Source organism: Cottoperca gobio, chromosome 13, assembly GCF_900634415.1.
Source record: "Cottoperca gobio chromosome 13, fCotGob3.1, whole genome shotgun sequence".
Classification (NCBI taxonomy): Eukaryota; Metazoa; Chordata; class Actinopteri; order Perciformes; family Bovichtidae; genus Cottoperca; species Cottoperca gobio.
This window is the reverse complement of record NC_041367.1, coordinates 12,395,446-12,537,910: the sequence shown is the minus strand read 5'-3', so window position 1 is coordinate 12,537,910 and position 142,465 is coordinate 12,395,446. Positions and strand designations below refer to the sequence as shown.

Genomic DNA, 142,465 nt, shown 5'->3' with positions numbered 1-142,465 from the left:
GTGCTCTTGTGAGTATTAAAGCAGCAGAACTGTCTGTTAGATCGACTCGAGTCAATTTACATATAATACCCTTACAGAAAATGACTAGCATACATTAAGAGTCCTGAGAGAATACCTACACAAATAAACAAATGTTTTATCCTCTAGTGTATTTTGAGGCTATGAGAAAATGCTTAAAGTTTTGACACAAACGTCCCACACACAGAAAATAAGGGGTAAGGACTAAAGACATTGTTTTGGTTAGTCTGTGAATAGATTGAACATGTGCCAAGAATTCCAAGTAGCCTGTAAATATTTTTTTCTCTGTAATGTCGTACCACAGGGATTTTCCTTTTTAACTTGCTTTTTCTGTCTTCAGACAATACCAGGACTTCCTGGAGGACCTGGAGGAGGACGAGGCTCTGAGGAAGAACGTTAACATCTACAGAGGTGAGCAGCTGGTCGCTACAGACCGCACTAATATGTCGAGACACTTCAGACCTCCTGTTGTTTCCATTGTTGCAGCTTCAAAAGTTAAGATGCGGCTCATTTGCTGTCAACGCTGCCAATAGATCTAATGTCACACAAGCCTATTCTATATGATGTATTGGATAGTTAATGAATAGATGTTGATTTTTTGAATGTGCAGATGCATCAAAGAACCCAGTGGAGAGCGACACTGATGATGAAGGAGCACCACGTGTCTCCCTGGCGGAAATGCTGGAGGAGCTCACCCTGACGGATGCAACAGGAGAAGAGGGTGCCGAGATGATGACGGAGTAGCCAGTCGCCATCTTTCCTGTGCGACACTGACAGCTGCTCTGTCAAATACAGGTCCGCTGATGATGCAGTGATATAATTACACACAGCTGAAATGACAGCAAAATTGAGGACTGATTGAACCATTCACAAAAAATGTATCGTGAAAAATAATCCACAGTTAAAACCCATAAACGGTGGGTTATAAAGGTGCCACCTAGTAACAAATATGTTTCTACAGTACTCTTTTCTCCCTTTTGTCATGTAATATTTTGAAGTGATATGGGAGTGCTTCTAGTAAACTATATCTAAATAAATATTTGTCCTAATGCTCAGTTTTCATAGCTATTTTCTGCTTGGGGATTTAATGGACATGGTTCCCGTGTCATGTCAGATGGCAATAAACCTGCAACTTTGGAAAGCCAAGTAAAAACATTGTTTCTACGATTTATTCCTTATATTTGGTTTACCACCATCCACAATTGTATGTTAATGTCAAAGCTGTGAGCAGCAGCTTCTGAGGGAGAATAGTGTGCATCAGCAGTACAATCAATGCATACTCTATTTTCTCACCTACACACTACATTCTCAACACCTGCACATAATCAGTATGGATCAAGTTCTCTGCTGTACATATCCACCAGAGGGAGCTTTTTGGACACTAACAAAAGAGAAGTAATGCATTCAAATAGCCACTTAAGCCAGGACGAGCCTGTTAATAGGTGTCATTTGGCTACCATGGGCATTATTCAAACATTCACCCAGCTGCACTACCTTTTCAGCCAGAGAGAGTGCTGTCTGTCTTTGCTCTGATATTGGCTGACGCTAGAGAATATAAATTGGAATCAAAGCTGCTTTGAGTAACAATGATGTTCTCAAATTATCTGGAGAGATGTGCAACTGATTGAAGCCATAGAGCTCAAGTGAAACCGGATCCCTACTCCAAAATGTCACTATTCATACATCATAGGTACACACAGACGCACATCCAAACTTCAACAGAAGAGTACACTGTACATTTGCAAAATGACACATTTGCATTTGGACTTTAAGCAGCCCTACATTTCCTTCAAAAGACAAATGACTTCACAATAAAGCTGCCAAATGACGCTTTTTAAACGAGTAAGTTGGTTCATGATAGTTTAAATGGCTAAAAACTTTTGATTGGCGGGCAGATCGGTATGTAATCGTAGCCTTTGATATTTCATGCTCATGAAAATATTAAAACAAACAATGGAAAGCACAATATAAGGGTTAGAAATGGGAAAAATTTAAAATATTTTATAAACAAAATGTCTTAAAGTTATGAAAAGTAAGTGAAAACATTAACTATTTATTTTCTGTATATCTTGACTATAACAAGGTATTTGTATATAGCTGCTTATAATAGATCAAAATCTCAGACTACATGTACATTGTCAAAGACATTTGTGAGCAACTCTGGGAACAAAAGGTGCAGGGGCTACCGCGTGTGAGACCCGTAGACTTAATATACATTTTATAGCAAACCTTTTGGATGATCCCTGATGGTTTTGGTAATGCAAAAACATGAAAGTTGCACACATAGCCTTCTCTTCAGCATAAAATCCAAGCCATAATTTAATTTAAGAGGTGTTTTTGACACCAGGTGTGTTGCATGGCTGTGCAGGCCTATTGATACGAGGCTGTATGTAATCAAAGACACTAAAGGAACGTATGAATCAGAGTTCTGGCTACTGGTCTGTGTGACATGTCTCACATTCTGAACTGAAGAGGGAGAAGGCAGCCCGGTCTTGATTTCACAAACCTGAGCTGGTTGTTAATGGTAATCAGATCTACTTGGGAAAATGAAGTGTGTGTGTGTGTGTGTGGACCTTATTTTCTCACCATATTGCATGTGCACAAAATGAACCCAAATGCTTTGCCTCTAATCCACTATTTTCTACTATTACAGACCCACTCTGTCTGTCGCAGGAAAAGAAAACCAGTGGCTTGTTATTGGAGCTTTGATTCCCAACAACACCTGATTAAACACCTATTAACGTCCGAGGATGCTGATTGTCTGATTTGAATAATCATTTCCAAAGTACATGTAGCGGAGTAGCTCAGGATAGTTTATGTAAAGACATTCGATAATTATACTACAAAGAGTTGTTAAATGCTTGCGAGTCGAATTTTTAATTCATGCAATGTGTCTGGCATTTTAAACCAGTCTTCTTCATTGCGACGCTGACAGCATCCGTGCGTTAACCGCAGCAGCACTGCCTGTGTTTACACATCAATCATGCATAGTGTCAAGTGCAAGAATTGTTTAGGTCAGCAAACCTTTAGCAGATAGGAGATAAGATTTCCTAACTGTATGTCTGATTGACGCCAAACAAAAGGGACAACTTCTCCGCTTACTCTTACTCTTGGTTGTCCTTGTTGACGGTTCAGGTTATTCACATTTAATCTAGAAACGTTTTTCTCAAACCTTGTTTATGCAGGGACTTTGAAGAGAATAGAGGAAAAGTTCATACTTTTCTGAACATATATATATATTTTTTTTTGTATCCAAGTGTGCATAGTAGACTTTTGGTGGTTTCAAGCCACAGCTGCTGTGAGTCTACTCTGTGGTTAGTGCATAGCCTAATAAGTTTAGCAACTGACCAGTTACACACCTCAGTCAGTTCTCTGTCCCTGAGTTCAACATAGCATTATCATTCATCACTGTCACACATAATCATATATCTGCCCCCAAAATGCTGAGGGCTAATTGTATGAAGACAAAAGAGCAGAGATGTCACATCCCTACTCTGCAGTATGAGTGCATACCAGTGTGAGGTCTGTCCATCCTGCTGCAGCTGTCTACGTCAGAGCTGGTACTGCGGCGCAGTGTCGGGCTGCAGGCAGCAGCATGGTGGGACAGAAGCATGCGACACGGACAGAAGAAAGTTTAAAGATGCTGCACAAAGCAGCCGAGTTTACATGGCTGAAATAGCGCTGCAACCAAGAATCCTCCTGTGGCTCAGATGCGGAGTACTGATTTATTTTGGCTGCGTTTACGCAGGTCTATGCGCTATAGTCCCCGGTCACTCCACCTGCATGATCTGTGGGCCAGGTGAGTCGTGAGTGTTAGCACGAGGAGTGGGTGTGGTGTCAATATCACAGTCTGTGTGACCTACTACATATAGGCTAGAGGCAAACTGGTGAGGCAGCTTTTGGTTTACAGAAAGCAGCAGCAGCGGGACGCGGGCTGTAGCTCAGTAGCCCAGATTTCCAGGGAATCTCACGTCAGCTGCTAAGGTGAGTCAATAAATGGTTTCAGTTATACACAATACAGGCTGCAGTGAGCACTCAAAAGCTGATATAGCCTCTCTAATATTCTGTCTAAAGAAATATCAATGAACTGAGAAATAAGGATTACATGTGTTATTGCTAGGTGCAGAATCAGATAATGTTTCATTATACATTTCTATCATTTTGGCAGGGAGTTTAACTTTTTCTTAAGTTATTTTGCAGTTTTGTGGGTCAAACTTGTTAAAAATGATGATGAAGTGATCATCATCACATGCGTTTGGCTTCAATCGTCAACTTCAGTGCAACAACAGTACTACCGTAGTATTTATGCTCAGTAAGTTGATTTGGTTGCATCCTGTGGAGTAGACTGGAGCTGTTGAAAAAGGACATGTGTGTTTCTAGGTGAATACACCTGCACTTATAGCGCACCTGTTGATCCCGCCCCCTACCAGCAGGGATTCAGATTTGGAAAACGGTACATTTATACTGTAACCCTAAACACTAATTAAAATGTAAAAACACCTTTAATACAAGTGAGTGTTATTTCGCAGGGTGTTTCCTCATTATAATGTCCAACTAATGATGCAGGTTGTATTTAGGAAGTAAATCGGGACAGAAAGTAAGATTGTCTCACCTACAGAAGTTAAGTTTAATACTTCTTAAAACTTTAGCTCCACAACTTTTCAGAGGAAAGGAGTGCACTTTTTACTTCACTACATTTGATTAACAATTCATTTGAGGGACAAGGATTTGCATATAAAATGTATAATCAGCTCATAAAATATGATGTATTGTTACAGATTGAACTCCCCAACAGTATATAAAGTAGCTTTACTTCGATCAACATACAATGCTGCTTACACAGTAACATCATGATAATCCAATAATATAACAGGAGCCATTATTCTGCTTTATGTGTACTTATACTTGTAATACTTCTCTACAGTAACAGTAACATTTTGAATGCAGGACTTGTAGTTGAGTATTTTTACTGCTTCTGTGTGTTCATAAGTGTGCACTTATTATATTTTCAACCCATTTCAATTCTTATAACCATTTCCAAATCTTCTGTCTTCCTCCCTCACCTTCACCACTGTGTATTTATCCTCCTAACATCCTCCCTTCACACCATCTCTTTCTTACGGCCTCCATTTCCCTTCTGTCCAGCTTGCAAGATGAACTTCAAGAACTTTAGGGAGTACCTGGCCTGGCTGTACTACCAGTACCTGCTCATCACCGGCATCTATGTCCTGGAGCCCTGGGAAAAGTCCATCTTTAACTCCATCCTCTTCTCCGTCATCGCCATGGTGATCTACACCTCGTATGTATTTGTGCCCATCCACGTGCGCCTTGCACTGGAGTTTTTCTCTGGGATCTTTAGCAGCCAACCTGAGAGCACCATGGCACTCATGAACTAAAAGATGGAGGGAATACGGAGAAAAAAGAGGCGACGAATGGGTGGATTAGCACAAGTCCCCAAATAATTCCTTATAACTCAACTCCTCATCTCCCAGAGCACTTTGAGCCCCTTTTTACACCACATTCATCCTTAACCTCAGCTAGACTGAAAACATGAAGACAATCTGGAAATCAGAGCCTTATTGCCTTCTTTACATCCCAAACCCTCTGGCCTTACCTCATGGTATTAGACACACAATGCTACATTACTTTCACACCTCGCTGTGTAGTTGGTCCTGTTTGTTTGTGTCTTTCTCACCATAATGTCCTGTATGAATGCATACCACATCTGGGTTTTGCATGATAAGGTCATACATTGGTAGTATATTCCGGCAATGTAGATTAAAAAGAGGGAGCGTGTAATTGAAGCATCAGAGGCCGAGATATTCTGTCTTTCGAGTCTAAACCCTAAATCACTGGATCCTACATCAGCCATAAAGCAACTCGATAAGGTCTTTTGGCAGACCATCCCTCCATCACTCCACTATTTACTATACAGTGCACTAAATGAACTCTGCCGTTTTATAGTAACTGAATTTGAAGTGTGAATTGTATGCACTACTTAGAACGTTGGACAATGGAGCCAACAAGTAAACGTTTTGCTACCAATCCCATAATGTAACTGCATTTTATAGATGTGAAAATTACCATTGTGTGATTTTACAGCTGTCAATGATGACGCAAAATGACAATGATTCATAAGTGTCTGAATTCCTAATTTACTGCTCAATACAGAGTTAACTATTTAGTGTTTATTACATAAGGAGTAGTGAACAAGTGAACGAGGGAGTAATTTCAGACACAGCCTTGAGCCTCAGAGCCACAGAAGACGTTCTGTTTTTACAGGCTGAGTAGGACTCGCTGTGACGGGTAAACTGAACTTGATGTGTACAATTGGTTGCGTGCCCCTTTAAGTATCTGTGTGTCTGTGTTTATCTGCTGCATCTGGGATGCCATGTTATCTCTGATTGTGAATCGCTCTCTGATAAAAGTTAGAGTTAGAACTCATCCCAACATTTTTGCACTTAATGTCACTAGTTGATCTATGGTTTTGTATCAGAACCACTATCACCTTCTTTTTTTAGTGGCCTTTATGCACTATAATGCTAACTAGTAGTGTACATTGCACAAGTCATTGAGTAGCTGATATTTAAAGAGAAAGTTGATAGAAACGCCCAAGCTAGGCAATAAATCTAAAAGTGTGAATTTACAGATTTACTGGTCAAAGACAGTAATAAAACTGAATAACAGCCTAGATGTGTGCCGAGCCCTCTCTTTATCTCCTGTCTTCTTTAACTGTTGGTAGGTCAGACAGGTGTGCTCTGCACTCAGCAAATATTGATACAACACAGCCTTGGCTTTGTTAATGACGTAGCTTTACTTAATCAACAGCCTCTGAACTCAAAGCATAACTGTCTGATGTCACACGCAAAATGACCTGAGTGAAAGCCAAAAACTAAAAACTGTCTTCCTCATCTATAGTTGATCTATAGAGAATGAACCACAGAGAGAACGAGTCGTAGTGTGTCTGGTAGTTGTGATTGCATTTATTTGTGTGCTTAAGATAATCTTTGATTATTTGTGCTTTGGGTCAAGGGCTCACTGATTACAGTCTAAGCATGATCTCTAAGTTAATTCTATTTATATGCCGTTATATATTTATATACACTGGTAAATGCTTGGCTGGTTACAATGTAAATTACCAAACCTTTTTTTGATTAATTTATATCTGTGTTCCCAGTTTGTGTCCTTTCATTTCGGTTTTGTTAAACACTTGTAGTCCCAGACATTTCCTGTACCAAGACTGAAGAGCTCGTTTATACATGATAGCAACATATCACTGCAATATTCAGAAAATAAAGACATCTGAAGATATTTGAACAACTGTTGTCTTTCTCATCCTAGTTTGGTTCTTGATATGAATGTCTGTGCATATTGATGGTTTGAAACATGCATTCATGCAGCATATTAAGTCTGATATGCCTTCAGTCAAGCAAAGCAGTTCCTTTGAAATACAAGAAAAAGCTAAACAAAGCCTTATGGCTCGCACATTCCTGACACAATTGACTGTGCCACATAAAGTGATTTCATACAATAAGAGGCAGAGCCACCAAACCAGTTATACCTCGACAGTGCAGGAATGAATACCCAGAGGCTTTGCTTTCCCCACTGCAGACACTCGGCAACCTGCCTATGCCCACAAAGCTCTGTTTACCTGAAGCCTACTATGTTCACACACTCAAATAAATCAATGGGATGATAAGAAAAACCTGTTTTTAAGAACTTGCTGGTATATTAGTGTGAAACAAATGGCGCTGAAATTAAATTTCCTGGAATATCATCAACATGGATGGTGGATGACAGAACATTAGTATCACTTTATGGACTTGCCAGATTACTATGTTTATGCATTATAACTTGATACCTTTATCTTTTTTTTCCCCCAGTAGCTGCAACCCCCTCTGAACCTGCACACTAAACTAATCCCAAAATCCCACCGAAGCCCTCCCCACTCTGTTTCTCTCCTTTCCCTTTCCATTTCTTTCTTCTCTTATGCTTTACCTTCCTTTCCTTTCCTTTCCTTTCCTTTCATTTCCTTTCCTTTCCTTTCCTTTCCTTTCCTTTCCTTAACCCTCCTCTCTGTTCCTTTCCTTTCCTTTCCTTTCCTTTCCTTTCCTTTCCTTTCCTTTCCTTTCCTTAACCCTCCTCTGTTCCTTTCCTTTCCTTTCCTTTCCTTAACCCTCATCTCTGTTCCATTCCTTTCTTTTCCAGTCTTCTTGTTTCCTCTGCTCTCCTCTAATTTCATGTCCTTTGCTTTCTTACCTTTCTATTTCTTTCTTCTCTCCTCCCTTCATTTCCTCTCCTTTGCCATTTCCTTTCGTTAACTCTCTGTTCCACTCCTTTCCTTCCTTCTTGTTTTCTTCTCCTCCTTTCATTTCCTTTCCCTTCTCTTCTTCCGTCCTTCCTTCCATTTCTTTCTTCTTTCCCCCCCTCACTTCCTCTCCCCTTACCAATAAATAAATCTAGGTCCTGTGTTTTCTCATGACATCCTATGTAGTGCAACTCTGCCTCAGGGTTTTGGAAGAACAGTTTTCTGTTTACTCTCTACATGTTAATTTGTATCCCATGAAGCTTATCTCCATAATGACAAGGTGTAAACAAAGCTATATGCGGACACGCAGCGGGTTGGTATAATGTTTCTGTTGTGTTTACATGTGGCCCGTCACCGTTTCTCCTAAATAAAACTGTAACGGACTCCTAGCAACTGACAGAGGTGCTCACACACACAAAACCAAATCTGCTTTTATAACTTAAAGTGCTTTTATATCTCATGTGTGTCATTACATTTCAGACCTTTCCTTTACCAAGAATAAAGACTTCTCTTGAGAAGCTTTAAGGAAGTCACCAAACATACATAAAAAGTAAATTGAAAAAGTACATTTAAAAAGTACATTTAAAAAGTACATTTTAAATGTATTTAGAATTGTTTCCTGTTTGGTAGAAGTGTGTGCACATCAAGTACGGAAAACATGTTTTAAGGTTTTAAGTCTGATTTTCAGAGATGCATTAAACATGTGTATTGAGTATATAACAGTAATGCACATCGTGTTGATACCTACGCACACTGTTTTCGTTACCTAAAATAAGCACCTTGCAAGATTTTGTTTTTTTACAGCAAGAAATTCAATTCATTTGATCCGTGTGACTCAGTGTTGTAATTCATTGTGAAAACAAGTGTTCCAACAATTTAAAAAATCTTGTGTAAAAATCTGTAACATAAAAAAAGCTAAATAAATAGAAAAAAACCGGACCAGAAAATATAATTTATAAGGCTTTGTTATGAGAGCGCATTGTGTGTGTGTGTGTGTGTGTGTGTGTGTGTGTGTGTGTGTGTGTGTGTGTGTGTGTGTGTGTCTGTTGTTAACCTGTTTTAACTGTATTTTCTTTTTAATGAAAAGGCAACTTCTATCTTCATAGTAAGTAGATGTTTTTATGGATATATAAAGTATCCAGGAATACACTTCTGTACTTCTACATGTTTCTTCTTTAATTGTGGGATTTCTCGTTTTGAATAGAAACTCTTTTTATTCAGAGAGAGGCTCTAAACACATTGTTAGCAAATCACTGAGGAAATAACAAGCACAGATTAAATTAGACACAATGGCCCAAGTATTACATCATTTGTAAATGTAATCACATCCACAAACAGAGATCAGGGATCACATTACCATTATTATATGATTTGATGATAAATTAGTATGTTGATTAATTGTTCTACTGCATCAGATAATTTCTCTGGTTTGTGCCGTGGCCTTTAAAGTGATTGTGCCATTCTTTGTTGATCAAAGATGGAGGAGGAATTCACCCCATGACACAGTCCCAGCGCCACAGTATATCTGAATTATGAATCAGTCAATATGAGTCTAGGAGTGGTTGGCCTGATAAAACGCCGTAAACCACAGCTGGAGCCAAACCCTGACATGGTCAATCGACTTTCACTTGAAATGAAAACATGTTGTGCTCCATTTGGCACATAGTAAACTTAATAAAGAACTGCTCCTAATATACTTGTGAGAGAAACACCTTCACCATCTGGATATTGTGAACTGTAAAGGTTTGAGCTGATATTTATCTTTGGACATCCTTGTGGTTCAATCTAAAACACAAGTCTGCCACCAAGTGGTCAAGTGGAGAAATACTCTTTTGCTCAAAGTAGTACATATGTGATAACAAGGATCTCATCACAAGCCTCTGAATCTAGTTAAGAAAGCATTCTACTAATAAAAAGGATCTTTTAGTTAGTAGATATATTTACATCGGGGTATATTATGATAGCAACATTTTCATCAATGTGTGCAAGCTGCTGTGAAGGAATGTTTGACAGGATACCAAGAATCTTAGTGTGAAACACACGAGGGAGGGAGTAAGACAGGGTTTTCTCATTTATTTTTCACTTGATATCCAGACAGGTTGTCTGATCGTCACAGGAGCATGAAGCTGCACCTGATCGCTGGGGAGAGAATTGTGCAAAAAAGTGTAGTTGAGTGGTGAAGGAGGAAATATTGCTGATTTATGGGTGTTCATTGATTGAGGTGCATATTGGTGTACTAGGCATGGGAGCATTGTTAGGTTTGAGGTAGGAAAGATACAAAGAGGCTGCAGCAGAACGGTACATTATAGTAGGTTCTGTGGACGGGAAGGATGGGGTAGCAGCTCTGGGTAGGAGTAAGTAAAGAAGCATTCTCCTGTTTGTTTTCTAAATTTCCACAGATTCTAGCATCCCAAAACTATACTATCACTCCTTTTTTTATCCTGTCTTCTTCCCAACGACCACATTCAACAGACAGGCCAGCAGTCAGTCGGTTTAGCATTATGTTTAGTGACTGAAGGAACATAGTGCTTTCTGTTTGTGTTAACTTCAGACTGCATTTAAATAGTAATGAAACCTAAGGCTTTAAAATAGGTGTTTTACAGACCTTCCTAGTGGAAATTTAAAATGTGTTGCACCTCTGTTGGGTCTGGTCAGAAGTTAAAACAGAATCATCAAAGTCAACAGTACATCACTGCAGCAAGATGAGAAGTTAAAATATTGCAGGTAAGTAAAAACAGCCAGTTAAGCATTTAGCATTAGCACTTAAGCATTAGCATTAAGACGGGAGACTATGAAACAACCTGCCTGGCTTTGTCCAAAGGTAACACAATCTGCCTACTAGCACCTATAAAGCTCACTAATTACACATTTTGTATCTTGTTTGTTCAAACAGGTTTTAAAACGGGGTAATGTGCCAGACTATTTTTGGCCAGGAGCAGTCACTTCCTCAAGTCTTGTAAAAATCATTGTGAGACTGCCAGGCAACATGCGGAGATATCATTTGTTAGTTAGTAAGCTTTAGAGGTGATTATTACGGATTTTGCTACCTTTGCACAGAGCCAGGCTAGTTGTTTCCCCCTGTTTCCAGTCTTTGTGCTAAGACAAGCTAACGGGCTGCTGGCTGCAGCTTGACATTTAACAGACAAACATGAGTAACCTAGCAATCTTTCAGAAAGTAGAAAAAATGTCAACCTACTGCTTTGAAGCTACGAGGCTTTCATCAGTATAATAACATTAATCCTACAAGAAAGCTAAGATAGAACTCGATCAATAATGAATTACAAACAAAAAACACAATGTGCTGCCAACCCAAACATTCATTCAAAATCAACATCAAATGATACAATCACAGATCTATTTTTCATTTTTAATATCCAACATTGATCTGTGTTTGTTGGACTTCCTTAAAACGGCTTTCATTTTTACACAACCAACCTCGAGCGCATTAGAAACCAGTCCCTATAGCATCGGAGAGGCTTGCCAGGGAAAGTGTGGCAGGAGAAAGTGTTTTTGTACTCTGTCTGACTACATGAGATGTGTCTTCACTGCCAGCAAATCTCTTGCCAAAGTCATTAGCCGCTAATTCTGCAGGATCTAGATTTTCTTTGATAAGATCTCAGAGTAAAGAACAAAAACCTGTCTACGGCCCACTGGAATAATTATACAGAGAGTGACTGGTTGCTGTGTTGGTTACTAAACAAGTCTATCTTATTGTCTCACTCTCACCCTCTCTATACACATTCACTGCAGCTTCAAGATCTATTTTACATGAATAGGGTTAATGTAAGGCAATACACCTCCATCCATCCAAGTCATCTTAGGTCCTCTCTCTGCTCGACTGCACCCGTTGAGTAAGTTAACTCTTTCTTATCCCCCGCTCTATAGTGTGTGTGTGGATGGAGGCTGGGGGCAGGGCCGGTGCCATTGTTAACTGAACGGACAGGTGAGCGGCGCCTGGGTCCTCTGTGACCAGCTGGGCACTGTAAGCTGACCGCTGCTGTTGTGTGTGGTCTGAATGGAGCTGAGAGACGATGGGGTCGAGGTCGGGCATGGAGAACCCCAGAGGAACCCCTCTCTCAGGACTCAGCTGCATATCCTACACTCCATCTGTTTGTCTTTCGTGGAGGGGTAAGTCAGGGACACTTCACCTGAGCTGCTGGGAAGGAGGGAGAAGAAGAGCATGTGAATGGAGGTGAGCAGGTAAAGGGGTAAAAGTATAGGCGAGAAGATAAAAAATGGTTTAAATAAACACAATCTTCTCCTATTCAGTAGCCTCATCCCCCCCATCACCCCTCTCTGTTTCCCAAATTTAATTTCCCTTCTTCCTGCTCACTCATAGCTGGACATAGATCCCTCTGAGGACGTGAGGTCTTTGACAACTGAGGCATGTCCACTGCTCAAACATTCATTCACTGAACGGTCGAGAGTTTCGTTTAGAAAGCTACCGGAAAATCACTTTTCAACAAAAATCCGATGCTATCTTGTTACACCGTAAGAATGAATCATTGTCCAGCAACACAGCATGAATCATAGTAAGCAAATGTAGCTGCCAACCGTCTTGGGGGCTCATTTGCAGAAAGTCAGTCACAGTGATCAGGCAAGCATTGCAACTGCACTGATTTGAAGGAGATAAGCGGGTTCCTTTGACAAACAGCTCAGATTTAGTAACTGTTGAGTGAGGAGATTATCAGTGCTCTTTAGGCTAAAGCTTTCTTCTGGATGTTTACCAAGTACCAGTAGATTGTAAATACTGAGCTCCTTCTACTGCGTGCCAGTTTGCAGATCTAATAGTAAGTCATTTTAAATTAATTGCTGCAGATATCATCATCTAGGTATACTCTAAAATGTCAGCTTGCACTTGCACTAGCCACGTAAAAGACCTTGGTTTGCATCTTCCTGAATGCAGCTTCATGCAGAATACTGAATCTACGTCTGAAAAAGGTCTGCTGTAGTGCCCTGGCCTCTGTCACAGAACCCTCTTTGCTTGGCTTTGTCCCACCGTAAGAGCCTTGGTAGTAGGTTGGATGCTGGAGGAATGCCTCCCATATCGGGTGACCCATTGCCCCACGGCCTTTGCTCCTCGCCTTGCTCGCAGCGAGGGAGTGCTCCTGGCGGGCGCTGTATCCCGTGTCACAAAAGCACCTTTCTACACAACAGGGGTACAGAGAATGGGCCACAGCACAGTGGTTCTCCTTGGGTCAGCTCCAGCCTGCTGTAGTTGGATTTCAGACCTCCCCCTGTGCTTCCAGCAAACACCCTCATTGGTGTGGATGTTCTTTCGCCCAAGCCTGGCAGAGATATCAGAGAGACCTGGAGCTTCTGGTGCTGCCTCCAAGCCACTGCTATAAAGGATAAATGACCATACCACTTATGCATAACTGGGTGAGTCTTATCAATTTTGCTAAATTATACATTTAGCACAGAAAGTTGAATGTCAGCATGATGGGTTACTTATTAAAATGATTGATTTGGCATATGTTAGAGAAGGAGCATATTGAACTTGTTGAAGATGATGAAGATTCAAGTTTCCATTGCAGTTAAACATTGTAGGGCTAGCTGAATTTTCTGATAAACAGCCATACAATCTGTAAACTTATCGAGTCACAATTGCAAGTCACTATGAAACAACCTGAAATTGGCATAGAGAAACAGAGAAAAGAATCAGAATTGTATAAACACTATTGTGAATGATAGATGAGTGTTTTGCAGCAGAGAACTGTTAATCAGCATGTGCTATTTTGTAACATCTTGTCTTTAAAATGGATCGGAAATTAAATGAGTGCAGACGAACAGAAGAAAAAAGTCAGGTAGCCTATAAACTCATCTGTTCTTAGATCCCAGTCAACCATGAGGATTATCTCCTGTCAATCGACCCTTGTGGCTGTAGTTGTGGTTACACTCACTGTGGTGTTGTGCACTGAAGCTAAGACTACACAGAAGCCAAAGTACCAGTACACCAAGAAGCCTGTCCCTCAGATCACCGTGCACAGCCCTGTGACTACCAGCGTACCCAAGACTGTCAAGATAGTGCCCAGCGCAAATCCTGTGGAGCCCCATCCTCTGCCCACCACAGGGAGGGCCACCTATCAAAATCACGTCTACTCACAGTACCTCACCGAGAGCACCGAGCCCCCTGGTGCTGGCTCTGAGAATTACACTCTAGATTACAACGAGTGCTACTTCAACTTCTGTGACTGCTGTCCGCCTGAGAGAGGCCCCAGAGGGCCAAAGGGAAACATAGGCCAGGCAGGTATGAGACTCAATGATAAAGTGCATTAAAGAAACAAATCTGTTTGTATGTTTTACTTTCAGCATTTTGGACTTTGACTATGTTTGCTTATCTAGGGCCACCGGGTGAAAGAGGCTTTACAGGAGCAGCTGGTTTACCTGGACCACCAGGACTGAGTGGTCCTATGGGGTTAAGAGGAGAAAGAGGTGAGTATTAAATTAACATTTGTTAACGCTTAGGGTTTTTAAAATCTGACACCGTGGGCCTCCCCTCAGACAAAGCTTGGAAAATGACGCCCCCCCCCCCCTTATTTCACTTTCTTAATTTAGTTTTATACCTATAAGGTCATGATAATGTTATTATGATTCCATAGACACTTAACAACAGATCCAATATAGCCATTTGACATAACTTAAGTCTACACCAAATGCATAAGAAAATAAGAAAATAAGGCATTAGGCATTTATAAGTTTTTGACTTAAATTCCACAAAACTGCTGTATCTCTGAATTTTCTCTTTAACCAAATCACAAACATTTAGACTAACTAATGTAATACTTTTTCACTTTGATTCACTGAGCCTCCCACTTTAAAAACCTTCGGCTTATTACATAAACATTGTAAAAATGTTATCATATATTGAAAGAATGCAGAATCCAGCCATGACATAATCATATATAACAAGGACATATTATGAAACAATGGGCCCATGGGGTTAATGTGTTGTGACCAGGGGCCCATTACATTATGGTGATTCAGTACAGGCAGTCCCGTAATTATATTGTTCTTCTTCCCCTGGCAGTGTTAAAAAAATAATTATTCATATTGCTTTTGTTGGACATTGTTTATTGAATATTAACTTTATTATGTCAATTTCTTAGGGGATAAAGGTGACCGAGGAAACAGTGGGACAGGCGGGCCATCAGGAATCCCAGGGAAACCAGGACAAAAAGGTGCAAACTTGTTCAGGTAATTGTTGAATTATTTTAAATAGTCTCCAGACTTCAACAGCTCTGACACAGTTTCCCTTATGTTGCAGGTGATGTTGGCTCAAAAGGCGAGAAAGGTGAAATAGGATTGCAAGGTGTCAACGGTGGCAGAGGGGTGAAAGGGGAAACTGGACAGAATGGGACCGCTGGTGAGAAAGGAGAACTGGGAAAAGAGGGTCCAGCTGGACCTCCAGGACTGACTGTTGAGAATGGTCCTAAAGGAGAAAAGGGGGATAGAGGCGAGTGTGGCACATTCGGAGAGAGAGGACAGAAAGGTGATCGAGGGGATACCGGCTCTCCTGGCATCCCAGGAGGGATGGGCATTCCAGGAATGAACGGCAAGCATGGTTCCCCAGGTCCTGAAGGCATCCGAGGAGATCAGGGACCCCTTGGACCGCAAGGAGAACCGGGGTTTAGAGGACTTCAGGGACCACAAGGCATAAGAGGGCCGCTTGGGCCAAAAGGGGACAGAGGTTACCATGGAATGAGAGGTGATCGGGGCTTTCGAGGAATGAAAGGAACTAAGGGATCAGGGGTTCAGAAACGCTCAGCCTTCAGTGTGGGTATCTCTCCAAGAAAGTCCTTCCCTCCCTCTGGCTTCCCCATCCGCTTCGACAAAGTCTTCTACAACGAAGAGAGCCACTTCAATGTCACTTCCAACAGCTTCACATGTGTCTACGCCGGGGTTTACGTCTTCTCCTTCCACATCACCGTACGCAATCAGCCACTGAGAGCCACACTGGTAGTGAATGGGTCACGGCGTGTAAGGACGCGGGACTCTCTGTATGGTCAAGACATCGACCAGGCGTCCACTCTGGTGGTGCTGCGGCTGGCGGTGGGTGATCAGGTGTGGATGGAGACGTTCAGAGACTGGAATGGGGCGTATGCCAGCAGTGAGGATGACAGCATCTTCTCTGGATTCCTGCTTTACTCAGATTTGGTCTGATCCTCTACTGAAAATATCTTATTCTACAGGACCAACTTGATCCCTGAAAAAGGACTACTGGTGGTGCTAAACTATACTCATTACTCATGAACTGCTGGAAAGCTGTACTGCACACTAGTATGAAAATGTAAGGACCAGCAATATCAATATCATGTTTATTGTACTGTCACCTCACTATTATTTTCCTATTTTAACCTGTTATGTTGTGAATAAAAACAAAAATGTGTTTATTGCTGGTATATTTATTTCCAATATTTTGATCCCAACAACCTTCATCAGGTGATATGAACATGAATCACCACAGTTCTTTACATAAAAATACATGCAAGGTAAATGATCCAATCCACAATAAGGAAGTCAATTGGTTGCTACCCAGGTGATTTGAGGAAAAAGGCATTAAAAAAACACACACAATGAAAAGCTCAGCCAATGACAAAGCTAAATAAGGGCAAAATATTAGTTATCAAACATAAAGCACTATAACAGCATCCATATAACCAGACTATCTGATGGTCAAAGAATAAAAAAGGAATCGAAAAAACAACAGTGCTCGGTGAATTAAAAACAATATGATTTAAATATATCAATGCGCACATATTCTAAATGTCCCTCGGGATGAATAAAGTATCTATCTATCTATCTATCTATCTATCTATCTATATGAAACTTGTAATGCTTGTCCATATACTCAAACACCAAAATGTTGTTAGTAAACCAGCAGTACAATGTGCAGGATTCAGATTGTGTTTCCTACCAATGTATCTATTAGACATTCAGGTGTGATTATGTTTTTTAAAGACACCTGTCACCTTCTCCATGCACAGTGCTTCTGAAAAATATACTTTGCCTGAAGTCTTTATTGATGGTCTATCTGTAGTTTTGCCCTCAATTAAACTATACAACCCCACAAAAAAGTTCCTTCACCACCTCCTTCTTTGTTCTTCCTGTCCTTTTTGTACATTGCAGTCTTTGTCGCACTCTGACCTCTGCTTCCTGTCCATCTACACTCTCACTGGTGAACTAAGCTATCTATATCAAACTGCAAAAATACATACAAATATATGATGTGTGTGCTAAATATACGGAGAATATCACTGTGACCTGTAACTGTGTTATTATAGCTACTGTAAATCACTATCTATGTTATTATATCAATATTTCTAATATGTAAGCAGTATTGTTGTACCATAGGGTTGCAAAAAGAGTTTATTGACAATAAAAACCAGTACTACATACTGTATGATTTATGGAATGCTTTATTTGATTTAACCAATATGGCATTAGTTATTATTCCCAACACTACTGATCCAGTTTGTTTTGTACAGATGAGACTTGGTAATATGTCAAATCAATATTACACAATTACATAAAAAGTTTGCACTGGCAACACAATGTATCATATAGCTAAAGATGTGGCAGTCTTATTAGATGATCTGGTATAAATCAGTATTATTATGATTTAGGTAATTCATTTCTGCAATAGTCTGTAATGTATGACAACTTGTCGTCATAGGACAGTGTCTGGAGAGTCCTAAGACATGTCGCCAGATTCTCCAGACATATCACCAGATTCCTCGGACATGTCACCAGATTCTCCAGACATATCACCAGATTCCTCAAATATATTGAAATCAGTAGCAGTTTGGTTGACGGACTGGACTGTAGATAGCAGAGTGCTTGTTGCTGGCAGTGAAGGCTTCAGCAGAGGATTTGAGGATTGGATGCTCACTTCAGTGGGCTGAATAAAAGCAGGAGTTGCAGTGGATCGGTGAGGGGAGGGCCGGGCTGCTGTTGGCTCCGCTGCTGGAGGCAGGGAGAGGTCTGGGGAGGAGATTGAGGGAGGAGCAAGGGGCCGTGGGTCTCTGGGATGAAGAACTGGAGGCGTCATCGTCTCTGGTCCTATTGGATCAGAGACAAGTTGACCTCAGAAGTTGCGCAACGATTCACAGTTTTGACAATTCAGGAATAGGATTAGGTTTTAAACTTTTAGTCGAGGAAACACAGCAGGTTACATCTACGTCTATGTACCTGTCGCTTGTCCAAAGTTTTCAGGTTCACTGTATCTGGAGATGCCCAACTCGGGCACCCTGGCCTTGCAGCTGTACTGGCCTGGAGTCCGTTTGACCAGGTCATGGTTCTCAGAGGTTGCTTGTCCCAGTCGGTTGTTATTCATGTAGAAATAGTAGTGTATTGGCGGGATAGGAGCATGAGCGTTGTATTGGAGGTGGCAAATGAGCTTCATCCTATTGAATGGAATCAAGTTGTCGTCAACAATCTCCAAAACTGGCTGCGACAGAACTTCTGCAATAGAGTCAGAGAAGAAAAAACATTAATGACACTGTAGGATGGCAATTCATTAGGTTGAGAACAACTGTGCTAAATCCTACTTATAGGAATGGTTGGATATTTTGGGAAGCACTTATTCACTTTCTTGACCAGAGTGCGATGAGAAGTTACCACTCCACTTGAGAGTAGCATCAATCTTCTCATTTAACTCTTGGCAAGAAAGCCAATAAGTGCATTTCCCAAAAAGTCAAACTATGCTTTTAACGTTTACAACCACAACCAAATTTAAAGCATTAAAGTAATATGCAACTCAGTATCTATAGAAACTCACCTAAGACATGCACTGGAGCGTCAGCTGAAATTACAGAGTGCGTACGTCTGTGTGCGTGCCAGGAAGCCCTACAAGAATACGTTCCTTGGTCGTCAAGGGTCAAATTGGTCAGATAGAAATGTGGGTTGAGGCCATTTTGCTTCATAACTTCAACGCCATCTTTGTACAGAATCATCTCATGAAGTTCCGGTGGGCCTCGGACGCGACACGTGACATTTAAGGTGTCTCCAACGAGGGCGGGATGAGGTGAGACATGCAGGATAGCATACCCGCCTGAGAGAAAAGATTATAGAGAAGAAAGTTAAACCCAAATATCATCTGGTGTTTTGATGTTGATATTCACAGTAATAAAACGGCTCCGGGCAGCAAGAATTCAGTGGTTCCCGATTTTCAAAGTTAACAAGAGTGGCAGAAGTAGCACAGAAAAGAGGAAGAAATGGGGATGATGTGTGAATTAAGGAGATTTCTAATGAAATGATACTGATACACAAGATCTTACCATCCACATTGATCTCCAAAGGCAGACTTTGGCGGGTGTGTATGTTTCCCACAAGTGTGTCCCTCACTCCCTGGCAGTAAAATGTCCCACTCTCTTGAACCTTGGCTTTCCACAGAATGAGGTGATCCCCAATCTGCAGGAGCTGCTCAGATCCTCTGAACCACAGGTAATTCCAGGAGGATCTGTGGACATCAGGAATGCTGCATTTCAGCCGGACACTCTCTCCAGAGAAGATCCTTGAATCCCCCGACACCATCTCCATTACAGCTCTGAATGAGGTCACATGGGTAGCTATGGAGACCAATACATATGAGTTAGGGAGGAATATCACACAAAGTAATTAATTATTCACCATTAAAAGGCTAAGATAAAAAGATATAAAATATAATGTTAATGTTCAATTCATCTACTTAGAATCACGTCATCTGTTCAGTGGAACTATATTGGTTGTATAGATACAGTATGCTTACAAACACTTTGTTATGTGAAGTTGTTCCATATCTAAAATGTAATAATAGGAATATGTGGTACATACCCTGAGGTACTACAAGTTGTGGTAGCGTTGAAAGAACTGAAAAAGAAAACAAGAATCCAGCATAAGACAAATGAGAGTAGATAAAAAACAGTTTTAAGTCTTTGATTCATTTGTGAGATATTGCAAATGAAGTGCAGAAAACTCACCAAAGAGGGAAATGATCTTGTCCATTTTGATTTCTTGTGAGAAACAGAGACTGAGGGAGATTGTTTTATTTCTAACGAGGAGGGAAGTGAGTTTAAATACGTCACAAAGGATATCCCCTTTTCAAAAAGAACGCTTTCATTTCATAGAAGTTTATTTTTCACTTTGAACTGCGAGAATACATTTATGGAAACAACAAAGTTAACACGAATAGAGGGGCATTACTACACACGGGACAATCTTTTGTTATGAATTATGTGATACGTTTGAAAAGTTTTACAATTACATCATTTTCTTAAATTAACGGAAAAACAAAGGGAAGTGAAAGTAACACACCCTGTTGTTTTCTGATTTTGAAAACCTACGCCTAGTGAGAAAGAAAAATGGGAAGAATAATAAAACACAGAATATGTGTGTTGAAAAAGGAGTAAATAAATGCTTATTTTAAATTTCTCCAACGAAATGGGGACATTTTTTAGCATTTAATAAATACACTTTATTAAATAAATCATCTATGGAAATGATAGTAGTTTGGTCTTTTTTTGATGTATCTGTTTGTTACAATACCTGGAGGCGTGATTGTGAGGAACGGCCTCCCTGACCTAAACCTGAACGGTCGTTTGTTGTTGGACTTCCGTGCTGGCCACAAACACCATGTTCGAACATAAGGATGCTCATAAGTGCACGTGGTACCAGAGCACCCTAGGCTAAAGGTCAATGAACGATTTTGTGATCGTATCATCTGATCTGAGGCCGCATGTTTTGGACTCTCGGGTGAAGAGAGGGGCGGAGCTGTCAACTGATCACCATCGGGTGGTGAGTTGGATCAAGGGGTGGGGGAAGCCGTCCGACTGAAGGAGTCCTTCGGGTGTGGGAGAAGTTCGGAGAAACTATGGAGAAGGACTTTCGGTCGGCACCAAGGTGCTTCTGGAAAACCATCCGGCACCTCAGGAAGGGGAAGCGGGGAACCATCCAAGCTGTGTACAGCAAGGGTGGGACCCTGCTGACTTTGACTGAGAAGGTTATCGGCCGGTGGAAGGAGCACTTTGAGGAACTCCTGAGTCCGACTGGCACGCCCTCTATGGTAGAGGCAGAGCTGGAAGCTGATGGGGGATCATCGTCAATTTCCCTGATGGAAGTCACTGAGGTAGTCAAACATGAGATCTGCCCAGAAATGCTGAAGGCTTTGGGTGTTGAGGGGCTGTCTTGATTGAGCCGCTGCTCCTTTGCGTTGAAAGGAGCCAGTTGAGGTGGTTCGAGCATCTAGTAAGGATGCCACCTGGCCGCCTCCCTAGGGAGGTGTTCCAGGCACGTCCAGCTGGGAGGAGACCCCGGGGAAGACCCAGGACTCGGTGGAGAGATTATATCTCCTCACTGGGAACGCCTCGAATCCCCCAGTCGGAGCTGGAAGATGTGGCCCGGAGAAGGGAAGATTGGGGTTCCTTACTGGAGCTGCTGCTCCCGCGACCTGACCCCGGATAAGTGGTAGACGATGGATGGATGTTTGCTACAATAATACTTAAAGGGAGAAGTTCAAACTTAGTCTTTTTAGTAAGAATTTCTTTCTTTATACTTCAACAAACAGCTTGGGGAACAGTAACACAGAGACATTCATACTACAGTCATTTAGGAAGATACACAAAATACTCAGACTAACGCTAAGGTACTGTAATGAATTTGTATATAACCTTTAAAAAAACTTTATTCATTTTAAATTCCTCATTCATTTCCTACATCTTTTATAGTGTTTGTGCCACTGTGTCATTCAAAGCTTTCATTATTTTTAGGGTTTTATTCTTGACTATACAGTAGTCAATACAGCTGACTATGGACTGTTATATCATGTACAATATAACATAATATATAATGTTATATTTGTTAACTTTTACAACTAAAATCCTTTTCATTTATCCACCATAATGTGCCAACTCTTTTATTTTATTCAACCCTAGCGTGCAAAATCGTGAGTCATGTGAAACTACATGACAAACAGGAACTACGCAAAGGCACGTGCAGTTTCAATTTTTATTCATCATCATCATCATCATCGCACACCCACAGACGCAAATAAACCAATACTGCCCCAATAAGTTACATTTAAATAAAAGACAGTATTGAGTTACTTTCTCCCATATGATACAATAACAAACCTATAAGGTTACAAAGATGATGTTTTAAACTTCCTTAAAATACCTGATAAATGGCTTCTGCATACAGTGCAATATGAAGTTATTTAAGCTATTGTTTAAGTTTGCGTTAAAAGCCTTTTCTCAAACTAAAATTGGACAGCAACTGCAAACGGACTATACGTGCTGTGTAAAACAAAAAAAAGATTAAAATCTAGCAACATAAGGAAATCTTAGCTCATGAGCAAAAGGGAAAAGAAAATGTGCCTTTCAGATTACAACTATCCCAAACATCTCTTCCGCTACATGACTGCCAAATACTAAGACACAGTTGAACAACACTGTTTTCACCAACCATCCTTCATTCTTTCAAACAAATAAAGCCACTACTTCCTTCATTAAATGTACTTCTGAAATAAGAGCTTTAAAAAATCATAGAGAAGAAAAGTGCTTCAAAATATATTCGATTGGTTATGTTGATTCTTCTGCACTCGTAAAGCAAAAGGGCCTTATGACATGCGATTCTGGGAAATAGCAAGATCTTTGACTTCTTACCTACTTAATCCAACGGAGCAACCCAAAACAAATCACCTAAAGACGGATTTCTTCTTTTTTTAATGATGAGACATGTTTATGACACCCTCTTGAGAATATAAATGAACAGATCTTCAAGCAATGTTCTCTAACAAGAGTACTACTGTAAATATTACAGGATTAATGTCTCCTATTGCATCCAAAATAATTGATACCTGCCACTCTATAGAAAAATAAAATCACTTCTGTACATCCAGCTTATGACTGGAGTGAGAGGTCTGCCATGAAAACAAGACCACAATATCCATAAACACACACACACACACACACACACACACACTGGGAGGACTTAATGATTTACAGACATTTACGGAACATGTCCATGCAACACGCTCGCATTCACAACCGGCCACACACGCACACTCATCTCCTTCTCTGCAGATATTTCTCTGAAAGACAGGGAAATACACAGAAAGTACAGCACAGATCACAAGCATGAGCTGGAGGGTTATTTTAGTGAGGGGAAGTTAAGTTTCGCATTATTCAGATTTCTCCGTTTCCTTTGCCAAAAAGATATTTGACTGACCTGTTAAGTTTATTAGAGGTTAGGCTCTGCATGTCCATCTGAGCCTCTAATTGTCCATTTACATCCACTGACGTCACAACATAATAAACAAAAACCTGCTCTGAAAGGTTATGAATAAAGACAGAAAATATGTCTCAAAATGACATCCAACCATTTATCCCATCTGCACAAATGTAACTACAATAATAAAGGATGAAGAAGAACTGAGGTACTGAAGACGCCTTGTGGGTGACCAACAGATGTGTTCGGGAAGAGCTTGGAGTGGAGTCAGTCTGCTCTTTGCATTACAAGCAGCCTTATCAGGATGTCTCCTGGACGCCAGTCTGTGGAAGGTTTCCCTGCACATCTCACTTGGAGGAAGCAACAGTCAGTTATATTTCCCAAATAGCCTGGGAACACCATAGGACATGGCTGTGTCAAGGATGCCAGTACAAATCTGCTTATCCTGAAACTGTAAGAGTAAGTGAGTGCTTCACCGCAGGTGCTGCACCGGATCCATTGCAACCAGGACACAATGCTTGGAGTGTACTGGGCCAAATCTTTGTTAGTTAGCTCAAAAGTGAGGCTGAAGCTGAGAGACTTTAGCTTAGCTCTGCAAGTGGAAACAGCTAGCCTGGCTCTGTCCAAAGGCTACAAAATACTTGTTGTTTTTACACTTCCGTTTTATATATATATATATATATATATATATATATATAGATATAACGTGTTAATTAGCGACCTTTGGATGGCGCCATGCTGCCGTTCTCCCTTCACTCTAAGCTTTATATTGACCTTACAGACATGAGAGCGGTTAATGATCTTCTCATTTAACTCTCTGCGTGAAAAGGAACTGGTGTGCTTCTTTAAATGCTAAACTATTTATTTAATTCAATAGTTGTGTGACTGCAGGGCCTCTTGGACTATGAATGGATGGAATAGAGATGGCCGGAGTGGAAATGGGATCCATATCAGATGGCTGCTGTATGTGCACACGGACAGCAACATTTAACAGCGGGGAGAAGGGGGAAGGTGGAGTAAAGCCTCTAGAGGATTTATATTTTATTTAGCAGAGCTCTGCACATCAACCAGCAAACACTTGCGGTTGCAGTGGCGGGGGCAGGTGCTCATTCTCAACGTTATCAGAGTCGATTGCCGATGATGCTGCAGAAGTTGTCCCACTCGCAGTGGTTGCAGCAGGATTTTGTGTCTCTGGTGGAAAGCTCTCCAGAACGCTCTGCACCTTCTGCTCCACTTCGTCCGTCCAGTCGATGAGGTCGCTCTCCAGCTGGCGAGCCTTCTCCATGACCCTCTCCTGCCTTTCCCCGAGCCCTGTTAACAGGTCCAGCCCTTTGTGGACTTGACTGAGAGTCGCGCTGCCTGTGGAGCTGGAAGAAGCTTCGCTGGACTGTGGCCAGTTTGGGGATGCCTGGCCCGACATGTAGAGCTCAAACTCCTCAGAGCTTAAGTTCAGAGACTGGCCGTCCAGCTTCTCAATGAAGGCCACTGCACAGCACTGGGGAGAGGGGATGTGGAGGGTCATTAAAAGAAAATCTCATTTATGGATGTCATCCGTCTGGGGAATCAGATTCACAAATATAAAAAAAATACATTTTTTCTTTGCTGGACAGTTGACATGTCTCAACCACTCAGATTTAAAACGTTTTAATATGAATTGGATTGGTGAACATAACCACAATATACTTGCAAAACTAGGAAATTAAAAGCAGTTTTTGACCTCTTTCCCTTCATTTCCTGTCATCCCTCTATTGTGTCTCTCGTATCATTAGGCATAAATCGCCAATGGGTTAGAGTAATGACGTTATTTTTTAACAATAGTATATTTAATTGTTTTTAAGACCACTTAAATCAGGGGTGGGGAACCTTTTTCCTATCAAGGGCCATTTTTTATTTACAAGCATCCTTCGAGGGCCGTACTAATTATTGAACTCATAACCTCTGCAAAAAGGTTTAAGACGCAGCTCATTCATTTCACCTTTCTTTTATGCAAAAAAGCAACTTTTTTATCCATGTATCTTTCTGTTTTATCAGAAAACAATCCTTTATTAGTCCCACAACGGGGAAATGTATCTTGTCACAGCTAAAGAACATATGAAGTAAAAAGGCAGTACACAATAATTAAATAGAGTACAAAATAATATAATAAAAAGTGGTTGATAGAAAATAAAGTGATAACTGCACAGCAGTGGTGGAACAGTCTGTTCTTGGTGTGGTGGTCTACCTCTCTATCTGTCCATGTTTGTATGTTACGCTCTGCAGAGAGCTGTTCGTTGGGCCAAACTCCGCCGAAGAGCGTTAACTTTATCCAAACGCACTCGTCCTCTCAGCTCGTGCAGTTCGACATGTTTCGTGCTGTAATGACGCTCGAGATTATTTTTCATCACCGTAAGTACGTCGGCACAAACGAGACACACTGACCTTTTACTTCCACAAAGAAATAATCGTTCGTCCATTTCTCCTGGGAAGTGCGACATTCTGCATCCACCTTTCTGTTTTACACTCGCCACGCTGCGTTCACTGATGTCAACGACCGTCTTGTTTATTATTGAAGTTTTTTGACATGACGTGACCACGTGATGGCACGTTCCGCTCGTGTTGTGTTCAAGGACCCTGACCGTGGCCAGGAAAAACAGTCAATCGCCCGATTAAAATATTGCCGTCTAGTTACTTTTGCGTGCGTGTTCATGAATGACCTCGAGGACCAGATCAAATGGTCTCGCGGGCCGTATACGGCCCAGCGGCCAGAGGTTCTCCACCCCTGACTTAAAGCCTTAAAAGACTTTCCCATCAACTTTGACATTCAGTAATTCCATTAAGTAATTTGTGACAAAGGTTTTTAGTAGACTTTTATTTAATCTGTCATTTCTTTTTTCACAATCTGCCTTTTCCAACTTTGCTACCAGAGTGAAGCACAGGTTTTCAAAATAAAGCCACAAGCCATGTGCCACAGTTCCACAATAAACTCTACCGTCATGGAGGTTATAATTGTTTTTTTGAGGAGGTGTTGATTCATATTCATGATCATTTTGGAGGATGTAATTAGTGGTACTGTTGAACTGTATTAAATTATACAGAGAAGTGTTTCTGTTATTTAGTCAACTCGTCAAATGGAATGGAAATGAATCATAAAAACACCTGTCAGTACAATACCACCACTATTTGGAAACATGGAGACTTACACACACACACACACACACACACACACACACACACACACACACACACACACACACACACACACACACACACACACACACACACACACACACACACACACACACACACACACACACACACACACACACATTTCCTCACCAGATTAGTGAAGTAGTAACCATCCTCTCCCGTCATGAGTCTGCTGGGGTTGCTGAAGCGGGTGATGTACTGGATGTTGGACTGCAGTCTCGGGGGGTTTGCTTTCAGCACAATGTAGATCAGCGTGGGAAGGAAGTCATCCGCAGACGCAGCCTCTTTCTTGCTGATTTTGATGGCGTTGAAGATGTGCTTGCTGCAGCGAGTGATGCACGCCAGCTTCTCCTTGGGAACGCACTTTGAATCCATTTCAATCACATCTGAAAGGATGCAAAGTTTTGAGAAGATTAGAAATGGTTTAATCTGATTTTACTGGATCTCCACTGCCAAGATGAAGAGGCGAGGTCCTTCTGTATAAATATTAAGACTCACCTGTGATGGCTTTGACCACACTGTCCGACGCCTCAGCGATGTCCTCATCTACAGGAACACACAGCATCTCAATGGTGACCCAATGCAACGCCCTGTAACAGAACACAACAGCGATTTCACTCTAGGTAAGATGTAGCCATTTCAGAATGCAGAGAACGTATATTTGAGTAGCGAATTTAAGCATTACCTGATTCTCTTCTGAATGGCCAAGTCTTTCTTCTCATCGTCTGTAGTCTCAGGACAGAAGACTTCTTTGTAAAGACGTGTCATCATGTACTTCTCCACTTCATCCATTACGCTCTCTACATGATCCGATGAACCTGGGAACGGAAGCACAGAGATCAAAGATATACAGAGCGTTGTACACTGCATAATGTTGGTGATAAGCACTGATTATATTCTTCTAAAGTGTAAGAGTTAAGCAGTACCTTTGAACTGGGTGTGGAGGCGGTCTGAGAGATTCTGGTAGAAGTCCTGCACACACTCCGACAGCTCATCAGCACCCATGTCCTGAGCAAGGAATGGAAATGAACAATTCCAGATTTAATTTCACCTTAAAAATACACTAATTGTATCGGGACAGATGTCGAAATCAAGCGCAGAACGTTATGTCATCATCACTCATGTTGTCTGTTTAAATGCGTCAATTATCAGACAATTTTAAATGTCTAACAACGTGAATTTCTAAAAACTTCTGCAATGACTGAAGGTGCATATTTCCCCACTATATATATATTAAGAAAAACCTGTTTTCACTTGAGGCAACAGTGTGTGACAGTTAGCATCTCACAGGGAACAGCATCACTGATAAAACACTGGTGGAAAGTAGACACGCGGTGCAATCGCAATGACTTGACAATCGGTATCGCTAACAGTGCTGTCTGACTTTAAGTAAAAACACATTCTTAAACTAAAATTTTATTTAAGCAAAAGTATTTTGTCCACAGGTTGTCCAGACCATTCATAAAAATGAAATGGTTCACAAAAGCTTATTTCACCCACACACAAAAACATAATGAGTAATCCACTTTAGCTCACCCGCTTATAGACCATGCTCTCAGTGAAGGCCCTGCACTGCTTGAAGATCTCCCTGCCAGACTTCAGGGGCTTAAGAAAATCAATGAGCTCTCGTGTTGCACGGTCACTGTCCACAGAGGAATGCCGGCTTGTAGAGGAGCTTGGGCCGGAGTGACTGTCAAAAGGAACATCTGGGGGAAGACATTTAATGTTACTTTAATCAAAACTATAAACATTATTTTCTGTTAATATCCTTTGCACCACACGCTGATAGCTTATTTTAACCAGACTCTGTGTAAGGTATCGAGATACAAATCTAGGGTAGTGGTTGAACTGAAAACACAAACAACAAAAATATCCAGTAGGTGACCTCAGTCGGGTTTTGGGTTAATGGCTTAATGTTTTCCAGTTGAACAGGTCAGGTTAAGCAAAATGAAAATTGAATATAAATATTACTGCCATTTGATAAAGACACAGTTATCGGTCAAGTCAAGAACAGCAATGAAAACTTTAGAAATAAAATGTGATAAATGACTAGCGTCTCTTGCAGTTGAGCATGTATATAGTAGTATGTACCTTTTTTTGGTGGTGTTTTTGTGGAAGGAGTAAAAAACTTGGTGACTGTGTTGACTTTGCTGGACTTCTCCTTAGTTTTTCTTTCCTCAAACTTGCCGAAGGGTGTGATGGTAGGCTGTGATTGGGCCTTCTGATTTCTGCTTGCATATGCTTCCTCTTCCTCTCTTTGCAGCCTGGGGGGGGGAAGACGACAGTATAACTGAAGTAGTTGCCAGATGGACAGACAAATCAAGCGGTAAAGGAACGAAAGACACGGTATTTTGTCTGTTAGGAATAATCGTACATAGGACGCAGAGAGACAGACAAACCTCTCAGCAAGTGCCCAGTCTTCTTGAATCTGTGTTTGCTTTTCTCGATGATTCTCCTCTCGCCAGCACTTTGAGCACAGGCCCTGCCAGCCAGTGTTGCCATAAAAACCACATCCTTTTTTGCAAAGCAGCTCTGATTGGTCCAGATGGATCCCACGTCGCTGGCTCATCATTCTTCTCCAAAGTCAGAAACACTGCTGGAGGCACCAGAAGACACAACACTTTAACAACCAAAACAGTAAGTACGAACAGCAATGCAATGGAAAAAAAAGGGTCCATTGTCGTGTGTATAAGAGACACGTCCCGCTGCTCATTAATCCATTAAATGTGCCATTCAAGACTGCAACTTTCTTCAGCATTAACTCGTAACTAAAGTCAAGTCCAAGCCCCACGTCGTTAATCAGACCCAGCTAATTTAGGATAAAGCTACAGTAGTTTATTGTAGCATGGTCCAAAAGAAATTAAGTTAATTAAGGCCCTTACGGCTCTAACTGCATTTATTTTTTAGAGGCAATACATCTGGTGAAACGGAATGTCTCCAGCTTTGACCTATCTATTTGTTAGCATTAGCTAAGAGCTGACAGCTTTTTCTCACAATACTGACAGAGCAGTAAACCTAAAACTGAATATCCTCCCAAAACAGCTTTATCTCTTATTCACATATCATTCTGAAATACGGTTATATTGTTGTAACCTTAGATAAGTATGTCCGCACGGCAAAGTGTACTCAAAAAACGCGATCTACAAGCTAATCTACAGCTAGCTACCAGTGTTTACCTAAGCTAATTACAGAGCTAACCTATGTAGCTAAGCGAACTAGCTGAATTACCGTTATGTTAATAAAGATGCAAAATTGGCTACGTGAATTGTGTGTCAACATACACTCTCATTCGCAGTGTCAAGAAGCTATCGCGTAACGATATCGTCGCTCCAGCTCCAGTCTACTCTTGGTGGATGTTTACATTAGCCAAGCCGCTAGCTTCGTCCCTCGGCCATTTTGTCTGTCAGTTGTTTCTCCTTCTCGATGTTTCTTTTTGGTACGTTCCAAATCAGGTCACATGTAGTGTCGCCCTCTAGCGTTACCACATAGCAATAGACAACGTTATTACCCAGATTGTCAATACAATGGCATTATTTTGCTACAAATAATGACATGCACCTTTCAAAACAAATGTATATGCATTAAAAAAAACATCATCAAAAAAACAACCCTTTTCAAAAGCACCGTTTTAGATCCCAATTTCATTAAACTGACTCCCTAAATGTGTTGCAAGGCTCGTCTACAGGGTGAAGTAACCAAACTGTAAATTATAAGAGCTGAAGTTTGTCATGGTGAAGTGTGCTACTGTAAAACTTGGCCAGAGGGTGGTGTCCAAGTCTCCTGTTCTATGTCCTACATGCAAAGGTTTTATTTAATACAAATCATTTTTTTAGCACAGGGATTATATAGGATAATGAAGAATCACAACAAATTAAGCTATAACACAAGTGAAAACAAGCTATACTACAAAAGCTATAACGCTATAATATAACATCATCTACTGAAAATCAGGAGACAAAAGATAAATAAATAAATAAAATAAAAACAAGCCACAAAAAAAGATAACCAATCGGGTAAACAAAATATATGAAAAAGGTTTGATCATCAAACGTGTTAAGCTGTGTGTCTGGCAAATTTACTTTTTCACGTGAAAACGAGGCCAACGTGAGCAATGCAACGTCAGCGTCTGGATCATCATCGTGGCTGCGCCTGACTCCTGGTCCTGACGCACAGGCAACGGGAAGATGCTTACATCATCCTGGATTCTATTTTTAAATACGATTACGTCATCATTTCTGTCACATAGATGATGCATTTTTACTTTGTTGTTTATTCTGTACACACGACCTCTATCGCACGTCTGTCCGTCCTGGGAGAGGGATCCCCTCCTCAGCTGTTCTCCCTCAGGTTTCTTTCACCTTAGTAATTGTGGAGTTTCTTTTAGGGAGCTTTTCCTTGTGCGAGGGTCTAAGGACAGAGGGTGTCGTATTCTGTACTGTCTGTAAAGCCCACTGATATTGGGCTGTATAAATAGATTAGATTTGAATGCAAAAAGTGACAAATCCGCTGGAGAGATGGAGATAAATGGAAGACGAGGCCACTACTTGAGTCATGTAATAGACCTTTTTCTTCAGCAGGCACTGGTCATACAAGAAAATTACAGTTACTCATAAAATGTTGTGTTCAAGTGTCCTTGTAGGTCGTGACAGTGAACCATCTAAGCTATAAAACCACACCCCTGAAACGGCTAAATGGAATTCAACCAGCTGTGCTTTTCCTAAGGTCTATTCTAAGCAGAGTGTGAGCCTCGTGTGAAAAGAGGCTCCTGGATAATCTTCTTGATGGGGAGAAATACTCAGCAGCAGCGGAAGAATGACACAAGTATTAGCTTAAAATAGCCCCTTTCATATGGTTATATTATCAAGCATACTGCTTCATTAACTTGTAAAGATTCATTTAATGTTGTAGCTGGTCGAGGTGGAAGTATTTCTAAATAGACTTACTTAATGTACTAATTGCATAGTTTAATCTGTCTTTTTTGCACCCCCTCCTCACCCTGTTTCACATGTGAACACACAAGCCAGATGTTTCCTTTTGTTACAGTGTAACTAACCATTACTTTCATGGCATTTTATACGATTCTACTTTAGACCTTCAGAAACCTTTCGATTCATTGGTCTTTTCACAGGATTTGTTGACAATAAAAAGAAATACTGCTCAGCGAGGAGCAGAACTGATCATCCACATACTGCTGATGCATTGTGGACCGAGAAAAAGAAGAATGAAGATGCTCATTATTCCATATCATGCAAGGTTAGAAGCATGTCTGCAGCCAAATGTAAAAAATAGGTATAGTTTATTGCAGAAAAATTCAAGTAAGCTGGCTCTTGTCCCTACACAAGGTTCATTCATAAATGCCTTGATGCCTTGACTTTGCCCCATTCAGGCTAATCTTTAGCTAAATGATTCACGTGGTTTTATATGTTGGCACATCACCAACATGTTTAATACACATTTTTAGATCTGGATACATTTCCTTTGACATAACAGGCATTATACATGTTTAAAATTTACTTTGACAAGAATTTTATTTTTGTGTGTGTAAATAAACACTTAAAGGTGCAATTGATAACATTGTTACCACACTCTCTCCTACTTGTGATTTTAGTAAATGTGATATTTTTAAACCTTTTTAGCTTCAGAGTGGGGAGAGTAGAGCGATGTTTGATCAGTTAAATCCACTTACACTGTGCACTGGGAATGATGCAATACACAATTATATTTTTAACTGTTGTTTTAATTGATCTAACTGCCATGTGACATCTCGCATATTTGATCATGATTGTGCCACAAATAAAACTTTCTGGCTGTATAGCCAATACATATATCCTGTTCTATGACACATTGTATCTGTTTGATATTGACAGGAACATTTAACCCATCTTTAAATTATATGTTTTTAAATGCTGGTAAATACTCACACCCTATAAAAAAACTTCATAAACTGCAGCTGCATACATGCTGAACTATCCTGTGGTCTGGTTTATGTTGGGCAAATTAAAAAAGCAAAAACTCTAACACCTCTTCAATTATCTAGGTTGCTCAGCGTAAAGCCGGAAACGTCGTAAATGTACTGAACCAGTTTTACCCGCGCGCACCTCCCTGCACACAGGCTGTTGGATACTGGGGATCTTTCACGTTTAACTTGCACATTTCAGTTTATTCAATTGTGTGATACGAAATTTGAGGAATGGCAGGTAAGAGTTCACCATCGAGATGCACTTTACAAGTAACCATTGCGTTGGTGCGATCAGACAGAAAGCGTAATTATACTCGAACTGTATTTACTGTAAGTGATATGTGCTATTAGGGCCGTTAGGAAGATGGGGGTTAGAAATATGGTTTCTTAAACTTTTTTTGTTTAAAATAAAGAAAAAGTCTGTCAAAGAAAAGTGTTGATTTAGTTTTGTGTGCCACCACGTATTAGTTTCACTTTGCTGGCGCTCACATCCTGTTCAGTCCTGTTGTTTATGCCATTTGTGAAACAAAGAAAGATAAAACAATATAATGCAGCCTCATCAAAAATATTTAAGTATCCATTATTTCGATCTATTTGGATGAGGCTACGACTGGGATGTGTTTTACATTACAGCCGGCTCTATGTCATTTCAAGGGTTTGTACTTAGAATAAGTTGTCAAACTATAAACGCGACTTTATGGAGCTGAAAGTCCAAAATACGTTGGCGAGCCCATAACTGTCCTCTGATTGTAAACTTATACAAACGTCACTTATGGTTTAATACGTTTTACTATAATGTGAAATTGTCACAAAAGCATATTTAAGTTTTTGTCTGATAAAGTGAATTAAGGAAACCATGGGCGTGGTGTATGCTTTTTACATTGCGAGGAGGTCGGGCACAAACCAGTCAGCCCGTCATGTAGACTTTAAAACAAGGCTTTACTCACAGTTCACTATCTTCTAGAGTGCTTTAATTATTATAAAATATATAGATTTATGGTACTTCTTTACAACAAGGGTACAGACACATGCTTACTTTGGCACAATGATGATTTAATGCATGATGGATCATTTATTCCTGTTGCTCACAAAAAGGTCCAAGTCAGTTTATTTGATTAGTTAATGCTTAATGGATAATCAATTAATTATTTATAACACACACTTACTTAACTCACATTATTTCACACTTATAGATACACTTAATGTATTTTAATAATTTATATTATATAATAAATTAATTGTATGCATTCACATTGAGTTAAAAACAGCTTTTGATCCGACTTTATGATACTTTTGGAGGATGTAGTTTATGTCTCTATTAGTCTGTCCACCCCATGTATATCAATAAATGTATGCTAGTATGCTAAATAACATATTCCTAATGTCGTATTCAATGTCGGTACCCCTGTTGAAATGAAACTTTTAAAGTTGTATGATGTTCTTTTGCCTCTTTTAGATAAGGAGCTTGCCAGGGTGAGAAGTAAGTTTGTCGAAAAGGTGTCCAATGAACTGATTAAGCAGCTCCTGGACGACCTTCTTGAAGATCGTGTCCTGAACGATGGCCAGAAAGACTCAGTACTTGAGGAGAACAATAGCAGAGCAAACAAAGCACGCGCGCTCATTGACACGGTGAAGATGAAGGGAGACTTAGCCAGCAGGAAAATGATCGATCACCTTCAAGACCGAGATGCTGAACTTCACTTTGAACTGGGACTGTCCTCTGGTCAACCTGCTCAGCCGGGTGAGCTGACATATTTCAGCTATAGAGAGACCGCCATCCTACTTTGCTTCAAACCAATATTACACTTTGACATGCTCATGAATACAGGTGTACAGTATACACAAAATGAAGTACGTTGTTTTGAGCAGGATTATTTTGCCGTTCCCAGCTGCCGATCCACAGATGAAGAAGGAAGGAGCAACCAGCGAGGCCTCCTGGGAGGAGAAAATGAAGGCTGGAGATGTAAGTCAATCATAAAATCCATACCGAGAGAATAAAGTTGGTTCCTGTACGTCTCAGTTTACCTCTCCTTGATTGAAAGGTGTTGTTTCAAATCAAATCAAAATCAAATTTATTTGTATAGCCCAATATCACAAATTATACATTTGTCTCAGTGTGCTTTACAGACTGTACAGGTTACGACACCCTCTGTCCTTAGACCCTCACATCGCACAAGGAAAAACTTCCTAAAAGAAACCCCATAATTAAGGGGAAAAATGGAAGAAACCTCAGGGAGAGCAACTGAGGAGGGATCCCTCTCCCAGGACGCACAGACGTGCAATAGATGTCGTGTGTACAGGATAAACAACATAGTACAAATACAACATTTGACAGAAAATTATGTAGTGTTGGAAAAAAAAGAAATAGAAAGTTTGGATGAATCCAGGAAAATGTCAAAAAGGCTTCCCGGTGTCCAGCAGGACCAGGTCAGCAGGCGCTGTCACGATTCATGATCCTGACGTAAACTTTATCAGATGGCAACCTGCCACATGAGAGACAGACACTCCGGGGATGATACCCCGGATGATGAGTTAGTAACATACATTTACATAAATGCATACAGATAGAGAGGGAGAAGAAGAGAGAGGGAGAGAAGGAAGAGAGCAGGGAGGTGTCCCCCGGCAAGTAGGAAATAATAGTTTTCTTATTATCCAGCTGTATGGTACATTTTTGTCTCATGTTATTCCTTTTAAATTTGTTTTTCAGGTTTACCCTGTGTCCCAAAAGTCCATTAGGTATCGTGTGGCCCTGCTAATCACTAATATTAAGTTTACTAATGAGAACATGAACAGAGATGGAGCTGAGAAGGACGAGGAGAACATGGACAAACTGCTCAACGATCTGGGATACGAGGTGGTGAAACACCGAAACCTCACAGGGCAGGTACTTATATAAAATAAATACGTCTTTGCCTGGTGGATTTAGTGATAGAGTAACTGATGTCTGACTTTTTGTGCTTCCCAGGCAATTAATGATGCTGTAATTGAGTTCTCAAAACATAGGAAACTCAAAGAGACGGACAGTGTGATGGTGGTCATCATGTCTCACGGGAAACTGGGAGCTGTCCTCGGTGTCGACTGGAAAAACAATATATCTGGTGATGAGAAACCAGATGAGTTCCTCATTGACAACATTTACATGCACTTGAACCCAGAGAAATGTCCCGCGCTGCAGAACAAACCCAAGATCATCATCATCCAGGGCTGCAGAGGAGGTGATTCTCATCTATTCCCACAGATACTATAAATATAAATTAATTTAACAGTCAGCTAATGTCGTGATTGTTGTCTTTAAGTAAGCCCGGCTCTCATGCGCTGTATTAAAGACATGCCGCGTGTGTTTCAGAGAAGGGAGGATCAGTGTTCGTTAGAGATGCTTTGTTCTGTGATGATGCGTCTGCTGCTGAAGAAAACTTCGAGGAGGATACTATGCGAGCTGTAAACAAAGAAAAAGACTTCATTTCTCTTCTTTCCTGCACCCCTGGTCAGTTACCTTAAATGTTAGGAAATCGTATTCTAAAGTGATTGATACTTACTTTATATAATACAAACAAAATATGTGTTTCTCCTCCAGATACTGTCTCATACAGACAAAGAGATCTTGGGTCTTTACTCATCCAGTATTTAGTTGAGGTATTGAAGATCGACGCTCAAAAGGATGACATTGAAGAACTTTTCAGAAAAGTAAGTGGAAAGAAATGTCAGTTTGTGAGGCAACACCACATAGTGAGCAGTAATGATGATGCTCTCGCTGTATTAGTCTTGCTTAATTTCATACACTGTTTGTTTGAACCACACAGGTCATGAAGCGCTTTGAAGATTTTGCCATGAACACCAGAAGACAGATGGCGACCAAAGACAGAGTCACTCTGACAAAGCGCTTCTACTTCTTTCCAGGACTCTGAGGCAGGATCCATTGCTGATTCACGGCTGTGCCTTGTAGCCACATTATATTCTTGTAATGTCTTTGATGTGCTACTTGGTGAATAGATCAATTGTTATGGATGAATTACTATAATATGGATTTAGTGAATAATTAATCTCACTAGAAGCTTATGTTGATCCTTAAAGTGCTATATTGACATTGTAATAACTTTTGTTCTGCTTTGTATTAATCTTAAGTTTAAAATCAGAAATTAAAATCATGTATGACACTTCCATTTAGCACTCCATGTATTTTGAAATGTTTTATTTATTTATTTTTGCCAACAGCTGGGCCTGGTTGGGAATGACTGCTGTTGTGGGCCTGTTATGCTCTTTTAGGCAATTTGTTACCAAATAAACTTCCTTGGCTTGTAGCTACATGCACATATAGCATGCACAAAAGCATTTATCTAGGTCAATTAACACAAAGTTCAGACTTTGAAACATGAACTTAGCAGTTGGCATGTCAGCCTTTTACCATCCAATGAACTTCTTTTCAAAATAAAACACTTGTTGTTACTTACTCAAACCAGATGGTTGTGAGTTTAATACCAGGGCTGCCACCATTGTGTCCCCTGAGCAAGGTACTTAACCCCGAGTTGCTCCAGGGGGACTGTCCTTGTAGTTAGTTCTATAAGTCTCTCTGGATAAGAGCGTCTGCTAAATTACCTGTAATGTAATGTAATGATAAGAACCAGGTTATAAAATACAAGAATGTCCCTTTAACGGACTCACAGAAACATCCCGTTTCTGTGAAAGCAACACACAAACTCTGAATGTGATTTTTCAGACAAACTTTACTTGAAAAACAAAACAAACTCAAATCAAACAAACAAAAGCATGTCATCACATTACAACACAAAGGCAACACGTTGAGTAGGCAACATGGTAACATGGTTGCAGTCTGTGCATGTCTGATATGAGAGTCTTTTACAGGGCTACTTTGAGTTCATGCTTTCACTGGCTCATCATGTTCACTCATAAAAATAAACAGTGAAGTAGCTTGACAGAAGGATATGCTCTGTTTAAAGCTTGGGGTTTATAAAAATACATAAAACAAGGGGTTCACTTAAAGACCATAATTACCAATCCAAACCAGACTAGACTCCATTTTAACAGCTTATTTGGACATACTGGCAGTGTTACAGTGTCTGTTCACACTTTATACAAAACAAAGACACAGGTGGCTAATATCAAGCACTCATGTTCTCATCTCACAACTCGCACTCAGCAAGTTCAAGCATGAAGCTACAAATGAAAACACCCACATATTCAAATCACACTCAACAATGGAGCAACTGTCAGAAATGCTGCACAACTGGTTAAGGCCAGATGAAGTTTAGTAACATTGCTTCCATGAACTATGAGAAATAACATTAGAAAAGTTTGGCAGTGTGATGATTCTACAAGCAAAATATCCAACGGGTCTTCTTTCACCTTTGCAATAGAAAACAAAACACCACTTCACGGTGAACTAAACCATGCAGAGCTTTTGAAGGGAGGTAGAGCACATTGGAGAGAGAACATGAAAAGATAAAGATGTAAATAAACAGTGGTGTATAGATAACGTGGCTTTGAAAACACTGCAGATTAGTGTCCTGGCACTTTGCCTGTACAACACAAAATAGACATTACAACTGAATAAGTGTCATATTTGGAAGTTGGAATGTATTAGTATTGTGTTACACATCGTTTAGTAACTTTTTTTCATTCAAGAATTCACTTTTGGAAACATCATTATATCGTTGACAACACTCAACACTCAGATAAACAGTTTGCAGCACCACACATTTACCAAATAGCAACTCATGCGAAAACACCTCTGGCCCTGTACGGCGTGCCTAGAATCGCTCGTACAGTATGTAACGCACCTTGTGCTAAACATGTAATAGATTGCATTCATGAAAACAGGAAACTCAAAATGTGACTGTCGTGTTTTTGCTCTATTGTGTGTGCGGCTGTGTGTCTTGTAGCGTGACTGTGGTTGATGTTTAGGCCAGAGTTCCCCCAACAATGGAGGCAATGACAATTCCCAGAATCACACAGCATATAATAATCATAATTTTCTTCTGTAAAATGTTAACAAGAACATATAAACAGTCATCCGTGGCAGCAAATGGGGAGCAGAGGAAAACATGTTAGATATATGACTTGAGTTTTACACGTTACAATATGTATAACAATCAGATCAAAATGCAGTTTAGAAGAAAAGCAGATTTGCAGAAATCTGAAAAAAGACTATTTGATTGAAATGTATCTGATGATGTTGTTGGAGTGTGACTGTGGTTAAGAAGCATTTCCACATCCTCTGCTTTTAAAACTATAACTCTTTGGTTCCTGCATTTTGTTCATACCACATTAAACAACATACAGTATATTTACACATGCCACAAACATGAAGCATTCTCATATTTAAAGCCACTACATGTAGAATATGGGAATCCTCAACCTTGGCACCATCTGGTGGCAGTAAAGAGGGAAACGTGGCAGACAGCAACGCATTGAGCAACCTCAAGAAATAAGATCAAAGCCGTATGAATTATATACTGAGTCGATGTTCACCAGGATTGTTTCATTTTTCTGTAAAAATCCACAAAGGGAATTTAAAGCAAAGATACATCGTAAAACATGTCTATTGAGCATGTATTCATAAACAGCCAATGTCCAACGTGTATTTCCCACATTGTCAAAGTATTCCTTTAATGCTTCTCACAAGAAAAAGTTCATAATTTTAAAGAAATAGTGATCATGACTCATGAAACATTATCAGGCTTCATCTGTAAGTATGTGCGAGGCTGGCTGTTCATGAACTGTGCTGAGGTAAATGCGCTTTGAAAATGATTTCGCTCTTTGATTCAAGACACGTTTATTTTTATTATCAATTAACACAATCACATATCTGCATTGTGTTTGTAGAAAAAACATGCAAAGAGCTTCAACACGCTGCAGAACATGCGCACGACAAAGGTACAGCATGTGAATCATGACACAAACAGCACAAGTTAGAGCCTCAAGGTTTTTGACAGTGTATGTAAAATGTATGTAAAAGTTCATGTAAAATATTTGAGTGCTCAGAGACACATTGGACTGCCCTGAGAGCAGTAATGTAAGCCTTCTGCCTACTTCACGAGCAATTAGTGACTGCACAATACAGAGCCCACTATGAACATAGGCCCCTGAGAGGGAGGCATCACCTCCTGCCCTGTCTGCTCTGTAGGGATTTCTTAGGTTCCTAACTGAGTCCAACTGCGAGGGAAATAATGAGGACGGTCAGACATGCTGCAATACAACCTCCTATCAGCATCACCTTCTGGATGGGTGGACAAACAAGGAAGGCATAGGGTCAGATAATGAATCTTTGGATGAAGAGAGAGAACGAATGAGAAACAGAGAGGGAAAGATAGGAAAAGAAAGAAAGAAAGAGAAACGTTCTGGTGCACAGTCTTGACTATAAGTGGGGAAATAATTGTAGATGATGCTTGTAGTAGATTGGGGTCATGTGATGTATGAAATTCCCCTACTCTTCAGTGCTATTATATATAGTAACCAAGAGGTGGCAGAGTTGTTCCACGGTGGTGGAGGTTGTTAAATGAAGGTAACCCAGTGAAGAACCCTCTTTATGAGTTGTTGACCATTTGTTTTCAGTCATTTCTTGTCTGCTGTAACCCCACAGCCCAGTCAGACGAGCTCAAGTACCCCTTCATCGACGGCCCTTAAGATGTTCCAAATGTGTGAATTCTTAAATGAATAGTTCGACATTTTGGAAGATAAATGTATTCGCTTTTAGCCGAGAGTAACGCGAGACGATCGATATCACTCATGTGCGTCAATGAGAAGCTGGGACCAGCAGCTGGTTCTCTTAGCTTAGCATAAAGACTGGAAACAAAATCCACTTACCAGCACCTCTAAAGCGCACTAATTACCATTTCTTGTGTATTCTGTACAAAGTTTCTTTAGGTGGGTTTGTGGATGTACTAAGAGAGCTGGAATTTCAATAATGTATCCACTACCTTTACTTATCTATTTTGGCTTCTCTGCCTCTTTACTTACCAGATTTCACAAACTCTCAGCAGCAAGTGGTGTTCAGGTGAGTTTTTTAGTTTTGTTTTTAGACATACACTCTGGTAACTGCAGTAGTATCCCCTGAGGAACAACATACCCCTGGTTTCTCCTGTAGAAAATGTCAAATGCATGACACACATGCTCCACATGCAGAATCCATGCACACACACTGACGACAGTTGCACACTACAATATATACATGCAATGATCTGAAGTTATTTATCACTCTCTCATGTGATAGCATGTTTGTGCACATGCATTGTTTTGTTGTATATGCGACTCACCCTCCGGGCTTTACTCTGGTATTTCACCGCCTTCTTCGTGTCTGATACTGCCCTCTCCACATAGTCTACTGAGTGCTCCACATTGTACTCTATGCGGTCTATCATCTCCCCCTAGGAGAGGTTAGTTAGAGAGGAAATGTGGAAGACATGCAGACAGGAAGAAGCAAGAGGCAGGAGGAGGAGTGGACACAGATGGAGAGGAGGTGAGGGATGGGGTAGGAATAATGGGTGAGAATGAGAAGTAGAGAAAAGAGGAAGCAGAAAGGGAGAAAGGAAAAAGGGAGAAAAAGAGGAAATAATGAGTCAGTCGGTAGAAGGTGCATCTTGCTTCTCACCCGTTTGCCGGTCTTTTTGAACTTTTTGCATTTTGGGATGTTCTCCTTTGCCTGCTCCACATAAGCATGGGCACCGGACACATTTCTCTCAACGTTGTTCACCAGTTCACCCTGAACACAAAACAAGAGACGCAGTCATTGCAGTGGTAGTGAGAACTCAACTTGAGCACCATCTTTAAACACGTAAAAATTTGATTTCATACATGCGTTTTAATTAATAATTACAATGATGCCGAGTTTCATATTTATTATATGATCATCTAAGAGAATGGGCAAGATTGCTGCATTGTGAAGGCTTTGAAATAGATACTACTTTACTTTAATTTATGAAAGCAGCAGAAGTCATTCACCATGTTTAAATCAGAATTCATTACCAAAGAAAGCCTAATATTAAGTTAAGCTTTGACCCAGGATTGTTGAAAATTAATTTAAACCAGGTGGATGCATGGTCTTCATGCATCCACTGAAACAAGACAAAATGAGGAATCACAGGAAATTACCTTTCTGTATTAGAAGAGGAGCGCTGTTCTCTGTTCGTGAGCGCTTAGAGTCATTGTGGTGGCGACAGTGTTGTGTGAAAACAGAGGGAAAAGAGAGTGCAACGCTGAGAAAACTATCTAACAGAATCAAGTATAATATTAAAAGATGTGGCACTTTGTTAATAAATTAAGGGTTAGTTAATTGAGTTATTTAGAGCATTCCTATAAGTGACAAGAGAATGAAAGAGTATACGGACAAACACGCACAATTATTAGAAATTTAAACAATTATTACTCCGACAGTAAAATTATAAGGGGAAGACTGATAAATCACATTACATCATCATACTTCAAATCACTTACATGCAACAATTTACTTTCATATTCATCATTGAGCATATTTTCTTATGCATGTGCTCACAGTTCCTTTTGCACAATTCAGTATTTCTGATGAGGGACGCAGTTCATCTCTGTGGGGGCTCAGCCCACACACTCATACAGTCACATACAGGCAAGACCTACAGATTTACTTGACGCTCGACACTTGACTGAGAAGAGCAAAGGAAACTCTTACACTTGAGGATAATGTGGCTTTGAAGAAACTATAGGAGAACTGCAAATTGCCAGTGCAACTGTGTTCACTGCTCACTGCATGATGCATGTTCCTCAGTACAACGCATACAGCATCTCTGTTGTCTAACAGAAACACATTTCTACCACAGGGAAATTACTCATTCTCAATTTACAAAGCCCTACAAAAATTATAGTTTGTTTTTAATTTAAGGCTCTTACAAAACAGGAAGTAAGTGCAACGTTGTTTAGTTGCCAACCTGAGAGTCCCAGATGTCAGATTTTCCTATAAAAAATTGGTCTCATGGCAGAAATCCCAAATTCAGATTATGACTAGATTCCAAACAACTGATCTTTACGGCACTAATTATCTGTCCCCAGATTCTGTCTACATTTACTGAGATATTTTGCAAACCAGATGGAGCTGACAATATAACCTCCTGCCAACTCCATACTAATAAAGCTCTGGTGTAAGCTCAGTCAGGTAGACTATTCTTTTGTATGCTTAGGCCTGTAGTTTATTTCTCATATATCCTGCCATTCACTCCTCTCACGCATGCTCACTCATAATTTCATCGCTGTCATTGTCTCAGGCTGTCAATCGTTATCAGCTGTTCTCATCAGCATCACATCTATCCAATAACACGGTGACACACCTCCATTGTTAGCCTATCATCTTGCTGCTGTCTTCTTTTAAATAAGATTATCTCCCTGCCTTTAGTGCGTTCATGCTGCTGTTACGCACGCCCCTCCACCTCCCCATCTCTGCATAGTCTTTAGATTCTTTAGCTTCATCAGCCACCTCCACCACGAGATGTCTGCACTCCGTGGGGGGGATTTATCTTGCTGCTGCTCAGGACAGATGCTCCTCCATTACAAATCTCCCCGTGGAGTCTAAACGACAAACACTTTCTGTGATGACTTATAAAACTATTACTTATTCGCTTGTCTCTTGTGATTGAAACACACTGCACAACTTGGATGTAAATTGCCTGCCAGTTGCTGTCTGTCTGAAGTGGAGTTACTTTCACGACAGAAAGTAGCAACACCTGCTGCAGCAGGATGGCTAGTAAATTATTTTACCACTGGGAACACCGTGTGCTGATGAACCTTTGCATTGGCCAGGGCAGACTTTCAAATCACAGACAGGAAGAAATTCTAAATCTACAAACTGGAATTGCAGCTCTTCTTTATATCGCCCATGTTGGCGGATGGATTGCCAGTTTCTGAATGTATTTGTATCTGAGCCCCAAACCACATGGCTGCAGGTACTGAGATAGGATGGATGTTTTCACCTGGCTCTCCACCAGCATGGCCATGTCCATGAACATGTCGTGAAGCTCTCTGATGCTGTTTTCCAGCTTGATGATCTCATTGTGCCGTGTCTCAATCTCATTCATAGCTTGCTCGGTGATGTTGTCCATAACGATCTACGATGGCACAACAGATGGAAAGAGTTGATAGAGGAGTAGAATTAGATTAAAAACGTGCTTTGTGTGCATTCATGTTGCCTGTGTTGCATCGCTTACCCCGGAGGTGAAGATAGCCGGGTTGTCGCTCTCCAACATGCTCTCCAGCTCCTCATTTGTTGTGTTTCTCCCAGCTAAAAGAACAAACACACACCACTAAGCATCTATAACAGCAATCATGTTTGTAGGTGTTGAAGAGCTTTACCACTTTAAGCCCAGGATTTAAGAAGCGTAGGTGCAATGATATCAGATTAAAAGGTTCCTCAAAGTACAGTGGATAAAGACAGTATTAGAAAAGAAAAGACTTATAAAACTTCTCGGGTGATAATAGCAACGCCCCCCCCCCCCCGCCCCATCCCCCTTCATGTCTGTTTGAGGATTAATTAAACAAGAGCTGTGTGCCTCTCCTTTCCACATGCTCATCTTCTCTCTATCCATCTGTCTCTCCTGTATGATATACTCTGTTGAAACTCGTTATTTCTGCATCCCTCTGAACAGCAGTGGATGTGATGTAAAAATCCAGAGAGCCATTATTTAGTCTATATCATCATGTATCTGTGTGAGGTTGAGGATTCGTCAGTATTCAACCAGGCATCTCAAATGTTTAGTGAAATTCAACCTAAAACACAAGGCTCAGTTAGAATCCCACAACCACTAGCCACCTCACGCACACTTCAACATCATATAAACACGACCATGTCTCAACACTTACAGTCTCACAACCGAGTGAACTCCAGCCTGAAATGATCTGCTTAGCATTCAGACATCTAACAATAACTTAACACACACATGTTGTCTTGCCTACATAAGGTCTTCTACATCCAGCTGTTTGTCCGACTACTATGAGGATAATCACGTGTGTAAAATGACTGACTTAAACTACTGAGGCTCACATTTACTATGTTTCGCTTCCTCTATGCTTCCTTTATTTAACATGGTGGATTGATCCATTTGTCCATTAACCTCCAATCCTGTTAGAAGTAGAATCAATGAATATTTTGCATGTTTTGTATTCTGTTTTGAACATTTCCTATCTCTGTCTCTCCAGTTTATACAACCTGATGTACAAGACCTGGCCTTTAAAAAGACCAGTAACATATGAAAGTAAGGCACAGCATTTATTTACTACTTTATTACATTTTCCTCAATAATCCATGTCTCCCCCAGCAAACTTGATATCTCTCTATCTACTGTCCCTGCCTGTACCGCAGCACATCTTCCTGCTGATGTGCCTCATCCATCTTTATTTTCCCAGAGAGAGTTGACCTAGTTCATAAGCATTCCCCTACACCTCTTTCCTATATCTACATTATTATTCTCTTGTATGAGTACTGACTTTGCCTGCAGAGCTGCTTCTCGTGGGCTCAATTTCTGCCCCACTGACACTGTAAGTCACAGTCAGACTCTGTTCGTATCATCTCCAATCTTTCAGCACATTAAATCCTCTGTGCGGCTAGATACAGTACACATAGTACTATACGATCTCTTCCTCGGGAACACACCCTGCGTCGTGCACACACCTTTACATGGTGTACAGTATAAGCTGAGCAGCTAACAAACAAATCAAAAACTTAAAAGAAAAGTAATATGAAAGTTGCAGCATGACAAGGAGCAGGAGATTGATATGAAAGAGGGAGGAAGCTAATATTATAGAAAAGGAGATTTCAGATGTCTAAACTTGCTTTTGTCTATAAAGACCAGTTCTGTCCTTGTTTGTTAGAGGCCTAAAGAGGTTAAAGAATAAAAAGGCAAAAGAGAAAAGACACAAAAACGATCGTGAGTAACAGTACTGTAGCTTTGCTAAGTTAGCTTGCTCATGAATTATTGTAGCTAGTGACATCTAAACAGTCATAGTAAAAGTCAAAACCACTCAAGCTACAACTCCATCTACCTGTGCTAAGCTAAGCAAACTGCTGCTGGTAGTAGCTTCATATTCACCTTACATACATGAATGTGGTTTCAACATTCTCATCTAACTCTTGGCAAAAAAGCAAGTAAGTGTGTTTCCTAAAATGTCAAGTGATTAAAACACACGACACAAATCCTTTTTACCCACAATGTAACTAAATGGACCTACATCCAGCTTTGTCAGATATCGTTCCTAAGACATTTTGAAGGCAAGTACAAAACGTCTATTCATGACCTAATCAGTGTATTGTGTTTGTACGTGTGATGAAGGCCTCAGTGCAGAGCAGGTAGGTTGATGGTGAGTGATGGTGCTTGCGAGTCGAAGCCCATGATTGCCTTCATGAACAGAATACTGATGAAGCTTCTCTCTGATGTTTACCAGTGCATGAACGTGTGTCCATGCGTGTTTCAGAGAGCACTTTTACATATACCGGGCCAATCGTGTCTAATCCAAACTTCATATCCATATCAAAGCAATGAATTTCATTTAGTTGTGGTTAAGTGGTCCCGCCTTTTCATTTGCGTGCTTGAGAATCAACTCGTGTTCAGCAATGACATTTTGCAGTTTGACAAATGAGAGGACACAAAGAGAAGTGAGACACCACATTCACTGATCCATTTGCTATTCTCCAGGCCTCTCTGATAATAAATAATCTCTTTATCATTAAGGCCAAAACTACCACATTAAAGAGGGTCACAGTTAGAGTTGAAGGACGGAGAGGAGCGACAATGAGTCATGGATAATTGTGAAGAAGAAACGAAGGCACTCTAGTGCTACCCTCCCCTATTTATCTCACTTCCTACACATGTGCACACACACGTACACACACACACACACATCTTTTTTTTTTTTTAAGCCCTGACAGGCTCCGAGGGAGGCTCTTATTTGTTACCATGGAGACCCAACCCGTAGAAGCCTCATATGAAGCCAAGAAGTCTCACTTCACCCGCAGCGTTTACGGGCTATTAAATCAATCATACTATGTTGCTACTAGGAACAGCAGTGTTTAATTGCCATTGTTATGTAACACGTATGAAGTGAGCCCCCCAAACAACAGTGAAAAGGCAAACGTACACAAAGCGAAAGAGACAAGGATTCTTTTTTAAAATCTGTTCGCTGCGATTTCACCTGCAAAGAAATGAGAAAGTCTAGCTTATCTGCACACGTATGGGTCAGTCTGTTATACAGGAAGAATGTGTTGATGCATATCTTTGTCTTTTTCCGCGCCATTGGCTCACAGGGAAATAAAACATAACGATCAAATGTCAAAGAGGCCTTGCGATGCCTGTGAACAACATCCTCTCCATCCTGCTGGGCCTGCCCCACTGCTCATGGAAGCAAATCAATGTGTGACATTCCCAATCAATAATCAATAATATGTCAAAAACAGATGGGTCACTGTTGGTAAGCTCCAATGAGTCACTTTATGAACAAGGAAGATATGTGCCCTTTAAAGGAATAGTTTGGGTAATACTGGTAAGCTTATTTGCTTTTTTGCAGAGTTAGATAAAATGATTGATATGACCTTTATATCTGTCTGAGTTAGCTTAGCTTAAAGGCCCTGCTCTGTCCTAGGGTAAAAAACCATCAGTCTACCATCACACAACTCACTAATTAACATGTTTTCTCTCATTAGTTTGGACTGTATGACTTTTTTTATTTTGTGAAAACGTCATGTGGTTTTAAAGGGGGTTATGGGCTGGACTATTTCTTGGAGTCTCCCCTGTTTGCCCATAAAACCACAACGTTTAATTTGTACGCTTTGATGTTTGTATGGATCAAACAAGATGCAACGTGTTAATTAGTGAGCTGTAGAGGTGCTGGTAGGCTAGTTGTTTCCCTCAGTTTACAGTCTTTATGCTAAGATAAGCTAATTATCTCCTGGAGATTGGTATCCATCTTCTTATCAATCTCATCGAAACCACTGTTTATTATTAATGAGATAAAGAATAGATCCAAATTATTCAGAAGAAATCCAAATATATATATATAAAATGGCAGGCATTGTTGTCCTACAATGTGTCACAGTGTTGCTTTCCTTTTTCTCTTATCTCTGTTTCCAGAGGAGTGAAGCAGCAGAGGAAACATCGATACTCTTGACACAAGACTAGGTGTCCCTCTGTGTGTGACACACTCGTATTGATTCACACACAAACAAGTTAAAGGGGTTGGCACAACAAACACAGTTCTCTTGCCATATAATCTGAAAGGAATTCCATTGTGTTAGATAAAAATCAAGACAAATGTAATCTGAAGGGGAAAGCTTTACTGGAGATTTGCGATTTTGTTTCCTACAAACCCAAAAATGTAATTGGAGTTCCCCCAGAGGAAATTGCAACTATCGGTTGTGGCAGCATTGCTTTCGCCACTCTTTTAGCACATCATGCCATTTTACTTAGGTAGAGGTAAACTGGGGCAGCTTACTTCTACCTAAGTAAAATTGCACCCGGACATATTGACATGTTTAAAACTGGATTAAGATTAGGCATGCAGGAGATGATCAGAGAACAAGTTCATACGGTTTGGAGTCCATTTCAAACCCTTTATGCTCAACCCTCAAAAGTTCATTCTGAGCAGTGCAGTATTTCCCTCTGTACTTACTCTGTTCCAGGAGATCTGGTCATTCATAAGGTTTTATGTTTTGACAAATGTTTCTGTGTGGCCCCTTTGCCCCCCGTAGTATCCAATCCTAAATACAAGCATATACTATTGTAATGAAAGCTTACAAGTCAATTATTATTATTTAGTAAACACTTTGTAAATAGAGACGACCAGCAGGGGATGGGGAGTGGAGGGTGGATTGTTATGTACTGTATTTAAAATGTAAAATGTAATAAATAAATAAATAAAAAGCCTAATACTCATAATTTCCCCTCTTCTCTGTGCTCTCATCTGTCTCCGTACTCTCTGTGTGTTGTAATCCCTTCCCTGATGACAGGTGGTATCAGCTGAGGCCTCCTGTGACTCTACAAGCTGACAAATCAAATCCAAATGAATCTGGAGTGAGCTCAAGAGAAACATGAGTCAGATGTGTGTGTGTGTTTTTATTCCACAAGGAGTTTGTCTTTTGATTAACCCCAGAAAGTATTGTGTGTTGTCCCTGCTGTTCTTTTGATTGGACCACATGCAGTGTGTACTGGGCGGTGCTCACACGCACAGACCTGCTGCATGTGTCTGACAGATGACTGGAGGAAATTACGTCTGTGCCAAGTGCCCTGCAACATAACTGCCCCTGCTCCCCTCTGCTTTTAACACTAAATTAGTCATAGTGTTTTTCTCCGCATGCTTGTGTGTGTGTGTGTATGCCTTTGTGTTTAAGGTGACTGTATCACGGTGACTGTTCGGGGCAGCTGGCACAATGCAGCCTGCCAGGATGCCGTGGCAGAGGCCTTGGCAGTGTCTGGTCCAGGAGCCCGAAGCCTGCAGATAAAATCTTTCAAATCATATCACGCATACAGAGTTGCCGTCACGAGTGTGAGGAGCTGCAGTAACCTGGCATGTGCATGTATATGAGTGTAGTGTTGGTGATGCATGTGTTTTGGAAAGTGGTTTTAGTGTGAGAGCGGTTGTTTTGGTACTACACCAGACAAAATCTAAATAAAATACTGCATGAATGGGCTAAACTGACGTTTCTCTATAAACAAAACAGTTTGTTTTTGCCAGGATGATTGGGTGGGATGATAATGGTTCGGATGAGCTCCAGGTTTATGCAGTCACTGATGTACATCGTTAAATAGGAGTTTCTTTGGAGGGTTTTCAGCATTTCTTTTTTTATGTTTACTTTGTGTTGTGCATTTATTATGTTTTATAGTTTGTGTTTTAGCTGCCTGACAGACACCTTTCCCTTTGGGGACAATAAAGTTGAAGACGTTGAAGTGTAGAAACAACCGACAGCCTGGAGCTGAGGCAAATCATTTTTTAACCACGGACGTTAAAGCCTCTTTTTTTTCCACTGATAATAAATGTAACAAACAGTGCGTAACGTGAATGCAGGAGACGTGAATAGCAATGAGTGAATGGTCTGCTTCAAAAACCATGGGACTTATCATCACGAATGAACTTCAAGCAATTTATTTGTAAACATTTTGGAAGAAAAAGGAAGTCAACGCAATGCTGAAGCGGTTTGCATGTCTGTAATTCTGAGACAAGAGTATACAGTAAATCATACATGTATAGATAGTATATAGCATTACTGGCACAGCTTTACTTCACATCCTCACACTTTGTTTACAGTACGTGAAATGTATGATAATGATACGGAGCAGGTATTGTAACTTTCACACTTCACAAAGTGGTGGAGAATGGGGGCGCAGCCTGTATTATTTAGTCTAATTGACATGACACTAACGTCTAACTAATTATAGGGGAGGATTAAAATGAAGTGAATGATGCATCGGCTGAGGAGAAAATAAATTGTTTTTGTCAACTGTTAACTGTTTTGATAAGGCCCTTAATGAACAGGTACAGAAACCATGAACAGCTGCTTTGAACTGAAAGTTTTCCCCAATTTACAGTCACCCTTAAATAGAAGGTATGTAGCAGGTCCAAACTACTGCCTCACAGTTGTAGGCCGCCACTAACCAGTGAAGTTGCAGTTTACATCCATGTTTGTCCAAAATGTCATCACTTCATCATTTTATCATTTGTGTGAAATGATCATAATCATCATTTGAAGTCTTGAGTTATTGGCCAAAAGAAGTTTCATGAGATCACAGTGATTTTGACCTTTGACCTCCAAATTCTTATCAGTTCATGCTTGAGTCCAAATGAACGTTTGTGCCGAATTTGAAGAAATTCCCTCCAGGTGTTCCTGAGATATCGTATCCACGAGAATGGGATGGACAGAATTAGAAAACAAATTGAGAACATTGCACATAGCACCTTGTCTTTTTGGAACAATTTAATTAATTTCTAACTCAAAATCAGTGTTAGGAACAAATACAAATACAACACTCTGTCTGGCAAGAGATGCAGATGTGTTACTGTAATTCATACAGTGTTAACATGTAGCTACAGTGTATGAAAAGCGGAGGAGGGCTTAGTCTCCCAGGTCTACTCACTGATCTCCAGCTGTCTCTGAATGCGTCCCTTGCAGCGCTCCCTGTAGTCCGACTGGGTGGTGTTGTATTCTGACATCACCTCGACAAACTTACGAGACAGTGTGGAGTGCTGGAGACACAGCGAGGAACAACAGCATAAGACACCAGCTCAATAAGTAATTTAAATTGTAAATGAACAGATGGTGGGCAGCAGGTGCAAACATCCAGTCAGAGTAGATGTGTCCACAATCCATACTACATACTCATTGTAAGTCAGTTTTGAGTATGTAGTGTGTTCACAGTGAAGTGACAAAATAAAAGTCAATCAAAGCAGTTAGTAAGCATACTAAAACATTATGGACTTCTGCATGCAGATGGATACAATTGGCTCACAATGCTCTGCTCAGAGGAAATGGAGGAGCCGCAGGCAAGTATTACATTTTTATAAAACATATAATTTAACTGTACCTGTGTCTTGCGTATCCTCAGGTCAGCTGATGACTTGTTCTGGCTTTCTTCTTGCTCAATGGTTTGCTGAATACCTGCAAAGATACAACAACTGTACATTTAACTACAGGGTAAGTGCTCCTCTTGGAAATTAACACCAAGAAAGACCAAACATTAAGACTATAGTGCCGTTGGCTGCCTCTAGAGGTTTATTACACCACGTACAATAAAAGTGTTGGATTACACAAACAATGTAATGATGATCTTAGTGTCCTTGGAGTCTTAGCGGTAGGGAGGCTAAAAGTGTAAATCTGAGGGTGGCCCACTGGAACCAAAGGAAAGGTGATGAGGTTAAAAAGAAATGTAAAAGGTTTGTATTCATGAGAGCAGAAATGTGCTCAGAAAACCTCACGGCCATCTGCCAAATAGATTATTATATACTTTACTTTGAGTGCAACGCTGACATTTTGACCTCAGGGTGGTGTTAGCAGAACGATTATCAGAAGGATTCAATCTCAGGAGATCGTGGACATCCACATTTGTTTTGAGATACATTGTTATAAAGTTATTTATTATATGCAGAACAAATACAGAGAAGGAGTCGTTGGCAGTGAAATTCTTGTATCTTGTATCTTCTTAATTTATAATTCAACACCTGATTGCAGAAACAGCACTTTCCTTATTGCTCCCTTTACATTCACACCTCATGAAGTCATTGTCATCGAGCATAATAACGTAAATGAAAGACCTTCAATGTGAGGCCATGTGAATCACTCATCAATTGAGTGTGAATTATACGGATATGTAAGAGCCTGCTCATTTACGTTCCCATTTTTCTGTCATTTAAACTGGGATGAGATGGCTGTAACAGTTCCTGCACGTTCACAGATCTTTTGTGAATTGTCTACACCTGCGGTTGCTTTTATTGTACCCTCTGTACGCCTTCCTGTTTATGCAAATAGCCTGAGCCAAAAGAGTCACGGTTAATAAGCAATTTTAAGTTCAAGAATATGGTAACCTGTGATACATGCAATGGTTCCAGCATCTCTGAAGAATCGGACACTTCAACACAACTTCAATCAACATCGTTGACCTCAACATCGCGAAATAGCCACAGCCTTTTTCTTGTCCAATAATGGTCCTTTTCATAAAGAATACATTATATGCTAATGGTTTTAATATACTTTAATGTGTTATGTAATATTAATAACTTTTGGATAATTCATACTTTTGAAACTGTTCTTACTGTATGTAATTTAGCATTTTCATATCTACATAAACAATTTGTTGTGTTAGTACCTGTAGTCTTTGCAATGAAAATAAAGCTTAATCTAATCTATATTTTTGAAATTAAAATGGCGGCAAAACATTTGTGGGAATTATTAACGCCACCCGTTGAACTCGTTAAATCTGTGTCTGTGTCAACTACAACCTGAGTGTATTTAAACCCGTACTGAGCATTTAGTAAGTTAGAAATTGTCTTTACTCACAGTATACCACAGTATGCCAAAGGTTTCTTCTACACAGTTTGACAAAGATGAGGTCACATGCAAACACTCATACACACAACACTGTGTGTATGAGTGTGTGCTTGCGTAGGGAAGCAGGAAGAGAGATACGGGTTATTATCTTCTCGCTCTCTGCACTAGGTTGTGATCTACTTTCCTGAAAGATAGCGTATACAGATATTTTATCTCTGACCCCTATTCTTAAACAACTGATCCTTTTACATGTAGTAGAAAATGAGTTGTGAATATGAGAACATCTTCATATATGGCAGAAGAAAATGGAGAAAGAGGAAATTCACTAAATGAAATCTGTGAAAACAAGAAAGTGTAAAAGCAGTAATGTGTAAAGGAAAGCAGAAAAGGTGGGAGGGTGGCAGACAAATCAGAAAATAAGAGGATTATAGGCACCTACATATAAACACACAGGGATAAATAACTGTGTGAGGGAGTATGATCCAGGACCAGCTACATCCATAATGCCTGCACACAGTATGTGACTGTAACATTAGTTACATGTGTGAGAATATAACTTGTGTATGTCCGTGCATATGAATCAATGCCACCACCTCTGAGGCGAGCGACACTGATCCCTCTGCCCACTGCAGTACAGACTGTGTAAACTGAGTTTGTCTGTTAGGTGTCAAATGCTATACAGTTCCCCGTCTCTTCATGTCTCACTTGTTCCCCTCTACTCTCCTGAGAAAGCACCTCAAAGACAAGAGCTGCACACACTGGTTATGGATATGGTCGTAATACCGTGGTACAGATACAGGCTGTAATGATTATTTTTATTATGGATTAATCTGCCATTTATTTTCTAGATTAAAATTATTTGTTCTGTAAAATGTCAGAAAATAGTTCAAACTGTTTGTCACAATTTCCTGAAACAATTCTGAAAATCGTTGCCGATTAAGTTTCTGTCGATTGACTTATATTTACTCAAGTACTGTAGAATCTTTTATATGGTAAAAAAAAGCCCTCTCTTTAACCGTACTACCTGCCACAGAGAGCTGGAGACTCTCCCGACCTAGATTAGATTGGTATCACTGCTCATTCTCACTTGCACAAATCTCAAAAAGTAATTTACCCCCTCACAGATCCCCCCGCCTGGGTGGAAATTGGAAAAGATATACTCGATTCCTTCAGGAATAAAACATGTATGACCCAGTCAGGTTGGCTTTTGTCTATTAATTTCCCGATGATAGAACTTTCAAGGGAGAGTTGGGAAATGGCACACAGTCATGGTAAAAGTAATCCCTCTTTGACGTCTGAATCATCAGTGAAGCTTAACTCTAGGATTATAATAGCCCAAAAACATTCTGCTGGTACCAGTGGGCTAAAGCAGGAATCCTGCACCGACTGTATATGAAAATGGTCGTATGGTTTCCTTTGAAAATCTGAAAGAATATCACAATCTGGCAAATACAGATCTCTGGAACTATCCCCAGTACCGTCTCCTTTCAGTCCCGAAATCTGGCCCGACCCAGCCACTTAAATTCAAAGCCTAATGTGTCAGCCTTAAAAAAAAAATCTATTTTCTATCACCTCATCAGAGATGCCAATGCACCTGGTGTTAATTTGGCTTGGAGAGAGCTATTGGGGAATATAATGAACAACAACAGTGTTCATATTTTTGGCTGCTGGTCAGCTGTAATTTATGGAAATTTGACAATATTTGAAATGTAGTGTACTAAACATGTAAGTATTTGAACACAAACAAACAAAATGGTTTCACTGACACAGAAAATAATAATTAGCTGCAGCTCTAGCGGGAGAACATGGAAGAATTATACTCACTCTTTAATTTGGAGCGTATTTTGTTGGCAAACTTCTTGATGTCTGCCATAAGATCCTCCAGCTCAGCCTTAGTTTCTGAGGAACAGGAGAGAAACGAGAAGGGGAGAGAAGAGATCAGTGGATTTAACTAACTCACACAAACAAACCAGCCACGTTCACACAGACAGAAGCAATACTGACACACAAGAAGTGTCAATCCAAACAATTCATCAACTTCAGTGTCTTTCTGTTTTGTATAGAGAGTACCAGCATCCGTCACTTCCCTCTACAGTCCACTGTCCTCTTTCTATCTAGGCCCACACCCTTAAACATACACACTGTGGAGACATAAAGATCAAACTCATGTGGGCTGATGGGTACATGTGGGTGCTGACAAGTAAGATTAGCTATTTTGGTGACCCGAGGAACAAGTGAAATCCCGATGGATTGCAGCACCAGCTGGGCACCAACAGGATGAATGCATTGTTACCAGCAGGAGCTGGAGATGGGCTCTCCTCCAGCAAGACATACTGACAGTTTTCTAAATGGAAACTGTTCCTCTCCAGGGGGCACAAGAGCTCAAGAGATTTCCCAAGCTTAACAACTCTACAGTTTGCTAAAATACATACAGCATACAGCAGATAAAAGAATGAAGAGTCAGGACACACCTTGAGGAATAAATGAGTTGACTCCTCTGCTACCGATGATTTGATTTGTGTAAAAATAGAATCAGCGAGGAACACTTTACCAGTCTGGTGTGCAATAAATCACAGACGTCTTTGAATTTAATATTAAGGCCAAGGTATGCTTGCAACAAAGTAGTTCTTCCCATGTGTCGTCCAAACACGTCTGAAGGCCAAAGTGTTTATCGCTGTAGAACGGCCACACAATCCTGCTGTCTTCAAGAGGCATGAGATGCGATAACTGTCCAAACAGCTAACACAAAAACAAATAACTAATACATTAATCAAGGGACAAAAAAAGAATTGGCAACTATTTTGAAAATTGATTAAACTTTTAGTCATGTTTCATGCGGAAATGCAAAAGATGTGCTGCTTCCAGCTTCTCAGATTCTCTGTCATATATCAAAGTTTGTCGAATAAAACAAGCTTATCGAAACAGATCCCCTTGGGCTGTGGGAAATCTAACCAGGCATTTTTCACTATTTTCTGACATTTTATAGATAAAACAAGTCATCAAACAATGGATTATTGAAAATAATTGTTAATTACACTTTTTGACAATCTCTCCTTGAAGGCCTTCATTGTGTTGCACTCATGAAAACAGAATGAATTGAAAAAGAGCTTGAGAAGAGAAGTTCAAACCCTGTCTAGATGCCAACTTCACTGATATCAAACAGGTGGGAGAACGGGGATTCAGACCTATAGTTTATTTATCTTGAGCTCGGTGTTGCATGATTTATTTAGTTTGAGTTTCACTGCTTTGCTTCTCGAGCATTACCCGTGTAGCCAAAATATGTGAAAGAAGCTGTTGCATAATATCTAAAAACTTCAAATGTAAATGCTGAGGCATGTCGCAGTGGCTCTATTTGTGGCTTTTCTTTTTTTTGATCAGTGATTGTTTATCACAAACAGTCGTATTCTTCCACGTTTGTGCATATGTATACGTTTCTTCTCATCATTGCAAGCTTCAAATGGCAGCAGCTCTGGAGGATGGCTGGAGTGACTGTCACATCACGCTGCCATGTTGCTTATGACAAGCTGAAATTTCCTTTTAATCTTTTCTCCCTTCTGCCGCTCATTACAGCTACAGCCAAACCAACAGTTTCATAATCATATTTTACAGACACTTCAGATTATTACACATGGGGGATTGCACTGAAAACACATTTGTATCTAATGTAGTAGGTCAGGCTAATTTTCAGTAAACCCTTTAGATTAATTGAGCGTTAAATCAGTAAAAGATTGTCTTTTGCATTTGCATAGAAAACAGAGGAAAATTGATTATCTGTACTTTTGCTACGTGCTATCTTTACGACTACTACGAGGAAACTGCCTTCCTCATTGCTTACAAATGCTAACCAGGGGGGTTAAATTAAGGTGTCGACCATCTATTTAGCTTTTACTACAAAAAGGAGTGAAACATTCTGAGTCTGGATTGAGAAAAGAACAAGAAGAAGGAAAAAAGCGAAGAAAAATGGCTTCCACACTCTATCTTTGTCTCAAGCTCTCTCACATATTACCCAGGAGTATTGATTGCCATTTTTAGCACATTAAAATTGAGTCATTTATCATATTAATGCCATAAGAGAACCAAATCTCCATATGTTAAAAAGCCAGAGGAAGTCAGCAGACATAAAAGATGGTCCTCTCAAGTCAAACTATTCAATAAAACCAAACCGCCTGAAGTATAATGAGTTTGTTTTTGTATGTTACCTGCTTCTTTAAAGCTGCATAAATCACAAAGATGAATAGACACGGGGGTAGACTTACTGAACTGAAACCCGTACCAAACATTTGCATCCAATTACAGACAGAGCCTCAACGGATAATTTAATTACACCGTATAAGGAAGACTACAGTCGCTGTGTGAAATTGTTACATCTATATTTTTAAATATTTAGAGATAAGAAAGAAGTTAAAAATAGATGATAAAATGATACTGTCTCCTTCTCTAGAGCTGCACTGCGCATCTATATGAATACTCTTATGGCAGTTTAAAACTCATAAATGTAAACAGACCAAAAGTGGAGGATCCACTATATTTATTGAAAATGAATAATTCATGTTTTATGAATCCTAATCAGCAGCTTATACCAAACACTAGCAAGGATAAATCCTCTGACGAGCGTGTATGATTACATACAACTTTAACAGCTTAGTGGAGATAGAGAACCTATTACACCATGATCAGCAAAGTATTACAAACGTTTAATCTGCTGTCGTATTTCCATATCAGCTAACATCAGCCTGTGGTACATGCAGATCAGGGCCACAAAGAGGTGGACATGTGCTAACTGATAACTTTAGACTTGTTCGCAGAGAAATCATTTCATAACCGGCTGCAAAAGACAGGTTAATGTAACATGGCTGGAGCATAGGCATGTGTATCAGTCAAGAGATGACATGAAATGAGTTGACAGAAAGGAGGGATGATGTGCAACGAAGCTCCCTGACCCAACTCCAACCAGGGAAGTTACAATAACATGCATCTGCATCTGAAATCTCCAGGCCACTTCTTAAAGATACCCTATGGATATTATCACTTGTACAGCTGTAAAACAATGTTTGTCATTGTGCCCACATGCGACTTGTCATCACTTGCTGTAACAACGTACATTTCCCCGTTGTGGGACGAATAAAGGATTTCTGATTCTGATCACAAGGTAGCCATGACCTAAAAACATATCCTGCTTTATCGTCTATTTATTCTAAATGGGACCAAAAATGATAAAATGAGCATCGTGCTGTATTGAAGAAGACTTGAAACTAGAGACTAGGACCCTAAACCCCCGAGGAAAATGTTTACTGAGGTAATAAATCAAGTGGTCATTTTCTCATATACTTCTATACAATCAGACTTCTTTTTGCAACCAGTGGAGTCTCCCCCTGCCGGCCCTCAATGAGATTTTTCGCATTGGCTTCACGTTTTATACCTGGAGGTTACATCCACTTATTTAACTCTAAAGAAGATGAAAAACATGCAAAAACATTTAAAATAAAAATCAGCATTGCAAAATGAATTGGACACATTGGTCAGGCCTCAAGGACATAATGTCTTCTGGGGAGTAACGCTGAATGCAAATAGAACTTTGTTTACAAGAAAGTTCCCCAGGGTCGCTTTAAATGTTATATATAGGCCCCATTATAACAAGCACAAGTGTGCTGCAGTTAGAAAGAGAAATTAGATACTATAGCGAAATGACACAAGGATAATGGAGGATATACGGAGAAGCCAATCCAATTGGACTACAGAGGACAAAATGAGATGAAAAATTCTAAAGAAAGAAAATAGTTTTTTCTACAAGTCATTCTAAAACAAACACTGCTTGTATTACCATATCCGTGGCATACATTTGAATAAATATGTCTCTTGTCAATAATTTAGCTGCCAATGGCAAAATGTATGCAGTTATACAGTTAGTTAGTCAGGGTCAGAGAATGAGCTGAAGAGGTGGGCTGGTGCCTTCAGGGCAAGATAAGCAGTGCTCTGTGTGTGTGTGTGTGTGTGTGTGTGTGTGTGTGTGTGTGTGTGTGTGTGTGTGTGTGTGTGTGTGTGTGTGTGTGTGTGTGTGTGTGTGTGCAGGTGCACTGTAATCTTATCTAAACGAGAGTTACATCATTGTAAATAAAAAGGCATTTCATTTTTGGATATTTTTCTTAACACTGTTTTGAATGTTAATCGTCGTGTCCTGTTTTTGTGTGCACAACTTCAGAAACACGTAGAGGTGTAAGGGAAAGTGTCGCTCTCATTCCTGTGTAACCATAGCAACCTCTGGTGACCTGCTCCATGAGGTCAGCTGCAGCAGCGTCTCAGAGATAATGACATAAGAACTGAGCTCAGTTTGGGGCCATGCGTCGAGTGTGCATGTGTGTTAAGGAGTTAGATTAGATTTCCCCCTCGTGGTTACCAAACAGAGGAGGCCAAGCTGCTGGATCAAGTGTCTATTCAGCCTCATTATTGGCTGTCTAAAAAGAGGATGTGAGCAGACACTGATTAATAAGTAGAGGAAGAAGTGAGAGGGAACCAAATTAGAGGGCAAAACTGAGAAGTCAATTGAGCTGTGGCTTCACACTCCATCCCTCTCCCAGACGCTCTCAAATGAAATCTTCAGGTCACGCTTGTTGCCATCATTAAGACTGTGTTGCTATGGTGATGTGTGCAGTCGGTCCTCTCGCCAGCGTTGGATTGTTTCAAAGTGGCGAGGGAAAGAGGCAGGAAATGGGAAAGCGACAAGAAGGGCAGAAAATAAATGGTATTCCAGGATATTTATCAAAAAGCAATACATCCGTTTCTAAGAGCCATAAAATGATTTATTATTTAATACAACAATATCAATTAACCATCTGTTTTAGGACATACAACATAAATAAAAGTCTTATAAAGATAACAATCTTTGAAAACCTTTTCAAATGTTTATGTCGTCTTTAAGAGCCGATAAGCCCGGGCCGAAGAACCACGGACCGGCATTGTTTGTTTTGGTCTTTTCATGGGATTTCTTTTTTTTGAGAATTACATTTTGCCATTTTTGCCCAAAACATTTAATCAGAATGACAATACAGAGATCCAAAGCAGATCAGATGAACAGAAGCTCATTCAACACTTCAGTCAAAGACACTTAAGAAGTTAAGAGTTAACAGTTGACTGTTTATAGCAGATGGTTACAGATTTGGTGGAAAAGGCTGAGCTGAAAAGAAATATGAGAGCAGCAAAGAGAAATAATCCCCCCACTACAAACACATTACACCTTGGTGAAATCAATAAACAGAAAAGTTATAATGGCTGCGCTCCACACTATGATTGAGCCAATGACTGTAAAGTATGAATGAAGTGCACCTCAGTGCTCTGCATGACCATAACGCTTCATATGTCACCTGCAACAGTCAATATCACGTTGCTCTTGTTACGCATGTAGATCAACAGCCGACTTTTAATAGTCACGGCATAGCATTGTCACAGCTGGAGTGAGCGGGTGCAGCAGGAATAGGATCCAAATGCAGATGTCAGAGGCAGAGCTAACGCCGTTCAAAGATTTATTTACAAAAACCGAAGTTTAAGAATATCTCTGCTCCGATGTGATGCCAATTTATTCTAACTTCATCACTTCAGTAAAATATATATATATATATATATATATATAGTGAGTATACTGGTATTTGTTTGACGTCATGTTGACAGCCTTTGTACCAGAACTGATTTCACTTGCAGTGTCCTGCCAGCCTTCATGTCTACCGATTAGGGTGGTACCTGCATCACTTAGAAGCATATTACCGAGACTTTAAAAGATAAACATCCTGGATGTCTTGGCCAATTCTTTAAGCTTCAATCCTACACCAGCTTTGGTTCCACAGCAGCAGCTTGTATCCTCTTATAACTCGTATTAGAACACCATCCAGGTTTCGTCTCGTCACAATCAGCAGTCTGTCGTTCACATTTCACGTTTCACGTTTCTATTATTATAGCGATACAATGTGTGTGTGTGTCAGTCTGATGTCAGGGTACCTTGACACTAACAAAACACCAAGCCACTTCTGTTTCCTCCACTTTATCTTAGGGTCAATTGCTGCCACCCCAACTGCTAACTTGCTGCCATTTATCTTTTACTCCATCACGCAGCCTCTCTCTGCTCTCTCTGTAAATATATTACCAGTGTTTGCACCGGTTATTGATCGTCTAGAGTTCAGTTGTCTGATGTTTTGGAGAGACAAAATGTGAGCTCATCCCTCAAACATTACTGATATTTGCTTTACTGCAGGAATACAGGATGAACTGAGGTAATGACAAACTGACAGCACAGATAAAATGTAACCAGTGAACTCGATACAACACACTCGCTCAGTTATTGCACAGCTTTGCCTTAACGACAAGTGATACTATTTAAAATCCTTGTTATGGACTTTTAGACTTGTTTCTTTATTTCATGATGAATAGTAAATAAATATACAAATAACCAAACAAGTACAAATAAATATTCAGTCGTTACTTGAAAGAAGCGCTTGTTATTCTCACCAACTTTGGAGATTGGTTAATGTTTTGATGTTTTGAGTGTTGAGGAAACGTTTTATTTTAACAGTGTTTGGTATAAACATATCATTTTGTTAAAATATTATTTTTCCCTTATTGTCAAAAACCAGGAAGAAAATAATATTTAATGAAACTCGACACCTTGATCTACCGTCAGCCATAAAGCACAAGGTGTTGGGACTTTGACACGCAAATATGTCAATCAATTCCTCAAGAATGTTTCAAACCTTACAAATGCATTTAGACTAATATCTATCGTTGTCATAGTTTCTGCAGCAAGTCAAACACAGTACATGATATCTTTTTTTGGGCACCACTCAAAAAACAGATGTGGGTGTGTATGTGTTTAAGTCTCTGCTAACAACCCTGTCCGTTTCTTTCTCCTGCAACACCTTGCAAGACAGTATAACAGGGTAACTGTCGCTCTGAAACCTCCCCATGCATCCCAACATTTGACATTTCCATCTAGATCAGAGCATCAACACCACACGCCCTCGCTGACCGCTGGCTCAGGAGTCAGGGGCAGATTTATCTTATTAGATTTGACCGCTAGTATGTTCTTATATGTGTGTGTCCTTAGTCTTGGCTTTGACCATCCACATCGTATTGCCTCCCTTTAAGAGGGATACTATTATTCCACAGTAAAAAGCTGTGTTTTCAATGACTATAAAAGTACATCAGATCAGACATTATGAGAGGGAGATGTAAGAGAAAACAGAGATAAAGGAGAGAAACACACTTTTGTTTTAAAGCGCTCTGCAAACGTAATTTTGGTTGAGGGCAGAGGAGCTTTGGAAAACAGCACTCCGAGGGTGGGAACACACTCGGCCAAAAACTGATACTAGAAATAGTAACACTCACAGGCTGCAATTAAAACAAGCATCTCCAGAGCTGCGAGTTGAGGACTTTTAAGAGTCGGAGGAAAGATGCTCTTTAGAAACAGGAGGCTGTGGATGTCAGAGGGAACAAACACTAAGTGGTTGGAAAAACAGACTGAAAAATGTTGTTAAATAAACTCTCAAGTATCAGTGTTAAGGAGCAGATTATATGCATCCAACGTCATGTCTCGTCGAGTTTTTCATGTTGTCTTGTCACTTCCTGTTTTATTTTGTACCTACCTCTTGTTTCTCAACCCAGATCCCCACCTGTTCCCACTCACCTCTTGTATAAATAGTCCTGTCTCCTCTTGTCTTGTGCCAGTTCGTCTTGTGATATCATGTGCAAGTACCAGCGATGACGTTTGAGTCTTCCTTCCCTGTGTCCGAGTCGTAACATCCAATTGAACTAGAAGTTTAAGTACCTTTTGCAGTATCATGGTGGTAGATCAGAACAATTCAAACTATGGATTTATACTTTATTCTATACCATTTGTGCGGTATATAATTAAACTGCACTACTCATAATCTAAATAATTCCATCCATCCATCCATCGTCTACCGCTTATCCGGGATCGGGTCGCGGGGGCAGCAGCTCCAGTAAGGAACCCCAATCTTCCCTTCTCCGGGCCACATCCTCCAGCTCCGACTGGGGGATCCTGAGGCGTTCCCAGGCCAGTGAGGAGATATAATCTCTCCACTGAGTCCTGGGTCTTCCCCGGGGTCTCCTCCCAGCTGGACGTGCCTGGAACACCTCCCTAGGGAGGCGCCCAGGTGGCATCCTTACTAGATGCCCGAACCACCTCAACTGGCTCCTTTCAACGTAAAGGAGCAGCTGGCTCTACTCCGAGTCTCTCACGGATGGCTGAGCTTCTCACTATCTCTAAGGGAGACGCCAGCCACCCGTCTGAGAAAACCCATTTCGGCCGCTTGTACCCGTGATCTCGTTCTTTCGGTCATGACCCAGCCTTCATGACCATAGATGAGGGTAGGAACGAAGATCGACCGGTATATTGAGAGCTTTGCCTTCTGGCTCAGCTCTCTTTTCGTCACAACGGTGCGGTAAAGTGACTGTAATACCGCCCCCGCTGCTCCGATTCTCCGGCCAATCTCTCGCTCCATTGTCCCCTCACTCGCGAACAAGACCCCGAGGTACTTGAACTCCTTCACTTGGGGTAATGGCTCATTCCCTACCCGGAGTAGGCAATCCACCGGTTTCCTGCTGAGAGTCATGGCCTCAGATTTGGAGGTGCTGATCCTCATCCCAACCGCTTCACACTCGGCTGCGAACCGATCCAGTGACTGTTGAAGGTCATCTAAATAATTTGTCTTCTTATTATATTTTAAAATGAACAATACAATGAATTGTGTTGTTTACTCTGGTCCAGAGTAAAAATGCAGATGTGAAAATGGAGTAATAGACAAACAAAAGTAAATTAACATTTCATTTCTCTTCTTCGTGTGACAGATTGAGTATCTCGGTTCACATTCATTTGTGGATTTATTTTCTAGCAGGCAGCAGTTGGAGTTGATCCAACACTCTGCAGTCAGAAGTGATGAGAGAAAACATAACCACTCTACTGGTTTTTTGTTAGTTTTGCATTGATCTTCGCGTCCTCTAAGTAGTATAGACAGCACTGTAAGGTTTTTACTCCAGGCTGCTTGTCTGAAATGGTTTTAATGTACAGAACAGGAAGGCACATTAAGTGCACTGGGATCAATCTTTCATGATCACTGCTCAGGTTTCCTCCCACAGGCTCAAAGTGTGATTGTAAGTGTGAATTGTTGTTATATTCATTCACGTGTGAGATGTCATGTGTTGATGGATTATTGTGTTCTATGTTATTAATTTACTGGACGTTAGTTTGCAAAATGGTATTTCTGTGCTGTAGTTATATCCATATTAGTTTGTAAATTAACACCATAAGCTACACTGTAGGAAGATAAAACCCCCTTTTGTCTTTTACAATCGATACACACGCATTTATAACACTAGATGTTCTGGCTTTCACTAGTTTACTATTCAACAATGTACAACTGGACACCTATGGAGAATTGTCTCAAGGAGCAAAAACTGAAGTGTCTTCCTCACACGCTGAGGCAAGAGAATAACAGAAACATATGATACTCTCAGCCAAACACCTTGTATGTAAATATGTAGATTAGTCTACATTTGTCAAATACATTGGGATGGCAGACATTTTTTAACAAAGGCTGGACAGTAGAATGTAACGTTATCCAAATCACAGCTGATCATTTCTGTTTTTCTCTGCTCTATTTTCCTCCAGTGAGGACCGTGATGATAGGTATCTAACCTGCAACTAAAGCGAGGGGGAATGACAGCTTGAAAGTGATTAGCAGTACCTACTTATCAAGCTTCCAAACGTCTTATTTCATTTCATATATCATCCTCACACCCTCCGAAGGAAAAGCTGAGTGTAAAGGTCACTGACGCTCCTGCAGGAGAAGCAATCATCACGGACTTATGACCTTTCATTATGAAATCTATCATGTACAGTCTCATCGATCAAAACAACGAGAAGCAGCACAAGGCCGTGCACAATTGCACAAGGCCAATAAACAATGCTAGAAAACAAAACAAACAATGCAATTATTTCAAGGGCATGGTGAATCATTCTAGTTATAATATGCATTTGTGTCCTCCCTTCTTGCATTAGAGGAATTTGCTCATGAGGTAACACAGGTTCAATACCCATCCGACCTGATGGCTATTACCTAATCTATCATCATTATTGAACCTACTAATGTACACAGATGCTGCGCAGAGCCCACACAAACACACACACACACACACACACACACACACACACACACACACACACTATTGTATATTGCAATTCCCTGGTGGAAATTTGCTATGCTTCATTTTAGGGGCGTGGATAAACTGTAATATGGGATAATGTGTAATGCAGGGGCGAAGGTAAAATTATAGCCAGCTGCATGTCTCTGTGTGTGTGTGTATGTGTGTGTGTGTGTGTGTGTGTGTGTGTGTCTGTGTGTGTGTATTAACACTAGTGGGCTGAAGTTAACCCCTGGAGATCACCAGGAAACATCTCAGTCATCGAACACATAAGCTAATAGGAGGAGGAGGGGTCGGGTCTGGATCGTAAAGATGGCCAGGTGGTGGCTGGTGGGGAGATGTGATGCGATTATAAAACCGTGACAGAAACAGAAGGTTTACCACCGCATAATGTTACGCTGAGTTGTGAAAGACTCGCTCGCTCTCAGTATCACACCTAACGTCTCAGAGATTACTTTCAGAGAAAGAGTGAAGAGAGGAGGATTTAGATAAGAAACGACTGTGAGAAAAATGCATGTTCTAGAAAAGGAAAAGAGGAAGAGACTCATTGTCATCCGGAAGGAGATGAAGTTTGATTTGGTAGGAGGAACAGAAACAACAGGCTCCTCTCACCAGGGGGGAAGAACATAAAAGAATACCAGCAAATACTTTATATTGCAAAACAATTGACTGAAAAAGCAATAAAACAAACAGAATATTCATATAAAAATGATGAAAGACCACCCTGGCACCCTTTCATGTGAGCAAGGTTTTCAATACAACAATGAATCTGTGCCGATCTTAAAGCACATTAGACTTCACATTAAAATGTCACTGTGCAATTAGTTTTGGTGACACACTCCAGTGGAGGCTGAAGCACAGAAATGTGACTGTGATGACAGAAACACACATCTACAAACAACAGCACTGCATAGTTCATATTATCTACACACCAACCCTATTTTCTATAAATTATATTTATTTATATAACACATTTTCAATGGATAAGATGTTCTGGAGAAAACCTAACTGCCGCCTTGTCACCATTATTATACTGCACCGAATAAAAGATGTATGGAGGAGCGACCCTGACATTTACATTAGCAGCGGATTGCTGTGCATTTATCAGGCACAGCCACACACAGTCTGAGTATCGATTTCAGTCACAAAGAAGACAACTTGTGGAAGAATTTATGCTGCTCCCCTCTGTGTGTCATCTGCACACCCGGCTAGTTAGAGTGCTCACCTGAAGCCCGCTGCTGCAAGCAGATCGATGCTTTTTCAGGTAGGTGGAATGTATGGGAAATCAGGGAGAGGAAAAGGGATTGTGTGCTTTTACTAGTGTGAGCAACACCCCCCTTGGGGTCCAGGGGTCCAGATCAATGGCCTGACATGAATGAGAGAGGAGGAGGTGTGAGAGAACAGGGATGGGGGAAGTAGAAAGAGAGGAGGAAAGAAGGATTATAGCATCCAGCACTGATAAATAAAGAGGAGAGTGGTTGAAATGGGCAAAGGGAAGAGAGAGAAACTGACATGGTGTTAGTGGCAGGCGAAGAGCTAAAGACAGTAAAAGTAGAAATAATGAAGAGGGAGCAGGAAAGTGGAGAAAAATGGACAAACAAGAGTGTAAGAGCTTTCACAGTGAGAGCACAAACACTCAAAAGGACAGAGAGGATTGATTGTTGGAAGAGGACGGCTTTCAAAATCTACAAGGTTCTCCGACTTCTATGACAGTCAACAGGCAGGCTTTGAGACAAACTGTTCTTTGTTTCCTTAGTTTCTTTTAAAGAATGGAGAAATTCTTCTTTCTTTTAAATCAAACACATAGACTGTATACAAGAAGTGAACGTAGCCACCGTGACGAAGATAATTGTGTTTGAGGTGAAACAACAAACAACAAACTGAAAAAAACAAACAGCCTTACTCTCATCTGGGTTAGGTGAAGCGAGGATGGCGCTGTGCTTCCTCTTCACCTCCTCAACTTTCTCTGCCAGAGACTCAATAAAACCCCGGATCTCCTCCACCTGTCAAGAGAGAGAGAGAGAGAGAGAGGCACTTTAGATCTCCTCAGTGCTGAGGCAGGAAGTAGCAGTGATTAGCTGTGTGAGTGATGTTGATAGAAACCAAACTGAAGATGTTATTATCGTATTAGAGGCAGAATGAAAGCAGAGTGAAGCAGGCTTAAGTGAAAGAACACACAAATAAAAAAATAAGTTTTTATATGTTTATGCGGGCTCAATCATGAATTTCTCTGTGATTCTTTAAACACTGGAGCAATCTCTTATGTGTGTGTGTGTGTGTGTGTGTGTGTGTGTAGACTCACATATTCATCATAAAATTGATCAAATTACTAAACATCAATATGCAGCTCATAATAATACAAATAGAGCCACTTTTTGAAGTTAACGACAACTATCAGGATAGATCCCTTTTCACTATGTGCTGTGGAAATGACTCAGCTTTGTCATTTTGAGACTCAGAAAGCAGCTGCTCACCTGAATATTTACAACCTGTGATGTAGCTCAGGATATGAAAGTGTGAATGTGTACATTTAGGGCTGAGATGAGACTGCATAGAAGAAAAGGGACTAAGAAGCTGCACAAAGCACCAAAAGAGGATGTAGCTACATGTCGAAAAGCATGTGCATAACCGAACATTGCACTCATATTTGATTGTTGAATATCTCATTACAAAACCATGGGCAATAAGCTTTCTGGAAGGCTTTTTCATAAGATGTTGGTGCCTGGCTGCAGGGATTTGCTCCCACTCAGCCACAAGAGCATTAGTGAGGTCGGCCGCTGATGTTAGGCGACAAGGTCTGGCTCACAGTCTGCGTTCCAGTTCATCCCGCAGGTGTTGGATGGGGATGAGGCACAGAGCCGGGACCTCACTTTGTATACACGGATATGTTTATGCTGAAACGGGAAACAGCCTTCCAAAAATGTTGTCACAAAGAAGTAAACTAATTTCCAAAATATTATTGTGTACTTTAGTGTTAAGAGGTGCCTAAATGGCAACTAAGGAGCACAAAAAAACATTAGGGAGCAACTATCAGTACTCATTAGAAAACATCTAACAGAAAACACACATCTGGATCTCTCAAAAATCTTACCTAATTGTTTCTTGGCTTGGTGCCTGCCTGTTAACCAAATCTCCGGCATGTATTGCAAAAAAAGGTCTACCGTCTAAGAGGTGAAAATAAAATATACTCAAGAATTTAAATAGCACATTTACAGTGGCCAAAGGGACTGTTTCCAGTTCCTATTTAGTGCCACACATTAGACTGGCATCAATCTTCTCATCTAAGTCAGGAAAACAAATAAACATCTTTCCCAAAATGTTGAACAATCATTAGATACATTAAGCCCTGGAAGTGCATCACCAAATACTCTGTGCATGTCACACCATCATCTGCCACCAAGATAAAGGTTTGACATTCCTCCCTACTGCCTTGTCTCCAGATGTGCTGCCTCTGGCTCAGGTAACAGCTGGACGAGCAGCTGGTCATGTCTGTCAGTGACTTCATCAATATCTACTTTCACCTCAGTCTGTCAGCTACCGATCACTTTCTCCTCCTCTACACCTGCTCCGCTACAGACCGGCCTGTTCTCCCTTCATTCTTCTCAATAGTTATTTCCCATTTGCGTCCCATCTTTCACTTGTCACAGCTCTGCGCTCCCTCCAGCTCCCCATCCATACATTCTTGAGCTCTCAGCCTGGGTCATTATTCTCCCATTATCTATTTAATTAGCTGCTGGTTGGATCTGGTTTTATTTTTAAATAACAACATGATTGGCTCTGGAAGAGCTCTGGGGAGAGACCAGAAGGCACAGTGAGGTGAATACAGAGTTAAATAAATGTAAGACAGACAAGTGGGGAGAGAGGACAAAGTTAAAAAATAAGATTGAGACATGAGCACAGGGAGGAGGAAGTGACAGAGACTGTAAGTGAGCAGAAGATGAAACACCTTAAAGCTGTCTCGGTTAGTGAGTCACAGTGCAACTCTCAAGTCTCATAAGACATCAGGCAAATGTTATTAGTGTGGGGGAAAAAACAATTTCAGACATGCATAAACAAATAAACAGACAAATAAACACTCGCCCATTTGATACATTTTCTTTATGAACTTGATATGCTTGTATCCACCGAGACATTTGTTAGTATCTTGTACAAATGCCGTGTTAACCAGTCAAATCCCACAGCTGGTGGTGCAGTCATCAGAATGAAAAAGGGCTGGTTTTCTACTTCATCTAATTTTAGTTTTACCAAAATAGGTCTAATTCTTATCTGGTAGGAATAATGATTAGAAGGCTTGAGGCCACAGTGAGTCTTTCTTGCTTTTGCTCACTTCGTTCTTGCATCATCTGGTAAAGGTTTTTGGGGGCATGAAATAAGCCTTGCTACACGATGTACTGATAAATGTAATGGTGTTTATATGCATCTCAAAGTATAACAAATGCATAAAGATAAGGATGAAAATCATTTAATCACCAAGAACGAGATCACGGGTACAAGCGGCCGAAATGGGTTTTCTCAGATGGGTGGCTGGCGTCTCCCTTAGAGATAGGGTGAGAAGCTCAGCCATCCGTGAGAGACTCGGAGTAGAGCCGCTGCTCCTTTACGTTGAAAGGAGCCAGTTGAGGTGGTTCAGTCATCTAGTAAGGATGCCACCTGGGCGCCTCCCTAGGGAGGTGTTCCAGGCACGTCCAGCTGGGAGGAGACCCCGGGGAAGACCCAGGACTCGGTGGAGAGATTATATCTCCTCACTGGGAACGCCTCGAATCCCCCAGTCGGAGCTGGAGGATGTGGCCCGGAGAAGGGAAGATTGGGGTTCCTTACTGGAGCTGCTGCCCCCGCGACCCGACCCCGGATAAGCGGTAGACGATGGATGGATGGATGGACCTTCATATAACTCTTACAATTTATTTTAATCATAAATGCATAATTTTCCTTTAGCATAATCTTTGAGGTATAAACAATTCTGCTAACTATCCCAACTCATTTGAGAGTATATCAGGTTTCAATCTTGTGCTGTTATTTTTTGATTTGATCAATTATTCAATTAACATTTAAACGCTGACACTCAATAGATACTAGAATAGGCATCTTCATTGTTGCAGTTTAGACCATAACTGCATACGATTGGAGCCTGAACTAAGCATGTAAACTGCAGACACGTGCACACACACACTTCTGTCAAAGCTGTGAAGTCCACATACAATATAGATGTGTTCTTACACATACAGACTGAAGGCTAGAAAGTGTGGCAAGACAGCCTACGTCAGATGTCAAAGCTCTTCTTCGACTTTTAATGAGGAGGATAGTGAGTTTCTTTTATCATCGCGTCAAGCACACAAAGACAAAACAAACTAATGTCACTTGGTGAGCGCAGACCTCCGCCAAGGCCAATTCTGCATTCACATGCTCCTCGGATGGTCCCATTTGGGAAGTCTTTCGTCCGACTTCAGTGTGTTTATGAGTTTTAAGTCACAACGTGGAAACATCACGGACGCTACAAAGAAGATATTTTGTATTTTTTTGCTCGGAGCATGAGAAACAACAAACACACGTTAAATTGTTTCCGAGTTCTTGTTCAATTTGAGGAACTCGTTTTTCCCGATTATTCCAACATTGCATGAATGCAGCACAAATGTCGTATCTTGCAATGTCACCGTTAACGAAAGTGAAACATAATTTGTGTATTTCATTCACTATGTATTTATAGATTTAGTTGAAGATTTCATAAAGAATTGTCACTGTTTATCTCTCATCTTAGACTCACTTTCCACTTCTGTGAAGTTTTAGATTGACATTATACTTCTAGACACTGAGGCAAAAGATATAAAGTTAGTGATCATGTTATTAATTATTGTTTTTGGTTTCTTCATGAATGTTTTTGGAAAATTATGAAATGCAAGCTTTTCCAATTTAGGCAATTACATCCACACAAACACACATATACACGCTGCACAGTGTAATACCACAAACACATTATGAAATCAATATCCACACTCGGATGTTTACGGTGTGAGTGAAGGAGCAGCCGTCTCTCCACTACTGAAAGTTTCATTAACGCACCCAGTCAGGGGGAGAGCCTGAATACTCCTTCTCTCCTTCTGCTCCCTTCACTATCTATATCTTCCTCTGTCACATGTACCTGTTCCTCCTCCTTTTTCCGTCTAACTTCTCCACATCCCTCTCATTTCAAAATCTCTCTCTCTCTCTCATCATCCCTCCTGCTTCTGGCTCGATGCCAAACTGTTCTCCGTTGATCCCGCTGTCTCCACATTTCACTCATCCTCTTCTTTCTCCGCTTTCTCACAAGTAACGAACTGAAGTTCCAGACGGATAAAAAGACATAAGTTTCAGTATCGATACAGACAGACTGTCAGAGCGAGGAGACAAATGACTGCAGTGTTCCCTCAGAAATAAAACATCATATATATATATATATATATCACGTCATTGTTGAAGGTATACCATACATTACCCCTGTAATGATTGTCAAACCTCAAATTTAGGAGATTTAGACCTGGGTTCAGAAGTCTTACACTTAAAATAAAATCAAAAAGTTATATAAATCTGGACTTGTGTTGCTAGAATATGAGTTGCATGGGAAAGCTGGGAGACATTAGTTCCTCATATACTGAAGATGAGATCTTTGCATTTTCCAATGTGGACATTGAACTTAGAAGGATGTCGTGCATGTACTTTGTCATCTCTTCTTTTTGTATATTCAAAGACAGAATATTAAGGTGCACCTGACATCTGGAGAATGTCCAGTTTGGTGATATTAGGGTACATCTCCTCTATTTGCAGATGATGTTGTCCTTTGGGCTTTATTACACTTTGGTATCTGAACTCAGCATGATGCTGTCAAGATTAAATTCAGCACTTTTAGACTTTTAGAGCTTCTGTCTCCATAAATGATGTCTTAGTAACTTTGGACCAGCTGGACTGGGCTCCTGGGGCGGGTCATATCATGATACTCATTCTCAGTGTTAACTTCTTATTACAGTAACATTTTGACTTAGCGGTGTGGTTCTGCACCTGGGAAGTAAACACAGACTTCTCTAAGCTCACAAGCACTAAGCAAAGTGCGAGATACACAACACTTAAATTTACATGAACTCGTAACTGAATGGAGAAATCTAAATGCTAATGCAGGAGGAGGCGGGGGCGGGGGAAATACATGCCCAGTTGCTTCAATTATGGTGGTCGTTGTCATGGATGATTGAAGGTGTATGAAACGCTTAAAATTATTTCTATTCTCGTTGTTGATGCCGTCTGTATTTCCCACATGTCATGATTATTGAGACTGTTCTCCTTAATACTTAAATATCTACACAGGGCTTTTGATGGATGCACCTGCAGCTCAGTCACAGACGATTCTCTTGGCGATGTGTTTGTTGTCTCATGTTGCTTTGAAAACTCACATATAAAAGTGCTGTTTGCCGGATCTCTTTCATAACTCACTAATGCCGCTAAATGGCGTTCAACCTCAATCGACTGACCTTTGTCGCAGCATTTGCAATGGTGATTTAAATACTTCAAAGTTTGAACTTCAATGTACATAAACTGAGAGACGGAGAGTAGAAGGACGGCCTCATAAAATCTAAGAAATATGGCAGCGACAGAGCAAGAAAGACATGATAAATGATGCTAAAAGTGGATTATAAAGTCTCCTTTTTTAACGGAATTATCCTGCTTTTCTAAACCACTCACTGCGGGTGATGGACGGTATGTAGCAGGCCCATTAAAAATGGAGCCCCCCCCCCTCTGAGAGCCATGACGATGCTCAGTTTGTTCCCAGCACATGTGAACAGCGTGTACAGGGAAACGCACTCCCAAATACATGTATAGATGCAGGCTTGACGCATACAGTATCTGTCATGCACAAGAAGAGGGAAAGGAAAGAAACAAGTGATATCACAAATGTTGGTATTCAGAGCTGGACAAGAAGAGCATTGTTGTGTTGTGGAAACAATAAAGGCTGTTTCAAAGGAAATAAAATACATGACGATCCATGCAACAACATCAATAGCTCATAATAAATCATATCTGAGACGACCCCAGAGACCAGACTGATGACAGAGATCTGAAGAAACAAAACAGGATTAGATTCAATATCAGGAGAAAAGTGATACCCAGGCAGATTGTAGTGTGACATGGACTTTTATTTAAGATGGCAGATTATTATCCTACTATCAACCTGTTAAAGATGTGAAAGGTAATAGTAGTGACAGAGAGAAGAAGGAAAGATAAGGACTCTGATAAAAACAAACCTGTTCAAAGAATTCATCCATAAAGCCTTTGTCCATCCCCACAGCGACTTCATCCTCCTCCTCTGCCGTCTCCTTCCCCTGCACAAACACACACACAATTAGGAATTATTTTAAAAAACAGCTGAAAGATCAATTAATTAACAACATTTTGTAATTTAAATTTGATGTCAAACGTAAGATTTATTTGACTGTAACTCTGGTCACGACTGGACCATGAAGGGCATAATTAAATGTTGAACAGAACAGTATTAACACTCACCCCACCTCTACACCCATCCACTGATTAGAAACAAGGAGCGCTCAACAAATCTTGTAATTAGAACCACAGGTCGAGTGATTAGCAAGTTATTATTGAATTAGGACCTAGGGGCAGGGGAAACATCTTACACACTCCAGCCTGCACACTCATGCACCAGCATGTACATACTGTGTATACAAACATTTTAGCTTGGAGGAATAATTTGGGAAATATGCTCATTTCCTTTTTTTTGCAGTGTTAGATAAGAAAATCGATACCACTCTCATAGCTGTCCGTTAAATATCGAGCTATGCCTAAGAGATGGTTAGCTTAGTTAGGCATGAAGACTTGAAAAGAAGGGAGACAGCTAGCCTGGCTCTGTCCAAACGTAGCGTAATCCACCAACCGGCAGCTCTAAAGCTCACTACTTCACACGTTACATCTCCTTCATGTATTCTGAACAAGTGTAAAACCAACATGGTGTGGTTTTACAGGGAGTTATGTGCCAAGCGACAAAGTAACTCTTAACGAGAAACCAAATATTTCTACAAATGTCCAACTATTAATGTACAAGATAAGAAGCAAATATAAGTAAGAGGATAGCTCAGGATTAAAGCCAAAAGAGCTTTCATCAAAATGACTACAGGTCTTTGAATACAAGGAGTAACACTAGATGACAACAAAAAGAAAGTTTGCCGTGTTTTCTGCTGCTGCAAAATGGTATGTTTACATTTTCTTTTCTTTCTAAAAGGTTGGACTTTACAGTTCAACTGGTTCACATCTTAGAAAGTTACACTTTCTCAAAGATTCCAGCGTCTATCCAATGATTCATTCTAAAATATATTTCTAATCACATATTAGCCATTACACTATATTAGCAGGGATCTCATGTGACGTCACCTCATTCATCTAGCTTCTGTCAAACTAATTCACAAAGACACTAATGTACATGCATTAGTCCAGCAGCGCAGAGTGCAGGAAGTAGAAATAAATTATCATATAACTTAGTGAAGCAATTTCCAATAGAAGGAATCGTCTGCCATGAATGTGTTTAACAGTTGAATCCTCTTTGACTGTTTAATACATCCATGACAGGCTCCCTATACATCAGAGATATGCCAATCTAAAGTTAATGGGTATCTACGTCTGTGCTGGTAACATGACTGCACAGGGCATTGTACATCTGTCTGTGTGGGTCTGTTGGGGCTCTGTGGAGGCTTTGAATATTTAGTAACAAATACAGAAACACATTTAATAGTAGAGCCGGTTCCACTGATAATCACAAAGCAGAAGGACACAAACGTTTAATTAGAATAAATAAATTGGAAGCAAAAAACAAAAAAGGTCAAGGCCAAAATGACACCACCTTTGTTTGTGATGACATTTCAAGTTATTACAACAAAGTTTTTCCAAACTTATATTTTCATTTATACAGCCATTTTTTGGAAACAAGGTTGGCTGATTTATTTTCTTTTGAACATCATATTCTAGATAAACTGGAGCAGGTAAAAAATATTTCTGACCAAAACAAATAACATACGACAATCCCAAAATGAATGTTCTACTGTGCATGCATCACAAAATTGATATTGACAATGAAAGATATAGTTTGTGTTACATAAATGTGCTATGTCTGGAGTTTACTTAGCAATTATAAATGTGTCCTTGAGTACATTTCCTTGTCATCTCAAACACAAATCCATTCTCTGGAGAACTAACACGTGAGGGGGGGGGAACAGTGGGAGAGGAACCAGTTCTTGAGAATATGTCCGAGGACAGATTTCAGCGAGAGATGGCGAGGCAATCGGCGTACAGCTAAGTGAGAGGAATGCAGAGCCTGTGATCACGCTCATTTAAACTCACTCAAAGCATATTTAATCCAACAAAAACTGAATTGTTTGAAGCTCTCTGATGTTATTCATCATAACTAAACATTTGGAAAACAAAATTATTACAAAACAATGAAGCCTCAAGATTCCCAATCTGAGAGCGCATCTTTAATGTGCTCAGCTGTCATGACAACAGTCAGTGGGTGTAATTTTCTTGGTGTGGAGCAAAACCCTCTCACATGGTATTTATAAATAAAAGTTTGGTGTTGGTATGGCAATGAGGTGCATTTGAGGAACTGCAGACTGTTAGAAGCAGGGAGAAAAGAGGCGGCAGCTAGCAGAAGGCAGAGGAGGACGAGGAGGACGACAAGCAGGGAATCAAAATAAGCTCAGAGAGCACCAGTAATGTGCGCCGCCTCCACAGAGAGATGCTGAATCTCCTGCAGCGAGAGGAGGGCTTTGGTGTGGTTCTTTCTCTGAGTGGTCAGGAGGGCAGAAGGTCAAGCGGTGCAGCCAGAACCTCCAGATCTGAAGCCCCTGCTGAGCCACACAGACACTAGGAGAGGAGTTCTTGACTACAGCCTACAGACTTCACTGTCCACACATAGCAGATGCTCTGAGCCAGACTTGCAAACATACATGCACACAACAGCTGACACACTGATAATAGACAACAGACGGTTAAGACACTGAGAGATCAAGACCTATACAAGCCCGTCCCCATTAAGGCCATAAACCTTCAATTCACTCTGCCTCTGGGAGTCACAATCGGGTGGAACACCCCGGCAGGAGTAGGGGCCTGATTATGCAGTTTATTAGATTAGAGAGTTGTTCTAGGCACCATGCCAGCAGGGAGTCGCTCCATAAAGACAAAAGGCAGTGCCTGCACATCCAGTGTAAACACGAGGAGCAGGAAATATGGTGGGTGAAAGAACGAGAGATAAAACAGACGTGTGGTGTGCAAGCTGCAAAATCACAGCTGCCAGTACAGGAAAAAAAAGAGAGGAGGAGAAACAGGCAACACAACAATTATTGAAAGCTGTGTAATTGTATGTGCAATAAGGTCAGTGTATGTGTGTGTGTGTGTGTGTGTGTGTGTGTGTGTGTGTGTGTGTGTGTGTGTGTGTGTGTGTGTGTGTGTGTGTGTGTAAGCCTGAGACATCACTTGGTCCTGACGCAGATTTGCATACTGTGGGAGCAGCAAGGCTCTGTAAGTGGAGCACAAAAAAGTTGACGATTCATTTTTTATTGTTCATATCTTTGTATTTGTCTTCTGTAGGAAACATTTCAAATGTTCAAGTATGTAAATAATGATCCATAATGAATGTTACCCAACTGGAGGAAGGATTAATATCATGTGAGTGTTATTCAGACTCTAAGAAAGAGAAGAGACCGTTCAAGTAAAGATTGAAACCCATGTGGGCTGTAGTTTATTATCTTATGAGTTTCCTTATTAAAGCAGACCTGCTTCATGCATCTTTGTGTTACAGCCAAGTCAAGCAGCTTCTTGCAGTCCCATTAGAAATGACTCATAAAAATCTGTGTCAGCCACACAGAGGAATACTGAGAGCATAACCAGATTTATTATCATAATACAGCGGGGTAGCATTCCTTATGGATGTGTGCTCATTCATACACACACACACACATTTGATAATTATTTTATATGTTTACCAGAGCAGACAAATGCAAAGATCTGAACAATAATAACTGAATTGTAGATTTTTTTGTGCTCCATTTGCAAAACCTTGCTGCTCCCAGGGTTTGTAAATCTGCTTATAGTTCAGGACTAAGGGATGTTTTAATACGAACATGAGATACCCCACATGAACCAAAGTCTGACATTAAAGGTATTTACCACCAACATTAAATTGATATAGAGCTACATTGTTAATGCACGCTATCTTCATACAACTTGAATTTTTTCGATGATGTGAATGCTCTCAAGTCAGATGAACTTTCCCATCTCTACCACCCTTTCTATCCTAGCCCAGGTAAGGACAGTTCACCAAAATTACAAAACACATTATTTGGTCACTTAGCACTTAAGTTTTAATTCTTATTATGTCAGTTAGAGTCCTTCTAATGTTAGAAGTCAAATATCTTCTATACCACTTAAGTGAAGGAATATAATTTTTGAATTTGGGTTATAAGGCCCGAGATTGAATAATTTAAACTGGCCAGTGTCCTCAAACTAACAAAGATAGACATTCAACATGAACATACATAAACAACCCCACTCATATCCCATATCAATATCCATGACAGAGGGTTCACCTGCACAAAGCTGACTTTTTTACGAGCGCAGGGGTTGAATATAAATTACAGGTCTCTAGAAAAACAACAACAATGATCATGTAATTTTAGAGCAAATATATATTCCTTATAAAAGCCAGTTATAGGATTTAGGTTATCAAAATTAAATAGAGCACGGAGCTGATGCTGACACAGCAAAACCACAAATCAACATATTGGTTTATAACTTGGCTGACTTTTAGAGGAGCAGGGGGGCTGACGAGAGGACATAGGAAGTGATAGATTAAACCAGCTGACTGTAAAACTCATTCAGTTGTTTTCACATGACTGTGCTGTCTCCTCGCTGACAACGAAACCAGGAGCAATCTTTGAAGAAAGTCTCCATCATTGTTTCAGGGCATACACTGATGTCTAGTGTGAATGTTTGCAGATGTAGTCAGCTGAAATGTGCTATAAATAATGTGCACTATATCTGATTAATGCACTCCTGCGTAACTAGCTAATACACATACAGATCAATAATTGTTGTTTTAATCCAAGATACATATGTATGTGTTTCTCTGAGTACTTGCCAAACAAGCTCCATTGTTGTTGTCTGTACACATGCTTGCCCCTCGACAGACATCAATCCCAGCTTGCCTTAAAGGTTCACTGTGTAAGATATGCCAGAAACTTAAAACATTAAAACAATGAACTAACATTATCAACAGAATGGGAAGAGGTAACAGTGTTGACGTTATGTCAAGACGTCTATGTGTTGTGACAGTTCAGCTCCGTCCTGTCTTGTAATACCACTTGTTCCGCTAGAGGCGACAGTGAGTCCCTGTAGCTCCAGCCGGCCCTCAGTACAGAGAGAGAAGAACAAGCTGCCTGACCATGGACGTATTGTGCCGGACTCGCTTGTAAACATTACAGCCATGCTCCGTGTCTGTTTTATAGTTTGTTTATTGGATTACATTCAAAGTGGCAGAACCGAGAAAACCACCCTCACCAACTCGCTTCGTCCTCACAGCTGCCAGGAGGATGTTTCACCGAGTGTAGGGCTGTCGGCAGCACCGGGAAACCGCAAACTGTCGCTGCCGGTACACAGGTCCACCGGCCCGCTGTGTGCCGGCGCCGGGGCTTGTTCGGCCACTGACGGGCTCCGTCTGACGGAAAGACTAATATGCCAATCTAAAACTAAACTACAACTAAAATATGAACATTAGAGATTACATGGACCCAGTTTACAGGTGAAATGCTGCCCCCTACATCTTTGGAGCACGTGACTTGGAATCACACATCAACCGTTAATTGATTTCCAGCAATTCAAATAAATCTTTGAGGCTATTTCCCAGTTGGAAAATCAATTGGATCTTAGTGTGTGGCATTAAGGAAACAGCTAACATGAACACAATGTCAGACTACAAAATTAAGCAACACAAAATGGCAATTTTCCCCAAGAAGCATTTTATTGCTAACTGCTAGTATCCTTTCATTGTGAATCTATATTGATAAAGGTTACAGAGATTCAATCGACTTTATTTAAGGGGCCACATGACCATGCAGGCACATAGTTTACCTGCGACTTATTATATGGGCTTTTTTTTTTCTTCAAACAAATATGCGTCTACTTTCTGCTTTGCATTCCAGTGAAACACTGATTTGGCCGAGGTTAACAGGGTAATGTTATCAGCCCTGTTCGCTTCAGTAGTTACACAAAGAGGAAGAATGTGGGTGGGAGAAGAGATGAAGAGCTGCCATCACAGCGGCACAGAGTCAAAGTGTGTGCAATCATTTCCTTTTTCCTAACAATCCCCCTCAACATCCTCCCCCTTTAATCATCTTTTTTTCTTTCTGATTCTCCCTGTCTGTCATTCTCTCGCCTCCTTCTCTCTTCTTCCTCCAGATTTCAGCTTCACTACAGAATCATTGAAGCAGCTGGCCCACACAACATGGACTCAGTTACCTTTGTCTCGCACACCCTTCACTTTGTGTTTCTCTTTTCTTCTTCAACATCTCATTACCCTTCCTCAAAACCACTTCAACATTCATTTATTCAACCATTTACACTTTAGATGTTTTTATGTTGTGCCCGTCTTATTATCTGGATGGTCTTGAGAGAAAGTTTTATGCAGATATAGTTAGAAAGACAAATAAACTTGATCTTCCTCTTGCAATCTCTTCATCTTCAGTTAATCTTATCCCACATTTTATCCTTTTTTTGCTCTTTCATCCCGATTTCCTTACTGTCTTTCATCCCCCTCCGCCCGCTTCACATCTTTCTGAACTTAACAGTGTAATCATCAAGTGATGCCATTTAAACACGTCTAAAAAAAACAAGTTTACAAACTGCCACACTATAAAAGGTTAAATAATGACTTAACGTGATAAGAGCATCTTTCCGCAAATCAATTACAGGCCAGAAATAAAATGTCTGCAGCTGCCAATTCTTACACAGATAACTCTTCCTGCCCTAAACGAGATGACTGACCTTTTAGACTAAACAGTGGATGCTTACTTCCATTTTGGCTTGTTAGCACGTTGTTGGTCAATGGGTATGGATATGATTACACAAATTACATGCTGTTGAAGATGGTCATACACAAACTATTCTGCCCCAAGCATGTTCATGTTTGTGTGTGCGTGCGTGTGTGTGTGTGTGTGTGTGCGTAGGCTGTTCCAGGTGGTCGGTCAATGTTCAGCCTTGCAGGATTGGGTGAGAAAATGTCATAAAGCTTCAGTTGAACTTTAATAACAGATCACAGGCAGAGAAAAGAGACGTGCTGCCACCACTTATCCCATGGCTTTCATCACCCCCAGCCCTTTCTCCTTATTCCCTTGTGGGGTATATTCAGCCTCACTGACCATGAAGGATTATGACAGCACCAGTGTGCCACTAACACAATTATATTGTAGATAAGGGGGAAATGTAACAGAGAGTGAGGAGGATGTCAAGGAATAGCAACAAAAAAAGACCTATACAGAATAAAATAAATAAAAGCTCAACATTATTTTAATTTTGAGTAATTTCCGCAGATAACTACCTCCGCCAAGGAGGTTTTGTTTTTGTTTTTTTTGTCTGTAAGCAGGATAACTACTGGTCCAATTTTCATGTAACTTGGTGCAAGGGTGTAGCACGGGCCATGAACTCATTCAACATGGAGCAGATCCAAATCAGGGGAGTTGACATCATATTACGCAGACACATGGCAAACGTCAGTAAATGTTGGGCTGATGACTCTGAGCAATAAAATACAATATTCTTTGTCCATGTTCTTTCCACATAACAACTTGACGCTCACGCCCAAGTCAGAAGAACGACTTCCTGATTCTGCAAATGGGAACATCCGAGGAGCACGTGAATGCAAAATTGGCCATGGCAGAGGTCTGCGCTCTCCGAGTGCCATTCTAGTTGATTAATATTATAAAGAAAATAGTCATATTTTGCTTTGTTATATCTGACAAACAGTCCAAAACCTTAAAGATATTCAGATAAGCAGAAAATCCCATGATTTGAGAAAAAGGGGAACAGGCAAATGTCTCTGGCAACTAATAGTCTGACTAATCGATTAATTAACTAATTGTTTTAGCGCTAGAATATTTGCCATAAAGATAATTGTTCTTCCAAGAAAAATAAGAGCATTTGTCGTTTCAGAAAGGTAGGAATTATGATTCTTATGAACCAGGAGGGGAGGAGGAAATAGTGGAACTTGTTGTCATAGAGCCACAAAAAGAGGAAGAGCGTTGAGGTCCAACAGATTGTTGAACTGTTTTCATTGGAAAAGCTCTAAAAGGCCACTGCACGCTTCCTGCTCAGCAGCAAACAGCAGAAGGACACAGTTAGCTGGTGAACAGCCAAATGTTACTCTCAGAGATAAAGAGACATAGGTTAACATTGCTCCGTATCTGCTGCATGTGTAAATAACAAACTGTTCTCATCAACTTGAAATGTAATAATATACAGTTTTGGTGGGAACTGGCAAATGATGTTTTCCTGCCGATCGAGCACTACTATGTTTCATTGAGGGAAGGGGAAAATAAGGAAATTAGTTGTGAGTTAAAAGTGCCTGTCAAAGATATTATTATTATGAAAGATTACCGCCCAACAAAGACAGACAGAGCTACTTAGGGCCTGATGAGGTCGGTTACAGTTCATAGCCTTAATCTCCAACAAGTATCTATGATAAAAGGCGTTCTCTGCACCGCTAAAAAGAACTGCTGTCACCGATTATAAGATGATGTGAAAGGGGATGTCTGCACATTACAAATTAAATTTCAGCAGATGTAACAAAGATGACCCAAAGCTTATTTCCCTCAGCAGATGGGCAAGGTTTGATAACAGATTCGTATCTATTTATTAACAGGATATCCATTAGCTGATGCTTCAGGAGCTGCTACTCTCTATGAGAGGCCTGAGAACAAGCGACAATCACAAAAACCCATCGACCGGCATTGATTTCAAGGAAATCTCACAGGTAAAAGACAACTCAAGGAACAATCATAAACACGAGCCTTTACTGGACTAGTGCAGTGCCTGTTCGGGATGTGCCTGTGCCGCTGCTTCTTAGGGTTTTAAGTTTTGGGTTAGCAAAGCTACAGTCTACGCAACATGAGTACAAAAGCTCCCATGAAATTGTTGTCACCTCAACAAAAAGCCCCATTAAATGTGTATGTCCCAGGTTTGATGAAGGCTTTGGAAGAAAGTGGAAGTTCAGACTGGCCAACACACATGGAGACGTCTTCATTTATAGGACGACGCACCTTTTTGGCTGCTCCCTCAGTGGCCGTTAGTGGAAGTAGCCACTCTGTGGATTTTGATGTCTATTTGCACTTTTACGGCTTAGCGCAGGCACTAACCAAAGTCTGGCTGGGCGGACCAGGTTTTCACAGTTTTCTACAGAACCACTGATCCAAATACCTTCACGTGTGGCACTGCTACCCCCTCGGGTCCTCAGCAACACACACGGCACGTGTGAAGTAGATCGATCCGAGGGTTTCTCAGATAATCGAAACTCAGACACACATATGCAGACACAGAGACGTCTTTCCTTATAATATTATAAGGATAGCGTATTGCATGGCAATCCAATTGGTTGTTCATTCACACATTCCAAAAATAACTATTAGCAGCCAACAGATATCTATCATTGCGAGTCCCTGGTGAAATGCCAGATCAGTCACACTGATTTCACGGCTCATTAATGCTATTATGCAGCCGCCATGTGTTGATGAATAATGTGTGTATGCTTGTGCCTCTCTCAAAGGTTAATAGCAACAATATAGGATGATGACAGCACATTTTGATGCTGATCCATTCCCTCCACCTCTGACTGTAAGGATTAAGGCTCATCTGTGGATCACAACCAGAAAGTTGCTGGTTTCAGAACTGTTTGCAGAGGCTTGAAGCTTTGATGAGGACAAATAAAACCTTTGACCCTCTAGGATCAGTGTTCAATTAAACAGCAGCAAACACAGCGTTTTTCTCTCTCAATGTTTGTGTCACTGACAAAGTGTCAACACAGGTCAAGGACAGAAGAAAAAGAGGTAATGACATGGAATAAAGAGGAATAAAGAATAAAAAAAGAGAAAAGGATAATGAAAAGATGTCAAAGACACACAGAGCATCTGTGTTGGCACCCCATATCCATGCTATTAGTTAATATGTCACTCTAATGCCAAACAGGCAGTGACAGTGAGTACCCCAGCCATACACATACAAAGAGCTGCCTGAACCAATACTAACACTGACTAACACGGCTGCACAGAGCGGACAGAAAGGAGAAAGTACAGCAAAGCGGAGGACAGGAAGCCATCTGATAAATCACTGATAGGGCAAGAGCAAAGAGCAATAATGGAGGAACTCACCATTACCGAGAGAATGAGAGAAAATGGAGGGTTATTATTAAAAAGAGATGGAGGAGTGGATAAAGAGGCAGATATGGTAAATCACACGACAAGAACGAAGAAGTAGAAGCTGAAAAAACATGCGGAGAAAAATGAGGATATAAGCAATCCCATAAGATGGATAACAGTTCCTGTGGTGTGTGAAATCACTAGACATCCCCCTAAGGTTTCAGAGCTTGAAGACTACTGACAAAAGCATCTCATCTGCGCCATCTGTCACTAAATCGCTGCTTGGCCAACTGGGAGTGGGGACGAGGTGAGTGGAGTCTATATGAACATTTTAGTTATTGAGACTGACAGTTTTTAGGCAGCAAGCTAATGAGCTTCTGGAAGAGATGAGTCGAAGACAGGTGCTGAGCTCATAAAGTAGATTTAAATGCATATGGCCAATGTTGGAGCAGAACCACCACCCTCACACAAATATGAGCAAAACTCAATTTCCTGCCAAATGACACATACACAGAGTGAGTAAACTAGCAGTGTGACTCTACAAAACACACAACACACAGAAACAACTAAATCTGTAACGTTCAGTTCTTTTGGTTGTATGTGAAAAGTATGTGATATCTTTGTAATATGTTATTTGAAGTGATATTATTACACCCATTTAAGCAACTGGCAACATGCAGCGCAAGAAAATGTTTTCACACTAGAGGACAAACAACATTTTGCTGAGCGAATATTAACAAATCCAAATTTAACAAATGCAAATATGAAAAGAATAGGGATGCAACAATCCAATGAGTATGAGCACCTATATTGTCCAGATGTAAACACACTTTCTTTGTCAATGTAGTTAATAAATTCACAGCACTGAGGTATCAGAATCAATTGTATGTGCAATTCCGGCAAACCTTTAAGGACATTGAACGGCTGTAAGAGCAGCCGAACACAAGGCAGATACAGCTGCGACACAACCAAGTGCCAAGGTGTTTGGCAGCTAAACTTGAGTGCAAGAGAGTAACCACCAACGGCCTGCCTATCAATGCCCAGACAATGTTCCCACAACTACAATCCTTCACCCAGGAAGGAGATAAACGAAGGGCTACCCCTCGTCCTCCGGTCCAACTCCTGCCAGTGTGTCTTCATCATTTAACTGGTCCTCTGGGAGCATGAGGTGGATGAGGCATACAAACCGAAAAGGCCGAGATACTCCAACCTTGTAGCAGAAGCAGAGAAGCAAGGCTGGAATATAAAAGTGTATCCAGTTGAAGTGGGTTGCAGGGGCTTTGTAGCCAGTTCCATCGCAAGGCTCCAGAGAGAAGTAGGAGTCAGGGGGCAGGCTCAAAGACAGGCAATCAAAGAACTCGCCGATACCGGCGGAAAGAACAGTCACTGGCTGCGGCTGAAGAGAGATAGTGTCTGGGCTGCCCATCAATAACAAAGTGACCATCTAAAGACTAAACATAAGACACACACCCAGGTCTGTAGAAATGTCAGGGATTGAAACACCCAGTCCTATTGAATCAGTCAGTATCAGGTCAGCTATGGGCTACGATCTCAGAGCTACTTCACTCTGTCCGTCCCCTCAATTCGCACGGAATTTGGAAAAAAGTCCTGATCATACTCGGCCCCCTCAACCTGGAACACGCTTCAGCAGGAACTTAAGCTGTCCAGCTTGATGCTCCTAGGAGATGTTAAACTCATTTTAAAAAATCTGGACAAATCATCTGTCGGTGTTTGTTCAATGTTTTTATGGTGTGTTATTTGACTGTTGCCTCTGTGTTTAGTGTCCCGTCTGTAACTTTGTATGGTACTGTTACCATCTGATCAGGTCTCTCTTGAGAATGAGACCCTGTGTCTCAATGAGATTTTTCCTGTATAAATAAAGGCTAAATAAAATGAAATCAGTTGGATCGGTGCATCCCTTCTCAAAATCTAACAATCATGTCAAGAAGGCCTTAGCACTGGCTTTGTTCATAAAGATAAATATTGTCATGTGAAAAGACTAACCCCCGTTAGCCACATTATTAGCTCTCTGATTTTGTTATATCATTTTCCATTGCACTGTTGCAACTCCACTGTGAACATCAACAGTAAGCTGGCAGGTATTTATCTGTCCCTAAATAGGGACACAATTAACTTCCCTTGCTCAACCAGAATACATCTCAACTTGCAAGGATCCGTTTTCTTACTACCTTGAATGTGTGCAGGCAACTCAACTAAACACAGTATACATTTAGCATCCATTTTAAATGTTATCAGGCCTTTAAATGGCCGTTATCAGTGGTTTTCACTACCACTCTAATGCTTCAGACGGGGAAAGTTTCAGCCACCAGTAGGCGAGAAGGTGCACACCCAACGTTATGAAAGGGTTGTAGTCTCCTTATGTTTCACTTTCAGTTTACGTGTGCCAAAACTACGTGGTTTGGTTTAGGAAAAAGCTCATGGTTTTGGGTCAAATAAGTATGCCAACAATTTGACGTAGGCTACGGCAGTTAAAAAAACTCAACATTACATTTTTTCACACAGGACATGATCCTCAGGTCTGCTGAGTGACAGTCGGTTTATTTGACAACAAAGTTCTCTTGAACCTCAATAAGGTGACGTTTCTTGGAGGGCCTCTCCAAACTCCCAATTCTCATTCAAAGCTAGAACAACTATACAATGGAAAATCAAGCACATGGCTACACTACCGTTTTTTTTTGCCACAAATGTATTCTTATTATATTTTATAATATACCATTTTCTTTCATTCATTGATTGACAATATTTACAGAACAGCCAACAAATCCTCCATCTTGAAAATGGAACGCAAAGACCAATAACAGCCCAGCAAGGGATGTGGAACCTGCAAGAGGTGGGTTCGTCCAATCAGCTGTAGGGTTAAAGATGATGTCAGAGCAAAGGACATAACTATCATCTCTGTATATTATTTGAAATTATCCATTTCAAGTTGATTTGTCAATGGCTCCAATAAGCAAATTAGAAATTGAGGTATATCTTTGACAGGCTGGCTTCAGGCTTTGGGTGTACACCCCATAAATATTGAAAATAATGATAAGTTACAGCCCAAGCCGATTGCACACTAATCCTCGCTTTAATACAGCCACACATGTATCCGACACTGTGCTTTTGTAATGTGCTGTCCAGACCCACTGAGACATCTGCATGAGACCCAAGAAGCTGCAAATGGAAAACAATATCAATCTAGTGCTGATGGGAAATAACAGTCTGTGACGTGCAATTTACTTCAATTTGGTCTGGATTGCCTGAAATTGGTCTGGCTGCTGCTGCTACAGCTGCCAATTCTCAGACATGAGATATATAATAAAAATAATAATAAAATAATATAGAATCAGCAACTATCATTACATTTCTGTCGATCCTGAACAGTTTGGTTGTCACTGAAGGTGGGGTGGAAGATTTCAGTTATTTTCTCTCTCCTTCTAGCACTGTGAGAAGACGTGTGTGTGTGTGTGTGTGTGTGTGTGTGTGTGTGTGTGTGTGTGTGTGTGTGTGTGTGTGTGTGTGTGTGTGTGTGTCACACACACACACGGTTGTTGTCTCCCTTCAGGCCAGCTAGATCTTCACTCAAAACTGAGGAGTTGTAAATTGTTTGCCCTACAATTTCCTCAGGTTAACTGCCAATTACACACATCGGACAATGGCCACTTAGAGTATGTATAACTGAGTGTAGAATTGCGGAGATTATAAATATAAGTAAAACATTATGTCGGAATCAAACTCCCGTCTCTCCACATGCACAGAGCTTTATAAACTGACATAGAAATGTTAGAAGACGACAACACATTGTGCTCGTTGTGGGTGGTTAAAGGTTTTTTTGGATAAGAGCGCCGGTGACGTGCAGAGGGCTGACATTTAACAGGTGAAATGGGCGAGCTGGGACCAATTTCCTATTTCAAATCACACACCCATGGCTGGACAAATCGATCCAACCACACACACACACACACACACACACACACACACACACACACACATCAAATAATTAATTCTCCGGTAATATATTTCCACACAGGCAACATAATTTTTACTCTAACTAGTTCTGGATAACTATTACATTCTGAATTGATTACAGAAAATGCTGAAATGTAACATGTTCAATAAATGATTAAATAACATTAAGTACAAAGTGTCTATTCTATAATCTCCCTCTCGAGTCACAGATATGTAATAGCCTATACATTGCTTAAATAATATAAGCAGGCAGATCAAAGTGATTTTTCGTTGGGAGAATAAGCAAAAAATGACTTTTACTTTGATTAAACACATGAAATAATTTATCTCCGATAGGCTTTCACTTGCTTTACCTACACAGTAATGCTTGGCAGCAATATGCGCCTGTTGCCTTTGGTAAAACACTGAATTTCAGCCTCCATCAGACCCCAGAGAGTCACAACTGTTGCTCAATCAGCGCACATAGCTCTGTGGATCTGTGCTGTCTGAAGACGCTTTTATACAATCAAAAAGCGTCTTTAAAAAGCATCTACTCCCCGAACAGGTGGATGATTATCATTTAAAAGAATCAAACAGTAACTTACATGTTTAAGTTCTTGCATGCGGTCCTTCATGGTTCCAGTAAATCACTCTTATTCCTTCAGTACGCGATGTTTGTGGATGTGTGTGGTGATGGAGCAGCGGGGCGGAGACCGACAGGATGATGCGAAACACACCAAGGAGAGGGTGCGCGTCTGGCGGCGGTGTTTTCGCCCCTTCGGTGGGGATGGTGGGACCACTTTACGGAGCCGTGTGACGCGCACTAAAGGTGAGGCGCGGCCTTCCGCCGTTAACCCATTACACACCTTCAACTTCCTCTTCTATCCGCGCTAATTGATCTGTCTTTTAAAATGAAGCTCAGCTTTAAGTTTCTTTTTATCCCTTTAAAGTCAGTCTAACATATTAAAGGCAAGACTGACAAGAAGTGACCACCTCTTCAGAGAGTCTGGCTGACTCTGTGCTGGATTTGATAATCGATTGAGCAGATTCAGAGATAACGCCTAGGTGGGTGGCTCCCAGTGTGCCGAAGTGCACAGCGACCTCTGTCGGCGACACGTGATGCACACTGCTATGGAAGCAGCGAAAGGCCTCGAAATTAATTTCAGTAAAATACAAGTGTGTTTAGATACTTTCATATGTGGGATTTTTATATTTGTACTAAAGACCCATTTTAATAACCTTATCAATAGTCGACATGTCTATCATTTCCAAAATGTATTTAGTGATAGTTGCAGCAGCAATATGTTAAGTTAATTTAGTTTAATTCATTAACATAATGAGCTGTCAGCATAAGGCCAACATACAAATCTGCATATGTACTTGTATGTGTCATTTTGTATATCTCACATCTCCTTAACATTAACATTGTGAAACAAATGCATGGAGGTTGTTAGTTCAATTTCTTCTATATTTTGGAATAACAAAACAGTAAATATAATACAAATACATTTTGTTTGTAGATTTTTATTAAACGGCTGATCAGACATTTGATAATTCATAAAAATTGCTTTAATTCTATGACAATATTGGTGCCATCAATTCCAACTCTGTCTCCTGTGTAAGCAGTACAGTTGTTTGTCCATGTACTTGGTATCTTCCAGTCAATCTTATTAACATTTGTGAGAAAGAGAATGCCAAACACTCGACCAAATGCAAAAAAAGGAATGGTCATAATAGCATTTTACTCTTTTACGCTCTTATCTCATCCACTTGAATTGAAGAGTTGGAAAAATGAAGTCCACATGATCACTAATGAAGGCACAGCTGCATGAGTCACAGCTAGAAATGAGGTCTTCTCTGACGTGCAGTGTATTTTGTGTCGGCTCGAACCTCCCTGTAGGCCAACAAACACACAGCAGAGATAAGAGGCGTCAGCAAGTGTTTCAGAATACAGCCAATCAGAGGGGATTCAGCTAAAGCTAATCTTAAGTATATTGCATTATTTAGAGCATCAATATTTCAGCACAAGATAATAAATGCCACCATTTATCCAGAAAGAGTTTAAAACAGTCTTGTACATACCGTCCCTGTCTTCTCCTCCTCTCCTTCTTCTCAAAGATCCAATCTCGTCCCTTCTTCACTGATTTCCCCTTCATGTTTTTGTACCGGCATCTTCACAAAGACAAAGTGTGACTGATGAGCTCATTTAAAATGCACCTTGTTCTTTGTGACAAACCACATCCAAAACTCCTCACCTCTGATGGTAAATGTTTCACACACTGTGCAACCAGGAGGAGCAACTTGAACATTACTATGTAAAAGGTAGGAAAAGCTGCCCGACAGGGTTTTGAGTCAGGCAGCACAACAACCCTTTTGAGATTTCTCTCGGTCTTTTGTCTTAATCAAAGCAGGTATGACTGAACCTGCACTTGTCAAGGCCAAGACCGGTTTTAAAAGGCTGTTTTGATACAAATCAATAAACAAAAGAGGGATTATAGTCATTAGAGTAATGTAGGGCTGCAACTAAACATGTCCTTGATTAATCTTTGTCTTTAAAATGTTAAAGAAAATAGTAAAAAATGGTGATCACAATTTCCCAGAGCCAAAATATTCAAATGACTTGTGTTATCCAGCTAAACGTCCAAAATTCAAAAGATGCTCAGTATGCTCTCATAGAAGGTAAAGAAAAGCAGCAAATCCTGACTTTTGAGAATCTGAGACGAGCAAAAAAAGAAGGAATCAAACAATTAATTAAAATGTATGGGTGTTAAAATCCCATACGTTTGGGGCATCTACAAAATGCCTTAAATGTTCATTAGTAAATAACACATTTTCATCTGAAGCTCAGATAGCCCCGGGCTGCATCTCATCACATCTCATCTTTCTGAATAAAATACATCAACAAACAAATACATCCAGATTAACTGTCGTGACTCAAACAAACTCCACTACTTCCAACCATACAAACAGTTTTATCAAACCATCACAATAATCAGCATCTGCCTGCTGGGAAAACCTTTACCTTTGTCCTGAATACTGGACCTGGTTAGAAACCGCTTGGTCTGAAGTTTCTGCTCCCAATCCCTGTAAAGAACACAAAGAGATCACAGTGATCATGAAGTAATTAAAATGAAACAGACACCCATCATATCCACTAACTCCTCTGTCTCTTACTTTGGGAAGGGCTCCTGTTACTCCAGCAAACAGACACAGGAAGAACCTGAAAGAGTAAATCAGGAAGACCATTTTAATGTGTGATAATTCATCACAAGGCTAATGTGACAATCAGTCGAATCAATACGAGTGTCATTATGCTCTAATTAGCCCGGTGTTGTGAGTACACTGAACGTGTCAAAATAAAAGCCCAACTTCTGATAGGTACTGACTTTTTAGCTTTGCTGCTGTTGGGGTAATCCACCACCATGCCTCCACCGAAGCCTGCCCTCATGGCCTGTGTTGTGATTAGCTCAAGCTTTAGAGAGGGACACATAATAGTGTAGGTCAGAAAATCAATCTGGAGAAAACATCAGATTTGACTTTCACCATGCACAACGTCATTTCACCTGCTCTGAGTTCTCTGGATAAAGCTGGAAAACTGCACGTGAGCCTCTTGACTGAAAGACACAGAGCAAGGAGAAGTTAGCAAAAGGTCTCCATCCTAAAATATGGTATCTGGATGTTTGTCAAAAGAAGTCAACAAGTGTGATAAAAGCTTACCAGAGAAGAGTAGAGCGTACTAAAGAAGGTGTAGAGTCTCTTCGGAGGACTATGTGACCGCTTGTCGGCATTACAGAGCCACTGCAGGGCAGAGATACTGACACGACATAATGCCAAAGGTTAATGAAATGAGTCAGAAATTGTTCAAAATGAAACTGTAAGGCATGCTTTGTTATTCACCTGATGCAACCGTCAAAGGTGCCGGATCGGAAAGGCATCCCCTGGCCCATGTCCCCCACTAACAGGTCTCCTTCTACTTCTCTGTCCAGAGCAACATCTGTCACAGGGAAGACAGGATTTAATAAATGTTTCAGTAATGCGTCGACATCTTCTTTCAATATCAATGTTTAGATCAGTGATATTCAACCTGCTGTAGGGACTTAGCCTTGGTTCATGGGCCGCCTGCTCTACCAGTTTAGCTATCTGGGCAGCCAACTGTATCACATTATCAACATAAACCGAAATCCCAGATTATATTTAGTATAATATCACAATATCCATTTTATACTGGTACATCATCCAGCTCTTGCTTCCCGTTTAAATGTGACAGTGCCAAACTAACCGAGCATCGCAGTGCTGATGTCGACTCCGACCCAGTAGTGTCCCTCCTCTGACAGGAAGTCTCCACTGAGACCAGAGCCGCACCTGAGAGACATAGAGAGACATGGTAAAGTACATGTGATCAGGAAGATGGATTGAATTTTGTGGCAAAATTCAGTAAAAGTAAAAGTTTGATTGATGTGTAAACATATCTTCAATGATGTAACGATACACAATGTACATCCTATTTAGACAATACTATAATAATATGATCTTAATCATGTTAAGCATAACAGAAAAAAAGAGTTTATTTTTCTAAGTATTGCTTTAATCAAGTTAAAAGTGTAATCAGTCAGCATCACTCACTCACCCCACATCTAGCAGGAAGCATGGCTGTCCCTCTGGCAGGTTTAAAAGCTCTACAGCTCTCTCTGACATCTGGGTCTGGATCTCAATCATTCGAGAGCTGTGAAGCAACAAAACACAGAGATTTCAGTTACAGTTTAATGTGCGACTGTTCTCAAATGTAGCTACATTTTATCAGATTTTATGTAATTTTGTAGATTTTAAGCCACGTTCTAACTACACAATTTAAATAGTTGAAACGAGAAAACGACACGCATATTCGTCTCGTATTCCCCGGGCGGCGCAGCCAGGAGAGCACCCCGCCGGGAGAGGAGAGAGGTGGGCTGAGCCAGCACTTGGCAGCTCCCTCTGTCAGACGGAGCCCCAGTCAGTGGGTGAAGAGACTTGAGCTCAGCCACAACAAGCCCCAGCTCTGTCAGTCACAGCAGGCTGTTGGACCTGTGTAAAGGCAGTGACAGGGAGTCTGCAGTTCCTCTGTGCTGTGGCTGAACTTGAGGTAACTGTTAACTGAAGCTACGCCGTTTCCCGGGGCTGCCGACAGCTACACGCTCTGCGATACATCCACCTGGCAGCTGTGAGGACGGAGTGAGGTGGTGCAGGTGGTTCTCATTTCTGCCACTTTGAATGTAATTAAATAAACAAACTGTAAAACGGACACGGACTATGGCTGTAATATTTACAAGCGAGTCAGGCACTTGTTCTTCTCCCTCTGTACTGAGGGCCGACTGGAGCTACAGTGACTCACTGTCGCCGCTAGAGGAACAAGTGGCATTACAAGACTGGACGGAGTGATGCTAGCCAGTCAGGCTGCTAATTTCAGTAGATAACTCTGCAACACAACACATAGACGTCTTTGACATAACACCAACACTGTTACCTCTTCACATTCTGTTGATAATGTTAGTTCATTGTTTTAAGTTTAAATTCTGGCATATTTTACTCAGTGAACCTTTAAAACAACTTTTGCTCAAGTCTGCAGAATCAGACGGGGAATTATGCAATTGTTGTTGTTTTTTTACTAAAAAAGGAAAATTGAGTTAATGATGTGTTAAAGTTGAATAAATTATTTAAGACCAGCTTTGTGTGCTTTGCGTTCATGTTCAATCCAATACGTTTTATGCTAGTGTGGGGCTTTCAGCACTGAATGAAAAAGGGTCCCATATTCCAGTAAAACTATTATGGTTTGAGTCTGTGACAATGATGCTTCATTATTCTTACTCTGTCTATTAATCCCTTGAATTAATCTGTAGCCAACACTACAGTGTGTGTCTTTTTGAATCATCTCAATTTACAAAATACACCTGAGCTGCTCACAATTAGAGAAAGAAAACATAATAAAAAGGTAGATTTTCCCTACAAACATAGCGACCAGTGACAGGAGGTTATGCACAAATAACACAAAGACTCACTTCTGGGAGTATTTCTTTGCCTCGTCTGCGTTGTAGAACTGCAGGGATGAGAGCACATCAGATTAACACTTCTATAAAACCGTTCACAACATTATCTGGCAGCTCATTTGTGACTCTCGTGTATTCTCATTACATTTGATTTGATTTCTGTTATTATTCCGTCATGCATAAATAATATGACCAAAGAGGCTTACAAGACACCATTATTTAGAAAAAGAGACCAGAGAAGCAACATAAATGACAAATAACACTAAACAAATAAACCATCCTGACGTTTCTTTTGAAGCTTTAGAAACAAATGTATCTACCTTATAAGACTTACAATTAAACAACCATTCAATTATGTCATCGTTAGTGCACAAACACGTGTCTGGATCCTGAACAGACATTTCATTTAAAGATATTCTTAACTCATCATAACAAAGACAATAAGGTAGAAAATGTAACTCAACTTCTCCTAACTCGCACAACCTGTTGTCCTCCTGGATATTTTTAAACCTGCCAACTTGAAGTGCCAGAGTTAAGATTCTTGTTGTCAACTGTGCAACCTTTGACTCCTTGAAAAGTTTGCTTTAACATACGATTCAGTGCCATATTTGTGCTTGTTGTGAATATAATCATGTTTGTAATTTCCGTTTGAACAAGATACATTTTAGCCATTTTCCTTCTAATACAGTAAGTACACACGACTTTAATACACAAGACACAAATGAGCAAACTAGCGATAATTACACGGTTAGTAGTTAGACAATCGTCGAGTCAACTTGTATTCAGTGCCTGTCTAGGGGACCTTTAAGGATCTTAACTACTCCTGCTGCTACTGTTAGCTTAGCAGCTACAAACTACAATAACCAGTTACTGACCACATCTGGAGGAGCTGCGTGTTCAGGCCGCCGACAGTGGGAGGTCATGGCTGTCCTGGTGTGTGTGTCAGTATCTGAAGATGAAGAGTTAACTTGTAATATCGGTTCATAAACAAGCTAAATGTTGTGATAGCCGAAAGTCCACACGTGAAGAGCAATGACGTCACACGCCAGCGACGTAAGAAGTACTTCTTCGTCGAGTTTAATCAAAGCAGCTAAAACCAGACGTGGCTTATATCGCCACCTACTGGTCACACAGGTAGACATACTGTATATCAAATTAATCAACTCTATAATTAGCAATGTATTATTTCAGGGGTGGATGAAGTACTCGATATTTTACATACGTAAAACATAGTAATACCACAGTGTATAAATACTATTTTACAAGTAAAATTCCTGAATTCAAAATGTTAAGTAGAAGTGAAAAAGTATGTGCATACAAATTGACCAAAATATACTTAAAGTACCAGAAGTTAAATTACTCCTTTTGCAGAATGGCCCATTTCAGAATAATACATATATTATTGGATTATAATTATTGTTGCATCTCTAATGTTGCAGCTGGTTAAGGTGGTGGCATTGTAATCACGTTATACACTGCTGGGTAGTTAAATCCATAATTATAGATAATAATTAGCAATATTTTGTACTGATAATGTGAATCAGTAAAGGTTATTACACATCAGTAGTTACCAAAGTGAGTTACCAAAGAACCGTTTTCTGCGAAATGATTGGTCGTTTACGAGAAGTACTTCCTGTAAACATTGATTCTTATTGGTTCCTCCTTGTGTGACGAACCGGATGCTGCATCTATTTTCCGGCCGCCGGCTCACCGCTCAGTTCTCGCTAAAATGGCAGAGGTCGGTCAGCGGCTGGGGAGCGGAGCTTACCGGCTGTCCGCTCTCAGAAACAGCCAGAGTCGAGGGGTGTGCCCTGGAGGAGGTCCCCAATCTTTGCTGATTAACTCCACCCTCAGTGACAACCGGTTAAAAGAGGAGTCCAGCTGCGACCAACATCGTGAAATTCAGCCAGCGTCAAGAAGCAGGGCGACACAACGCAAATCAGAGAAACTTAGGACAAGTGAAAGTCAACAGGAAAGTGGGACTTGTGTAAGATCTTTGAAACTTAATTCCTCCCGTTTTATCAAAGAGAGCCTGCATGCTCACACAACAGCCCTGTACCTCTCAGCAAGGCTGCAGCCTCTCCTCCAGGAGAAGCTGCTGTACGGCAGGATGGCATCCTGGACCAGAGGAACTGTTTCCATCCACCCTGACACCTGCAGGTCCCCTCAGCAGCTGCGAGCTTACGGCACTGTCATCTTCATTCTGGCAGAGCAGTGGTCGGAGAGGCTGAGGCATCTAAAACTTCATCCTGACACCCTGACATCATCTAGAAGAAGCTACAGCTGGAGGAGTGACCGCAGCTCAAAAGATGCTCCCCCGCCTAATGGAAGCAGAACGTCCTATTACGACATCCTCAGAGTGTCCCCCACGGCCACACAGTCCCAGATCAAGACAGCCTACTACAAGCAATCCTTCATCTACCACCCTGACAAGAACCCGGGTCAGGAGGAGGCCACACAGCGCTTCTCTGATATCAGCGAGGCCTACTCGGTGCTGGGCAACATCAGTCTGAGGAGGAAGTACGACCGTGGTATTTTTAGCAGGTCCGACTTTCAAAGTACGGGGAGACCGTCCTCCAACGAGACCTCGAGCAGATCCTCAGGCTCCCCACATCAGCATCAATACAGAACCAGGCGGTTCTCCCAAGCTGGGAAGAAGGCCATGTTTGATTTTGACGCCTTTTATCAGGCTCACTACGGCGAGCAGCTCCAGAGGGAGAAGGACATGAGAGCCAGGAAGCAGCTCATGCAGGAGCAGGAGAAGGAGAATCTTAGCAAGTGGAAGGAGAAGAGATTTTATGATATGACTGTGGCGATGCTGCTGGCCATGGCAGCGGTTATTTTAGTCCATCTCAACCAGCCCTGAAATCGAAGCATCAACTTGGCGTGCCCCTGTGTGGGGTTTCATATTACGACTCTCAGGGGGGGTGGAGATCGAGGGGAGGGAGTCCTACCTCAGACTGTTTTGCAAGTGTTGCACATGTTCTGACAGTTGGAGATGATTATCTTTACCGTGTTTCAGGAGTAAACAAAAGCCAAATCACTGTGTCTCATTTGTTAGAGATCGGTTTGTTATTCATGTGTCACAAGCTGATTGTATCAAGACAGCAACTGAAAATGTTAATTCTCTTAATTGTTCAAAGAAGCAGAATAAACAAACATTACACACGCATACACATACAAAGGGGTGCTGCGTGATTATAAAACAAATGTCAAGAAACTGGAAATCTATTTCTACTATTCAAGCATGAAGCTAATTCAAGAATCTCAAAAGCCCCCAGTGTTTGGGTAATATCATATACACACTTAACGGCGTTCTCACATTTGATTTATTATAAAATTATCGTTACTATATTGTACAATGTTAATTCTCCTTATCCCGAGACGCAGGGTGTGTGTGTGTGTGTGTGTGTGTGTGTGTGTGTGTGTGTGTGTGTGTGTGTGTATATATATATATATATATATATATATATATATATATATATATATATATATATATATATATATATATATATATAATTATTAGGAGATTACTTTGAAATGTGCAATTTTAAGATTATTAGGAAATTAATACACATTTTTACACCTTCCTGGTGTTTGAGTATATGTCTGCCACATTTTGTTAAATTGTTTATTTTTTGAAGGGAAACTTAAGCAACTATTATAAAACCATTTGATATATATTTCCTTGTTTTATTCTAGTTTTATTTATCAGGGAAGAAGTAAATATGTAGTTGCAATCATTTCTTTTGCTTGTTTTCTTCTTTTGTGCAATGATTTAAGATCTGACCTCTAGAGGGCATCTGAGTACTTAGATCATGTCTGCGTTACAGCTGGAGGCCTGAGGGGCTCAGTGAGTTAAACTCTGTGTGGGATGATAGTGATGCATGTTATGGAAGAGCTGCTGCTGTTGTTGACAGTACGTCTGTTTATTTACCTGAAGATGCCACATATTAGAAGCATCAAACCTGGTAAATGTTTAGGATTAAAGGAGTACTTTAACAACAAAGTGACTACTTCTCAATTACTCTCCGTGTTACCGTGAATTCCTGAAGGAAACTTGTTTTTTCTCACATGCCACCACGGTGTGAGAAGTCTTGAATTGAAGTAAATGGGTCGCCGTGTTTAACAAGAGCAAAACTATTTAAAAACATCTGTTTACAAACTCTCACACAACTTGTGCAGTAAAATGTAAGTCTCATGTATCCAGTCCTATGCTCACTTCTTCCAAACAAACGTGCATTTTCACTAAAACCTTGCTATTTTATTCACTTCCTGACTCCCCCTCACCTTGTGTGCCTGCACAAGCGTGATGCTGTTTATGCAGAAGTGTATTAAATATTAAGGATTTGGGACATAGGACTGGATAAATGAGATTGGATTACACCGTGAGCGTTTGTGACTGGTTGTTTTGATGTAGTCTTGCTGTTGGTAAAATGTGGCCCCAATTTTCTTCAATTCAAGACTTTTCCCTGTTTTTTTTAATTCTTCGTCCTACGTGGAGGCATGCGAGACAACTAAAAGTTATCTTCAAGAATTCAAGTTAACACGGGGTGAGTAATTGATGTATAAATGGAGATTTTGTAGGGGAAGTATTCCGTTAAGTTATCACTCTTTAAACTGAGTAAAGTGGTCAAAACAAGTAAAAAACTATGATCTTTGAAATTGGTGCACTAGCTGTCATAAATTCAAAGTGTGTTCGTATAAGGGCCTAATTATGGAACGTAGGCTGACTCTGTTTTATCTAATAATATAAACTGAAACACAATAAAACCACATGAAGTCACGTTTCTGTTAAGACAGAGCGATGACTCGTCAATTTAAATAGCCTACTAAATCAGATTATTTTTAACCCTAACCTAAACTGATCGACTTTTCTGAGCCTTTGACATTTCAGGCTGACCCCCCTCCCCCCCCCCCAGACTGACATTATTTATGTATGAGTGAATTACTGCAGAAAAATGTGCAATGGTTTGTTCACATTTTATTCACAGAAATATAAAGTAGTATGTCAAGTACATCACTTTGTACAAAATTGCACAGACTCTTCAAAACTCAGTCAGACAACAGAAACTTTAGCCTTAAGAAGTGTTAAGAAAATAAAAGGGAGGCATGAGCAATCTGTGATATGTGAGATGGGCTCTTGCAACAGACAGGCTCCACTGAGGATGTTTCATCAAGAAGAATCAATCAATTGTACATAAATAAGACTCGATAGGAAAAATGTAATTTACAACAGCTGAGGAATAAATATGTTTCAAAAATAGGATTCAAATTGGCACATAAACTGCTCCGTCCGCTCCTCGGCTGAAATTGCAATCTCACCTTTGAAGCTAAATGGCCGTGCTTGAAGAGACAGACGTTTACTCTTGATATGTTTATTCTAATTAAACACAAGTGTTGCATATGTTTGAAATACAGTAGCTGAAAGGTGGCTTATTACTGTGCACGTTGTCAGGTGTGTCTAAAATGCTTTATAGACTTTTCAGGATGTACCCTTATGAGATGGATTAGAGGATGGATACCTCTACTAGACATGAGTGGTTTCAATGTTCTTATTTAACTCTTGGCAACTTTCCTTTAAGAAAATATTTTGACTGATATTTTGTGTTGTAATGAATGAGGGCTGTGATGTATATTGTTTGAGCATTTTGAGGTGTGAAAATTGAATTATTAATTTAAAAAGCTCAGTACTCTCTAAGCATAAAGTAAAGCAACAATGTCACATTCAAGCAAAGCCATAGTACCTTTTACCTAACTGCCTGTCCACACCAGGCCGCACAAACAGTACGCAATACTGCCACCTTTCTAAAAAAGCAAGTCCCCAGTCCCTCCGATAAATGCTGGATTTGGTATAATAATATCTTCATGGCATTACTTCAAAGTGAACTCCTATATTAACAGCATATCTAATCTACACGTTATTGATATGATAAGCTTGAATACAGAACCAGCACCAGACGGAGGGACCTCGAAAACCATGTTTTAGAAACACTACTGTAGCACACCGATCATTGAAAAATATTTTGACTCTAATACACCACCACACACTCAGAGAGATAACCCGGTATGGCAGCAAATAGGAGCCACCGGGCCGCACACATACAGACTGAACATGTGCTGTTCATCTTCCAACATTTCTAAACTGATTTATAACATAACGTGTGTGTGTGTGTGTGTGTGTGTGTGTGTGCGCAGAGATATGCATGTTCAGTGTGATTCAAGCAGAGACGGTAAAGTAATCACCCGGGTTGGACTTTTTGTCATTATACGAAATGTCGACACAGGTCTCCTTGTCGCTATGGGCAACAGTCTGTTCAAGTTCAAGGTCATTTTTAGGCACTGAGACCCTTTAGGCTGTACACATTTGAAGAAAAACAATCTCCGAGCTAACACTAACACACCCATGATTGCTGTACTGACGTTAGAGTAGAGCAGAGACCCAGAGCTGGACTTTGTAGGGAAACCCTGCGGGGACCGTGAGGATATCCGGGACAGACTCAAAGCAGCTTTACAAACATTAATGGGATGCTCCCGGGAGCTCTGAGGGGAGGGGGTGTTTCTTCAGGGTCATTTCAAACTCTCAATCCTTCAGTAGGGTGGTGACACAAGCTCTGCTCCAAGGGAACTGTAGGTAAGGGTGAACAGGAAGTGGTCAGAAGAGATGAATCAAAGCCATATGGATAACTTCTTCTTGCTTTCTCCGCCTACATTCACCCCCCCCCCCCCCCCTTCTAATACTCTGCTCTCTGACATTTTTGATAACTGAGTTTGAAACGAATCATGAATTTATCAGCATGGAGACTAACCCTAACTCTGCACGCCATGATCTCACCTCCCTTCTCAAATCAGAGAAACAGGAAATTGCCTTGAAACAAAAAACAAACAAACAAAACAATGGGCGATCCAGTGATTTGGACCGTTTTCATAATCAGCAGAGCGTCCCATGTCACCTCCAATACAATACTGAACCCTGCCCTGGGCCGTTTAGTAGAAAGAGTACTGGTTCTCCACCGCCCGGGCCCTGCGAGTCCCATCAGCGTCGTGGTAGTCCTCGGATGAACCACTAGAGGCCTCCAGCAGGCGCTCAGAGCTGTTGCTCCGGCTGTGTAACCCTGCTCCTACTCCTCCTCCGGTACCTGGGTCACTGCGGGAGAGGGAGGGAAGGGCAGTGGGTGAGGAGGAGGTGCTCGAGGAGAGCGGGGGATCAGGAGGTGGCCCTGCAGGCGCTGCGATCCCAGGAGGGTGGAGAGCAGGTTGGGATGAATCTGTCCGGCAGCCTGCATCCCTGGGCGGGGTGAGGACTGGAGGCACAGTCACATCTGTGGCAGATTGTGGGAAAAAATCATTCAATTCAACTCAAAACACTTTATTTGTCCCCGGGGGGCAATGTGCAGAGGCACGTAGAGATGTACAGTAACACAATATTAGAATGTGTTTGTTTTTTTACGTGAAAAAAGCAAGGATGGATCATAGACAAAAACAAATGAGTAATAGAGATGAATCTGTGCTGCTGATAATTGATGGTTTACACTGAGGAGCTGCTAGCTAAAGGCTCCTTCATAGAGCATGTAAACACAGGCAGTGTGGGCCTCCTGTATTATGCTTTCTCTTGGTGGGCAATAACACCGACAACACTGGTGCCAAAGACACGCCTGACCAGTGTATCAGTGAAGTCTTTTACTCTGAATCAAACGCTCACTCTATGTTAATATATGGGAGTGTGTAGGTCCAGCGTTGGCGGAAACAGAGGGCCTCCTTGTGACCAGCAGGGTGTGTTGGGGCCGGAGCCACGGCCTGCATGCAAAACTGCTGCGGTATAATCGTCCACTCACTCTCCTGTACAGGAGGGCATTCATCCCATGCCAGGAGAATGCAGGGCAGGAACAGTGTTAGTATGGAGGAGGAGAAGGGGGAGGAGGAGGGGAGCAGGGTCAGTGAGTTTTAGCTTCGTCCATCTGTAAGGACAAACCTCTGCTATCCATCAACACATCTAACTTACTGGATGTTTCTAATCCCACTCTCCTATCCTTAGGTCTTAAGGAGCGATTGTCAAGATGAGACACTTTTATATTTATGACTGGCTTTAAATAACTAAGGCGGTTGCAAGATTAGTATAAATCAGTATAAGTTTCCAAACATTAGCTAACATTAGCCACCACAAGCAAGAAAGGCTTTAGCACCAAAACCCTTGAGTGTATTGAAATGAGTAAAGTTTTATTTCTTATGAATTCAACTTCAACAATCTGTAAGAAGAGGGATGTGTTAATGCTTCTTTCAAATGTTACAAAGTCATTTAAATCTTAAACAATGTAATGAGTAGCGGTCGACCACTTTGGAACTCATTGGAAATATAAAAACACAACATTTAAATAAGGAATATGTCTCTAAGCAAATGGACAAAATTCTTGTGATTTTCTAACTTTTATAAGAACTTTTTATTGGTTAATTTTATTACAACAAACAATTTGACTTGTAATAGTAGGAAAAGCAGTGACAGTGAGCCAGAATGCATTACAAAAAGAAATACAATACAAAATACAATACATAGGCCCCTGAAACCAGCTGCAGCAGACACCTCATGTAACTTCCTGCATATTCTAATGAGCCAGAATATTTGCAGACACCTATATTGTGTGTGCAGGCCCCGAACTTACTAAAGTCTGAATGCTTTGACCTTTCCAGCACACCTGCTATTAATAAAGCGCTATTTAAGAATCTAATCAGGATATAAGAAACTTTTAATAGAAATATTATGTCTTTGCATGTTAAAAAGAACACTTTCAGTGTCTTAACATCAACTGCTAAATTAAAATAATTAGAGAGATCAGCATCTACAAGCTCTCCAGTTAAAGCTACAGTCGTGTTTTCAGCTTGTGTTAGATGGTGTGGGAGCAGTTTTCATTCATGTTTTGTGTACCTGAGGTGGAGCTACGCTGCACTTGTACATAAGAGCGTAATGTGATGTCAGCAGAGCCTCCAGATTCGAGGGGGATGGGGTGGGCGTGGAAGTGTCTCAACATGTCCGACACGGTGTGGAACCACAAGTGGTGGACGTGGCACTGCCCGTTCTCATTCACCGACAAACGCAAATGCTGGGAAGAAAAAGGAAGGGGAAGAGGGGAGGGGGGGAGACAGGACATTAACAAGGGAGAGAAAAGTTTGTGTGGTTCAAAGGAAGGAAGAGAGAGATATATAGTAAAAGGTTATGTCAGGGTATGGAAAGAAAAAGACAGAAATCAGAAAGACAGAGAAGTGCTGTGTGAAACAGACACACTAAGACAGAGGTCAGGGCATTATCTGAGAGGCATCTCGCTGTGGGAGCAGAGCAACAGAATGCCAAGGCTGACACCAGAGGAAGAGGCGGCAGCTGACACTTCCTCAGCACTGCTGGCTGGCAGGATGTAATGTGCAGGGATAATATTACATAAGAGAACACAAAACGTTGACATTACTGCATCTTTTTCAGGGCCTGAACAACTCGGTCTGCTGTGAGCTGCAGTGAGCTGCAGTGAGCTGCAGTGAGCTGCAGTGGCTGCGACCCAAAATGTCCCAAGAACAAGCTTGAGTGAACTTAACTGCAGCTGGGAAGAGAGATTACTGTATTGTAGTGTAATAAATAAGGTAATTCATTATTTAATGAACACAAAATTCATCAATTCCAATTGTGATAACTGATTAATAGTTTTTTATCAAGAAAAACTAAAAAACAACATAAAATGTCAGAGTTTTCCTCTTTGTTCAATTCATATAACTTTAAACTCAATATATATATATATATATATATATATATATATATATATATATAATATATATATATATATATATATATACTATATATATATATATTATATATATATATATAATATATATAGCCCCCGGCTGAGCGCCGCTACGTTGGAGTTTACCCCGGTGGACGAGAGGGTCGCCTCCCTACGCCTTCGGGTTATGGGGGGGAAAACTCTGACTGTTGTTTGTGCCTATGCCCCAAACCGCAGTTCTGAGTATTCGGCCTTCTTGGAGACCCTGAATGGAGCCCTGCAGGGTCTCCAGTAGGGGACTCCGTAGTCTTGCTGGGAAACTTCAACGCACACGTGGGAAACGATGGAGACACCTGGAGAGGTGTGATTGGGAGGAAGGGCCCTCCCTGATCTAAACCCGAACGGTCGTTTGTTATTGGACTTCTGTGCTAGTCATGGAATGGCCATAACAAACACCATGTTCGAACATAAGGATGCTCATAAGTGCACGTGGTACCAAAGCACCCTAGGCCAAAGGTCAATGATTGATTTTGTAATCGTATCATCTGATCGGGGGCCGCATGTTTTGGACACTCGGGTGAAGAGAGGGGCAGAGCTGTCGACTGATCACCATCTGGTGGTGAGTTGGATCAAGGGGTGGGGGAAGACTCTGGACAGACCTGGTAAACCCAAATGGGTAGTGCGGGTGAACTGGGAACGTCTGGAGGAAGCCCCTGTCCTGGGGATCTTTAACTCACACATCCGGCGGAGCTTTTCAGACATCCCTGTGGAGGTTGGGGGCATTGAACCTGAGTAGGGCGATGTTCAAAACCTCTATTGCTGAAGCTGCGGTGATGAGCTGTGGTCTCAAGGTCTTAGGTGCCTCAAGGGGCGGTAACCCTCGAACACCGTGGTGGACCCCGGTGGTCAGGGAAGCCGTCCGACTGAAGAAGGAGTCCTTCCGGGTTATGTTATCCGGGAGGACTCCGGAAACAGTTGCAGGGTATCGAAGGACTAGAAGGGCGGCAGCTTCTGCCGTGTCAGAGGCAATGCGGCGGGTGTGGGAGAAGTTCGGAGAAGCTATAGAGAAGGACTTTCGGTCGGCACCAAGGTGCTTCTGAAAAACCATCCGGCACCTCAGGAGGGGGAAGCGAGGAACCATCCAAGCTATGTACAGCAAGGGTGGGACCCTGCTGACTTCAACAGAGAAAGTTATCAGCCGGTGGAAGGAGCACTTTGAGGAACTCCTGAATCCGACTAACACGCCCTCTATGGTAGAGGTAGAGCTGGAAGCTGATGGGGGATCATCGTCAATTTCCCTGATGGAAGTCACTGAGGTAGTCAAACAACTCCACAGTGGCAAAGCCGCAGGGGTTGATGAGATCCGTCCAGAAATGCTGAAGGCTTTGGGTGTTGAGGGGCTGTCTTGGTTGACACATCTCGTCAACATTGCGTGGAAGTCTGGGACAGTGCCTAGGGGTTGGCAGACCGGGGTGGTGGTTCCCCTATTTAAAAAGGGGGACCAGAGAGTGTGTGCCAATTACAGGGGTATCACACTTCTCAGCCTCCCTGTTAATGTCTACTCCAAGGTACTGGAAAGGAGGGTTCGGCCGGTAGTCGAACCTCTGATTGAAGAGGAACAATGCGGATTCCGTCCTGGTCGTGGAACAACAGACCAACTCTTTACACTTGCAATGATCCTGGAGGGGGCCTGGGAGTACGCCCATCCGGTCTACATGTGTTTTGTGGATCTGGAGAAGGCATATGACCGGGTCCCCCGGGTGATACTGTGGGAGGTGCTGGGGGAGTATGGGGTGAGGGGGTCACTTTTGAGGGCCATCCAATCCCTGTACGCCCAAAGCGAGAGTTGTGTCGGACTCTTACTGCACTTTATCACCAATCCTGTTTGTGATTTTCATGGATAGGATATCGAGGCGTAGTTGTGGAGGAGAGGGGTTGCAGTTCGGTGACCTGAGGATCTCATCGCTGCTCTTTGCAGATGATGTGGTCCTTATGGCATCATCGGTCTGTGACCTTCAACAGTCACTGGATCGGTTCGCAGCCGAGTGTGCAGTGGTTGGGATGAGGATCAGCACCTCTAAATCTGAGGCCATGGCTCTCAGCAGGAAACCGGTGGATTGCCTACTCCGGGTAGGGAATGAGCCATTACCCCAAGTGAAGGAGTTCAAGTACCTCGGGGTCTTGTTCGCGAGTGAGGGGACAATGGAGTGAGAGATTGGCCGGAGAATCGGAGCAGCGGGGGCGGTATTACAGTCCCTTTACCGCACCGTTGTGACGAAAAGAGAGCTGAGCCAGAAGGCAAAGCTTTCAATATACCGGTCGCTCTTCGTTCCTACCCTCACCTATGGTCATGAAGGCTGGGTCATGACCGAAAGAACGAGATCACTGGTACAAGGGGCCGAAATGGGTTTTCTCAGACGGGTGGCTGGCGTCTCCCTTAGAGATAGGGTGAGAAGCTCAGCCATCCGTGAGAGACTCGGAGTAGAGCCGCTGCTCCTTTACGTTGAAAGGAGCCAGTTGAGGTGGTTCGGGCATCTAGTAAGGATGCCACCTGGGCGCCTCCCTAGGGAGGTGTTCCAGGCACGTCCAGCTGGGAGGAGACCCCGGGGAAGACCAGGACTCGGTGGAGAGATTATATCTCCTCACTGGCCTGGGAACGCCTCAGGATCCCCCAGTCGGAGCTGGAGGATGTGGCCCGGAGAAGGGAAGATTGGGGTTCCTTACTGGAGCTGCTGCCCCCGCGACCCGATCCCGGATAAGCGGTAGACGATGGATGGATGGATATATTTTAAATGATATTTTAAATGTTGGTCGAACACAATAATCAAAATGAAGACAGAAACATTTTTTCATACTTTTTCAAATTTTATAAACTAAATTGAAAATATAATATAAACAAAATATTTAAAATAATAGTTGCACCCCTAATCTACCCATATACAACACATATCTTAATGAATATGACTCATATAACCTAATGCTATCTTTCCCGCGCTCTAATCGTCTCACCTTGGCTTTGCCCTGAAAGTTGAAGGTGAGGACGTACTCGCCCGGCCTCGTCTCGCTCTGACGAATCACGAAGAGCCCGTGGCTCCTGGCTCCGCCTGCCAGCACCAACTGAGCCGCACGCACGCGGGACAGAGTACCATGGAACCATGGGTAACCTGCCTAGACTGGCATCGCCATCTGACTCTTTTGCTCCTTCACTGCCACCTGAGTCAAAACAAATCAATGTCTTGTCTTTTTTTGTGTGTTTTTAAATATTCTTATGCTTTGATATTGAGTGTATGTGCTGTTACCTGCAGAAGAGTTGGAGCCCTGGGCCTCTGCGGACTGGAGGAAGCGCTCTAAAGGCATGTGGGATGGGTGCTGGGTGAAGGGGGGTTCCCTGCAACGGACTGAGGGAGCGCTGTAATGCTCTGATGCTGTAGGACACGACCTCTCCGGAGCACGATACACACCTAAACACATTTGTTATATATTTTTAAAACGTGGATTAAAAGATTTTAATCTTATGTAACAGGTGCTGCAAAAAGAGTCTTTGCTCACCCTCAGACAGCAGCTCACAGCTGCATGAGGACACCATGGAGCAGTCTTTGGAGGCCTGACCATGAGGACATGACGCCAGCTCGATGTCATCGCCGCTGTCACTGTACACAAGCAGGCAGGTCAGGGGAACCGCAAGAGCGTAAACACATGCACACGTGTCCTAACACACGACTCTAACACACCTCCACATCCTTCAAACACAAATAAACGTTCTGTTTACGTCCTGAGCTGCACCGACCCAGGAAACTGAGGAGGAATGTCAGTGGTGCAAGCTCGCCCATGTTTGTGCTAAAGGAACCAGTCAAAAAGTCCACTAATTTGATGATTAATGACTGTGTTTGTTTCCCCTTCCCTTCATTCCTGTCTTCTCTCCATTTTGAGCCAACAGCAAATATTTATCTGGTGGTTTACCCGGGGTCTATGCAGTCCTGGATGTCAGCAACCCAGGAGTTTTTCTGCAGCGAGTCGATGGTTTCCAGAATGTACTCTCCCCCGTTTTCCACCTGTGGAAGCAACCAAACACTGCGATCACACACTGAGCTCTGTTCAAAGCACCACGTCGGGGTACAGAACAGGGCAAATCCAACGATAACTCAGCAATCACCACGGGGCTAGCTCATTTTCCAACAACCTTAACTTACCTTAAGAACAAAAGTGTTGTCTTTGTCAGGCATCTCCAGCGGCATGGTGGTCCTCACCTCCACGATGGCCGACAGGGGGATGCTCACTTTGGGCTTTGAGGACTGAAGTTAACATGCAAACAAACACAGGATAAAAAGTTAACATTTAACTAAATTGTAAAAAAAAACAAATGTTCTAGTGACATGTGGTATATGACCTGAGGGAAGATCTACGAGGTTGCAAAAAAACTTCACTTCTGCTGCCACAGTATATTTAAATCTACATGTTATACATCAAACCACACCCTGATTAATAAACCCTATTAATAAATAATAACTAAGGAGGTGTTTTTGGCCCAACTGTATTTTTGATTGTTCCTTATTTAGTCTGTAAATGTTATCAGAAAAAACATAACGAGAGCTACTGCTTTAGAGGAAGTTATAATAAACAAGCGTTGTGCTCAGTGGACTGAGAAACAAGTGTTATACAAAACTAAATAAAACTAAAGATGCATCACTCCCTGGGTGGTACTGTCATTTTCCACCAGTGTAACATCCCCAAAAACCAGAATGAGTAATTAGGAATGGACCAAAGTTCAATTAAATCCTTCATTACATCCTGTAGGAGTCGACTGCTACACTTGTAAAAGTAGAAAACTTATATTTTACTACAAAGCTTTTAATTAGCGGTACAGATTTAAAATAGTTTCACTTCACCCTCTGTCTTTAGGGTAAAACACACCCAACTTCTCCCGACTCTCAAACGATAATTAAGGGGCAACATGCGGTCTGAATCATTGGCACAACTTTAGCAGCAATTAACTACACCCCCTGTTTCCTGAGATTAAATAACTCATTCAAACAAAAATAAGGCCGACATTAAAAGAGTAGAGAAGAGTTTACAAAAGATTTCACAATCTGCAAAAATGACTCCACGGCTCAGTTTTTATGCAGTCCCTTATTTCTTGTTGCGTTTTCTCAGTGAATATTCCTGCTGACCGACTGTAAGAAACACAAGAGTTTACAAGTGGACGAACACGGAAAACATCCTGGCCTCAGTTTGCCCTCTGCAGCAAGTTGGATTCAGATCATAATCTGGTGTGTGTGTGTGTGTGTGTGTTGGGAGAGGCAGAGCGAGAAGGAGGCTGACTGATGGTCTGGCAGAGGTTTATCAGCTGATCTGTCTGGAGCAACACTGATCTCATCTTGATCTGCCTGTGCAGCTGGCTGCCATCCACGCCCACAATTCCTTTCTCTGGATCAGATGTCAAAAGCCACTTCCTTTATTAAACCATTTGACCATTTCCTGTTCCTCTCTACTGCGAACATCACAAGCCCAATCTCGGTGGGAACTGTCTGCTGAAATGTTGGTGCAAACCAGTCTTAACCAGTTCACATGTGCGCCACCACACAGCTCGAGCAGCCTTTCAGGAAATAAGTGTGTAGTTGGTGTGGTCAGAAGAGGATTATGTTAAAAGACCTGTTCTATTCTGAGATTACAGTCAGAATTCTGTGAAAAAGGTTTCCATTAACAATAGCATACATGTTCACCAGCTAGTCGCTGACTTTGTCCGTCTACTGAGCAGGTCATGTACAGTTATTTGAACTTTTTCTAAAAAGGAAAGTGAGAGTAAACCAAAACGTTAAAGCTGGGGGGGGGGACTAAGAAACTAAACAAAGGGATGAAAGACACAATAAAGTTCAGAGCCGGTGATACTTCTCTGTGAGTATGTCACTACAAGCGATTCCCTCTCACATTACACATATTATTTGATCTATTGCTAAAATAAATATACTGATAGTTGAAAAAAAAAAAGAAAATCCCCAATCTGACTGAATTTACTGCAAAAAAAGCCAGCAACTAAAACCAAATGAGAGCCAGGGCAGGTTTTGTTGGATTCTTTTTGGAGGCGTAAAAGGACTTATTTCTGAAATGTTGTAAAAGTGCCATTTTTCTTATTTTTAGGCAAGTATGGTTTAAAGCTGCCTTTAAATTTTTTTTTTTTAGAACAAACAGTTCCTGTGATGTGATCCAGCTACTTTTACTCTTTAGTTATGGCATGTTACTCTAGGTGGTGTGAACAGAGAGTGGGTCGTCTCGGGGGGCGGCTGCTGTGTCATAATGCAGGCAGTTAGCGTGCTGCAGCGTGCTGCCACACCAAAGCAGCCGGCAGATTGATGGCCCTGACAGGAACGCAGCCACAGCCAGTCGGCCAGGAGCAGCAGGGCAGGAGTGAGATTTTACGAGTCAGTTTATCTTTCCGACACTGTTGATTTTGCACTGTTATGATTTGTAAGACCTGAATAAGACAGCAGTCATAGAACTTGTGTCTGCGGGGCAGGCCTGTCGAGATGTGTGGGTTTAATTAATGTGTCACTTCAGCTGTAACCGCTGCTTGGAAGTTTGTCCTAATCTCAGTTGATAATCATTTTTCCATGTGTGGACGTTAATAGAACATAACAGATGAAACTGCTGAAGCACAATTATTACGTTTCATTTCACGTTTTTGAGTGACTCACATAAACTATTTTGGTTCCTATTTCTAAGTTTGTCACTGCAGACAGTTTGCCAAAAACGAGGAGCCAATCAATATTTATCTTTTTGCACATGAAAGCGAATCTTTGCGATCTGCTGCCTCTTACAGAAATCGATATAACAGCTTCCTCTTCCAGACACTCTCCTCTCCGGTGGTCCTGTGTTGCGCCGGGACTGACACAAACGCTCCAGACAACATTCAGGTCGAGTCAGCGAGGGTTATCAGGGTTTAAGTCAAAGGTCACTGACTGGCTGCTCCTGCTACCATGTCTGATCCTCTTCACTCATCCTCCCTCTCTATCTGCGATTTCTCCCCTCCTGGGATTTTTATCTTGTGTCTACATCTCCTCTGCGATTCCTTCCACTTCCAAAGCTGGTTTACAAAGTTTTCTCTTTGCGATCTGCGGCCTCTTACAGAAATCAATGTAACAGCTTCGTCTCTCTCTCTCTCTCTCTCTCTCTCTCTCACACAGTCTCCGGTTCTATCCACCTCCCAAGGCTTCCTCCCACCTGTCCTTACCCCTCTCACCCTCTCCGCAGGCTTATCCCAACATTCCCACCAGCCATGATCAAAGGACAGTGGCAGATTTACACACACTCAGCTGCACAGCCTCGTGGCCTTCTTAAGGTCAGGGGCAATGATCTGGAAATCCCATATAGATAAATGTGAAGTGTGCATGCATACATGTGAGTGTTTGTGCGTGTGGCCGCAAATAATTTTAATTTTCATGAATTATTAATGTGTTGATCATTTTATTCAATTAATGTTTAAGATTTATTTTTAGAAGAGTTGAAAGTGTCCTCCTGCTTGTATACAGTGGCTAGACAAAATGACTTCCTCACTGCACCTCGAAAAAGTGGCTCTGGTAAAAGGTTTAACAAGATCTTGGGGACCATTTTTAAATGGACTGTGACTGTGTGGATGTCATAGACACATATGGTAATAATTTGTTTGCCTATCTGTTTTTGTTTTTGGCAGGCAGGGGTGAGTGGAAATATCTTAACACATTTCTTGTTGCTCAAATCACCCATTAACCAACTTTCAGCACTAGATCCATGTTTTCTGCCTAATTGTCCTCCATGTCTGCGCATGTTTGTGTACCTTGGGCGGTACGTAGAATTCCAGCAGGAACCGATCGCCTCCTTCCTCCCTCTTCGTCTTCCTCAGCAGCAGGCGGCACTTTTGCCACTGTGCAGCGCCCATACAGTTTGTGTCATCAGCCACCATGTACCTCAACGCTCCCTCCCTCTGGATCTCCAGCATCTCAGCCTTGTGGCCCTGGGAGCCCCTGGGAAGCCGCAGCTTTTGAGACCACTTCTCTCCCCCTGCAGCCTCCCCTCCTCCCCCTCCTCCGCCAGTGGCCCTCCTGGCTACAGAAGGACCTTCGGGTTCAGGAGAGGCCCGTCTGTGCCACATCTCCTTCACCCCGTCCACCACACACAGGCTCATGTTCCTCAGGGAGAAGCCCTTCTTGAAGCGAGCCTTTGGGTGACTGACCGACACGTCCTCTGAGCTGCGGGACTGTCCCAGAGCAGACACCTTGTGGGTCTGCTGGGGGCCTCTAGAGGCGGTGGTACCACTGCCTGCTCCATCTATCCCTCCCCCTCCGCTGTCCATGCTGTCCAGGGATTCACTTGAAGCCCCAGCGTCCTTGCGTCTCTGGTAAAGATCGTGACCGTAAGACAGCGGGCAGCCCTGGATTCCCAGGAAAGGAACAATGCTGTACTTGGGTGCTGAGTTGGTGCCGTCCTCCCCCGGCGAGGATGCCTGGCTCTCCCGGGCCTGGGTCAATGCGGCAGAGAAGCACTCCAGAAAGTGGTGGGCAAAGTGTTGTGAGAAGCTGGCCTCGGCGCCGGGCGAGTCGTAGCACGGATTCTCCAATAGGAAGCGCTGGAACTTGTCAGCAAAGTCTGCAGCAGAGGCTCGAGCATGGAGCTCACAGAACTCTCGCCAGTCTGGCAGTGGGCACGAGGAGGAGAGCTCCGGGCTACCGGGCACCAACGCTCCGTTCATTGCTGGGCCATGCCAACCCACGAGGAGAGGCTGCAGAGGAGGAAGAAGAGCACAGTGTTAGTGTGGTTGCAAGAAGAATACTGCAGCGTGTGTGTAACTGCTGGCTTTGGATCAGACGTACAACACATGTGGAACGGCCTGCATGTGTGTGATGGTGCAAAGAATAAAAGTTGTGTGAATGAAGTAGACTGTTGAACCAGCATGTGTCTCTCAAATCATTTCACATCCAAATCCTCTCCAATTTTTTATATTCCCAAACATCCCATCATATAAAATGTGCAACTTAACATCTCTCATAGTGATAACCAGAACTGAGGCAGGATTTTAGAAATTGTAACCTGTAAAACCACGTATCTCAATTCTGTTCACGAGCTAATAAAAACAAGCTTGTTTTTAAGCACATGGTTTTTGGTGGACATCAACTCTGCACACTGCGAGCAGATAATGAATCTTACAATTATTCACTGGCCTAAAAGTGTTCAAACCTAAATACATTGAGTCTAAAACACACCGGAACCAGCCTGTAAAGACGTGAAGCTCGCTCCTGTTCTCGAAAACCCCCAAATTCTCCTAGAATTTCTGACGCCATGACCTCCTTTTCATCAGTGGCAACTAAAAGCACAATCAACATCTAGAGTCCTGAACCCTTAACAGTTGAAGATTTCATTGAAGGTTTGAACAGAGTTTATAAGCAGATTCAATGTGACAACAGATCGAAAAGAAATCCAGAAAGCTCGGCTCTCCGTCAGTTACCAATTGATTTTTTCTGACAAGCACTCTGGTTATCTGAGTTATACGTGAGTTCTGTCAGAGCAGGTTAACGGCAACTTGGATTTAACACGCACTGACCATCCAGCTCCTCTTCCTTTTCTATCTCACTCGCTGCTGTTTTGAGTTTCCTACTAAAGTTACTCTCGTCCACTCATCCTGACATTCCTCAGCATGTGTGTGTGTGTGTGTGTGTGTGTGTGTGTGTTCGTGTGACTCAGGCCTCAGCCCTGCCTCCCTCTCCGGCCCGATCAGTGCCAAACCACATCACAGCACTGATAACATTCTTCTCTCTCTGGTCTTACCACCATAGTATCAGTAGCAACATCCAAGCCCAGCTTCAGTGAATGGCGTCGCACAATCAACCACATGTTGGTTTGATTATTGTTGTCTGTAAATCACGCAGATAAAAGATATTGTCTGAGTGGGCAGGCTGGGTGACATACGCACAGGGATGGCAAACACTCCCCAAGCTGTGAAAGCTTATTCTCAGAGCTGCTGATGCTTCTCTTGGCAGTTCGCTCACAAACATGCGCTCAAATGTTTGCTCTCTGCACTCTGAAACCAAATCATGCACACATTTGCACTGCAGAGTTTCCTGGAATTTCTCTTGCAAGCAGCTTTATCGTGATTTTCAAAAAGCATCCGTTCGGGTCGTATTTTCATGAAGGATTATTACAAAAGAAACTCTCCACTGGAATTAAGTCCTACACACACGTTGAACTAGAAGCCAATCTCTCTCTTTCATTCCGTCACCTTTCCTTCTCTCACAGATCTGAAACAAACAATATGCCAGATCAGAGAGAAGATAAGGATGAGGGGGAAGTACTCAGGAGTCCCAGCTCTTTGAAATCTCTTAGCTCATCGTGAGAGAAACTCTTGGATGTGGACACCTTGTGTCAGAATTTCAGAGGAATGCTGTGATGGATAGAGACGCTGGAAAGGAAAGGGTGGGATTTTAGAATAATAATGAAAAAACAGTAAAGAAAATGTCTCCCTCATCTGCATCTATGTCCCAGAGGAAGTGTTAATACTGTGGTCATTTAGCTCAATTCTGTTTCTCCTAGTGTGCAGAAGTGGGTGGTCGGGGGTCTCAAATTAAGCTGTTTTGAATGGCACCGTGTTGTTGTTGTTTTCTCCCATGTTCTGCCATCAGGGCTGAATCACAACCGGAAGCGCTTTCAAAACCTGTCGTGAGGTCATAGAAATATCTGATGACAAGCTCAGAGAGACAGGAAACAAAAAGAAAGAAAACAATTACAATTATAAAAGGTATAAGCTGTTAATAATAGCTTAATTAATGGTTAATAAATCATTTACTAACTAACACATTTTGGGTTAAAAAGGATCTGAACCAAAATCCACTTATTAACAGTTGGAACAGCAGGCTTTATGGCTTATTGGAAAATGGACTGCCAACATTTATAACTGATTTATTACCAAATAAAAAAAGGAACATCAGCTAAAAGGATTTTTCACAACCTGGCAACCTGTTCTTACTATGTTTTATGATCTATAAAGCATAAGCAAATGTTTATAAACCACTAATGAAGTTACAACTTTGAAACATTCTATAATGTCTATAATGAAAATCATTTTCCACCTTCATTCATGAATCCATCAATTATTTAATGTAAACATCCATTCATTCCTTCCAGCCACACCAAATGTGTAATCTAAACTGCTAACCATGAAGTGTTGTAATAATTATCTCACTCCCTATGTGTGTGTGTGTGTGTGTGTGTGTGTGTGTGTGTGTGTGTGTGTGTGTGTGTGTGTGTGTGTGTGTGTGTGTGTGTGCGTGTGCGTGTGTGTGTGTGTGTGTGTGTGTGTGTGTGTGTTGCTGCTGGCTGCGAGGAAATCGATATCCATTCAGCTATTTAAAACCTGCACTGGGCCAACTTTCCACTCATTCAGCAGAAAACAACAACACACAGTGAGGTGTGTTTCTCAAAACTCCTGTCCTTCCGCAGAGATGAGGATGTGCCTCTCTCTAAGGACTGACAGTACGCCGCGCACACACATACACATTCACTCATTCTGCGAGTCAGCATGAAACTTAAGCCCCGAGTCGCTGGCGGAAGTGGACAGCATTAAGGTTTTCTGAGGCTCAGCAGAAGCACCCTACACACTGCAAAGCCCAGAGGGGTATATAACAGAACTTATGATTTACTTATAACTCTGCTATAACAGGGTAACACCTGGCTGCAGTGAAGTAGAGGTGAGCACATGTGCCCTGTGACATCACTGTTGGGCAGAGGTGGGACCAAGTCTTACATTTTGAGTTGCGTGTCCAAGACAAATCATAATGCGTTCTTCACCAATAGGCGCTCATTAACGTACACGGTTCACTCCTGCTACTTGAGTGCATGCTCAGGGATTGTTTCAAACAAAGTGGATCCAGGGAATTAAGTTCCGACTTGCTGGATATGAATAGTGTTTACTTTATCTGATTCAGGATATAAATCTTTGGGCTTGGAGGAAAGTGTCAAGTAGGCTCAAGTCCAAGTGAAGTCACGAGTCATTGGTGTTAAAGTCGAGTTGCAAGTCTTTTTTGGATTTGTTAAGTCAAGTCTAAAGCCATCAAATGTGTGACTTGAATGTCATGTGATATCTGACATGGGATCTCTGCTGTTGGGTGTGGGGACACACTTCTCTGACCACACCCAACCCCACCTACGTATCAGTGATGCTGGTTGTGGTCAGAGGTAGAAGAGGCTGGAGACTTTCAGCCAGAGAGGAGAGCAGAGGACTGATGTTTAGTTACTCTTTAAGTTTATATGTTGGATCGACAAGTTACATTATCATTCATATAAAGTTCGACTTTTACTTGACAATTGTCGTATTGGTACTTTTAAATAAGGGGTCTGAGTACTTTTCCCCCACTGGAGGGGGACATGTTTTTATTCCATAGCCCAGCTGCTAAAACAATCAGTGAGTGTGTGGAGGTGGAGAAGAAAGGGAGACACACTGCAGGACGAAGGGGAGCAGAGGCACCATGTCGAGTCTCACACCCCCACGACTCCCCGCGGTCGTTTTTATGTCCATTGATGGAGCTAAAGTACAAAGAAACAAGACTGAGGGGAATCTAAAAATGTTCACCTCCATCCTTCAGGCTCCTGTATCTCGTCCCTATCTGTTGTAAATATCTACCACTACCGTGCCCCCACCTCTTCCTCCTCCTGCTGCTTCTTTACCCAGGGGAGTGGGGCTGATATCTCTGTCAGATGGTTGGGAGTTCTGTCTGTAACAGTAAACTGACTGGGTAGGAGACGGAAGAAACATTACTGTGTGGGGAGAAGCTATCAACTGCAGCCTGCAAAACACATCATACAAGAAATGTTCACTTCCATGTTCTTTGAGGAGCCCTCACAGGACTGAACTGTGCAGAGCCACAGTTACACATCCCTGGTGTTGTGGGTAGTGATGTAGAGCTACTGGGGAAGTGATGCTCCAGCCAAGCATAACGGATGTACAAGGATTTGTGTTTTTAAAGCTGTGTACACATACCTCCGTGCACTTAAAGGGATAAACACTGTATATATGTAGTTCAACAGACTTATATCCAAACACTCATGCTGATGAGAGCAGTGTTAGTTTTACGCCCTCAGTGATTGGCTGATGAGGATGATTGGTGATGTTGTGCTCCGACCCCGGGGAGTTTGGGCCCAGCAATGTTTTCTAAGATTAGCCCGCTCCACAGCACAGCACACAGCTAGCAGCACACTCAGTACAGAACAGCGCTGTACGTACCCAACTTGTTCAACGCTATGTGAATCCATTAAATATGTGTTCTTATGTAAGATGTACGCATAAGATATGTTATATCACACACGCAGGATATATAACTTGGCCTTTGGCTAAGGGAACTTATCATTTTCATTATTTTACGACCCGGTGTTGGTGTTACTGTTTATTTTAATGAATGTTATAATACTACTCTAGCTCTATATATTTAGATGTACGTGTATCGTAACACGTACACTTGGTCAAAACAACCCATTTGTACCGGGTCAAGTTAACCTGCGCTATAATGACATAAACAACCAGGACAGGAAGAAATATCCAATTAAACACTATTGCGAATCAGTTTGCAGCACAGACTCAAGTGATAGAGATGCAGAAATTGGCAGAAACATGCTGAAGGAGGACGGAAAGTAAAACAGACACTGAGACAGAAGTGAAGTCACACTGACAAAAAGAGAGCCGAGAGAGAGAGAGAGAGAGAGAGAGAAGAGGAGGAGGAGAGACAGAAGAGAGAGAGAGGGAGAAGAGAGAGAGAGGGAGGAGGGAGGGGGAGGGTAAGGGAGGGATGGAAGGTAGAGAGAGAGAAAGAGAGAGAGAGAAGAGAGAGCGAGTGAAGTAGTAACAGAGAAGTCAGCAGAAGAGAAGAGACCTATAAAGAGAGAGATATATATGGAAGATACGAGACTAGATAAGACAAGATAGATCGAGATAAAGAGAGGAGAGAGAGAGAGAGAGAGACAGACAGACAGACAGAGAGAGAGAGAGAGAGACGAAGCTGTTACATTGATTTCTGTAAGAGGCCGCAGATCGCAAAGAGAAAACTTTGTAAAGCTTTGGAAGTGGAAGGAATCGCAGAGGAGATGTAGACACAAGATAAAAATCCCAGGAGGGGAGAAATCGCAGATAGAGAGGGAGGATGAGTGAAGAGGATCAGACATGGTAGCAGGAGCAGCCGGTCAGTGACCTTTGACTTAAACCCTGATAACCCTCGCTGACTCGACCTGAATGTTGTCTGGAGCGTTTGTGTCAGTCCCGGCGCAACACAGGACCACCGGAGAGGAGAGTGTCTACCTTATGAAAGGTATCCTGACACTGATACACCCGGCTGCATAAAGCTGTGTGTGACGGATGCAGCCAGTGATGATAAACCAGACATGATGAGAAGATAGAGATTGTTGAGACTGTACACAAACACACTGTTCACCAGTCTGCTTGTGGGTTTTTCACCACTTCACAATATAGGCAGCAGGGCCTCATCACGCAGATATTACCTCTAGCAGCAGGCTCTCGCCGCTCACACACTCTTTCTCTCTCTCTTGGTTTCTCTGGCGAGCAGCGACAATGTAAATATTGAGTGAGCTCAGGCATCCATATGGCAGCCAGTGATAAAGGACGGAGCGCGTGGGAGATGCACATTCCGCCACCGACTTCAATTTCCTGTCTCTCACCCACCAGGTCTAACTAATTTCACAGATGACCACAGGCCTCTCGCAGAGGAGAAATGCTGCACAACCTGTGTGAGCATCAACTGTTACTGAAACAGATTGGGTTTTTAATTCGGTGACGCAGAGTGGAGCTGATGTAAAAAATATATCGGATAATCACACTGAGGGTGGATGACATGCATGGCTCTAGTTAAATGACTTTTTGCGATTTTCTAAATAGTATGGCTTCGTGCATGGTGTACAACTTCGTACAACTTGTGTATGTAATTATTGTCGTACAAGGTCATATTGTTGTGTGAATGAGTTGTTTGTGTGTATTAGTGTTTGCACACTCACTTGACTCAATTCATGGATTTTGAAAGTAACTGAAATATAAGTTGTTATTTATCAATAAATCATTTTTACAATTTGTTCATTTGTTGTTTAGTCTGTAAAATGTACAGAAATGAGTGAAAATGGACGTCAAGTTCTCTGAGCCCAAGGTGACGTCTTCAAATAGTTTTTTCTGTCCAACCATCATCTCAAAACACATTTTATATTTGCATTGTTAGATATAAAACAGTGTAAAGCAGCAAAGGCTGGAGTTTGATAAATGACTTCAAAGTTTAAAATGAATCAATAATGAAAGGTGCTTTAGACTTACTTTCTGCCTTCCATTGGGCCCTTAAATTACATTAAAATATTATAATATTAGACAGTGTATTTGCAGAATGAGAGAAGTACTGAAAACACTAACCTGTACCTTCGTTCAGATCACTTTAATGTCACATTATCAGAATATCACAGTGACATAAAGGCGTTCTTGTTATTCTGTCCACCCCCTGCAGAGTATATCTAGCCTGGGTGTCATACTGTACGAGCTTGTGTCAGCTTAACTTTTGGTGAAGGATTTATTGCATCTCTAGATCTGAGAGGGATGCTGCTTAAATATCACAACAACACAACACCTCTAGAGGACAAGGATTAGTTATAGGCCTATAATGAAGGGAAGTAATGAGCCATTTTCTTTGATTAGCTCACTATAAAAATCCTAACATAGTGCCAGAGACGCAGTATAGGGCTGTTATCATACATGCCAGTGATGTGAAGTCTTCTACAACAGCAGGCCTGTAATTCTGCTATAATAAGGCGTATTAGGCTTCATATTAACTGACTGTCTCATGTAGCCTATAAAAAGATACACGGGAGAAAGTCAATAGCAGGCCTGAAACAGGCCTACTGCAGGCCCAGAGAGCCTATTTAAAGCCAACAGTGGATCGTTGTGCAGGCTGCGTAATCGACTTCATGAATGGGAATCGGCTGCAGCCTCCTGCTGAATGGCTGACAGCTCCGGGTCCAGAAAGCAGGAGATGAATGAGAGCCTGCGTGCGGAGTCATGAGTCGGTACACTGATTTTGGATCATCTTGGACAGGCCTATACATCAGATCACATCAGGCCCCTGGGTGTTCTGCCAATAAAAGACTTTACCCCCTCAAGGCTATTAGGCTAAATGGATTATCGGAAAAGCCCGCTTTTACACCGCGACCCTCCTCAAGTCATCCACAGTTCACGGAGGCTGCTTCACAGGTTCAACAGCTAAAAACAAGCCGGTCGCACTTGTTCTCTGCCATCACACAGGCGATTCTTTAACGCAGGATTCATCGCGGAGGCTGACTGTGCATGGGGGTGCATCGGGTTTAACACCAAAACACAGCAGCCTCCATCTCCTCCTCAGCACCTGGAGGTGTGTTGTTGTTGTTATTACGATGCTCGCCTCTTTCTCTTGACAACACTTGCACACGAAAAGGTTCTGCAAGATGTCTATTCACAAGCGTCAGGATGGTCCAGACGCGCTAAATAAGAAATATAACGCAGCAGCGGCTCTCACCTCAATGCAGGACTGGTTTCATGACGCTGCTGTCTCTGAGAGGATCCTGGTTTTGCCGTGAAGATTTCTTCTATTCAGGATCAAACATGGTTTTTATTCCCGACCTTCATCTGATGTTCTCGGTTTATACGCACTCACAGCCGGCCAGCTCCCACTCCATCTCTCTGCTCGACGCACTGTGCTGCTGTACCTTTGGCTCTGCTGTCCACAGACCACTGACAAGTCAGAAACAAACAGATTGTTTGTTACTTCCGGAAAATACTTTCAGAATAAATCCCCAAATTGCCGGACAAAATGTTGAGGTTTTGGGGGACAAAGAGCTGCAGTTAGAGTTTTATAGTCTGGGGGGCAAAAGTCCCATTACATTACATTTTAATGGGGTTTGGTGATTTTATTGCAGTTAGGTTACTTAGACACTATTTAAAGTACAGTAGCTCTTACAGAATATTTTACAGGAGCTACCACTTTGGTACACTTGGTAATAAATGAACAAAACAGAGACAATATTCTGAGATGGATTTAATTTAAAGAACTTATCATTTTAAACCAAACAATCAGAATCAGGTTTATTTTACACATAGTAAGAGAACATAAACATAATGGCAAGTACTGCAACATTAAAGAAACATAAATATAGAATAGAAAAATGATTATAAAGAATATATATTAAAAAGAAATAGGCCTACTATAAAATATACCTGTTTCAAAATGAAAGAGCTGTATGGTTTTGTGCAGGAATGTGCAAAATAACATTTTAGTTCATTAGTCATTTATAATATATCAAAATTGAAATGTTTGCATTTTAAGCTGACCGGCTGTGAATTGAATTGAGAATCTAACAATAGCAATTCTTCACATGATTAGTACCAAATTACATCCTTTTTATTACTCTTTATGTTGTATATTCTTAAATAAAGTTTGATGAATTTACCACAAACAGACACAGTAATCTTAGGTACTGCTACCCTGGTTTCCTTTAGACTGAATAGTCTTTTAGTTTCTGTTTCATTTCATTTGAATAACTGAACAAATTGGAAATGTGGGCGAAGATACAGAGGTGTGGAAACAGACTGTTCCAGCATCAGAGAACTGGTTGATATCTGAGGCTCTGAAGCTGCCACACAGACTGTGCAGTCCTCAGAGATGACAGGGTACATACAAAATGCACAGGAAGGCAGGGGGTGGAGGCTCAATGGGGGCCCAACAGCAGTTTCTTTGTGTGATTCATCCGTAATGTGTAATACACAGTGTATATGCTGCATGTGAAAACTCTAATGTAGAAGATGTTCATGTCTCTAATTTCATTTTAGGGACTACGAAAAACACAGAAAAAGAACAATTAAATAACTCTTTGGCGTTTGAAACCAACTAATGCTCACATGGATAGGATATAGTGAACTGGGAGTATATTGTGGTATACACAATATACTCTCAGTTCACTATTCTTGAAATGTTGACATTTTAAAGAACCTGCCCGAGAGACATTTAGCCAGATTAAGCAACCCGAAAAAAAAACCTTTGTTTCATAATTTTCAAGTAATATGGTGTCATTGAATATTTCCTAATAGGTGAGTCACTTTAACGTGACTGTAAAAGCTTTTATTTTGAAGGCTCACTCACACACAAGTCATGTTCTGTGTGACTCTTGACCGCAGCTTTCTTCACTGGGGGGCGCGTGAGTGTGTGTGTGTTTCACTGATCTATTTAACAGCCACCGAATGACTGCCCTTAAAGGAGCCACGCCCTTTTTATTGTTGTCACAACTGAGACAATACAAGAAGTGCGCGCGCGCGTGTGTGTGTGGCCTCGAATTCCCAGGAAAAACAGAATAGTTTTCCTTCTTACGCTCTCTCATTAATTTACTAATATAAACAATCTCTCTCTCTCTCTCTCTCTCTCTCTCTCTCTCTCTCTCTCGCTCTCACACACAACACACAACACACACACACACACACACACACACACACACACACACACACACACACACACTCTAACAGTCTCCTTGTGTGTTTTCTCACTGTTGTCAGACTGATTTACTGAAGACTTGACATACATGTTGACCTTTGTCTCATGACTAAGTGTTCTTTACCACTCAGCACACCTTTACTACTAATCCACTTTGAGAGGATTGACTCTGTGGCTTCATGTAGGGGTTCAAGGCTAAAAGAATAACCTGGTCAAGCCACAGACAGGTCGTAGTGGGAGAGGACAAGCTGCTCTTCAGTCGGAGTTGGCAGACTCTGATCTTATTTTGCCAATTCTTAGCTGTTAAGCAGCTCTAACTGATTCAAGTAATGATTAGCAGTAGAGAAGTGATTAAACAAAAGCATGTGATTGAAATGTTGCCAGTTTTATACCCAAAAGTGTCCTCATGGAAGCAGCTCAGGGATTCGCAAAACCCAAAAGAACATTAAAACTGATCATCTTCAGTCAAAAGATCCAATAAATGTCTGATAAATGTTGCAGTTTGGTGTAACTTTTTATTGATGAATAATCTACAATAACTAAAGCCACTTCCTGTTAATAACCTTTTCAACAACTCATGGCGTCGTTTGGAATTCAAATGTGAAACCACTGTACATATATTACACAGTTAAATATAAACATAAATCTAAGATGGTGAAATCTATTTAGTGAGAGAATGAGAAGTGAGGATGGGCCACCATTGTTGTTTTTATTATCAGTGTGATGGCGACGACAGAAACCTTTAAGCTCATAATTCTCATTTCAAACCCAGACTAGAGCACGAAGCTGCTTAATGAAACAAAAAGAGACGTGGGCTGGGAGGGCTTTCTCTCTGCGTCTCTCTCCAGAGACCCTCGCTTCTTATTGATCCTCACACACTTCCTGCCGGAAGGATGAATCAACGGGAGCCTTGGGGGGGCAGGGGCCGCTTCAATCTCTTGGCCATCCGCAGACCCGTCACTGTCTCTCTCTCATCATCTCCGCGTTTCAGTCCGTTCACTTCCACGTCTAAATCTCATCGTACAATCATCAACTTCTTAATTCCTCTCATCTCACCTCAAAAGGTCACATGTCCACTTGTTTTCCTTCACGCAGACACACTGTACAGAATTCATAGCGTAACACTACACACAAACAGCACGGCCTCCTCGGTAGGCATCATTGATCAGGAGTTCAAATATAGACAGGCTGAAAGACTAAAGAGAAAAAAAAAGAGATGCTTTTGAGCTGGTTTCCTCTGAAAGCATCTAAAGTGGTTGGGATGGAGATTGGCCTCCCGAGACTGTTTGAGGATCAATGTATCAGCATGCTTTTATAAGAAACTGCCCCTCACTGTCTCCTGATCAGGAAAACGTACAGAAAACTCGGCTTGCCTCTGAAGATGCCGTGAACATGGGAGAGAACTCTAAACCACGGCTGCAGCCTGCATTTATATGAATACACTTTTAAATGCTGTAACCTGAAGCTTCATGGAAAACACAGGGATTATCTGCCGGAGAAGGAACGGAGACATACAAAAGGGAGAAATTGAAAGTGCAGTGACGTGAAAAGAGGAACAAAACAAAATGTTCCTGACAGGAGGTAGTTTCCATGATGCATAAGGAATGCTCACTCCCTCACCGCCACCAACAAACCTTTTTGATTCAACATCTATTTTTTAAAGATGGGCCTGAGCGTGGATTTTGATCAAAACCAGCCCTCCGTTGAAAACAGCGCAGGTGTCTGTGTTGGTGGCGTGTTGTTTAAGAAACAGGTGAGTCAATGAAATATGATCCAGGTGGAGTAACAGTTTGATGTGTTTACAGGCTTGTCAGACATGAAAATACTGCACGTTTTTATAAATCAGACAAATGCCCAACGAATGGATAACGTATACGAAAATATGGCGTATACTAAATATCGGCAACGCGCTGGTGTACGTTGATATAAGGTAAGGTATAAGTAGTATTTGTTAAGAGCTCGCTGTGTTACGCTGGGGTGCGTTGTTGAACGCTGATGTTTTGAGCATGTTCAAAATTACCGAACGTACCCGACGTGTGCTTCATAAGATATGCAGACAGTTACGTTACGTTAGACATACGTGAATACGGAATACGTACGTGAATACTTACCTACGTAAATATAGTACGTGAATACTTACATACGTGAATATAGTACGTGAATACCTACCTACGTAAATATAGTACGTGAATACCTACGTGACTACGTTAGAGGTACGTTAGATATAGGCTACGTCGGCTGACGCTGAATCCTACAGCCAATGTATTGATAACGAGTGAATAACCTATTCCTACCCTATGTTAAGATGATGCCTGACGACGGAGTAACTTATTAAACGTGTTTCTACAGTACAGCTAGCGTTCAGCATGTTAGCCGTTCTCCAGCATCAGCATGACGTGAACCAGATGGCACGTTTCCAGCTCCGTTGGCCCTTAATGTATATCAACCTAAACGTATACGCCGGCATACGGTTCTGTCATACGGATATGTGTGACAGGGCCTTTAGATATTGCCCGTTGTGTTTGCATGCATGCTTGTTTACATAAAAACATGATGCCAGAATAAACAGCAGGGTTTTTGCTACTATTATAAGACATACTATTGCACAGACATCAGGCATTTTTCTCAAGGGAACTGAAGAGTCCATTTTATTTATTGTTTCACTTGTGTGGTTTTACTTTATCTATGTTTTACTTATTAAGGATATTTTAATATTCTGATTCCAATAACTAATTAAATATTATTTAACTACATTAAATTGCTCTTTGAAAGTGTATACTTGCTTTATTATGCTATTTTTATTATCACTATATCAGTGGCATAAAATAGTCTTGAAATTATAAATATGGAAATTATTTCTTGGACAATATGTCGTCCAACAAAAGTAGTTATTGTAACAGGCCTACCTTAGAGGCCAGGTTGGTACCTTACTTTAGAAGTCCATCAAACTATGTGCACTCAAGCTGAAGTATCTCTGATTAACAAACACAAGTCATATCTTTCCTGCATATTTCTGTTTGTGTGCGTGCGTGTGCGCGTGCGTGTGTGTGTGTGTGTGTGTGTGTGTGTGTGTGTGTGTGTGTGTGTGTGTGTGTGTGTGTGTGTGTGTGTGTGTGTGTTTGGGGCAATAACTAGTGTTAGCCCCAGTATGATCTCATTACACGGTGTCAGAAGTGTCAGTTTTCCAGCTGAGTCACACTAACTTTCACTTGCAACCACTTCATCCGAGGTAACAAGAAATTAGCACCGCTGATCCTCAGATGACCTGCTGGTCGTGAAATGCTGGTGTGTGTGTGTGTGAGTGTGTGTGTGTGTTTGTGTGTGAGTTTTCTGCGTCACCCTGTACCTGAGGTTGTGATTATCCCACTGAGCTGGCAGGAGATGATGCACGATGTGTGCAATGATGTCATGCGAGCCACTCTCTTGGAGAGGAGCCCGAGATAGTGCAGTAGTACGCACTGACATCAGTGACACTGTAAACAACACGAGGAAACAACAACAGGAAGGAAAGCACGTCAGTCGGTCTCGTGCTGTTAATAAACAGCATGTTGCTTTAGGAAACACAAGGGACAGTATTGGAAAGTAAGTACATTTACAAAAGTACCGTACTTTAATAAAGTTTTCAGACGGTATGACTATATATTTACTTCAACACTTTTATTTCACAGCTTCAGTTACTGCTTACTAACAGATGAAAAAGAAAAGATCTTATAAAACGTGATGTTGTGTTATAGATTAACCGCTGAGGCTGAGAATGATATCATTTGTTAATCACGAGTTCTTTCTTTGCAATGACTGTGAAATCTTTTGTCTGTGAATTAGCGTGATCCAAATCCACCCGTCACTTCCTATCACCTTCCCCAGACGAGGTGAGAGGAAGGCAGGGTGGGGAGGGGACTCTGAGAGGCAAGGGTCATGAGAGAGGGAGAGAGACTGGCTCCATATTTAGCATCCGGACTAGCTGATCCGGGATCACGTGGCCGCGAGATTCAGCCAGACGATGTCGGAGCAAATCAGAGCGCAGGGGAGCATTCAGCATGGGGCCACCTGACAGAGGAGGCCTGTTTCCATAGCAACACCCATGGGGGGAGGGGGATGAAGAAGGAGGGGGTGAACCGATTACGTGCAGACAGAGGAGAGGAAGAAAGAGGGAAAGGGAACAGAGACATTTCAAAAGGGGATTATGAATGAATGAATTATCCAAAATAAAATGAATGACACCTTCTAAACACACACACACACACACACACACACACACACACACACACACACACACACACACACACACACACACACACACACACACACACACACACACTGTATCCATGCAACAGTCCTCTGCAGTTTATGGTCTGAGCCACACAAAGGAAGGAGATACATCCTGAATGGTGTGTGGGTTCGATGAATGCGCTGAATGAGATTTTCACAGCTACAGAGAAATGAATGAAGAGGATGTCTCTGAATGGGAGGGATGTCTGGGAGGAAAGAATCTGACTTGCCAAGCTAAAGCAGAATTCATATGAAGTGTTTACATAACTCCTCAGCTGATCTGCAGATCCACTCAAAACAGCTGGAACATCTTCATTCATTTTAGGACATCAGACAATTCACACAACAATCAACCAACAACTTTAATAATCGTCACTTATGAAGCAAAAAGGACAAATTATCTTTGGGTCCAGACTCCAGATAATGCCCCGCTTTTCTCTGGTTAATCATTATAAACTGAATATGTTTGAGCGGCTAGTTGGTGAATTAAAAATGCTGAGGTCAGCAGGAGTTCAAATGACTTTTTTGACCTGTAAAGAACTAAAATTAGTTTAATTTCAAAAATATTTAAAGAAAAGAAAAATCATATTTTAATTGTTCAGTTGAATTATCTTTAAAACTGTATTTCCTTACATTATAGTCTAAATTATAATAATCAGGAATTATGATACAAACTGGTTTTCCCCCTTTATAGATCATTTAAATCTTGATATAGATAATATCTGAACAAAGTACAACTGTTGGTTTTGTATGTTTCTGTTAGCTGAAACATATTGTTGCCTGCTTGCTGCAGAGAATATTGTGAGTTTTATGTGGTTTAAAGTTAAGTATGTAATTATTGTGGAGAACACTAAACCTGTTTATATCAATGTTATGTACTTTTGTTTGTGCCTAAAAGTGGTGGGCGTTTAATATATTAAGTCTAAAGAAATATCAGAATTCATCTTGAAAAGTTCTTGAAGTAGGTCGAATAAAACAGAATACAAAACAATAGCGTGGGAGCTACCTCTCTTCAGACTGAAAGAATTTGAGGATGTCACCTTGGGCTATATGAACGCTTTGTAGATCAAACTAATAAAACATTAATCCAAGAAGAAAACAATACGTTGCAGCCCTGATAAGCTCTTTGCTTCCATCTAAAGCCATCAGTGGGGTCGATGGTTTCACAGTTGATACTAGAGCAAGACAACATTTTTTACATTCACTTAAATGTCCCATTAAAAAATGTTAAAAGGAAATAGGATATGTTATGTCATAAAATAAACACAGTAGGGAAAATAGATAAAGCGATGCAGGAAGAAGCTGCAAGCAGACACAAGAGTCAACTAAATAATTCATATTGATAATAAAGCATAACCGTTCTGCCCTCTGCTGAACCCATCGTGGAAACAAAAACTCTCGACTATGAAAGAAAGATGAAATAATCCAATATTATCTTTTTATGCTCCGACATAACTGTTAGTTTCACTCCCTGCAGGATGACATTTGCTCCTTGGAACGCTCTCAAAACAAACATGACAGTGCAAAAACGTAAATGCTGACGCATCAAGTGTGCGGTCATTAAAGACCAAAGATCAGTCCACGTGAAGTGACCCGTCCACTGCAGCAAAAATAACCTCAGGCCGTTATAGGCTTACTTAAGACTTCTGTTATTCCGCAGATGGAGATTAATATTTATAGAGCCGACTATAGGCAGCTGGAGGAGCCGAGACGAAGGATGTGGAGGAAAGAAAGATGGAGAGCGGCGAGAGGAGCGGGGAAGTAAAAAGGTGTGTGAATCCAAGGTTCGGGGTTAAAGGTGAAAGCTGCTCTGAAGGGAACAATGATGCTGTAATTGTAGTGAGAAAGCTCAGAGTCTGCTGCCATTGATAAGCAAAAATTATCTTAAGATAGAGGGGAGAGTGGAGGAAGAGGGTGTGTGTGTGTGTGTGTGTGTGTGTGTGTCTGCCTTTTCAGTCTTTAATGGCTGTGAGCTGAGGTGCTCTTTAAGAGGAGGCCTCTCATGAAAAATGCAGTCCAATTCAGTCATAATACTCAAATGCAGGCAGCTATCAGGGCGACTGTGGAGGTTTGAAACAGCACATTTATTCTGTGTGTGTGTGTGTGTGTGTGTGTGTGTGTGTGTGTGTGTGTGTGTGTGTGTGTGTGTGTTTCAGAGCAGACATCATTCAGTCGCGTTCCCTTCTTCCTCCTGGTTCAGCTGTTAAACAGATATTTCCTCACTGTCAGCCCACACGTCTCTTCAAACATCATGTCTTAGGTCAAACTGAATATAGTCACATTACTATGTTCAAACAGTACGGCTGGTGTAATTTCTATATTTTTTCCTTGTCAAATATCCCATGCAACGACCAAAACTAATAAATTGTTAATTGTGACTCATGCTCATGGACAAACATGGGTTATGAGTACATATATGTACATTTAAAAAAAAGGCTCAGTAATTTCCTAAGAAAGCTGAGCAGTTGTAATCCCACTTTACTCAAACAGGAGTAAATTGTGCATCTATTGAGTATTTACAGCAGCAGGTCAGTGTATTTTAGACACAGTACTTGAGTAAATGTAAATGAGTTACATTCCACCTGATTGTAATGAAGCAACATGTCACTCAATGCAACAGTGTCACTGATAATGTTTGGACATAATTAAGCTAAACCGAAGATGTTACCTGACAAGAAGAAGAAATCTCCTGCCACCATCATCCCGCCTGCACTATCAATAAGGCCAGATGATTAGGAAAGACTGCGTGAGCCGCCTGAGCATCACAGTTGAGTATTGCACCTCCTGAAAACCTCTCACTGGCCCTCTGCACCACATACTACCATGATAGGTCTTTCCACTGTCAGCGACAAAGAAAAGGAGGCTTCGTGTAAGAAGGAACAAACAAGACACCCCATTGTTGCACGCTATGAAACATTACCTGTGTCAATTCAGGAAAAAAGGCAGAAAGTTGTGGAAAGTAGAAAAACTATTTTTTTGAATAGATTACTATGTAAGGATCATGCGCACATTGTGAACCCAACATTTACCGATCGCCATCTTCATTGTTGCACACGTCTCAGAATGACTTTAAATGAAAATGATACAAGAAAATGTACTGCATAGTGTTTATTTGGAATATATCTGCGATGTCAGAAAAGAAAGAAGTAAGCATGCACAGTGATCTGTCGTAGAGAAGAATATTAAGAAGATATACTCAGTAACCAAATACACAAATCATTAAAAACTGTACTTACCAAATAATCAATCATATCAATCATAGTCAATGTAAGTAGAGCAAATGTCAGAGGAATGACCAGTGAACTTATAACTACTGTATATATTGTTCAACCACCATAAGCTCTTGAAATGCCCTCAATAACCCACCTTTTACATTACAGTCTCCAATCAAACATAAATTATAATGTTAACCATATTACCTATGATGTTATATCAACTTCATCTTTATTAATAAATTCACTAATTATTCTAAATTCCAGCTGAACCCCAAAAAAACAAAACAAAACACAACATGTTCCTGGTACTGTGATCCCTTTGGTACAGGAAGACAAACACTTCATTACCTTTGTGCTACAACAACACACATTACATCATCATAATGATTGGCTTTCAGTATTATGTTAAGACTATAAGAAAGAAACATTAGGTTATATTTTTCCTAGAGTTATACATTATTAATATTATTATATCTAGAATAGAAAAAAGAAGAACCTGTTTTTGAATCAATGAATAAACCGCTTGATTTACAGTTTACAGCCCGATACTGCCCCCTAGTGGATATGTCAAGCTATTGCAGGGAAAAAAGTGAAGCTCCGTCTTCATGATGAGCATGAGATAAACTTTTAAAGCAGGACATGCATGCTGCTGAATGTTGAACCAGCTTAAAGGTTTTGGTCATTCTCATGGAATTGGTGGAGGTGGTCAGAGTACCTGGGAGAGAAATTAAGAAAATGTCAAACTTGCATCAGGTACTTGCTACTATGATCAAAATGGCAGTGCAAACATGTTGTGATATTATTAATGTTTAACCCCCAGCGGGGTGAAAAAACTCACTTCTTAGCGCAGAAAGCGGAGCAGTCTCGGCCGATACTCTCGCTCCAGGCGGTCTTGTACAGCACCTGAGCAAAAAAAAAGTAAACAGTTAAGATCTCATGCAGAATGGGCAACAACAATGGCTCAATTAGCTGCTTATGAGAGGGTGACGCACTCTCTATTGAACAAACTTGATCAATACATGTTTACATGGGGCACTTCCACTGCTCTCTGTAACTGTAGCTTAGAGATCAATTAAGTAATCCAGTGCAACTGATGGACTGCTGAAAGGATGCCAGCGTGTTGGCTTCCGTTTGTTTTATTTATCCTTGTTTTCTCTTATTTTTACATTTATATATGAAGTCTATTTCTGACAGATGTGATGTGTGAAGTGGTCCTAGTTTAAACGATCAATAAAATGCTGAATATATATATTGTTTCACTGAAGCTAATGACACAGAGCCATGAATGTTTAATCATAAAACCCTCAGGGGTTGAAAGGAGACCCACCAGGAAGACCAAACAATGCAGGAACAAGGTGTAGAAGAAAGCAACAGTCCTGGCTATCTTGTTGGAGAGAATCACGCGACCCTGAGAGACAAAAACAGGATGATTAGTGAAGAGGTTGCACCAAACGCATAGAGTGTGTGTGTGTGTGTGTGTGTGTGTGTGTGTGTGTGTGTGTGTGTGTGTGTGTGTGTGTGTGTGTGTGTGTGTGTGTGTGAGGCTTACGAGGCTCAGAGTTGCTTTATCCCAGGGGCTGAGGCTCAGGTATCTGCGCTGACGCTCCTGCAGAGACAAAGCAGTACGACGTACGACTCAACATAAAAATACACCATCTTTGGAAAGTTTGAATACATGCAGACCAATGTTTTGGTGTCTCACACAACTCAGAATAAAATAAAAATACCCTTTTAGAACAGAAGAATTTAATTTGCGTGTCTATTAAAAAGGTGTGCGTCTTGTACCTTCCTGCTGAAGGAAGCAAACGGATCCAGTTTGTCCTCGTACTGGGAGGAGTAGCGCATCACGGTGTCGTCACTACCTCCAGCCTACAGCACACGGATATAAATATCTTAGGGTTCAAATTCCACCAAATCAACAGCACATCACAAACAGGAACGTGACCACACGTAGAGCACACACACACACACACACACACACACACACACACGCACACGCACTCTGCCAGGGTAGCTCTGCAGGAATTTGATTTTCTCGTAGAGTTTGATGTTATCTGCTCTCAGGCTATCCAGTTCATTCTGCAGCGCCTGCATGGTCTGCTGCACGGAGCGATTCTCCTGCAGGGGACAGAGAAAACAAATAGATGAGAAATTAGTTCTTCCGAGAAAAGGCGCAGGAATACAGGACGTGTGTGCACGTGTGTGTGCGTGTGTGTGATCGTGACTCACAGCTTCCAGCTCCTGATTGCGGGAGCGAAACCTCTCCCGTTGGCTGGAGATGATGGAGAGCAGAGAGTCCATCTGGCCCTGAGGAAGCTCAGAGTGGGGGCCTACGCCTGAACCTGAAGGTAACACAGATAAAAAATGTTTTTAAATAATGCATACTCTATTAAACCCGCTATTAAAGGGCAAATTCAAACTTCTACTTAAATGCCATAATTCACTTCCTTTATGAACATTTAATATGGTCATATTTTATGATCAGAAACTAAATGTAATTATTATTTTGTGGTCAATTTGATGCTATTATCTGTTTGCAGACAGGCTGTCAGTCGAACTCCGGTGAAGGCCTAAAAACTGAACTGTTCCTCGCGTGTCACATGAAAGGAAAGAAACTCTTAAGAATCGCTCTGATCAGACAAGTGTGCAGTCTTCAAACCTCCTGCAGAACCTCGGCTCAGCAGGTTTATCTCATTACAATTAGAGAAGTAATGATTGACACCACATTCATGTTTTACAGCAAAGACTTTTCCATGTGGAAGTTATACACAAGCACGCGTCAGCACTCTGGGGTCACTGCCAGTCAAATCTGATCAAACCACATTCACACAGTCCTAATGAAGCAGATCAGGTCTTAATAAATGATAACTAACAAACTTACACTTGGATAGTTGATTATCTAGTCATCGATCTTTAATGTTATAGAGTAGTCTACAATTTTTTGGGAGTGTGGGGTTGTCTTTAGTGATTAAACTCCAGATTATCTCTCCGGAGAGCATGTCATTTGTCACTGCTAAGTCAATGTAAAGGCGCGATTAGACACAAATTAAACACGAGCTGAAAAGGTTTTAGCTTAAGTAAGAAATGTGCTTATCCCAGGGCTTTGGCTGGGGCTGTTTGAGGGAAATTAACTTTGCTTTCTGTGTGAATGTTTAAGGTTTAAATTAAAGGTTTGCATTTAAATAAAGGTGCTATATCGCTTGTAGATATTGTGGGGACGCTGTTGCAATTTCTTCTCTTAGTGTCAAGGAGGGTTCAAAGAAAAGCCTACCAGTAAACATTGCGGAGGCCTCTTTGACAGGTTCCGGGATGTTCTCCATGTTGCCGACCTCTGACCCGTCTGCGTCGGGACGTGGCAGGGAGGACATGGCCTCGATGGTGCTCAGGTCGTGCTCCAGCTTCAGTATAAGTTCCTTCTGCTCCGCACTGGTGCGCACGGCACCCGAAAACTCCACCTGCAGCTCTGCATAACGGCCTGATGAGGGCAGAGAGGAAAGATAAAGATTTGAAGATTATTCTTTTAATCCGGGTTTCCCGTTTGTTTTTAGATTGTATTTATATTATTAGTTCCTAAAACAACTCACCTGCGGAGGCTGTAAATGGCAGAAGCAGTCCAATATCCCCAACATGATTCAAACCCTTGCAAGATTACTGCTACACATTGCTACTGTCTGACTCTTCCCTGGCTTTCTAATTGGTCTCTTTCTCTGAGAATACTTATATACCATGCATGTGTTCAACAAAGTACATTTCCAACAAAGATTTTTGGCAAAGAAAAAAAAACCCACCACAGCACACTTTTAGTATTTGTATAAAAGAGATTTACTTCAATTATCACACCTAGGGTGCATGTGAATAATAATGATGATGATGAATCAAATGTCAATCATAACAAATACATTGTGAACGTTTCATACAGTGATATTGCTTTTCAATGTTGTAGAAGGGACTGTTTTACAGTGCTGAGAACAAACAACATGATACGTTTAGTAAATAGAAAGATAAAGAAACAATGATACATGAGGAAAAACAAAAGGGAAGGAGACCCCAACAAGGAGAAAAAAGCATCTCAGGAGTGACAGAAGTGCTAGGGAAACAACTTTCAAAAACATCTTAACCATCCCTTTACAGTCATGCAGCCTTTTGTACTACAACACACATGTACGCGCACACACACTCACAAAATAAGCAGTGGGAGAAGTTATGAGAATTATTACTTCCACATTGTTGATGACAAGGTTGGAAAAATCATCCAAAAACACTCTGAATTGCTAAAGCCTCAACAAGCATCTTAAAGCTTTCCAAAAGGAGGGGGGAAGAAGATCTCCCCAGGTCATTTGGTTGTCAGACTACACTGTGGTTTAAGCTATGGGTGAACTGAAGCGACGACACACGGCAGCAACATTCAGAAAACTGTCAGCAACCTTTCAACAGAGGTGGATAACTAACTTCACTATTTGGCTTTTTGCTTCCTCTTTTAAGTCTTGCGAGCATTCACTGAAATGTTTATCACTCCAGAGTTGATCTCCGGGTGTTAAAAATTGTACAGTTAAGCATGAAATAACTGAAGAGATAAGATGAAATGGTTTAAGACTTAAAACTTAGCTGGAGCCAATGTGAGAGGTGAGCGAAAATAACATAAGAAAGCACGCAAGTAAAGTGGAGGGGTTTAAAGGATGAGTGTATTGTGCTGTATTATGTGTGTATGTATTACTGAGTGTGCTATGCATACAGCACCGCTGATTCGGAAAGTGTTTCCTTACAAAACCCACTTCATAAGATATATTCTAAAAGTATTACAAAAAACATCTGAGGTTTTTCTTTCTTTTTTTTTTTTTCCTGAATATGGTGACCAGTGCTGCTGTTTGGGCTTCCATTACAACTAATATGTCAAATGAATAACCACTACTTCAACAGATCATACAGTAAAGCTTTACGACTTCAGAAAACATGATATGATATACAGCATCTGTTACACCTTTACAATGTTATTCAACAGTGTATAGAATCATCTGATTTAAATTTGTAGAAAAATATCTGTGGATCATGGAAAAGTCCTGAATCGTCCCTTCTCTCCTCCTGCCTTCAAACAAAAGCATACTGTGACAATAGTGAATCAATAGCTACTTGATCGACTGTATTTACACGTCTCTTTTCCAAATAACCATTCGAATTGGCACACGTCATTATCAATACCTGTAGTGCCATTATTAATGTCACAGCAAACCTGACACAAACAGAAAAATACAAAATGCCCTATGAATAAATTCAGTGTTATTACAGTGTACGCTGTTTCTGCATGCTTCCTCCTTCATTCAATGCTCTGGCCTTTCGCTGCTAGTTAAGGTTATGTACAACGTAAGAAATGCATTGTGGGAAAACAACTGTCTGAAATAAGACCCGGACCGAAACGTGTCTGCAGGTCAGTCATAAGTATACACAAGCTCGTTTTTTTTTTTCTTCTTTTACTCTTTCACTGCACTCCAGGAATTATATACAACCCTCTCCAGAGAGCTGAGAAAAGTCGACTTTAAAAGTACCAATATTTATGAAGTGTATGAGAAATTAATTTGGGTAAAGATGTGGGATATATTATGAACAAATCAGGTGAAATCGTCTACATCTAATGACATCACTAGTTTGGTGCCCTGCTTGGCAGTTAAAGGCACGAATCTGATGATCTCACGTGGTTTAGGTGAGTTGATGGATCTGGCTATAAAATGGCAAATGGGTTAGGTGCTTAGAAACTTTACAGTAGCTGTTCATCACCATTAAACATACTGTGGTTGTCCAATCCAAGCAGTCCAAAAGAAGGCAGTAAGCCTTCGGTATTCTGCAGAAGACAGATGTTTCACATCAGTCGTCCACAGGAAGCGCCAATGTTTGAGGAATTTTTTTTACAATTATTAGATACACTGGAAAATCCAATTTGAACTATTGCATCTTAATGCAGTGCAATGAGGTTATCAGTATCTTTTGCTAGGCTGCCAATATATCTGGATGTACATTCGGGGAAAGGGGAGGCTTAAGGATGGACTGAGGACATTTTGGATGGAAACCAAAAACAGGTGTTGACTCATAATATCTACAACTGTACAGGACAAAGGCCCTTTCTGTCACACAGTTATCTGTAGTTTGAAATAAGGGGCTACTGTATAAGAATACAGCTCATCATTTAGAAAACATGGATACAGCTATCTTATGTTTTAATTTTAGTGTTAGGATGCGGAGAAGAGTCTGTGCTTGGTTCACAACCACTTTTTAAAAAGGTATACATTTCCCAGGATCCCGGGATCGTACGCTGTTGTAGTGTTTACAGACCCTGTCCCCAAGTCAGTCTTCAAAAAAGATCCTAATAAGTGCTTTGTTACGGACTGCGATATATATTCTGCATAATCATAGGCTGGCTATCTGTTCAATCTGACGTAGCACCCCTGCTAGCTGGTACACTTCTCTAATCTCAATTTGGCAGATATGACCTCTTTCAAGTTAACTTGCGTTTTCAAGTTTAGGTAATTTCATTTGACCTGTTTGACAAAGTCGATACATTTGGACCTGTAAATTATGTTAACGTGATTACAGAGTGGGCGACCTCCATCTAAAGAAAGCTGCATGCCCTGCCGAGCGTTAGTGTTGGGCTTGCCCAAGAAACAGCCAAAAAAAACCAAACAAAAAAAACATTATCGGAGGATAGAAAACAGAAAAAGAGATATGCTATCATATATTCACTGATCTTGATATGTCCTTTGATTCTCTAGCTAGCAATTTAAGAGCATAACTGTTGTGGTAAAAGCTTAATGCTTACGGGAGCATGAACTGTAGCAAACACATTTTTTTCAAAGCTATTGAAATGACACTAAACTTTAGGATTCATGAATATACAAACAAACGAGAACTAGTACATCTTTGTAAATATTAACCAATACTGCCGGCAGTCTATACGTCTAATAAAAATGTTACTTGCCCTCAGGAACAGTATAATCCCTTAAAAAATAGACAACTCAAATGATAAGACATTAAATGAAAAATACAGCACCTATAAATAAGCAGAATAAAAACCAAACTATAAATGCAAAATAGCAATAAAACCAAGCTACAGTAAATCATAGTATTTCACTACTTTGTGAGAAGATTAATGTAATGGTAACGCATCAAACAGCTTAAAGAAGGGTGTCAGTTGTGCACTAGTAGTGTGTGCAAGTAGATACGAAATATGACCCCACTCATTGGAAACACTGAACACTCCTCAATCGCACACACTTGTGCACACACATGTATTGACAGGCATGTGTGTACATGCACCCACGCATACGCATACATACACACACACGCACACACACAAAGGGGAGGCAGTAGGCTGACAGGCACTGAGGGCTTGTGTGGGACAGGGAGGAGGTGATATGCCTTATAATTTGTAGTGTATACAGTAGAATTCAATGCAAAACATCCCTGGATACAGGATAGACTGGAGGAGAGTGGTAACTACTCACACCAGGGTTGGGGTGAATTCACTTTGACATTGAGATTTATTTGCTAAAAACCCATTTTTTTTTTCAGTCAAGAATTTCATTATTGATAATTACTTCTTAAATTTACTTCTGAGTGAATTGACCTCGACCCTGACTTACATGCAGGAAAATACAAATGCACGCGACACACACACACACACACACACACACACAGACACAGACACACACACAGACACAGATACACACACACTCTTCCTGATTTGGCCTATAAAAAGATGTGTGTTTGTGAACAGAGAAGATTTGTTGGTGGTGCAGACACACACCCAGCAGGTCCAGTGCTGGGTAAAAGCTGTGACGTGCACAACCTAAAACAACAAGAGACACGTATAGTATCAACATGTCAGACAGCTACAGTACTACGTGAATTCATTGTATCGTATTTCAGCAACGCAACATTATTCCATTCTAAATCAGGGTGTTTTTTTTCTTTCTTTTTTTAAACAGTAACTTGTTATTCTCTTTTCTTATTTTGTACTAATTAAAAATGCTTCCTAAAATTCCCTATTTTGTACTCTTTAGAGTCAACAGACTGTGCAATCTCTTATTGGCAACCAAATTGCAATATCAAAAAAAAGAGATCATCCTTCATCCTTTAAAGAAGGGTTTAAGGAGGCATAAAGAGGGTTCCTTCCATCCTTCCTCTTCAAATGAGTGCGTGTGTTTGTGAGGAATTAGAGATCCTTCTGGCCATCACATGGCTGTCAGCAGGATAGGATATGGGACACAATAGGTCAAAGTTCATCTCTCTTACATCAGTTACCATGGCAGCTCAGCCGGCAGGCCTTCCACTACCCTCTTAAGAGTGTAGGAGTGAGATGAAAAAGAAAACATGCTGCCATTGAGAAGAGAACACACACACGCATACACACCATTTTTGGGCGTGTTTACACACACAAACAGGTGCACACTGACACAACCCCTAACATACAAACACGCACACACACACACGCAGTGAGTGAAAAAGGCAAAGGGTTTGTAACAGTCACTCTACAGTGTGAAAAATGAGGCGTCTCACTGAGTGAGGGGAGGTTTGTGGACACTTGGGAGGTGAGAAGAAGAAGAGCGGAAAAAATCTCCTTTAACAAAGTGAGAGTTCTTGTAAGAGAGTTCCTGTCTCTATCTATCATCTAACAGTGTCTATCACTGTGACAGCTGCTGTGTCAGGCCTTGCCTGTGTTACTGAGTCCAGGTTTCAACCCCAGCTGCGGGTCAGACCCCAGCTCAGGACAAACCAGTCTGGTGCACCAGTGGCTGGTGATAGGGGAAGGTACAGCAGGGCCGGAGGCCAGCAGGACGGCTAAGTGCTTTTCTCAGTACAAAAACAAAACTCAGTTTAAAAAAAAAACAGAGACACATAAGTTCTCTTATTTTGTTCTTCTAGGTATTCAGTAAATCTTCTTTTTAAGGGTTTTGCCAACCACTCTTTGTTTCTTTCCTCTTCGGAAAGCTTTTATGTAATAAAAATGGCTGCTGAGCTTGACTTTGGCTGTGTCCACTCTCCAACTGGAACAGAGCAGGAGGGGTCCAAGGTTAGAGGTTGTGAGGTTATGAGACAAGAGGGATGAAGGATGATCAGGGGGAGCTAGAACTCCCACTCTGAGGGATCCTCTTTGCTGGCAGCCTTCTCCAGCCTGTGGATGATGTTATTGAGATTGGCTGCCTTCTTCTTGCGCAGATTGTTGTCCCTGGGGTTTCTGGCTGGGCCAGAGGCTGGGATGTTAGTACTAGAGGCAGAGCCACTGGAGGATGCCTCTGTGAGGCTGAAGAGCCCCAGTCCACAGCTGGAGCCTGGCCCGGTGCAGTCTAGCTGGTCAGGGGAGTTATTAGATCCCCCTGCCTCAGACTCAACCTCCATGTCGTCTTTGCATCCTCCTCTGTGATCCTCCAGGCCGATGCCCAGTCCCTGGCGTGTCTCCACTGTGCCCTCAGATTCTGTCCCGTCACAGCTGTCCCCCTCTCCTGATTTGGACCCGCGTAGGGAAGGGGATCCCCCCTCACTGCCAGGCCCTAACCCTCCGGCTGCCTGGATCTCCTCTATGAAGAGCTCTCGCCGGATACGTGACCTAGTAAAGACATACGAGTTTAGTCACGCTACTCAAATCCTGAATGTCCATTTGTCTGACGCAACAAATCTTAAATTTTACTGATCTCAAAATATTGTATGAGTGCACCAGGGCCAACAGGGCAGGTACTAAAGCCCTCCTCAAGACAATGTCCATTTATTTAACAATACAACATCCTCCACAGGTTATTAGTTTATTTAATGATCTCAAATGCTCTTTGCAGAACAGCTTGTGATACAAACATTAGACATGGGTCAATATTCAAGCGTGTCTCTTTTCCAAATGCTGACCTGTAATTATGGAACCAGTTGATGACAGTACTGGTCTTCAGGTTGAGCTGGGAGGCCAGCTCCTCAATGGTTTTGGGGGAGGGATACGGCTTCTGCTGGTAGGCCCTTTTCAGGGCCTCCTTCTCCTCGGGGCCCAACACCACCCTGGCTTTCTTCAGGTGCTGCTGTCCCGGGCTATGGGAGCCCTGGAGGTAATCTGGCCCCACTAAACCCACATCCACAGGATGGCTGTCACTCAAGGAGCTCAGCCGCCTCTTCATGTAAGCTGCACAGTCACACAAAAACGAGAAGGGGAAATCAGTACCTCAGAAAATACATTTATGTGATGAATAAATATGGGGAATATCAATAACATAATATCTGCAGCAGATTTAAGAACTAGTCTAGAATCACCAATTTTAGAATTTTCTTTTAAAACTTTTCCCAGCATATAAAATACTAATATCGTCTTGTCGTTTTACTCTTCTAAGACAAATTAGAAAAATAAATGGAATATATTTGACATTGGGACTGATGGCCGGACTAAACAAGATATCTGAAGGCATCACCTTTGACTGATGGACTTCTCATAATCTTCTGACATTTATAGACCAAACACTTAATCAAGAACACACTCAGTAGACTAACAAACAGTAGAAATAATCATTAGGATCGACTGATCTATATTGTGTCGTCTGTTTTGGACTATTTTGCAAGCAGATTGGAATTAGACTGGAAAGACTTCTATATTAATTAATCATCATAAAACACACACGGTCCCACACTTCAGTGCTAAGCAGTCTGTAAGTCCACAGTGAAGGTTCCATGTTCGACAAATGCATGCCACCAGGAAATGTTTTGCGTCACTTATTGTGCATCAGACAGATCTAAAAAACAATCCGGCCATCCTCTTCAACAACCACTAGGTAGTGCTATTGTCTTTCTCAGGAACTCTAACAATGAAAACATCTCTTCCATTTTAAAGCAAACAAGCAGCACCATTCACTTGGGGGCACTAGCAGCTGAAAATGAACAGTTCATGGCAGCTTTGCATGAGGTTGACATTTTCTCAACCCCAATATATGCTGCCAGATATATTAGTGTTGCAGAGAAAAACCCCTCAGAGCAAGGTTAGACCACTCTGAAAGTTGTGTGCTGCCTCGCAGGCTTGTACCGCAAGGGTGAGAGGTCAAATATGGTTACTGTAGACTAGGTCCATGTCTTTCCTCTGGGCCCTGCTGTCAGCCAGGACTATTCCCATTTGCCATTTGGATGCATTACTTTGGGGTCAATAACCTGAAACAAAGTTGAATTGAGAGTAACCCCACCCGTCCAAGCCCCAAACACACTGTTTTAAGGTCAATTTTGTTTTTAGCCCTCGTATGTATTCTGCGATATCAGGAGGGTAAACTGATCCCGGATGCTTGTGCCTTCTGGCAGGTTCAAATGCGCGTATCCCGCCTCACAGAGAGAGAGAGAGAGCTTCAAGTGGGCAGTCAGGGCTCACTGTGAGGCAGCGCGCAGGGTGAGGCCTTTTGGCTTTGCTGATTCTTAAACACATCATGCAACAGAAGGAAATAAAGAATGATGGAGCGATAGAGTGGGCTATGGACGAACAAATGATAAAAATACGAGCTTATAGACACTGGTGATTATTATTATGACGACGATGATGAAGAAGAGTGCTGATGACTGTGAGTAAGCAGGCCCCCGGCAGTCCCCTAGCTGTCACATCTAATACAGTATGTGATGTCTACGGTCCTGATTGGTACTGACATCACACCAAGATGACTGTGATCTGCACAACATGCTCTGCTGTCCTGCACAAAGGATATTGTGTGCAGATGTGCATGTGTAATTCAAAAGGCTGCTGCTTGTGTTTTTTTTGTGACTATTTATAAAATAAATGCATGCTCAAGCAGATAACATGAAAGTTTTCAGTTTTCAGTTTTTCAGTCTTTTGTTCATTATTTGGGGAGGCATGCTGCTCTATATGGAGCGTCATTGAGCTTTTACCACACACACACACCTTTCTTCTCCAGGCGTTTCATGTCCATGAGTTTCTCCACACTGTGTGGGTCCTGGAGCCAGAGCTGCATGCGGACGAAGGGCTCTCTGCCCTTCAGGCTGAGCTTGTGCCAGGGTTTGGGCCTGGCCAGCAGGTCTGAGACAGAACCCTGAGTCAGACCCAGGATAGTCTCCCCAAACAGACGCTGGCCTGGTTAGGCGAGAGAGAGTGGAAATGAAATGGTCATTTCAGAGAACTGATTCTAAGGCTGAATAATTCATCATTGGGGAGGGGAAAGAGAAAATGCAGCTAAACCGCGCAGGCAGCACTTCCTGTGTTTCTTACCAAGGTTATTATCAGTCAGCACCTCCTTAACCTTCTTGGTGATGGCGTAAGTATCAAGCTCAGCAGACATGGCGACCATTTCCTGGATGCTCAGACCCGAATGACCAGGAACAGGCAGCGGGGTGCCAGGCTGAGACTCCCCACCTGAGGGATCCTCAGACGCAGGTTTGAGACAGGAGGACTGTGAAGCGAGTGGATCCCCTCCGAGACCGTTGACAGACTCCTCAGCTGAACTGAGGGGGGACTCTGGAGCAGGGCTGCAGCTGGCTGATGTCTTGGGAGTACCCTCTGCTTGAGGAGAACAGATAGGGCAAGAAATATCACACAGGTTAGGAGACATGTTACCATGTAAGAAAACAAGAGTTTTCATCTCCTCCCCCTGCTGGGTTTGGGTGGGACTTCAAGCCAAACCACATCAACTAATTTAATTCCTGTTAAACAAACAGCAAAGGTGCTTAAGTTTTCAGTTTGAAGCTTTTTTGGCTTCGTCCTCCTATTCCTTCATCTCCCTGTCTCTGTCTGTGTAGTACTGCTGTGCAGCTCAGCAGGCTGGAAGAGAGCAGTCATGAGGAGCTGTCAGTGTACATTAGCTGCTGTTTACACCCCCAGAGAGAAAGAGAGACACGCAAATGCGCGCGCACACACACACGCACAGAGCTGCCATCTGGCACTGCAACACTAACTTGTCTATGACATGACAAACCAGCAGCTTGCTGGCTGACACTGCACTGAGGATGGGGGGATGGTGGGAGGAGAAAGGAGGGAGGGTGGAAGAGGGGGGTGGGGGGGGATTGTGTGAGTGACAGACTGACAGTAACAACTAGCCACTAGCTCTAATCAGGCTTTCAGAGTAATGCTCTAGCCCAAAGAGCCTGGTTGTGTGAATCCATGTACTCTATGTGCCGTGCGTGTGTGTGTGTGTGTGTGTGTGTGTGTGTGTGTGTGTGTGTGTGTGTGTGTGTGTGTGTGTGTGTGATTTGTTTACCTTGGTTCTGAGCTTGCTGGATGTGTGTGTTTTGCCCCTGGTCTCCATTGAGCCACGGCTGCATGCGGAGGTATGGCTCTCTGCTCCTCTGGTTCAACTTGTTCCACGGTTTGTGTCGAGACAGACTGTCACTCAATATTCCCTGAAACACACAGACAGAGAATGGCTCAGACATGCAACCACTGTGGAGTAAAAACAGAGAACGGCAGAAAAAGAACACACACAAGCTCTTTTGGTT

At 41.5% G+C, this 142,465-nt stretch overlaps 11 protein-coding genes across 18 annotated transcripts in view; 5 read left to right on the top strand and 6 right to left on the bottom strand.

Annotated features, from left to right (window-relative positions):
* The window catches only part of nmd3 (NMD3 ribosome export adaptor), an 11,670-nt gene extending 8,905 nt beyond the window's left edge, over positions 1 to 2,765 (top strand). For 2 of the 3 annotated variants that reach the window (XM_029446334.1, XM_029446335.1), the window contains exons 15-16: positions 359 to 429; positions 629 to 1,171. In XM_029446334.1, coding sequence (XP_029302194.1) covers positions 359 to 429; positions 629 to 762 — 205 coding nt within the window. In that variant the 3' untranslated portion in view covers positions 763 to 1,171. Of the gene's footprint in view, positions 1 to 358; positions 430 to 628; positions 1,172 to 2,671 lie in introns of those variants that run through there. The other variant, XR_003833271.1, reaches the window with a different exon arrangement.
* A 936-nt stretch (positions 2,766 to 3,701) lies between these two features.
* sptssb (serine palmitoyltransferase, small subunit B) lies at positions 3,702 to 7,317 on the top strand. Of its 2 annotated transcripts, XM_029446669.1 has the most exons (3): positions 3,702 to 3,817; positions 3,929 to 4,002; positions 5,164 to 7,317. In XM_029446669.1, exon 3 carries the CDS (start codon positions 5,172 to 5,174, stop codon positions 5,412 to 5,414), a length of 243 nt encoding a protein of 80 aa, XP_029302529.1. In that variant the 5' UTR covers positions 3,702 to 3,817; positions 3,929 to 4,002; positions 5,164 to 5,171; the 3' UTR covers positions 5,415 to 7,317. The 2 variants fall into 2 exon arrangements, with proteins under 2 accessions (XP_029302529.1, XP_029302528.1); XM_029446668.1 differs by having other exon boundaries at positions 3,798 to 4,002.
* A 6,192-nt stretch (positions 7,318 to 13,509) lies between these two features.
* Positions 13,510 to 16,543, top strand: otol1b (otolin 1b). The gene is made up of 5 exons (XM_029447101.1): positions 13,510 to 13,708; positions 14,161 to 14,576; positions 14,672 to 14,761; positions 15,436 to 15,507; positions 15,594 to 16,543. Exons 2-5 carry the CDS (start codon positions 14,174 to 14,176, stop codon positions 16,487 to 16,489), a joined length of 1,461 nt encoding a protein of 486 aa, XP_029302961.1. The 5' UTR covers positions 13,510 to 13,708; positions 14,161 to 14,173; the 3' UTR covers positions 16,490 to 16,543.
* Positions 16,544 to 17,679: 1,136 nt separating this feature from the next.
* Positions 17,680 to 20,385, bottom strand: LOC115018213 (uncharacterized). Its single transcript, XM_029447102.1, has 6 exons — positions 20,287 to 20,385; positions 20,141 to 20,176; positions 19,606 to 19,896; positions 19,107 to 19,379; positions 18,518 to 18,790; positions 17,680 to 18,388 (listed from the first exon to the last, which is right to left on the bottom strand). The coding sequence occupies exons 1-6, from the start codon at positions 20,309 to 20,311 to the stop codon at positions 18,021 to 18,023; spliced, it is 1,266 nt and encodes a 421-aa protein (XP_029302962.1). The 5' UTR covers positions 20,312 to 20,385; the 3' UTR covers positions 17,680 to 18,020.
* A 1,910-nt stretch (positions 20,386 to 22,295) lies between these two features.
* On the bottom strand, positions 22,296 to 30,133 carry LOC115017509 (rab5 GDP/GTP exchange factor-like). The gene is made up of 9 exons (XM_029446009.1): positions 29,998 to 30,133; positions 29,116 to 29,309; positions 28,808 to 28,980; positions 28,253 to 28,422; positions 27,643 to 27,724; positions 27,402 to 27,534; positions 27,215 to 27,306; positions 26,846 to 27,102; positions 22,296 to 25,025 (listed from the first exon to the last, which is right to left on the bottom strand). The coding sequence occupies exons 2-9, from the start codon at positions 29,286 to 29,288 to the stop codon at positions 24,594 to 24,596; spliced, it is 1,512 nt and encodes a 503-aa protein (XP_029301869.1). The 5' UTR covers positions 29,289 to 29,309; positions 29,998 to 30,133; the 3' UTR covers positions 22,296 to 24,593.
* Positions 29,218 to 36,835, top strand: LOC115017511 (caspase-1-like). 4 transcript variants are annotated; one of them, XM_029446013.1, is made up of 10 exons: positions 29,261 to 29,353; positions 31,439 to 31,537; positions 31,845 to 32,913; positions 34,132 to 34,416; positions 34,565 to 34,638; positions 35,383 to 35,559; positions 35,641 to 35,890; positions 36,022 to 36,159; positions 36,250 to 36,359; positions 36,476 to 36,835. In XM_029446013.1, the coding sequence occupies exons 3-10, from the start codon at positions 32,907 to 32,909 to the stop codon at positions 36,578 to 36,580; spliced, it is 1,146 nt and encodes a 381-aa protein (XP_029301873.1). In that variant the 5' UTR covers positions 29,261 to 29,353; positions 31,439 to 31,537; positions 31,845 to 32,906; the 3' UTR covers positions 36,581 to 36,835. The 4 variants fall into 4 exon arrangements, with proteins under 4 accessions (XP_029301871.1, XP_029301873.1, XP_029301872.1 ...); XM_029446011.1 differs by lacking the exon at positions 31,439 to 31,537 and having other exon boundaries at positions 29,218 to 29,353; XM_029446012.1 differs by lacking the exon at positions 29,261 to 29,353 and having other exon boundaries at positions 29,381 to 31,537.
* Positions 36,836 to 37,376: 541 nt separating this feature from the next.
* On the bottom strand, positions 37,377 to 88,287 carry stx1a (syntaxin 1A (brain)). 2 transcript variants are annotated; one of them, XM_029446555.1, is made up of 10 exons: positions 87,857 to 88,283; positions 73,143 to 73,220; positions 66,782 to 66,881; positions 54,499 to 54,573; positions 51,215 to 51,288; positions 50,768 to 50,876; positions 43,859 to 43,932; positions 43,625 to 43,759; positions 40,946 to 41,056; positions 37,377 to 38,668 (listed from the first exon to the last, which is right to left on the bottom strand). In XM_029446555.1, the coding sequence occupies exons 1-10, from the start codon at positions 87,884 to 87,886 to the stop codon at positions 38,591 to 38,593; spliced, it is 864 nt and encodes a 287-aa protein (XP_029302415.1). In that variant the 5' UTR covers positions 87,887 to 88,283; the 3' UTR covers positions 37,377 to 38,590. The 2 variants fall into 2 exon arrangements, with proteins under 2 accessions (XP_029302415.1, XP_029302416.1); XM_029446556.1 differs by lacking the exons at positions 37,377 to 38,668; positions 40,946 to 41,056 and adding exons at positions 38,702 to 39,909; positions 41,281 to 41,391 and having other exon boundaries at positions 87,857 to 88,287.
* Positions 88,288 to 88,757: 470 nt separating this feature from the next.
* bud23 (BUD23 rRNA methyltransferase and ribosome maturation factor) lies at positions 88,758 to 94,341 on the bottom strand. Its single transcript, XM_029446463.1, has 12 exons — positions 94,147 to 94,341; positions 93,284 to 93,321; positions 91,879 to 91,974; positions 91,531 to 91,613; positions 91,149 to 91,245; positions 90,969 to 91,065; positions 90,815 to 90,865; positions 90,638 to 90,723; positions 90,426 to 90,471; positions 90,274 to 90,335; positions 89,334 to 89,423; positions 88,758 to 89,145 (listed from the first exon to the last, which is right to left on the bottom strand). The coding sequence occupies exons 1-12, from the start codon at positions 94,192 to 94,194 to the stop codon at positions 89,091 to 89,093; spliced, it is 849 nt and encodes a 282-aa protein (XP_029302323.1). The 5' UTR covers positions 94,195 to 94,341; the 3' UTR covers positions 88,758 to 89,090.
* Positions 94,342 to 94,978: 637 nt separating this feature from the next.
* dnajc30b (DnaJ (Hsp40) homolog, subfamily C, member 30b) lies at positions 94,979 to 96,695 on the top strand. Its single transcript, XM_029446537.1, has one exon. It carries the CDS (start codon positions 95,001 to 95,003, stop codon positions 96,135 to 96,137), a length of 1,137 nt encoding a protein of 378 aa, XP_029302397.1. The 5' UTR covers positions 94,979 to 95,000; the 3' UTR covers positions 96,138 to 96,695.
* Positions 96,696 to 98,235: 1,540 nt separating this feature from the next.
* On the bottom strand, positions 98,236 to 119,776 carry sh2b2 (SH2B adaptor protein 2). The gene is given in 10 exon segments (XM_029446815.1): positions 98,236 to 100,593; positions 102,192 to 102,366; positions 106,042 to 106,200; positions 106,202 to 106,245; positions 106,332 to 106,493; positions 106,582 to 106,682; positions 106,993 to 107,084; positions 107,223 to 107,324; positions 110,840 to 111,781; positions 119,580 to 119,776. Coding segments are annotated over 9 exon segments (2,082 nt in total). The 5' UTR covers positions 111,752 to 111,781; positions 119,580 to 119,776; the 3' UTR covers positions 98,236 to 100,258.
* Positions 119,777 to 128,906: 9,130 nt separating this feature from the next.
* cux1b (cut-like homeobox 1b) overlaps positions 128,907 to 142,465 on the bottom strand; it is a 59,459-nt gene continuing 45,900 nt past the window's right edge. Inside the window, exons 15-22 of the mRNA XM_029447197.1 lie at positions 132,300 to 132,503; positions 131,258 to 131,370; positions 131,030 to 131,146; positions 130,814 to 130,897; positions 130,578 to 130,634; positions 130,356 to 130,436; positions 129,867 to 129,931; positions 128,907 to 129,743 (exon numbers count right to left, since the gene is read on the bottom strand). Of these exons, the coding sequence (XP_029303057.1) occupies positions 129,695 to 129,743; positions 129,867 to 129,931; positions 130,356 to 130,436; positions 130,578 to 130,634; positions 130,814 to 130,897; positions 131,030 to 131,146; positions 131,258 to 131,370; positions 132,300 to 132,503 (770 nt within the window). The 3' untranslated portion in view covers positions 128,907 to 129,694. The remainder of the gene's footprint in view (positions 129,744 to 129,866; positions 129,932 to 130,355; positions 130,437 to 130,577; positions 130,635 to 130,813; positions 130,898 to 131,029; positions 131,147 to 131,257; positions 131,371 to 132,299; positions 132,504 to 142,465) is intronic.

Excerpts from the sequence above, each read along its gene's own strand:
- sptssb (XM_029446669.1), top strand. The coding sequence starts at position 5,172 with ATGAACTTCAAGAACTTTAGGGAGTACCTGGCCTGGCTGTACTACCAG.
- otol1b (XM_029447101.1), top strand. The coding sequence starts at position 14,174 with ATGAGGATTATCTCCTGTCAATCGACCCTTGTGGCTGTAGTTGTGGTT. Across the intron at positions 14,577-14,671 it reads GGGAAACATAGGCCAGGCAG|GGCCACCGGGTGAAAGAGGC; the intron begins GTATGAGACTCA and ends TTGCTTATCTAG. Across the intron at positions 14,762-15,435 it reads GGGGTTAAGAGGAGAAAGAG|GGGATAAAGGTGACCGAGGA; the intron begins GTGAGTATTAAA and ends TCAATTTCTTAG.
- LOC115018213 (XM_029447102.1), bottom strand. The coding sequence starts at position 20,311 with ATGGACAAGATCATTTCCCTCTTTG. Across the intron at positions 20,177-20,286 it reads CAAGATCATTTCCCTCTTTG|TTCTTTCAACGCTACCACAA; the intron begins GTGAGTTTTCTG and ends TTTCTTTTTCAG. Across the intron at positions 19,897-20,140 it reads ACAACTTGTAGTACCTCAGG|CTACCCATGTGACCTCATTC; the intron begins GTATGTACCACA and ends TGGTCTCCATAG.
- LOC115017509 (XM_029446009.1), bottom strand. The coding sequence starts at position 29,288 with ATGATGAGCCAGCGACGTGGGATCCATCTGGACCAATCAGAGCTGCTT. Across the intron at positions 27,725-28,252 it reads AGAGCATGGTCTATAAGCGG|GACATGGGTGCTGATGAGCT; the intron begins GTGAGCTAAAGT and ends TTCCTTGCTCAG. Across the intron at positions 27,103-27,214 it reads TGTGGTCAAAGCCATCACAG|ATGTGATTGAAATGGATTCA; the intron begins GTGAGTCTTAAT and ends GCATCCTTTCAG.
- LOC115017511 (XM_029446011.1), top strand. Across the intron at positions 35,891-36,021 it reads CATCCAGGGCTGCAGAGGAG|AGAAGGGAGGATCAGTGTTC; the intron begins GTGATTCTCATC and ends CGTGTGTTTCAG. Across the intron at positions 36,360-36,475 it reads TTGAAGAACTTTTCAGAAAA|GTCATGAAGCGCTTTGAAGA; the intron begins GTAAGTGGAAAG and ends TGAACCACACAG.
- stx1a (XM_029446556.1), bottom strand. The coding sequence starts at position 87,886 with ATGAAGGACCGCATGCAAGAACTTAAACAT. Across the intron at positions 54,574-66,781 it reads TTCACCTAACCCAGATGAGA|AAACTAAGGCTGAGCTGGAG; the intron begins GTAAGGCTGTTT and ends CCTGTTCCTCAG. Across the intron at positions 41,392-43,624 it reads CCATGCTGGTGGAGAGCCAG|GGTGAACTGGTGAACAACGT; the intron begins GTGAAAACATCC and ends TTTTGTGTTCAG.
- bud23 (XM_029446463.1), bottom strand. The coding sequence starts at position 94,194 with ATGACCTCCCACTGTCGGCGGCCTGAACACGCAGCTCCTCCAGATGTG. Across the intron at positions 90,724-90,814 it reads ATCCAGAGAACTCAGAGCAG|CTTGAGCTAATCACAACACA; the intron begins GTGAAATGACGT and ends CCCTCTCTAAAG. Across the intron at positions 89,146-89,333 it reads AGGAGGAGAAGACAGGGACG|GGAGGTTCGAGCCGACACAA; the intron begins GTATGTACAAGA and ends GTTGGCCTACAG.
- dnajc30b (XM_029446537.1), top strand. The coding sequence starts at position 95,001 with ATGGCAGAGGTCGGTCAGCGGCTGGGGAGCGGAGCTTACCGGCTGTCC.